Source organism: Episyrphus balteatus, chromosome 1 (genome assembly GCF_945859705.1).
Source record: "Episyrphus balteatus chromosome 1, idEpiBalt1.1, whole genome shotgun sequence".
In the NCBI taxonomy this organism is placed as follows: domain Eukaryota; kingdom Metazoa; phylum Arthropoda; class Insecta; order Diptera; family Syrphidae; genus Episyrphus; species Episyrphus balteatus.
In genome coordinates this window covers 104150152-104294330 of record NC_079134.1, presented here as the reverse complement: position 1 = coordinate 104294330, position 144179 = coordinate 104150152, and the positions used below count along the sequence as shown (strand labels likewise).

General features: G+C 33.2%; 1 protein-coding gene across 1 annotated transcript; it reads right to left on the bottom strand.

The window, feature by feature from the left end:
- Positions 1-52076: 52076 nt before the first annotated feature.
- On the bottom strand, positions 52077-127798 carry LOC129907420 (hemicentin-2). The gene is made up of 6 exons (XM_055983625.1): positions 127301-127798; positions 59822-60298; positions 59279-59722; positions 59069-59143; positions 52400-52534; positions 52077-52334 (listed from the first exon to the last, which is right to left on the bottom strand). Exons 1-6 carry the CDS (start codon positions 127476-127478, stop codon positions 52102-52104), a joined length of 1542 nt encoding a protein of 513 aa, XP_055839600.1. The 5' UTR covers positions 127479-127798; the 3' UTR covers positions 52077-52101.
- Positions 127799-144179: the final 16381 nt, after the last annotated feature.

Here is a 144179-nt window from a genome sequence, read left to right as displayed (position 1 = left end):
TAAACTACCAGTTTAAAAAAATTAAATTCTTTTTTTTAATTTTTTTTTTTAATTTTATTTTGTCATTTCAAACTTCAGTTTTGACGTTTCTTAACAACTTCTAAACAATTTATGGTTGGGTAGCACAGATTTAAAACTCTTCAAAAAGTTAAGCCCAAAGAATTCTCCGGGCTTAACAACTAAGCCCAAGGGGCTAAAGTGTTGTTGTATTTAACATGTAAATTGCTTAGCCCAGACTGCGTTTTTTTGTCCAGTTAAGACCGGTGGTAATAAAAAACACACCTATTGTTTTAATCAATTTATATTAATTTTTTATATAAGATCTTAAACATCCGCATTCGCATCTACAGATGTTAACTTTCAAAAATCCGCATCCGCATCTGCATCCGCGATGTGAAAAAATCCACATCCGAAACATCCCTAGTATGTATTCGTTGTTTTGGAAATAAGGATAAACATATTATATATTTTGGTTTTGTAATGTGGTGCGCGAAGCACTATTTGTCAGGTTTTTTGTCAAAACCAACCAACGTTTACGATGATGGAGAAGTCCAAAAAAGTGGGTTTCGCAATTGCGTCCATCTGTGCGTCTGTGCGTCCATCTGTACCCATTTCCTCAACGTAAACGGGTGGACGGATTTTATTCAAAATTAGGTACACTATCAGTTCATAGCCGAAGAGCGCTTATAGCAAGCACCGTCTTGCGACCATTTGCCAACACAAAACTGTGTTATTCGACTCATCACATAGTGCAGTGTTAGTAGTTAGTAAGAAGCAAATAATAACTACAAAAAACGTACACTAAGAAAAAAACATTGAATTCAATATTAAAACAAACATTAAAGAAATACAAACAAAATAATTACTTGAGCAACAAAATAGACATAAAAATAAACAAACATTTATGAGCGTGGTACACTGGTTATTAAGACAGTTTTTAATCTATTTTTATTAAAGTTTAAATCAAAAAGGTTTGAATTTAAATTTAGAAGATAACACATGCGTGTTAAAGGTTCATGCAAGCCATAATTTGTTCGGTGTGGTGGAATATTCATTAAATCCAAGCATCGGGGGCTGTAAGTACCCCCTCGATAGTTAAAACCAACAGAATTAAGTAAATTTGGTGCATCAATTACGCCTGTGATTAACTGGTGAATGAAGATTATGTCATTGTTCACCCTCCTTTGAGCCAAAGTTTGAATCTGAAGGAGATTAATCCGATGTTCATAAGGAGGAACATTATAAGGATCAGACCATGGCAGTCCTTTTAAGGCGAAACGAATGAAATTACGTTGTACTGATTCCAGTCTTACATTATGGGTCTCGTAAAAAGGAGTCCAAACTTGCGATGCGTACTCAAGGTGGGGGCGTACTAAACAATTGTAGAGGGAAAGAGTCACATAAGGATCTTGAAATTCTTTTGACCAACGCTTCACAAAACCTAGCATAGTGAAGGCCTTATTCACGATGACGTTGATATGGTCGGAAAAATCAAGATTATAACTAAAATTAACCCCCAGGTCTTTAAAGCTCTGGACACGCTGTAATGTGTGTTGGGATATTTTATATTCATACAAACTAGGAGCACGTTTTTTTGAAAAAGTCATTGTCTGACATTTTATTGGATTCAAAACTACACCATAAAGAAAAATGATTAATGTCCTCTTGCAGAAGCCTCCGATCATTAACCGATTTGATACTTTTATAAATTTTCATGTCATCTGCAAAAATGAGAATTTCGCTATGGTGAATACATAATGGGGCATCATTTATAGCTAGAATAAAAAGAAGAGGTCTTAAATGACTTTCTTGCGGAACACCTGATTTTGCGATGAACAATTTTGAGAGAGCGTCTCTGAACTTCACTTGAAAAGAACTATTTTCAAGATAAGAAGAAATCCAATTAACGAAGCCTAAAGGGAAACCTAGGTATTTGTCTTCTTATGTTAGCTTGGCTAAAACTGAAAAGTAAACGATCCAAAGTTGATGGCGATGTTATAGAACCGTTTATTATTTTAATGTTGTAACAAAGCTGTAAGTATTTTCTATGCTTTGAGAGTAGAGGGAGATTTAGTAGCATAACTCTTTGATTGTAGGGAGGTAGTGAGATTTCGGGGGACCATGGTAGAAACCGGAGAGAAAATCGCATAAATCTTCTCTGAATACCTTCTATTCTGTCAATATGTATTGAATAGTATGGTGACCATACAACACATCCATATTCGAGTATAGGCCGAACAAATGACACATATAATAATTTCAAAACGTATGGGTCATGAAAATCACGAGAGAACCGTTTGACGAATCCTAGAATTCGATTAGCCTTATTAATAATATAATCATAGTGATAAGTGAATGTTAGTTTTTGGTCAAGTATAATCCCCAGGTCAGAAAAAACGGACGGTCTAGTTCGTGGGCAAGAGTCAAACATGTAATTATACAACACTAAATTCTTTTTGCGTGTAAAACTTTTACACTTGTCAACATTTAAAAATAAGCGGTTTGTAATGCACCATTCCCTGAAGTTTTGTAGATCTTCTTGAAGTTGTAGACAGTCACTAACTGAAGATATTTCTTTAAATATTTTTATATCGTCTGCATATATAAGAAGAGAAGAGTTTTTAATAATTGTGGTCACATCGTTTATATATAAAGTGAACAATAAGGGACCTAAGTGGCTTTTTTATGGAACACCAGAATTAACATAAACATAACTTCTATTTTCTAAATAAGATGCAACCCACATTAAAAAATTTTCGTTGAAACCTAAGGCTCTTAGTTTTATTAATAAAGTTTTATGACATAGTTTGTCAAAAGCCTTACTGAAATCAGTAAAGGTACAGTCTACCTGCTTCCGTTTTTCAAATGAATCAATGCAAAAAGAAGTGAAATAAAACAAGTTTGTAACGGTAGACTTATTTTGGACGAAACCATTTTGACTTTCACTAATAAGACATTACATATAAGAGACTCAAACAATTTTGGGATAACAGAAAGTTTAGCGATGGGGCGGTAGTTGCTAACATATTTTTTTAGTCCTTTTTTATAAATTGGTCTAATGTAAGCACTTTTGCACAATATGGGAAAAACTGAAAATTTTAGAGATGTATTAAATAACAAACATAAGGGATACGATAGTTGGGACGCACATTTTTTTAAAACACATGACGGTACACCGTCTGGACCCGGACTGTAACTATTTTCAAGATCAAATATATTTCGAGCAATTGAATCTTCTTGAATAGTAAAATCTATGGAAGTAAGATGTGAGTAATTTAGCTGCGGAACGAAATTATTGACAGGTTCATTAGAATTACAATCCAAATAAGCATCTTGCAAAAAGTTAGCTAACATATTTGAAATTTCGATTGAGTCATGGCTAGTTATGTCTTTGAATGACATAGAGTTAGGGTAATCGTCTGTGTTTCTTTTGGAACTCACAAAATTCCAAAAGTTTTTTGGATTATGCTTTAATTCACTTTCAACCCTCAATACATAGTTTGAATACAAGGTATTCGAATATTCAGTAAACATATTTTTAAGTTCAGAATAGATTCTATAATCTTCATCATCCTTGGAGTTGCTTAAAGTTAGCCAAGCCTTATTTCTTCTATTTTTCAAGTTTTTAATGCGATGATCAAACCATGGTGGGTTGTTAGATTTAATAGGTATAGTTATTCCGTAAAGGCGTCGTTTTATAAAAGCATTCAAAAAGTAAGTTATTTAATTTTAAACACATCTCATTCATATTACAGTTAAGAAACAGTTGGACTAATGATTTGAAGTCTCCAGTTCGATTCCCAGCCTGGTCATGGTTTTTTTTAATTTTTTTTGCAGATTTTAAAACAATAAGGAAAACCCGATTGTTTTAATAAGGTTTCCTTTTTGGATGAAAACCATAGAGAAATCTTATTGTTTTTGTTCTATTTTATGTGGTCTATTTTTCTCTGTGTATTTCAGCGCCTGTAGAAGTAAAATCGTCAACGAGTGTGTAGATATAATTGTTTTTAACAGCTAGCAAAATTACGCCGCCAACTTTTTCTAGATCATTTGAGTTATGTCTATCACGTCTAAAGATTTGATATGACCCGTCAAAAAGCTCAGTACTCAGAAAAGAGCTGTTTAACCACGTTTCAGTAAGAGCAATAATTCCATGAAATAGGTTATTTATATTTTTATAGACCGTATTGATCTTTGTCCTTAACCCGTTTACATTCTGATAGTAGATTAGTATCTGATGAAGCTGCTTTTTTGGTATTTTGGCATTGTCCGTTCCTTCTGAAAAGGGTTTTGTTTGGCGCTCTGGTGTTTATTTATAAATTCGTGGACTATTATTCCCCCTGGCCAAAATAATGGAGAGTTTAGTTTTTGGTACAATGAATCTGGTACATTTATTTCAAATGATATTTTAGAGAAATTCCGGTGTATCATTTTTTCAACGTTTATCACCATGGAAGTTTTAAACTTTGTCGCAATATAGTTCTTTATATCGAGGGCATTCGTTGAAGGATGGAGCTTAGATATAAATATAGTTCGATAACCTTGTACTACTTTTAGACTAGATGTAATCGGAGAAGAGTTTTGGTTTGATTGAAACAATTGGGGATAGGAAGCAGAATGTGCTGTTAATGTTAAGAGATTCGGAGCAGCAGAAGTCACATGCTTTGAAGCAGGCTTTGTATTCTCTATGATGGTATCGTTTGACAATGTTTAGGTTAGGGAATCCGTTAGCAGTTCTTGTTGTGGTATGTTTAAAGTTGGTAGTTGCGATGTATTAATCGATGCAGACGTAGCTGGTTTTTTTTGTTAAAGGATGTACGTCAGATGCTTCTGTATCGGTTTCGTCAATTTTTCGTTTATGGGGTGCAGTGTCAGAATCGCATGATGAAGGATTATTTATATTTGAAGTATTTTGGCTATGTTCTTCTTCCTGAAGCGGATGACTTAAAGCGATATTATTTGCAACTTGCTTGTTTAGTTGGAGCAATTGGTTATGTAGATTTTCGATATTCAGCTTATTTTGTAGTACATCACGAACAATATTGTTGTAAGCAAATGGATCACAATCGTCACAAAAGAAATAAAATGATTTTCTTTCTTTAAAAAGTTTGATGCTGCTGAACGGGGCATTAATACATTTAATATGTAATAATTTGCGACAATTTCCATGACAGATAATTGCGTCAATAAGGTAATCCGCAATATTATCACATACAGCACACGCAGACATAGTATTTTTGATTTTTGTTTAATTTTTTAAGATAGCGACTTATAAATTTTGGATTTCTAAAAAAAAAATCAATAATTTAAATTTTACTTGCCAAAAAATGTTTTGAGACACACTGTACCATTCAATTTATCTGTCTGCTTAGTTCATGCACGAACCAAAAACTCGAAATATAATGTTGTTTATGGTAGGAGATGATAGGTGTCGGTTGAAACAGCAGGTAGATGTTATGATTGATGACTGATGACAGACAACAGATGATCAGCATATACAGTATATTGTGGTTTTTGTTGTTGATAAGCTAGGCGATGCAGCAAGTGGAGGTTTGTATGCAATGAGGGTATGACCAGCAGCAGGTTATGTTAAAAGCTCAGTTGGAAGCAACATGAAAAATGTAGGTAAGAAGTTCGGATACAATGGGCACGTTCAAACACCTATCGGATAGGCTCTCTGGGATACCCGTATCTGGAATATCTTTTTGAACAAAGAGGTATCCAGATAGCTTGCCCAAGCAGCTACTTAAAAAAATATGTGAATATTGAGAAGAGGAACCTTTTTCTTTTGAGCAAATTACATTTTTTTTTATTGTTGAATAGTACTTTAGTACTTGCACAATCGCTTTGACTTTATTCATTGCAATTTTTTTTTATTTTGAAGCCCGAAAATTAATCAAAATAAAAAAAAGCCAAATGAATATCAGCTGATCACTCGGATGAGGTACCTATACCAGAAATTCTGGGATACCTTCAGATTATTTTTTGACAGAAGATGGTTCGTTTCCTTGCTAATATTTAACATTGCTTACAACAACAAAAAGCTATCCGATAGCTTTATGTTAGCTCTTTGAACGTGCCCAATGTAGTCTCAATTATCCTTTAATAGGCAGAACCAGCGTTACTACTTCCAAAAAAAAAAGTCGAAGTAGATTTGAAGAGAAAATGGAAGTAGATTGAGTTAAACCGAAGTAGATTTCAAAATTACCTTTATTTATAAAAATCTATGTACCTATTAAAAAAATAATTCTATTAAATTCATATAAGTTTAATAATTTAATTAGTATAAACAACAACAAACAACCAAAAATTTGACTTCATTCAAACTCCATATTTTCGGTATAAATATATTTCTATATACATTGTTTTATAACAATTTTTAGCCAAATATTTGGTTTTCTGGAAAAAGAAGTAGATTTGGCGTATTTTTTTGTTAATTTGAAGTAAATTGGAACAGATATTTTAAAATGAAGTAGATTTCGATATTTTTGTGATGGTGCGAAGTAGGAAGTAGATTTTAAATTATTTGGAAAAAAAGAAGTAGATCTACTTCAATTGAAGTAAAGTGGTACCACTGGGCAGAACATATGCTAAAAGTTTCACTCACTGGGAAAAGAAACAAAAAATCGGCAACGGGAGCAAAAAGTGTTGAGAGCGGTAAAGTAGGTTTATTCTCTTTTCACACAAAAAAAATAAATAAAATCAGTTATATGTATAGATATAACTATGGGCTAATTTTAGCATGAATTTTTTGTTTAATTTTGATTAATTTTTAGTATTTAACACTATTAACAAAATATTTGTTTGCCAGGTTATAGTGGAAAATTTTACAAAATTGTATGAAAAATAAAAGACCACAATTTGAATAAAAAGTCTGAGGTTAAAAATTGATTTTTTTTTTTTTTTTTTTATAATGAGCGCGCACTAAAGGGGTTTTGGGTACCCTTAATATGTATATATATACACAGTACGAGCTTTAGGAAAAGAGGAAGGGATGTAAAAGGAGATACCGATACACATTGGTTTCAAAGTTCTGAACATTAAAATGGGAGGGAAAAACTGGGGCGGGTAATGCATTCCACATTCTAGTAGTACGACTAAAGAAAGAATCTCTGTATTTCACGGTACGTCCGAAGTTGGGCTCAAGTGTAAACTGATGGGCATTCCTTGAAGTACGAGTATTACGGTTGAATTGTTTAAGGGGAGGAATGCAACTAGCTATTTCATTAGAACATTTTTTTAAAAAGTACCTATAAAATAAGGACAGGCATGATACATTCCGGCGGTGCTCAAGAGATGGGATTGTATCAGTAATGGATCTATCACCTATCATTTTAAAAGCTCTATTTTGAATTCTATCCAAATAACTCAAGTGGGTCTTAGGAGCACCTGCCCAGATATGGGAATTATACTCGAGCTTTGGGCGAATATATGCTTTATAGATTATAGAATAGATTATAGAAATAGATTTAATAAATTAATAAAGCGGAGCGAACTAAAAAACACTTGTGGATAGGTTGACTAAATAACGGAAGTAATCTACGTCCACATTGGCGGGTATGTCAATAAAAGATTGACAGAGGTTAGTCGCAAAAGCATCGCAGGTATCTGAAGTACTCTTTAAGATGTTGTTATTATAACTGAAATTAACTGGAAAGCCATCTGATTTCTTTTTCATATTAACAAATTTCCAAAAATATTTAGGATCTTGCTTGAGACTACTTTCCATAGAACTAAGATAATCTGCATACACCCACCGAAATAATTAAAACAAAACAAAATTAAGGCTAACCATGAAAATTGATTGTCCAACCGCGAAAAATCTGGAGGAGTAGAAAGGTCCCATTGTGTAATTGATAATTTAATTTACAAAGATAACAAGTATGGTTACCTAAAACGATCAGGACGGAAGACTTTGGTCGAGAGAGAGCCAAAAGTGACAAAAAATGAAGTAATTTTTTTGACAGCAAAGGAAGTTTTCGAGAAAATAAACTTGGTAGTGGAAGTACGACAAGTGCAGCAAATAATTAAGTCGGACTTAAGCCATTCCTACGAAAGAAAATGTGGAAAACCAGCGCTCTTGTCAAGGCATAAACTTTCCCGCCTTCGCCTTGGTGAAAAGTATAGATTCTGGGATGACAAATGGAAAAACCGATGTGTACACCATCTAGGCTATCCAAATTAAACTTTCTCTCATTGGTGAACTTAAAAATTTTTCCATTTTTCATCCCAGAATCTATGCTTGTCACCGAGATGAAGGTGGGCAAGTTTATGTCTTAAGTCTGTAGAGATAATATTGTCCAACAAATGAAGCTCCTGTTCAGATGAAGTCGAAGAAGCTTCAAAGAAGGATTCGTCTTCTGATGGGACCCAGTCTATATTAGGGGGCTAAAATCACCAAATAAAAGAATTGAACTGTCTAGATCAGCAATTCCAAAAACAAAATCTAGTGCTATTGAAAGTTCTGCAAACGTAGAAGGGGAAGTTTTGGGTGGAATATAAACATTTAAAACAAATAGATGTCTTGATTTTACTAGTATTTTAATGCAAATTAGTTCTATGTTAAGTTTAAAAGGAAATGTTACAAAAGATGAACTGAAATTATTTCGAACAGCTATTAGAACTCCACCTCCAACCGGGCTCTTAACGTCAACATGACGATCTTTCCTGTAAACTAAGAACTCTTTGTCGAAAAGTTCTGTATCTAAAATAGTAGCGTTCAACCATGTTTCCATAGAGAAAGGAAAACCTAGAGACGCGACTTCGGTTGGTTTTTCTCTTCCACCCTACAAGCTGCAATGAGAGGAAAAACTCCACAGTGCTTATATGTGGTAGTTTTCCCGTGCATTTTAAATGGCACCAACACATTCAACTGTGGAGTTGTGCTCAAAACAATTAAAAACAATTTAAGTGCTCAGTAAATTCATAAAAAAATAATATAATAAATTCAAAACACGAACCTTTTTTTTTATTTCTGTACATATTTATTGAAAGGTGGGTGTCTGGAGTGAGCTATTTGAGCTATTCAAGTTCATGTACAAACTAAAATCATGTTTAAATTCAAAGTTTGTGAGGACATCTACTGGTGAAAGGAAGGTATTAAGCGCATTATAGCTTTCACACGTATTCACAGATAGGAAAACAAGAGAAAAATAAGAGAGATGTATACCAATTATCTGAAATTAAATTTGCGGGTGTTTTAGGCAAGGAGGGTACGAGTCGGCTCTCTAGGTATTCCTTCCTCTATGCATGTTTCAGTGAAGGCGAGAAGGTCATATGGAAAAGCTTGAGAGTTATTATAAATTTGAGTTGTTTTGCTGCGAAGCCCTCTTACGTTTTGGTAGTACAGATTGGTAAAAAAATCAGCAATAATAGTTAGAAATAAAGTGAAGTACCATACGACTGACTGACAAAAAGCGAATTTTAATGACGCACAGTGCGGTATTTTGGTCTTAACCTGGCCAAAAATATTTGGGCACATTTTCCACATAAAATAGGTACCAAATGACAAAAAAGTTATTCGGAAGGAAGAATTTACATTCTGTTGGTACAGTAAAAGTCACTTAAGGGGGGAAATCCCTCTGGACGACGCGACGGGGTTTTCAAGAATTTTTTTTGGAAAACTGAAAGCATTAATTTAAATTTGGGAAAATACATAATATTATTGACATCATGAAGTGTTAACACAATTTTGAAGTAATAAAAAAACAAAATGGGGGCTCTACAGCCGTTTAAAGTTGATGCCTCGCGTTTGCGCCATGCAATGCCCAGGTCCAGTTAATTATATATAATCAAAACAGAAATTTTTTTCCATTAAAACATATTTATACGCATTGCATGAACCTAAATTTGAAGATCTCAATAAAAAACCAATAAAAAACGAGAAAGAAAATAAAAGTCTTTATACTTAATTTAACTTTATTGCATAAATGCTGAACTTAGACTAATCTCATTCTTTTAATTACTTCATTTACATCGCATGCTTCCTTTAATTCATATTTATTATAATTCTTTTTTTACTTATATTCTCTTAAACAGCGCTTATGCAGCGCTTTGGTAAAGTGAACAATCTACTACAAAATTTAGCAAAAAAAAAGTCTAAAATAAAAATTAGAGACTAAAAAAACGAAAAAACACAATGTTTTTTTATTAACAAATTGTTAAAAAAAATATTTATTGTGAAAATTATATTGAACTTTTAGGTTCATGCAATGGCCAATGAATTAGTGAGTAATTTTCAATCTATTTCGAGTCGATAGCTTCATTAGTTTTTGAGTTACGTTGCACGGCGCGGAAAAAAACTTGTTTCGAGAAAAATTCGTTTAAAGTTTTCATTTTTGTACTGTGGTAGGCTCGGAACGCATGGGTTTCAGAACTATCTGGGGACTTTTGAGGCTTCATTTAATGCTTAGACCACTAAAATAGTTTCTTCGGTTGATAATTGACTTTTTTAGGGATTTCCCCCCTTAAGTGCTTACCCACTTACCTCCCGATAAGACGATAGAGAAAACAAAATTTATAACTTTTCTTAAAGCTATACTCTGTCCGATAAAAATTGGCAGTACAGGGAAGATAGGACATTTGCATCTCACTCTGCTTCACGCTTTCTGGATATGTCTATCTCATCAAAAAGCTCACACAGCGATGCCATACTATCCAGAAAAATGTTTCGAAAAGGTACCAGCGTTACCATCTTGGCGGTAAAATTTCACAAAAACGAATAAAACAAATTAATTTTTTCTTTTTACACCACAATAACAAACAAAAATTCTCTCATATAAGACACAGCCCAACCCCACGAATGCGTAACAAATTTTTCCTGTTAAAATGTTGAAATGCGTGTTAAACTGTTTTCCTACATACACAAAATAAAAAAAAAACAGCCCCAGCACCACGTCAACACATATGCTTTTTTCCGTTTTAAAAGCTTGAAAAAAGCATTAATCCTGAAAGCTCTTTCAAAAAAATAATAGAAAAGGGAGTAGTTTATGAAGGAAGTTTACCAATGGTAACTCTTATGTATTGTGAATAGTTTTAAAAAGCAACTTTGATGATTGAGTTTCATTCTGCGCCACAGATCGTGTGGCAGATCGGTCATAGGGGGATGTACTTCGCTTGGTAAAGAAATTACAACAACAATGCCATGGCGCGCCTGTGGTTTTTTTGTGTGTTTCAGGGGCATATTTTCGTTTGGCAACTGTTAGGTCCCACTGATTTTAAAAAAGCTCTCCCATAAGGCCTGTACTGCCAATTTTTATCGGACAGAGTATAGTAATTTATTCTTTATTTTATTTTTTGACTCAAGTTGTTTTATTAAATAGTTTTTGTGAAATTTAGAAAATAAAATGTTTCGTTTTTTAATTGATTTTGTATACAATTTTGCAATATTATGGACATATTTATACCAATATTTAATGACCTGGTAGTTTTTAGTCAAATACTACATTCTAATAAATATAAAAGTTCCAAGGAATTAAAAAAAAACTGAAACATACACTTTTTCCCGGGAAACCCAGTTGTTTTTATTTGCATTAAATTTTTTTATATCTCAGAAATATTGTGCTCAAATTGTAGGTCTATTGGAGCCAAATTGACCAAGTTATGAGTATTTTAATAATTTCAAAACTACTGCACGGATTCTTTTGAGACTTGGAACACAATTTCTTTCCATATTTTTATCCGTGGAGAAATTTTCTTAAAAACATAATATTTATAAAAATCTATAAGTAGAGGTCGCTTTTGAGGAGTTTTTTTTTCAAGGGGTCTTTATTTTCGGGGGTGCAAACTTGGGCAAACTCTTGAAATGAAAGATTGTTCTACATATCCAGCAATTCAATAATATATAGGTTATGCAATGTTGTGATGTGTTGCGCTATTTTAAAAACACTAATGTTAAAAAAAAACAACGAAAAAAGTGCAAATTTTTTAAGTGTGTACTTCAACCCCTCGCACAGTGGGTCACCTCCCATACAAAGTGCGGTCAAAAATATAATGACCATTTTTTTTTTAATGAAACACCTTTATTATCATTTTATATGATTTATTATTGCAAAAAAATGCATCAAGTCAGTTTTTTAAAATTTTGGTTATTTTCAAGAAAAATAAAAAAAGGTAAAAATTTTTTTTTTTTTGAAAATATAAAAAAAATGGTTAATGCCGGAAATGGACCTGCCTGTCAGTCGAGCACTTTACCCTTACCCTCTAGTTCAGTCTTTTATAAAAATAATAGTGCCAAAAAGGAATTTTTTTAGTTTTACGTTGTAATTTTTTTTTCTCCGTGTATCGTCATTTAAACTCGTATTACTCGAAAAGGGGAAAAAAGGGGAAAAAACGGCGCTATTATTTCGAAAGGTAGGACGGTATTCTTCATTTGAGAACTTAAATTGAAGAGGGCTCTTGAAGGCAAACCAACTAAATCTCTAATTTAATGAAAATTGAGCTAAATAAAAATGGTTAAAATTGCTTCGCTAACGAGCCCCATTACAATTAGCCTTAATGTTATTTAACAATATAATTTATGTTTTTAGAAAGTATTAACCTTCTCGTTTAATATCAATAACAATTTAATACTGTTCACAATTTTTAACACCCGCTATCACTATCGCAAGTTCACACCTTATAACTGCAGCGATTAAAAAATTGTACCTTTTTTTATATACCGACTTTGAATGGCTATTAAGAAATGAAAAAAAGGGTAACCGTCAAATTTTTTTTGGTTTTGGTTCGAAGGGAGATTGTAGAACGTTGTTTAATCATTGGATTTTAAAAAATTGACATTTACTTTTTTTATTTTTGACCTATGGCGGGACCCACTGTGCCTCGGTATGAAAAATAGAGTTGCATGCAATTGAATTTTTTTTTAGAATACCATTTATACCTTGAATGTCGATGTCCAAATCAAAATTTTTCACCAAAATCACTTCAAAGTTAAACAAAAATTGGAAAATTCTTTTTTATTAAATCGAAAAAAGTTCGTGTTTACCCAACAAATAGTCGTTTATTTATTTGTGGGGTGGAGCTTTTCATGAAATTGAAATTGTTTTTGTAAACAAATTTGTCTTGGAAATTGTTGTTGCTTTTGACTTTGCCAAATGCCAAACGTCAAAACCTTATTACCCCATTTTGTAAGATGGCGGCTCTAATGATCATACCTTGTCTTTTTATACCATGACTGCTGTATGACAGGGACATCCTCGCATTAGGCGGAGAAGGGCGTCTTCGGTTCAGTAGGACTGTGTCCGATCGGGACCGAAGAGATAGGGTAAAACAGGAGAACCAGTTTTGGTGGCTTAGTAATTTGTAGTTTGAATTGATATGATAAAGTGGTCTTTGTTTTTATGCCTTGGCCGGCTTACATAGTTTTAGGTGTTTAGTTTAAAGTAGGACAGTCGGGGTGTCACAAAAAAAAAAAAAAATACAAAAAAAAAAAAACAAAAAATACAAAAAAAACACAAGATTGCTTGCTGTGGCTGTTCTAGTTTTTAAGTAGTTTTAATTAATTTGTAAGTAGTTTTAATTAGTTTGTAAGTTTTTAAAATAAGAAAAAAAAATGATAAGATTCCAAGTTTTTTTTTTTTAATTATTTCTTGGTGAAAAATAAAACCATTGAAATATTAGTATAAAAATAGTTATAAGGCCGAAAGGCATTAGTATTGTAACGATGAATTACTGAACTACTTTTAAGATAAAAGTCTGAACACACTACCTACTACTGCAAAGGTAGAAATGTGAACGGACCTTTAGTAATTAAGAAACTACCCTCTGAACACATCCCAAAATATCCCACTAGACTGGAAGTATGAAGCGCCCCTCCTGGAAAGGAAGTTTCGAGAAGCAAAGACGAGAACCTTCGAAGATATTCTCGAGTCTCGAAATTCCGGTATAAAAAGGCAGCGTAGACACCGACCGGACACAGTTTAATCTTGAAAGTGAAAGAGTACAGTACAAAGTGAAATAAAGTGTTGCGAATTGTTAGTAGTAAATAAAGTGATTTAAAAAAAAGTGTGTTTGTTTGAGCGAATAATAAAAGTAAATTGAGTTGTTATAAAGTGTGTTCTTATTTGAACGGAAATATAAGTGGAAATTAAATAAGTTTTATTGTGAACCCGGAATAAAACATTACATTGGTGTCAGAAAAGTGGAATAAAACTTTTTTAATTGTGCGATTTAGATAATTTCGCGAATAAAAAAGAAAGTGCGTGTGTTATAAAAATAGACAAAGTGTTAAAATTCGAAAAAGTTCTCGCGTTAAAAAAAATAAATTGCACGACTGGGGTCGCACGTACTTGCTCTTATGGTAAAAGATACTCTAATGTTAAAGTTTTTCATTGAACGAAATAAGGGAAAATTTAAAATTTGATATTTTCACGGAATTTCGTTAGTGGTACAAAAAAAATCCGTTTTATAAATAAAATCCGTTTTTATAAATAATTAAATACCGTTTTAAATGATCTTTTACAAAAAACAAAGTATGCCATTTTATTTCTAGTATAAAAAGGAATTTTTAGAAAAAAATTTTCGAAAATCGTTAGAGCCGTTTTTTAAAAAAATAATTTTTTATATATAAAAATTTTCTAGCATTTTTCAAAAAAAAAAATTGATATGCAATTTTGAATAAATAATTAATTTACACATAAAAACAAAATTTCAAATTTTTTCACCAACTCGTTTCCAAAAAATTGATTTTTCAAAAAAAAAATTTTGAAATATTTTTTAAAAATCCAAAAATGTGTTTTTTGAAAAATTTTAATTTTTTTTTAAATAATGATTGCTTAAACGTTTCTGTATTAAAAATTTGGTCGAAATCTGTTTTGTCGTTTATGAGAAATTCATAAATCAAAAAAACCGTTCTGTGGCAGGTATCGTTAATAACGGTACAAAAAATATTTTTTTTATTGTCAAAGGAGGCTCTTATCTGTAACAGTAAGCAGAAAAATTTTACTCAAAATCGTTAGAGCCGTTTTTGAAATAAATCAACTTTTCTGTTTCCGTTGTATGACAGGTACCGTTAGTTTTGGTCCTAAAAAAAAAACTTCAATTTCTCCTCTAGGGAATCACTCAAAACTGTTAACTACCGAGTTTGAAGAAAATCGCTTCAGTAGCTTAGGCTGTAGCTCGAGGTTCTTACAGACAGACAGACAGACAGAATTGCCGGACCCACATTTTTGGCATTCTCCATCATCGTAATGTCATGTAAAATTGTTATCTCGAGTTCGAATTTTTTTACGAATCCTAAACTTGCCCTATAGTACCTATATCGCAAGTAAAAAAAATGGGTAAAACATTAAATCAGTTAAGTTTGACTGAATTTAAGGCGGAATTAACTAAGCGAGGTCTTCCTACTGCTGCACACAGGTAAATTTTCCCAAATTCATGGCCAAAACTACAAAAAAAAATTTGCGATTTGTTGTTTTTTTTTAATGCCAAGTTGTTTACAAATAACATAAGCTTAGAACCTGATTGATCATGCGATGCAAACTGTAACTGTTTAATCAGTAGATGCTGAAAATAGTGTTGAAAAATAGTTAAATGTTTCCTTTATGAGGAAACAATCCTAAAACATTGCGGTTTTTTGCGACTTTTTATAATATTGGCTTCAAAAGGTGTTGGGGACGGTGATTTTTTTTTTTTTTTTTTAATTAGATTTTTCTTTTTTGACACAGGATCGTAATTAACTTTCATTTTTCTTTCAAGAAATAAGCTTTCTGAATTTTTAAAAAGCTGTTCGTCACGTGACATTACAGAAAAAATTAATTTTTTTGGTACCAAAGGTTGAAATATTGAAATTTCGGAGCAAATAGAGAAAAATTTAACGGATTTTGATTTTGCATATATGAACATAGAAGAAGATGGCTGAGTGCCTCCAGAAATAACAACACCTTCTTAAAACAAAATATAAATTGGTTGCAATATGAAATATCGTTTCCATGCTGAGCCCATGGCTTTGTTGGACGGCCTCAAATGGATATTTCAGACCTAAGCGAACGGTCAAAGAGACGTAAAACAGAAGATTTACGTTCTAACTATAATTCCGAAGAATTAAGCTATGCTGCGCCATGCAACTGCGAGAAAAAGGGAAACTTGTTCATCAAATGTAATGAAAAATATAATATTTTCAACTCCTTCACGTGTTGAAAAATATCAAAAGCTTTGAAAAAAATTGACCAGAAAATTATTCCATATACAGCAGAAGAAGCACTTTCAATAGTTGTTGAAGGAAAATTAACTTAGTTTCATAATAACCATAAAATTTATTCATTCATTGGACAGCTCGGCGAAGAAGCCCAAGAATCACGAAACAAAGATATAAAGCGTTTCGAGAAAGTTTTCCAAGGAAATTTTCGAGGCAGCAAAATATGGAAGATGTGTTTTATAATCTCTTGGTGTCTTCTGACCCATTAATAAGTGGTTTGAGAAAACTAAATCCTAAAACAAAAAATGCGTTTCCCTCTGAAATACTTCAGTTTCTAATAGAACCAGAGATCGAGCAAGCAGACTTATAGTTACAGTTTCACAACTCACAAGTCATTGAATGATGTACACACATACAAACTCACACTCATGTTTATTTATGTATATAGTTGTTATCTATGCCTGCATTATTTATTTATTTATAATAACGACTGTTCAACTGTTTTTTTCAATCTATTGAATGTATAAATATTGTATTATTAAATGTCAAATGAAAGAAACCCTATGGCGTAAAGTAAAAAAAACGACTTTTTTCATTTTTTGCTTCTTTTTTGTGAATTTTCGTGTAAATTTACTTAAAAATGGTGAATTTTATGGAAATTATCTTATTTTGATATAATCATGCAATAATAAATTGAATAAAAACAAAAAATAATTTTGGCCATGTTTTTGGGAAAATTTACCTGTGTGTGCTGGATCGAAAAATGACCTCATTATCACGTCTGCAGGATTATTTAACCCGAAAGAACGAAAATTTGGATACATTTCAATTCGAAGTCGAAATGACAGAAGAACAAGTAAGTACTGGTTCCGCTTTCGTCCATGATATCTGTTCTCCTTGCTAAGTTCGAGAAAAATCTTCTCGAACAAATTGAGGCACAACGTAATGAACAGAAGGACGAACAGAAAAATCTTCTTGAACAAATTGAGACACAACGCAAGGAACAGAGAGAACAATTAGAAAAACAACAGAGTAGTGTTCCCGAAAAAATTGAGGCACAACGTACCGAGCAAAAGAGTGAACAACAGAATCTTCTCGAAAAATTGGAAACCCAAAAGAACCTTCTAGATGAACAGAAAAACCTCATCGAAGGTAAGCTTGATGCTATCGAGAACAAGTTCGTTGCTCTTGATACTTCCATCAAAGGTGTTGAAAAAAAATTTCAAGAAAAGTTCGAGAAAGTTGAAGAAAAACTCGAGAAAGTAGAAATAAAATTCGATGACAAATTGAAAGGAATGGAAGTTAAAATGCAAAGTTTTACCGAAGAACTTGACAAGGTTCGAAAAATTAAGGTGCGAGAAAGTTCTGGTGAGTATATAAAGAAGAAATAAATGAATCCACCAACCTTTGATGGACAAAGTTCTTGGTCGATCTACAAGAAACAGTTTGAGGCAGCTGCCACAACAAATGGCTGGGATGACGAAGACAAATGTATAGCGCTGGCTCTTGCTCTTAGAGGTCCTGCTGCTGAGTTGTTACAAACTTTACCACCAGAAAAGAATGGTAACTTTAACGCTCTTGTCCAGGTCATTGAAAAATGCTTTGGAGATGGCCATATGCAGGAAGTCTTCCGCGTCCAACTCAATACAAGAGTCCAGAAAAGAGGAGAAACTCTGTAACAACTCCAAGCTGATATTGAAAGGTTAGCTCATCTGGCATATCCGACAGCAGGAGACGACATTATCAATCAGTTTGCGACAGAAGCCTTTGTTCGTGCTGTATCTGACATAAATCTTCAGCGAGCTATACGAACAGCTGGAAAACGTTCCCTTCCTGAAACATTAGCGTTCGCACTAACTATGGAAGCAGCAGAACAGGCTTCTCAATCTCAAGGCGTTCATTGGGTAAGAGAAGTTGCAGTGGAGGAATGCTCTTGTCAAAAACTCGCATTCCAAAGAAACCAACGAGACGGAGCTGCTCGATGCTGGAACTGTAACAAGACAGGACATCTCCAGCGGCAGTGCAGATTGCCACCAAGAAGAACTGCTTGCAGACACTGTGGAAACAGGAATATTGCCCAACAACAGGTAAGCGATACAACCAACACTCGTCCTCAACTTGATTCCCATTCGGGAAACGAGTAAGAACCAACTTCGAGGGGCAGAAGCTGGTTTCTGGTATCGATGAGACTTGGTGAAGATGACATGGCTACATAACACCAACAGCTACCGTCTGAAGACTGCCACAGGAGAAGCAGCAAGGGTGTACGGTGAAGTTCGTCTTACGATCCGTATGGCAGAACTAGAGTTTTCGCATATGTTTTTGGTGGCATCATTGGAATCGACTTCATGAAGGACCATGGAATCATTTTGGATATAGGTAATCAAGTCCTGAAATACAGAAATGTGGAGATCCCGATGGTATATGGCAACGAAAATTCAACAACATTTAGAACTGTCATCAAAGAAGACATGTGCCTGCCTCCTTCTTCATAAGTTTTTGTGTGGACGAAACTAAAGGGGAATATTGAATACCTCATGGTTGAGCCAGAAGTTGAGCAAAGTTTCCAAAACGTCATCATCGGGAAGACTCTTGTGGCACCAAAGAACAACATGGTACCTGTACGGATACTTAACATCAAACCGTACCCAATAAAGCTTAAGAAAGGAGAAGTTGTTGGGCAATGCGAATCTGTGTCCGCAATAACTAAGATCAACGAGGCGGACACACAGATGACTATGAACTCGGAGAAACTAAAGACTCAAATTCTTAAATCAGACAACTTGAGTCAACATCAGCTTAATGTTGCGGGAAGGCTTCTTCACGAATATGCTGATATCTTCTCTTCACCCAGCGGGCAGTACGGCCGAACACAACTGGTGCACCATCGAATCGATACAGGAGATGCTAGGCCGATTCGTCAACCAGCAAGCCGTCTCCCCTTGGCCAAACAAGGTGAAGTTGAAGAAATGATATCGACAATGAAGAAAGATGGGCTGATCGAAAATTCCAAAAGCCCTTGGGCATCACCGGTAGTTCTCGTCAAAAAGAAAGATGGAAGCACTCGATTTTGTGTCGACTACCGCAGGCTGAATGATGTGACGAAGAAAGACAGCTACCCACTGCCAAGAATCAGCGATACTCTAGATGCAATGGAAGGGGCACAATGGTTTTCGACTTTGGACTTGAAGTGTGGCTACTGCCAGGTAGAAATCCATCCAGAAGATCGGGAAAAGACGGCTTTCTCCACAGGAAATGGTCTGTGGCAGTTTAATCTCATGCCGTTTGGGCTATGTAATGCCCTAGCTACTTTTGAGCGCTTGATGGAATGCGTTTTGAATGGATTAACCTGGAAATCTTGCCTAGTCTATTTGGATGATGTCATCGTTTACGGAAAAACATTTGATGACCATTGTGAAAACCTAAAGGCTGTATTCCAGAGGCTACGAGAAGCACATCTTAAGTTGAATCCAAAGAAATGTGCACTTTTCAAGACCGAGGTTAAATATTTGGGGCATATCATCTCATCCCAAGGAGTGAAGACTGATCCTGAAAAAGTTGACACTGTGAAGAACTGGCCAACCCCTCAGGACAAGCATCAACTTCGGAGTTTCCTCGGTCTGGCAAAGTACTATCGACGATTTGTGAAGGATTTTGCGAGAATCGCCAAAAGCTTGCACCAACTTACGGAGAAGGGTAAACCCTTTAAATGGTCAGGTGAGTGTGAGAAAAGCTTTCAGGAACTGAAGCTGCGGTTATGTGAAGCTCCTGTGCTGGCCTATCCGACTCCAGGCAAACAATTCATCATTGACGCAGATGCAAGTAATGTTGGAGTTGGTGCTGTTTTATCGCAAGTTCATGACGGAGAAGAAAAGGTCGTTGCCTATTTCAGCAAGGTACTCTCGAAACTTGCGTGACCAGAAGGGAACTTCTAGCTCTAGTATTGGCAACAAAGCACTTCCATAAGTACATCTATGGACAGAAGTTCCTTCTTCGCGCAGATCATGGTGCACTAAATTGGCTTTTGAACTTCAAAAATCCAGAGGGTCAAGTAGCAAGATGGATCGAGATACTTCAGACGTATCAATGTCAGATTCAACATCGAAGAGGAAAGCTACATTCAAATGCAGACGCATTATCTCGGCGCCCGTGCAAGCAAGACTGCAAGCATTACACACGACTAGAAGAAAAGGAAGTTGTCGCTGTTAGAAGAACGAGAGCTGATCCCATTTGCGGCTGGAGTAATGAAGAACTCAGAATGGCCCAACAGGAAGATTCGGACATCGAACCCATCCTTGCATGGAAGGAACATCAGGAGAAACCAGAATGGGCCGACATCTCCGACCGAAGCCCCACTCTAAAAGCATATTGGGCACAATGGGACTCACTTCATGTGCAAGAAGGGCTACTCAGGCGTAAGTGGGAATCCGCAGATGGTAAATCCTACGTAATGCAGCTAGTCGTACCGCAGTCAAAGGTTCATGATGTTCTCCGAGAGATGCACGATGGAATTTCTGGAGTCCATTTAGGCATCAACAAGACGCTGGAAAAGCTACGACAGCAATTCTACTGGTTACGTATGAGAGAAGACGTTGAAAAGTGGTGCCGAAAATGTGATACTTGTGCCGCCAGCAAAGGACCAGCTAGAAAAATCCAAAGCAAGATGCAGCAGTACAATGTGGGCGCACCTTTTGAGAGAATTGCAATAGACGTAGCAGCTCCTTTTCCGGAAACCAACAACGGAAACCGGTACATTCTTGTAGTGATGTACTACTTCAGCAAATGGCCTGAGGCATTTGCCATTCCAAACCAGTGCCTACGTTCTGTAACTCTCGCATCGAGAAATTTCTCGCATGAAACACGCAAATCGGAACAAAAATAATGTGAATCGACACAAAAATCATTTTATCACATTCGTTTGTTTCTATAAACAAAATTTTCTCGCCTTGAAACATTTCTGGATTAAAATGCTTGACAAAATTTCTCACAAGCGAAAAGGATGCGAGAAAGTAAGATATTTGATATTGAAAAAAAATTGATAATCTTGCATTAAATGTGAGATGTTACTATTGAAAATGTGTTCACGTTAATTTATTTTTGTGTCCCTTAAATTTTCAAAATAAAAAAAAAGAATATTAAAGAAAAAAAAATGAAAAAATTTTCTTGTCCTAACCGTGACTAGAACTCGGTACCCTCCACTCGCCGACCGAATGCTCTTCCTTCGGACTACCGAACCTTGGGATATTATTTGTAAAACTATGTCCATATGACCTTTTATGGCCAAAGGTAAAAATATTTTCCCTTTTTTTGACAGTTTCCAATATATTCCAATGGAATAAAAAACTAACAGGGTTGCTTCTCACATGGAGATACAGACACAGGTTATATTTCCAAATAGAGAAACGTTTGGAATTTTCGTTTCAAAATTTTTCGATGCGAGAAGTTCTCGACTGAGTTATAGAACGTAGGCACAGGAAACCAAAACAGTTGTGGATAAGATTGCCTTTCATTGGGTGAGCAGGTTTGGAGTACCCATGGAACTTCATTCCGACCAAGGAAGGAACTTCGAATCTAGGATCTTTCAAGAGGTTTGCTCACTGCTTGGCATCAAGAAGACGCGAACAACAACACTTCATCCACAATCTGATGGGATGGTTGAGCGATTTAACAGGACACTTAAGGAACACCTGTCAAAAGTAGTCAATGATAATCAACGAGACTATCAATGTGAAGTTAAAATATACAGGGTGATACATATGTAAGCTGATTTTGCAGAAAAATAAACCACAGTTTAGTTGAAAGTTTATATTTTCTAGGATAATTTAAGAAAAGTAGAGTCATATCTGATAAAAAAGCACTGTAAAATAAGCAACGAGTGGACGAAGAATCCAAACCCCGCAGTCTGTGTAGATTGAGTAGGGTGTTGGTGACTACTACTGTGAAAGCACAGATCTGAACCCACTATAAGTTTTATAGTGAATTAGAGTACCAGTCTACTGCCTAGAGTTAACAACTAAACTGAGGTATCAACACAAAAAACTCAAACTGGATCAAACAGGTAAACGATCAAGAAAACAACTTTCACCGGATTTGCCTGTAATACCGAGTAAAAAACCACACTCTGCAAAAATGCCTGAAAGTTCGGATGAAGAAACTTCCAAATTAGATCAGACCGTAGTAGAAGTGAACACCTGGGGTGCAATGATGATGCAATTTCGAAAAATGCTACAAGAAGAACTGAAAGGTACAAAAGATACACTTGAAGTACATACGAAGGAAATCGAAGAATTAAAAAAAGAAAACTCCGAACTCAAACACAAAATCCAGCAGTTAGAAGAGAGTAAAGAAGTGAGTTTAAGGAAAAACGAAACGTTTGATAAATTTACTCGAAAGAATAACCTTATATTTAAAGGATTTGAAAAGGAGACACTGGAAAAAACTGATATCTGGATGTTTTGTAAAAGTATCTTAAAAATAAACGAGAGCCTAGAAATTATAAAAATTCTAAAAATAGGAAGAGGCGATAAGAAGAATTTTTTAGTTGAGTTTGAAACACAGTCTGCAGTACAAACTATCCTACAAAATACATCCAAATTAGCTGGAACAAAGTATAGTATACAAAGGGATATGACGCAGAAAGAAAGAGAACACCACAATTATTTGCTAAGAATAAGAAATGAAATAAGGAAAGTGGATAAATCAAAGCCAATTAAATTCAAGGGCAGACGCTTGGAAATTGAAGGACGAATTTTTGCGGTGGTAGGGAATGAACTGCAAAATGACGGGAAACCAGCTTCTGTGGTTCTAGGAGAACTCTATAATAAGGATTTCTCAAAGATAGACTTTCATCTGGAATCAAACAAAGCTGAGACTTCCTCGGAATAGCAGTTAGATTGCTGTTGCGATGAAAAACAAAATATTTTAGATTATAAGAAAACAGAAATAAAAATCGTATCCTACAATGTATCAGGACTATCTAATAAATTAATAGTTCCAAACTTTTTTAATTATTTATGTAAATTTAATATTTTTTTATTGTATGAAACTTTTCTTGTTGATCAATTCGAGAGATATGAAAAATTTTTCCCAGGGTTTGAGTTGATATGGACACCAGCAGTGCGCCATGCGCAGTTCGGAAGAGCGAGTGGTGGACTACTAGTTGGTATCAGTCGAGATATGAACAAGGAATTAAGAATAGATTGTACAAAATCGCTGGAGAGAGATGTTATTCGGATCGTGTCAATTAACTGTGAGCTATATGTGCTGCCTACATATCTCAATTGCAATAAATGGGAAGAAGACTTTCAAATCTACAATAGAATTCTTCAAGAACTTAACACACATAACGTGATTGTAATAGGTGACTTCAATGTTCGAATAGGAGAAAGCCAAATTCTTATGGAAGAACAAACGGCAAGCCTCAATGTATTGCTTAAACCAAAACGAAACTCTAAGGACAAGGTACTCAACAATAAAGGAAAGCGATTCATTGAGACGTGTGACGATGCAGGCATCGTAATATTAAACGGAAGAACACCGGGTGATTTTGAAGGGAATCACACTTTCATAAGCACAATAGGGTGCTCAGTTAACGATGTGTGTGGAGCCTCGTATAATATTCTTAGCCAAGTTAAAGAATTCCAAGTAGAAGAGATGGTCTATTCAGACCATATGCCAATTGTGTTGACTTTGCAATTATCTGGATTTCAGTCGTCAGAAGAAATGAGTCTACTTCCTAAACTGATATGGTTGAAACATACTGAAAACAATTACAAAACACGAATGCAACAAAACATATTAACAAAAGAAGAAGGTGATTTTGGAGTAGAGAGTTGGACGGCAGAAGAGATGATAACAACTATCAAAGACGTTGTGGGCGAGCAGAGAAATCTAACTGTTCAAAAAAAGTTTAAGGAAAGCTGGTTTGATGCAACGTGTATGATCGCCAGGAAAAATGCTTTCAAATGGCTCAATAGGTGGAGAAGGGATCCGTCTGAAATCCTAAGAAAAACATACCTTGAAGCTAGTCGAAAATACAAACATACATGTAAGATGAAAAGAAAGCTATATTATCAATCTCTATGTACCAGTCTTAAAAACGTAAAAAATACAAAAGATTGGTGGGAAATTGCAAACAAATTACGAAATAGGAGCCACAGAAAAGGACCTAACATAAAAAGCAGTGATTTTAAAGACCACTTTGAACGGCTCTTGAATCCACCACTTCAAAACAATGTAACATTGGAAGACATGCAACAGTACTTGTGGGATGAACAACTTGATGGTGAGATTACGAATACCGAAATCCTACAAGTTCTTAATAAAGCTAAGATAAACAAAGCTGCCGGATACGACCGGGTGCCGTACGAATTCTTTATTCATGCTCCACAAATACTCTTAGACCGACTTGTAGGAATATATAATAGGATTCATCTAACAGAAAGAGTTGAACCATCTTTTAACAAGTCCTTGATTTTCCCCATCTACAAAAAGGGTGATATAAACCTAGCACAAAACTACAGAGGGATCTCCTTTATGGATGCTATGGCCAAAATTTACACAGGCATACTGCTCAAACGGCTACAGGATTGGGAAAAAAGAAACAGGGTTCTTAACGAATATCAAGCTGGGTTTAGAGAGGGATATAGTACAGCAGATAATATATTCAATCTACTGAACATAGTTAGAATCAGAATGGATGAAGGTAAAAAAACATACTGCTTCTTTGTAGACTTCAAGGCAGCGTTTGACAGTATCAGTCGGAATGCTCTGTTTGTCAAACTAAAAAGAATGGGTTTGTCAACAAAATTTCTTAATATTATAAAAGATCTGTATGCAGGGACAGCCAGTGCAGTATGGGATGGAAGCAAACTTTCAGAGTGGTTCGATACAAAAATGGGTGTGAAGCAGGGCTGTCTCTTAAGTCCTTTATTATTCGCTCTTTTTATCAACGATATGCACGATTGTATAGGTGGTGGAATACAAATAAATGAACATGTCATCCGAATGTTGTTGTATGCGGACGACATTGTAGTTTTTGCGAACACACCAAAGGACCTGCAAATAATGATAAACAAGCTTGAAGAGTATTGCCAAGATTGGAATCTTATTATCAATCTCGAGAAGTCTAAAATCATAATATTTAGAAAAAATGGTGGCAGAAGAAGCAACTTAGAAAGATGGACCCTCGGAACTGATGAAATAGAGGTGGTCAACAAGTATAAGTACTTGGGCCTATGGCTGACACCAGGGTTGAGCATGACCGAGCATTTCAAGGATAGAACGCATCAGGCAAAAACGAGCTTAAACTTGACTTGGCAATCTTTTGTTTCGAAAAAGGATATTAGTAATTCGTCAAAACTCGAACTCTTCAACGCAGTAGCAAGGTCAATTCTGGGATATGGTGCACAGGCCTGGGGACATCAGGAGTATGACGAAATGGAAAAGGTCCAACGATATTTCCTAAAAAAAATAATGAAAGTACCAACGTCAACCCCAAACTACATGCTCGTACTGGAACTAAAGTTAAAACCTCTTTTCATTTACACAATGAAATGTCACATGTGCTACATTAAGAAAATTCTCTGTCTATACGACGAGAACCGTCTCCCGCATATATTAGCTAATATAGTAGTGTCTAAAAACATATACTGGGCCACACAATGGACTAATTTATTAGAAGGAAGGCATATCCAGGAGGTTGTCGGAAATAGTAGACTATTCCAAAATGTAATAGATTTGGCTGACAACCAAATAATGGAAAGAGAATGGAGTGTGGCACTTCAAAGAGCGCAGGCGTCAACGTCACATGGAGTGTATAATATCCTTAACTACACTGAAGGAAGTAGATATATTCAGGACGAAAATATCTCATCCAAAATAGGATGGATTTTTAAGGCAAGAGGGGGACTATTTTACTTGAACGGTACATTTCCATCAAATAACAGAAATACTCAGTGTACTTTATGTAATATGCGAGAAGACGAAACATTTATCCACTTTTTTGGAGTGTGTCCTGTATTGAAAGAACTACGCATATTATACTTTGGTGCAAGAGAACTCAGTACGGAAAACATGGTGAATATTCTGAATGGCGAAGGAAACTGGAACTCACTCATAAAGTACCTCTCTCTAGCTATTAAATATCGCGCCGAATTAGTAAGAGAATACAATGGCTAGAACAACAAAAGAAAAACAACAACTCCAACAATAGCAATAACATAAACACCAACAGCGACATCAACATCAACACAAAAATTCAACATCAACATCATCGACAACACCAATACCAACACCAACACCAACACCGACATCAACACCAACACCGACATCAACCCAACAACAACCCCAACACCAGAACCGACACCGATACCGACATCAACACCAACATCATCGTCAACACCAATATCAACACCAACATCCACACCAACCCCAACACCAACTTCAACACCAACACCAGCACCGACATCAACACAAGCATCAACACCAACATCATCGACAACACCAATACCAACATCAACACCGACACCGACATCAACATCAACACCAACACCAACACCCACACCAACATCAACACCTACACCAACATCAATATCAACATCAACACCAACACCAACACCGACATCAACACCAACACCAACACCAACACCAACACCAACACCAACACCAACATCAACACCAACACCAACACCAACATCAACACCAACACCAACATCCACACCAACATCAACACCAACATCAACACCAACACCAACCCCAACACCAACTTCAACACCAACACCAGCACCGACATCAACACCAACACCAACACCAACACCAACATCACCACCAACACCAACACCCACACCAACATCAACACCAACACCAACATCCACACCAACATCAACACCAACATCAACACCAACATCCACACCAACACCAACAACGACATCAACACCAACACCAACACCAACACCAAAACCAACACCAACACCAACACCAACACCAACACCAACACCAACACCAACACCAACACCAACACCCACACCAACATCAACACCTACACCTACACCAACATCAACACCAACACCAACACCGACATCAACACCAACACCAACACCAACACCAACACCAACACCAACACCAACACCAACACCAACACCAACACCAACACCCACACCAACATCAACACCAACACCAACACCAACATCCACACCAACACCAACACCGACATCAACGCCAACACCAACACCAACATCCACACCAACACCGACATCAACACCAACACCAACACCCACACCAACATCAACACCAACATCAACACCAACACCAACATCCACACCAATATCGACATCAACACCAACACCAACACCAACACCAACACCAACACCAACATCACCACCAACACCAACACCCACACCGACATCAACACCAACACCAACACCAACACCAACATCCACACCAACTCCAACACCAACACCCATACCAACATCAACACCTACAACATCAACACCAACACCAACATCCACACCAACCCCAACACAACACCAACACCCACACCAACATCAACACCTACACCTACACCAACATCAACAACAACACCAACACCGACATCAACACCAACACCGACATCAACACCAACACCGACATCAACACCAACACCAACATCAACACCAACATCAACACCAACACCAACATCCACACCAACCCCAGCACCCACATCAACACCTACACCTACACCAACATCAACATCAACATCAACATCAACATCAACATCAACATCAACATCAACATCAACATCAACATCAACATCAACATCAACATCAACATCAACATCAACATCAACATCAACATCAACATCAACATCAACATCAACATCAACATCAACATCAACATCAACATCAACATCAACATCAACATCAACATCAACATCAACATCAACATCAACATCAACATCAACATCAACATCAACATCAACATCAACATCAACATCAACATCAACATCAACATCAACATCAACATCAACATCAACATCAACATCAACATCAACATCAACATCAACATCAACATCAACATCAACATCAACATCAACATCAACATCAACATCAACATCAACATCAACATCAACATCAACATCAACATCAACAACAACACCAACACCAACACCAACACCAACAACAACATCAACATCAACACCAACACCAACACCGACATCAACACCAACACCAACACCCACACCAACATCAACACCTACACCTACACCTACACCAACATCAACAACACCAACATCAACAACAACATCAACACCAACAACAACACCAACATCACCACTAAAACTAACACCAACACCAACTTCAACAATAACAACACCAACACCAACTTCAACAATAACAACACCAATAGTAATACAAAAAAACAACAACAACACCTGCAAAAACAACATCAGCAGCAGCAATCATACCCCCTAACATAAAGAACTATCTAATGGATATTTAATCGCAACAGACGACTCAACCGAGTCATTGATGCAAAATAAATGTTTTATGTTAAACTACTTTAATTAATATATATATATATATTTTCAAATAAGATAAGATAACCTTATATTCAAATATTTTTGATCAAAAATTGTTACTCATGAATTTCAATAAAACAATTACTTACTTACTTACTTACTTAATCAACGAGACTGGGACCGACATATTCCATTATTCTTGATGGCTTATAGAAGTGCAACACATAGTTCTACTGGACATACACCATCGGAAGTCCTATTTGGCTCAACAATACGCCTGCCAAGTGAGATAAAATGTCGATGTGTTCCAAACGAACCACATGAAATGGATGAGTACGTAGATAACCTGAAAGGAACACTGGCTGACATTCACCAACGGACAAGGACAAATATAAAAGCGTCTAGTGACAGGATGAAAACAAGATATGACGCACGAGCGACAGCAACAGGGTTTCAAGAAGGAGAACTTGTGTGGTTTTACAATCCCCACCGACAAAAGGGGCTATCACCGAAGCTACAACAAAACTGGGAAGGCCCTTACTCAGTAATAACCAGAATTAATGACGTGGTTTACCGTATACAAAGAGGGGTAAGAGGCAAACTAAAGGGCCCAACCCATAGAATCCGTTGCGTCCGTTGCGTCGAAGTTTTTGACTGACAGCTCGATAAAATACGTGTGTATTTTATTTTAAAACTTCGACGCAACGGACGCAACGGATTCTATGGGTTGGGCCCTTAAAGATAGTTCATTGTGACCGTTTACATCGTTATAATGGTGAAAGAAGCAATGGAGTTGTTCGGGACGAACAATCCTAAGAGGGGGGCAATGTAACGATGAATTACTGAACTACTTTTAAGATAAAAGTCTGAACACACTACCAGAGATCCAAATGAGTATGTTCGAACCTGTTCGAACAATTTCAATTTTTTAAAATGATCGTTCGTGCTCGATCGTTTTCTCTCTATACTCGTAAATTATCTTACTCATAAACAAAAATACTCACAAACAAAACCACACAAATTGTTTGAACTCATGAGTATACTCGATCCTCAATACCCACGAACAAAATTACTCGTAAACAGATTGACTGTTCATAAACACTAGGCTTTACTCGAAATGATCGAAAGTGATTGAAGTGTTCGAACGTGATCGAAAAATCATGAACAGTTTGAACAATGAAAACAACCACTTCCAATTTCTACGTCCTATAGGTACCTGTTGCATATTTTTTTTTATTTAGGTTTTGAGGGTTGGTTGTTTGCGGTACAACTGCAATTAAAGCAGGTTATTTTAATTTTACAATTGTGGTTTTAGAAAAGGTTTTCAATGACTGAGTACCTAAATAAAAAAGTAATTAGTCGTTAGGTAACAATACAAATGGGGTAGTGGGAAATGCCCAGTTAATTTATGCAGGTAGGTGCGTAGTAGAAACATATCCCTAAAAAATATGCAATAATGCGATTTGGGATGATTGTTTTTAAAACAAATTACTATTTTTTCGGGTAGTAATATTGGGGAAGTAACAAATCAGCATGAAAGGGTTAAAGAGAAAGTTATGAATGAAATATTTTAGTTCAAAAGCTGATTTCGAGAACAATATTTAAATAGTAATCTTCTGAGTTCATTAAAAAAAGTAATAGTTTTATAAAAAAAACAATGGAAGAACAAAGTATTAGCTTAAATCTTAATGATAATATATTTTCTATTTGCGACAAAAGAAACTGTCGAAGTAAGGTATGGGGGACTTTTGGCGAAATAAAAAATCAAAATGGTGATACTATACCAAACTTTGTGGCATGCAGATCGTGCAAAAAAGTGATGAAAAATTTTAAAAAATCGACGAACCTTTTGAGGCACAGAGATGTTTTAAAGACACCTTGTCAAATATAAACAAAGAAGTGATTGTGTCGATGGCCGATAAGAAAGCAGTTTTTGATGTGTCCGTGAAGCTGTGTATTGAAGATATTAGACCGTTTTCTACTGTAGAAGGGTCTGGAATGCAGGCACTTGTTAAAGAGTGTATAAAAATCGGTGCTAAATACGGAGAAAAGGTGAATGTCTGTTAAGTTTACCTGCCTAGGTTCGAATCTAAAGGGAAATTGAGATTGTTTTTTTTTTTACATTACTAGAATAAAAATTAATTAAATTTGTCAAAAAAATCTCCGCAAAAAAAAAAAAAAACAATTTCAATTTTTACCGGTATTCGAACCTAGGCCAGTAGGAGTAAAAGGCATCGACCTTGTTCGCTAGAATAATATGATACAACTCTTAAAATCTACAAGTTCAAGTGTTTTGAACTGTAAAAGCAAGTAAGTACGTGTGACTCAGTCGTGCATTTTATTTCATTTTGAATTGCGAATTGCTCTCGTATCGTATCAAAAGATTGACACATAAAATCCATTAAATAATTAATAAAAAATTGATTTTCAAAAAAAAAAAAAATAACTTTTTTAAAAATCCAAAAATAATTTTTATTAAAAGTTTTCTTAATTTTAATATCAGTATAAAATCTTTTTATATCAAAATTGTGATTGAAATCAGTTGTGTCGTTCACATTAAGAAATCGGTTCTATGGCAAATAGGTACCATTAAAACGGCCCAAAAAATATTTTTCTTATTTTAAAAGTGCGGCCGTTTTTGCAGCATTACATGCAATATCGTTAGCCGTTTATGAGAAAATTGCAATACCTTGAAAACTTTTATATTTTATTGGAGATATCCGTTAAAAAGGAGACATTGAAATAAAATAAAAACGGCTCCTGGAAATCACGTACAAATAGTCTATACCGAGTTTTTAACAAATCTACCAATCCAATCGCAGAAGCACTGCGGCGGGAATGAGAGTCACTTTCGTCAGATTTCCTTTTACTGAACTCGCCGTTGCAGAAGTGATAGAATGACATTTGACATATGTCGGTAAGCAGTTTAGGGTGGTTTCATGGATCGGTCATACAGTTTATCCCGGGGAGTTCACGGATTGAAATTTAATGCGGTTGCGGATCGAGTAGGTTCCCAGGGAGTGAATCACTGCGTCTTTACGTCTTCTTAAAATACCGTAGAACCTTTTTTTTCAAATCTGATTTTCTACCAAACTATCAATTCAATTTCAACGAATTTTTTATACAAAAGCATTTATATATGTATGTAATTTAAATATAAAACAGGTCAAAAAAAAAAAATTTCGTGTCTGCCAGTGATATTGCTGTTAGGCAAAAAAATATGACTACATTGTATTTGGAAATGAAGAATGAAAATAATTAAATATTTTATAGACCGCAAACACAGACAAAACTTATGAATTTTCTTAAAGTTAAAGCTAAGAATTATTTACCAAACACCCAAGCCAAGGCCTAATTCAAAATACATTGGAACAATTTGGGAGACACTCTCAACTCAATGCAAGTGGACCTCCGGAAAAAAAAACATCGAGGGTTGGAAGAGCGTATGTTCTTTTAAACATAAAAAAATATTAAAACCCTCAAATATTAAAACGATTTGTATTTATTTTATTAAAGCACCACAACTGAACATATAATAAAACAAACAATTGATTTCAATCTTCATGACCAATTGGCAATGGCAGAGATAAAGTTCTCGGAGAGATGATTTTCTTCTTTAAACTTGTAAAATAAATAGTTGAAATCAAGAAATATGTCCATAACTCCAATTTTATAATGTTTCTGAATAGAAAATTTTATTAAATTGCACAAGAAAAGTAAAAAAAAAAATATTTTCCCACTCAAGATGTTGTTTCTCTATCAATTTTTTGACAGATACTAAACGTCGTGAAGTTGAATGCGCTTAAAAAAAAATTGTTTTTTCATTTTTATCTGGCAATATTTTCAACCATGCATTATCGTTTTATGTAGTCGCTCTTTGTCGTGACTATCGTTTGTCGTGGCTTTCGTTGTTTTGCCGTTCGTTTCGTATTATGTAATAGGCCCCCAGAAAGAATATTTGGAAAAATAATAGTTTTTTGATTAAAAAAATTTAACACTTCTTTTGGAAAATCAAATTTTCGAAAACGGGACATTAAATTTTTTTGACATTTTAGTTTTTAATGTTGATTAGTAATTTTTACGAAATTTCATACCAATATTATTTTTGAATTTTTTTTTTATTATTTATAAGGCTCCAACGATTTTAAAATTTTTTTTTCTAAAAATCTATCTTAGTAGAAGAAATCAATTTTATTACTTGTTTGGGAGCTAAATTTGTTTCCAGATGTTGTTTTTTATCTTTGAAAAACAAATTTTATGTTTTATTTTTTCGAATAAATTTTCAAAACATTTAGGGCGACTTCTTCACTAGAAGACTTGAAGATTTTTATCTTCAACTTTCGAATTTGCTTTTGTTCACTAAAAGTTGACGACTATCAACTCGAGAGTTTATCAACTTCCAGTTTTCTCAACTTCCGGAAAAAGTAGAAGTTGGGCAAGCAAACTTGAGATTTTGCATAGCGAAATTTCATGTTTTATTACAAATTTTTATTTTAAACAATTTATCGTGGCAAACAAAATTTTTTATGGACAAGATGGACGTTAAATACCTAAACGGAAATGGATCTTAGATGTTGAAAGATTCATTAAATAATCAAATATCCAGGTGAACATCACTCATGGTTGCACCTAATATGTAATATCAAAACCATAGTTAGGTAGGGTAGGGCGAGGAGGTTTTGACACGTTAACGGATATTGTTAAAAATTAAGAACTTCCTTTCATAAATAGCCATCTTTTTACATAAAATGCTATTTATTAAGGTTTAAGCTCATTCAAAAACAAATTTTAGTAAGTAAATTACTAACCATATCAAAGTTATATGTAAATTAGTAAATAAAGAAAAAGTGACGAAACATCCTACCTTGTAGGAGGTTCCGACTTTTGAGTAGGAGGTTTCATCATGCCATAGGAGGTTCCGTCAGTTCGAAAAATTACTTATCGACGAATCACCAGGAACATAAGAAATTCAAATTAGGGGCCTTTTTGGCTAACCACACAATAGGTGGGGGCCCGTAACCTTTATTGGGTTCTAAAAAAAAATAAATGAGGAGTCAGAAAAATTCAATCTCAAGAACTCTAGCTAGTTTGCTGTGCCAAAATTATTTATTTTCCACCTACGAGTAAATTTTTGTTGCAATAAAATAGTGCGCTTCAAGTTTGCTTAAGCCATTTGAGAAATTTAAAAAAAAATATCTTTTTTTAATTTGCTTTGTCATTTGAACGTTTTTTAAAATATTCAAGCTTTTGTAAAAAAAGGGGCTCCGGTGAAAAAAAAAACGCTCCACATAGTTTTAAATCTTTCTTCACTGGTAAAACGAACCAGAAGTGCACTTATTAAACTTTAAATTGATATAAAAACTGGCCGAAACAAGGTACAAAATGTTGAATCTCTAAGGTAAACAAAAATAAAAGTAAACTTACATTTTCTTACAAAGAAAAATAAAGAGCAAAGGGGCCCAAATTTAGTTTTGCTCCGGGACCCCAGCAGCTAAACGTAGCCTCTGCTTCTAGCATGGCTAACTTATCAAATGTCTTCTCAAGATAAGGATACCTACTTTTTTATTTTTTTGTTATTTTCACTGAAAGGTTATACAGGTTTTAATATGAAAAAAGCTAAAACGTACTATAAGAATAAAATAAGGATGTTCCTACATTTTGACTAAACCTCCTACGCAAAACATGCCGAAACCTCCTTCAACACAAGACAATTTATAAATTTATTAAGAAAATTTACACATTGATATTCACGTTAAATGATTACAATTATTAGAACACTATTATTTACCTAATTTATTTATCAACAAATCGCATTCAAAAACTTAAAACAAAAAAAAGTATCGCTTAAGAACTCACCAAGAAAAATTACATCTGCACTTCACAAAAAACAAAATACGAAATAATTTGTTGCGCAATTACAGTAATTGAACAGAATAAAGGAAAATAAAATGGTATACTTCGAGGCGTTAAATATAGGACGTAATCGTTTCAATCAAATTTAAAGGAAGGGAGAAATTTGAGTTTGATGAAACCTCCTACATGTCGAGACCTCCTCGCCTTACCCTACCCACCGTTGAAAATTATAATTCATCAAATGAATCATTCACATTTCCCGCCGTTTTGTACTAACGGAACTTTTTTAAATGTTTACAAATACCCCACCATGTTTGTGTTTTTTTTTACAGATTCGGTGGTAAACGGTGGTTTAAAATTTAGAATTTCCTCTTTATCATTTGGATAACGACTTGAAAAACGTTCAAGAAGGTATTTGACAAAAACTTTTTCAAATTCCAATAAAATTTTTTGTTTTCTTTCTTTATATAGGCACCCAATATTCATCCTGAGCAGCTCTGAACGTCATATTTTTTTTTTTCGTCAAAGACCGATTTTGCAACATCATCCACTGAAAATGTTTGTGTTGGCTGCTTTAAAATGTGTCTCCGCGGCACTTTAGCAATAGTAATTGACTAAAAATACTTTATTTTTATTAAAACCAATAATTTCAGCAAAAATATATGTTTATATTTATCCATTATGAAAAATATTCTGGGGTAAATGTAAACACATGCAAATCGACATAAATGTCCTGTATTTTAAAATTTGTTTGTTTCAAATAGAATCTACATCAAAATTAAAAACTAAAAAGTATTTGCAAATTATACTGGCTTAATTGAATCTGCAAAAATATTTAATTTTTCGGAAAGAATAACGACTTGTTTGGCACTTTAAAAAATTATCTTTCACGAAAAATTCGCTCGTCGAATGAATTCTCTCTTGACAGTAATGAGCTTGACGTATTAGTTAAAAGATACACGCGTCCACGATTTGTAATTGTGTATGCATCAAAGAGATTTAACTGAAGCTTGTTATGAGCCATGTTTTCATTTACCCCTGTTTACATTTACCCACATTGACCCCATATGTATGTCGTTTAGAAACGACAATTTATAGCAAATTACTCGAAAACGGCTCTAACGATTTTGATTAAACTTTGCAGGCGTAATATTCAAAGCAATGGCAATAAAACTGCAGTTTTCGTTTTTCTCAAAAAAGCCAAACAACAAAAAGAAAAAAAATTTCATTCAACAAAATTTTTCTCTAAATGTCGACTCTTCCCTAACATCAACAAAATTTCTTTGAAATCTATTTAGATGCAACCACTGAATAATTACAAATAGAAGTGGACTCCCAGGGAAACTTCCGCTGTTTTATCACTGTCGCTAATATCGTAAAAAATTAAGGAAAGCAAATCCAACAATTCAAATGCAAATCCAGCAACCCAAAATCAAATCCTAAACAGCTTATATAGATAAAAGTTTTCCCATTTGAAAAGTGGAGATAGCCTTAGAGATGCAACATCGTTAAAAAAAACATCGATGTTTGAATACATCGATGTTAAAAAACATCGGTTCTATCTTCGATACATCGATGTTTTCCCGATGTATTTTTGTTGGACATAAATACGTTCTACTGTATCTAAAGAACAAAATATTTATGTCTTATCTGTTTAAAACCCAAAAACCTAAGTTGAATTCAATTTTTAGGTACCACAAAACAGACAAATTTATCAACAAAATGAAACATATTTTCTTAATACGATTTTCGTTTTTATTCATATATAAATACCATCAATTCTAATCAAATGGAATCAATTTTTTTAACGTTCAGAGCTCTGAACGTAACTCACAAGCATGTCAATAATGGTCGCCATAGGCGTACACACCATTGGGCCAAGCGGGGCGTTGCCCCGAGGCCCCAACTGGAGACAATGCAGAGAAGGAAACTGTTATTATAAATAAAGTAGAAAAAATATTACCTCAGGGACCTCCAAAAATGCTACTAAAATAATCTAAGCGACCAACAAATAATACTTCTGGGGCCCCCAAAAAAAGAGAAAGGTGTATACATATCCTTTTTAAAAAAATGTCGAAATGGCCCCTTAAATTAATATTGTCCCGGAGAACCGGCAACTCAACGTACGCCTCTGATGGTCGCGTTCTGATTTCTGAACACACAGAAACAGTCTTTTGAATGAAAACATTAAAAAAAAACTTTGAAGCTTTGAACACTAGACAAAAAAGATTGAATTTGAGAGTTCAAGTTCTGTTATTATGCAAAAAAAGAAAAACGAGTAACAAAATGAACGATGTCGATGTTTTGCAGATTTAACGTCGATTTAACGTCGATGTATCGGCGATGTATCGGCTTAAGAAATATCGATGTATACATCAATGTTTTTAACAAAAACATCTAACAAGTCATCGATAGCTCAGTGGTAGTGACGTCGGACCCGAGATCTGAAGGAACGGCGTTCGATTCCCAGCTGGGCCGCGAGTATATTTGAAAGCTTTTTTTTTAAATCGAAAAAATTGCATAACATTCGCTTGACATAGAGCGTATGCAATCGGATGATATAGCGGGGACATCGAAAGGTGCCCCAGCTCCGGAGAAGAAGCCAACGGCAATCAAGCCAACGGCAACGACAGCCGATATGGGAAGAGGGAAGAGGAGACGGAAAGCGCTAAAACCAAAGCCGAACCTGGTGAAGCGTCGTTCCACAAAAGCTTCAGCGGAGCTGCCAGCTGAAGGGGAGGAAGCGGCGCGCACGTCGAATATTGAAGCGGCAGCTAAAAAACATCATAAGCCAAAAGATGATGATGTTAACTATATGTCCGAGGAGGGAGAAGGGCATTTCGTTTCGGGTGACAGCAACAAGTTCGTTGGTCTATCATCGCCAGAGCCATCATCAGACGAAGAGGAGGAGCAGACCCTCCAAATCCAAATAAATGAGTTTGAGAGGAAAATGAATGCTTTCAGACAAGAAGTTGCGCCCCTGCTCAAGTGCATCAAAGCCAAACAAGAAGCCCGCAGAGCCAAAGAAAAGCAAGAGCTCGCAAATAAACAAGCCGCTAAAGCAGCCAAAGCAGCGGAACAACAACAACACGAGCAGCTTCTACAACAGCAAAAGCAAGTCCCACAACCCCAGCGACAACAACAACAGCGGCAACAACAATTGCTTGCTCAAGTTGCACAACAACAACAGCTGCCGGCACAAGTGCCATCAAAGGCAAATAAGCCAAGTGGAACCAAGCAGCAGGTGCAGACCCAACAGCCGCAGGCCCAGGAGCAGCAGCGAGGGAAAGTACACCAGCAGCAGCCACAGATAGCCAAAGTAAGGAAGGAAAATGTGCCACCCATTAATGTGTTCAGGATGGACCTAGAGGACACTATAAAGCTATGTAAGTCGGCCATAGGCGAACATTTTTTTATTAAAAGACTTAGTAATAATAGACATGCTATCCACTGCAACACAGTGGAAGAGCATAAGAAAATTAGATTTTTATTAAAAGAAGCCACCACTGAGTACTTCAGTTTCACCCCTAAGTTGGAGAAAATCCAAACGGTCCTCCTAAAGGGCATAGATTCCTGCACGGAACCCCAGGCGCTCTATGATGAGCTCCGCCGCAAAGCGAGTATTGATCTCGAGATCATCAGCGTCAAGCCATTCCAAACGGCTTTGTCCAGGCGGGAGAAAAAAAAGCTGCCGATATTTTTAGTACAGCTCTCACCCAGCTCTCACCGTCCTCAACTACCAGGTTGTCACTTGGGATAAATTAAAAAGGCGCGGTGACATGCTTCAATGCGTGCGCTGCCAAAGGTTCGGCCATGCCGCAGCCAACTGCGAAATGCAGTCGCGCTGTGTAAAGTGTGGAGAGAACCACAATAAGGGGGAGTGTAAACTCTTGGAGGAACGGGTCGAAGATAAGACCCAGCTAAAATGCGCAGTCTGCGGAAGCATCGGGCACCCTGCTAATTATCGGGGCTGTCCGAGGTTTCAGCAAATGAAGCAGCAGAAAACGGCGAAGCAGGCTGTCGTTGAAAAACGTCCAGTAGGGCGTGCTCCGATTGTCAACCCAAGTATCTCTTTCGCCCAAATGGCGCAAAGAGCAATACCAAAGGCGACACAAAAGCCACCAAAGGTTGTCCAACAGGCCTCCGTGCCTAAAGCACCGGCGGCAGAATCAGAGGTTTTGACCTTGTTACTGAGCATTCAAGCACAGTTAACAGGGCTTCAAAGCCAGATAAGGGAGCAGACAGTGAGGGTAGATCATATCTACACTCAACTGCCTAGCTTAACGCAACTTAGGTCGTAATGGGCGCGGTGTCAGACAACTTAGCTCGTAAAGGATCCTAGCTGTGAATGTAAATACACTGATTAGGGTCGAACGTAGAGCTAACCTTTTCCAATTGTTGAAAGACCTATGTCCTGATGTGTTTATGGCTAGTGAAACTAAGCTAAACCAGAAACATAAACTGACAAATATTAATTACAATATCGTGAGAAGATACCGGCCCGACTCCACTCAAGGGGGCGGTGTTGCAATCTTCATACGTAAAGGCATTAGTTATAAAGTAATATACAATAGTGAAGTGCGAAAATTTCGATCGCTTGAGGTGTGCATTGTATGCATCCCTCTTCAGCATGGAAAGCGGGTGTATGCAGTCGCAGCTTATGCGCCAGAAGCACCTCAACCAGCTGACTTTACGGCAGAACTCGAAAAACTTATTCAAATCCTTCGACTGAATTTGGAGGAAAACTTTATCCTCATGGCCGGTGATCTGAACGCCAAACATCAAGATTGGGGAAATCAAATACAGAATCAGTGAGGTAATCATCTGTATAATTGGATGAGTCAACACAATATTGAATATAGGGTTGATCTGCTGGCTACTGAAAGGCCATTGTTTCCAAGAAGCGGTTCTTTTCTGAATTTATTGCTTCTAGACTCGAGACTGACAATAACAGACTCTGTGGGCCAACACCCAAGAAACTGCCTTCGTACAATTGAGTACGACAGCGACCACTGCGGACTCACCGCCGCAATACAGCTTCCGAACGAACTTGTGGAATTGGAGGAGTATGTACCGGAGCATTCTTACAACTACGGTAAGATGCGCTGGCCACGCTTCACCAACGCCTTAGCAAGAGAACTGCGTTCGAACAACATAGCCCCTCCAAACGACAGAAATCTGTCGAACAGTGAGATCGATGGTTATATCGAACAAATGGAGATGCCATCCTACAAACGATGAACAGAACGATACCTAAATACAAAGAACGTGACCAAAATAACGTTTACCGAAACGCGACTATTGACGCACTCCACAGACAAAAAAGCGGACTATTGACAAGACTTACACATTTATACCGGCGATTTACCGACCCACAATATCTGGAGATTAGAACACTGAAGTCATCGATCAAAAACATCAACCAGTTGATCAAGGAAAATTATAGGTTGTCTATTAATCTGTATTGGGACAAAAAAATTTGGGCCGTTAATTCTAGCGACCCGAGTATGTTCCCGCAGATTAATAAGATTTTTAGACGGAATGATCAAAACGAGCTTCCGTGTCTTAAGATCTAGAGAACTGTGGAAAACAGAGACGTACTTCTGACAGCAGGCATAAATACAGGGGCAGCCATCTTTGACGACGACCTCTTTATAATAGAAGATCCGCAAGAGAAAGTGGAGGCTGTGGGTGCTGCCTTCCAGCAAGTGTACAAGGTAAATGCTAGCATTAACCCGAACCATGACCTGGAAAACAGGGCCCTCCTTCATCACTTCTATTTACGTAATGATATTACGCAATGGCGATCTGAGAATCGCGGTTTTACCGGGTTTAATGAAGAGCACTTGGCAAACGCCATCATCGCCGAGCATGCTGGGGCTAACACCCTGTTAGTTACGAAGGTAGAGCTCAAGCTCATCTTCGATTCATTAAAGAAAAAGAAGTCAGCAGGAGTCGATGGTACTATATTCAATATTGTACTACGACATTTACCGCAAGAATCTATTGACATTTTCGCTACTTTGTCCAACAACGCTCTGAATAATGCATATTATCCAAAGCGTTGGAAAACAGCAGTGGTACATCCTCTACCGAAAAAGGGAAAGGACAACTCCAATACGGCAAATCTCCGGTCGATAAGTCTCCTTCCAAGTATCAGCAAGGTATTTGAAAAAGTTATCAATAGGGCTCTGTCTCAGTGGGCTGAGGACAATAATATCATACCTGATAATGAATTCCGGTTTAAGGCAGGACATGACACTATTCATGACGCGTCTAAACTTGTATCTGATATTCAATGGAACAAATCTAAAAATCAGTGCACGGGTGCCTGTCTTGTTGATTTGGAAACAGCATTCGACACCGTTTGGTTAGAAGGTCTCTATCTAAAATTAACAAGACTTGGTATAAGTAAACCACTTTTATATATGCTTTATGACATGCTCAATGGTAGAACGTTTGTTGTCAAAAGTGGCAATGTAACTTCTACTGGAGTTTTTAATATCAAAAATGGTCTTCAACAGGGAGCGGTGAACTCACCGATTCTCTTTAGTATTTACACCAGCGATCTGATAGGAAGTCTCACTCAGGCAATTGCGTATGCCGACGATCTAATTGCGTACAGAACTGCTCCAAAAGTTGAGGTCATAAGAATTCTCTTGCAACGTGACTTTGACAAAATTCAGCGATATTGTGATGACTGGAAGTTGAAAATCAACTTTCAGAAATCAGAAACGATTCTATTTAGGACTCCCTTGGCTAGGGCCTCAGGGGATACGCGAAGGAACTGGCGGAAGCTGGCGATCGCTGGACCACACGGACATCCACTGCCGAGTTAAAGTGTAGTAAAGTACCTTGGCATCTGGCTAGATCAATATCTATATTTCAATAGACATATGGATGCTGCTCTGGCCAGGGCTAGGGGAGCTTTTGCCCTGACGAAACGACTGTTTTATAGCAGTCGGCTTGACACCAGGGTTAAGGTGATTTGCTACATGGCCCTCATCCGGCCGATGATTGTCTATGGATGCCCTGTGTGGTTCAACGTTGCTCCATCTCAAATGGAAAAGTTTCGGGTGTTTGAGAGGCAGTGTCTTAGACGTTGCCTTGGTCTGCACAGAACACCCGAATCTGATTACACGCATTACTATTCCAATGAGGTTTTATACAATAGAGCCAACATAAATAGAATTGATAACTTTATGCTGAAGCTTGTTCGTGGCCACGTTTCAAGAGCGATGGCCTCAAATAGCTAAATTTTTGGGGCTTACTACCCTAACGACGAATACTTCAAGAGTGTGTGTTTAAGGGGTTATATTCCGCCTGAGGCATTCCTCTATTTAGATAGTCGGGGGCTTGTACAGGATAGATTGGCAGTTCCGCTAATCTACCACGTCGGGCGAAGAACCGTGGACAGGCGACTGCTGTATGACGGGGACATCCTCGCACTAGGCGGAGAAGGGCGTCTTCGGTTCAGTAGGACTGTGTCCGATCGGGACCGAAGAGATAGGGTAAGGCAGGAGAACCAGTTTTGGTGGCTTCATAAAGTGTAAATAGTTAAAGTGGTCTTTGTTTTTATGCCTTGGACGGCTTACATAGTTTTAGGTGTTTAGTTTTAAGTAGGGACAGGTGGCACAGAAAAAAAATACAAAAAATAAAAAAAAAAAAAAAATAAAAAAAAAAAAAAAATACAAAATTGTTTACTGTGGCTGTTCTAGTTTTTAAGTAGTTTTAAGTAGTCTAAGTAGTTTTAATTAGTTTTTAAGTAGTTTAAGTAGTTTTAATTAGTTTTTAAGAAGTTTAAGTAGTTTTAATTAGTTTTTAAGTTTTAAAATAAACAAAAAAATGATCAGAATCCAAGTTTTTTTTAGAAATTATTTCTTGGAAAAAATAAAACCATGAAATAAATATTTGAATTAAATTAGTTTTAAGGCCGAAAGGCATTAATATTAAGAAAAATGAAGAATAACTTAGAGTGCCCGTATAGGGCCAGTAAGTTAGTTGTAAGTAATTGATAAGTAGGCTAGTTTTTATGAATTTTTGTCTAGCTTTAAGATAGTTTTAAGATGATGAACATAAAAATGAATTTAAAATTGAAAAAAAAGGTGAATGTCTGTTAAGTTTACCTGCCTAGGTTCGAATCTAAAGGGAAATTGTGATTGTTTTTTTTTTTACATTACTAGAATAAAAATTAATTAAATTTGTCAAAAAAATCTCCGCAAAAAAAAAAAAAACAATTTCAATTTTTACCGGTATTCGAACCTAGGCCAGTAGGAGTAAAAGGCATCGACCTTGTTCGCTAGAACAATATGATACAACTCTTAAAATCTACAAGTTCAAGTGTTTTGAACTGTAAAAGCAAGTAAGTATGTGTTACTCAGTCGTGCATTTTATATCATTTTGAACTGCGAATTGCTCTCGTATCGTATCAAAAGATTGACACATAAAATCCATTAAATAATTAATAAAAAATTGATTTTCAAAGAAAAAAATAACTATTTTAAAAATCCAAAACTAATTTTTATTAAAAGTTTTCTTAATTTTAATATCAGTATAAAATCTTTTTATATCAAAATTGTGATTGAAATCAGTTGTGTCGTTCACATTAAGAAATCGGTTCTATGGCAAGTAGGTACCATTAAAACGGCCCAAAAAATATTTTTCTTATTTTAAAAGTGCGGCCGTTTTTGCAGCATTACATGCAATATCGTTAGCCGTTTATGAGAAAATTGCAATACCTTGAAAACTTTTATATTTTATTGGAGATATCCGTTAAAAAGGAGACATTGAAATAAAATAAAAACGGCTCCTGGAAATCACGTACAAATAGTCTATACCGAGTTTTTAACAAATCTAAAAATCCGTTTGAGCTTTTTTTTTTGGCCTTTTAGCGAAGACGCAGAAGCACTGCGGCGGGAATGAGAGTCACTTTCGTCAGATTTCCTATTTCTGAACTCGCCGTTGCAGAAGTGATAGAATGACATTTGACATATGTCGGTAAGCAGTTTAGGGTGGTTTTGTGGATCGGTCATAGATACAGTTTATCCCGGGGAGTTCACGGATTGAAATTTAATGCGGTTGCGGATCGAGTAGGTTCCCAGGGAGTGAATCACTGCGTCTTTGCGTCTTCTTAAAATACCGTAGAACCTTTTTTTCAAATCTGATTTTCTGCCAAACTACCAATTCAATTTCAACGAATTTTTTATACAAAAGCATTTATATAATTTAAATATAAAACAGAAAGAATATTTGGAAAAATAATAGTTTTTTGATTAAAAAAATTTAACACTTCTTTTGGAAAATCAAATTTTCGAAAACGGGACATTAAATTTTGTTGACATTTTAGTTTTTAATGTTGATTAGTAATTTTTACGAAATTTCATACCAATATTATTTTTTAATTTTTTTTTTATTATTTATAAGGCTCCAACGATTTTAAAATTTTTTTTCTAAAAATCTATCTTAGTAGAAGAAATCAATTTTATTACTTGTTTGGGAGCTAAATTTGTTTTCAGATGTTGTTTTTTATCTTTGAAAAACAAATTTTATGTTTTATTTTTTCGAATAAATTTTCAAAACATCTAGGGCGATTTTCTTCACTAGAAGACTTGAAGATTTTTATCTTCAACTTTCGAATTTGCTTTTGTTCACTAAAAGTTGACGTTTTCAACTTTCAATTATCAACTCGAGAGTTTATCAACTTCCAGTTTTCTCAACTTCCGGAAAAAGCAGAAGTTGGGCAAGCAAACTTGAGATTTTGCATAGCAAAATTTCATGTTTTATTACAGATTTTTATTTTAAACAATTTATCGTGGCAAACAAAATTATTTATGGACAAGATGGACGTTAAATACCTAAACGGAAATGGATCTTAGATGTTGAAAGATTCATTAAATAATCAAATATCCAGGTGAACATCACTCATGGTTGCACCTAATATGTAATATCAAAACACTAGTTAGGTACCCACCGTTGAAAACTAACACAAAACACACTTTTTGGGCAAAAACAAATCAGGTTAAAAGTTAACGCTCGGTAAAATTTTATGGTCATAAAACTCAACTATTAAATTAAGCCGAGCGTTAGCCTTGTACCTGAATATAAAATTGTTTATTGTTAGGGTGAAATATGTATAACCCAGTAAAATATTTAAGTGAGAATTAGATTTGATTATTGATAAGGCCCTTAGAAAATAAAATTTAATAATTATAAGTTTTGGTGAATAAAACTCCTTATTCAGAATTCTTTGATGCGAACGATAACTTTCATCTTCGTCAAATGTATTTATCACGAAGTAAAGTTATCAGGTGTAGGTTCGCACAATAGTATAAATAAATGTATAAGCGTGGTCGAATTTTCGGTATTCGGCCGAATCATTATTCGCAGCATCTCTAGTTGGTACCGTTAAAAAATTTCAATTTCCCCTCCTTGGAATCAGGAATAAACAAAAAGTTTGAGCCAATCGACTTATATTGGTTTGAGCTCTTACCTGATTTACAATATTACGTTGAGTTTTTCCAAACGCTTTTCTTTTTTTATGATTAATACAGTCAAATAAGGAGAAAAAAGGGGTAAATCTCGGAATGAATGTTAGTGGAAATTTTTTTTGCTCAATATCTTCCTTTTGCCATTCTATAACATATCTCAAAAGTCTAGAAAAATCTCATGTCCGCTTGTCGCGATTTCAAGGTCTAATCGCGAAATGGAGATTTTCAAAATTAGCAAAAATAGGCTATGGTATTATATGCACATATGATACATGATTTCAAGGTATTTTTTAATGCTGATGCCAAAAAATATATAAAAAAATAAGCTGCAGGTTTTAAAAAATTAATAAGAAAAGTTTAAATTTTTATATGTATACCAACATAAGCGACATGATTTAAAGGTATTTTTTAACACTTATTCCAACAAAACTCACAAACAAGTCAACCTGACCATCCTGAAAAGTAATGCACCTTATTCATGTTGATCTGACACAAATATCTGAAGTGTAGTTTTTCAATTTTTTAAAATCTGCACCTTATCTTCAAACCAAAAAAATTAGGACTTGCGGACATGAGATTTTTTTAGATTTTTGAGGGTAGTTAAAGAATATCCAAACAAAGATTAAAATGAAAAAATTAGCCTATTAGCACTTATTCCTAAGATGAACAAGAATCTTCTTTAGTGCATATCCTAAAATTTGCCCCTCCATCAAAAAATACCATTATTTCGTAGGTATATATATTTTTTGTAATGGATTGTTTTGATTTTTAATAATGATGGATTCTAAAATCTTCATGCAAAATTTGGTTCATCTACCATAACTTTTAAGGGTTTTTCGGCAGTAAGTTTGCAACTGTTATAATAATATGAGTTGACAGATGAAAAACAGGTATAACTTTTTCCAGAGACGTCAGATTGTCTTGATTTTAGATTTTTTGGCATCAGCATTAAAAAATACCTTGAAATCATGTATCATATGTGTATATAATACCATAGCCTATTTTTGCTAATTTTGAAAATCTCCATTTCGCGATTAGACCTTGAAATCGCGACAAGCGGACATGAGATTTTTCTAGACTTTTGAGATATGTTATAGAATGGCAAAAGGAAGATATTGAGCAAAAAAAAAATTCTACTAACATTCATTCCGAGGTTAAACCCTTATTTGACTGGATTAGATCTATTTTTTCTTCGGCGTAAACTGTCACATAAAGATTTATGTTGTAATTAAATATTTAAGTTTCGATTTAGTAAACGGCTCTAATTGTTTTCAAATTGTTACGCATTTCATAATATTGCAAAAAAATAGCAATCTCTGTGGAGATACGAACCCAGAGAGCAAACTTAAAGATCAACACCTTGTCATGTCATCCACGGTAATAGACCCTATAACGTGACTAGATATTTAATTTTATTCAAATTCTCGTGGTTAATAAAAAATTGCTGGTTTTTAGTTTCGAGTTAGGTACTATGAATATTTGTCAACTAACGTTTCAATATTTTTGTTAGATATTTTTGTTTCATTTTGTATGTATGAATATAATTTTCTTCTTTTCTTTTTTCATTTGTCGATGTAAAATTTCCTTATTTTCTATTATAGGATGTCGACGTATCGATACGATTAATTTTTATTTGATATTATTTGTTTCCTTATGTTTGTATTAGTGAAATTTCCTTTTTTATAAACAAATCTTTGGAAACATAATTTTCTCTCTGGAGATTTTTTATTAAATCTGATGGCCGAAAAAAATAAATCGTGTGGCGCTAGAAACTATCAGTGTCACTTCTATACAGGGTGTCCCAAAAGTAATGGATCAAACGAAATATGCTGATAGGCCAGCTTTAGGGCTCTCAGAATTTGGTAACTTGTTCATCCCAAATCCTTACGGTTTTCGATTTAATGCAGTTTTTGTGAAATTTCGAAAAATCCCGACTTTGCAACAGTATTTTGCTTCCTCCGAACATCCCGAACTCGGCTCGCCCTTAATTTATTTTTCCTTTAATTTTTATCATATTCACCTCCTTTTCCAATGGGTTTCATCCTACTATGATTTTTTTTATTTCAAAAATTATCAACCCTTGGTTATAAGTGAATCGCCTGAAAACAACACAAAAAATACCATAAAAAATATAGAAATTATTAAATTATTCTTTTATTTGATTTGCTTTTTCACAAATAATAGTATAGTAGAGTAACTAAAGCAAATTATTAGGGAACCCGGCCGAACAGCTCTGATTTTGACGATTTTTTTTTTCAAACGTCGGTAATTAAAAATACTTTAAAGTCTATAGATTAAAAATTGCCGGTGTTGCCGTATTGTTTTTTTTAAATTAAAATTAAATTTATTTTTAACAAAACCATTTTTTTGCTTAAATTTCATAAAACAAATGATAGCAAAAGATTCTCTAGGTAATTTAAGGAAAATATATAAAAGGTAGTAAGGGACAATCTTCCATCGTTTAAGCGATAAATGCAATTTTCTAACATTCTGCCCTCAAACACAAAAAAAATACTTTGAAAACAACGGCAACACCTACAATATTTTAAAATACATTTATAAAAAGCCAGAAGCTCATTCTTATCTCTTAAATTTAAATCCACTAAATTTAATCAATACTTTTTGAAAAAATGGTCCTCAAACTCAGAATTAAAAAAAAAATGTTATTAGAAAAATTTAAAATGACTTTTTTCCAAACTTTTTCTAATAAAATATGAACTTATTTAAAAAAAATGTTTGGCCATAAATATTATCAGTTGAATTTCGAAGAAAAAAAGGTAAAATATATCACACTTTTGAAAAAAAAAAAATGAAAAATTACTTCAATTTCAATGGTTTTTTTTTATTAAAACTGAATTTTTGCATTGAAATAATTAATTTTCTCAAAGACTATGGTAAATAGGAACTTTAAATTTTTGCTTTTTAACTTTCAACAGTAAGGGTTATTAAATGAATAAAAAATAATTTTATGTTTAGATGTTGAACTTAAAAAAAAAAATAAGTTACATTTTTTTTCAAAACTTTTATTAAAAAAAGTTCTTCGAAAATGAAATACTTTTTAATTTTTTTCATAAACCGTAATACATATTGACATTTCCTTTTATAATTTGAAATCATAATAAATGCGGCCAAAAAAAATTGAAAATAAATGCATTTTATATTACGACCAAGTTTAAAAAACGACATGTTAAAATTTCAATAATTTTTTTTTTCAAAAATCTGAGTTCAATTACCATTCTTTCAAAAGCCGTTCATTTAATTAACTTAATTTTAATTTAACATATATGACTAAGCTTCTAGCTTTTAAAAAATGTATATTTGAATATTGTAGGTGTTGCCGTTGTGTTCAAATATTTTATTTTTGTGTTTGAAGTCAATTAATAAGAAAATTGCATCTATCGCTTGAACTATGGAAGATTGTCCCTCACTCCCATATATTTTTTTTCCTTGAATTTCCTAGACAATCTTTTGGCATCAATTAATTTATGAAATTTAAGAAAAATTTTTGAAAAAAATTTGTTTTTGCTCACAAAAATCTTCAATTAAATTTAAAAAATCAAAACGGCAACACCGGCAATTTTTAATCTATAGACTTTAAAGTATTTTTAATTACCGACGTTTGAAAAAAAAGATCATCAAAATCTAAGCTGTTCGGCCGGGTTCCCTAATATTGCCAATTTTTGAGCTTTAGTTACTCCACTAGTAGGTAAGAACTTTTTTTTTAATTTTCAACAATTGAAAAAAATTAGACCAAAATAGTTTTTTTATTTTTTGTAGTATTTGTTGTTGTTTCCCTGCGATTTGCTACACTTTTTGAAGACAAATTACACATGTAGTATTATACTTTTTGATATATTTTAAACCTGATTTAGATATAAACACATATTATTATCATTTTACAATCATAAAATTGATACTCGTTCATATCAAATTAATTCGTAAAATAAATGTCTTTCGAGGTCTTTTTTGTTTTTTTCTTATGGAAGCTACATTGAACGGCAAATCGAAAAAAAAAATCTATATCATTTTGAGGTTGTCGCTCCAAGTGGTAGATGGAGTGGAAAGCTATTTCCCAAGTCACAATAATTATTCAATGATTATACCTTCAGTAAATACCTTCACCACCAGTAGCAAATCTCACAACCATGCTATTGTCATTCCATCCGAACCGGTTTCTAGCTAATACGGCAACCTCATACAAGCTAGCTGGTTGAAGTAAGTTGTAAGCGGTTGTGTGGATTGGATCTTAAAAAAAGGAAATTTGTTTTAGGTATTTCCCAATTTTTTGTACAGTGGTCTTTGAAAGAAAAGAACAAATTATAATCATTTAATATATCTGTTGTAGTGAAACCTCTTAAAATATAAAGTAAAAAGAAAAACATTTTATTGCGAACCTTAATAAATCATTACAATATGCATGGAGAACATAAAGGCCCCAACCCATAGAATCCATTGCATCCGTTCCGTCAATCCATCCGTTGAAGTTGAAGGATGGGACAGAAAGGGGTGACCCATAGAATACGTCGTACGACGAATTGCTTTTTGATAGCTCGCTTCAAATTCCGAGGTGTGTTCGATATTTTATCGCTGAATGTGCACTAAGGAAGTTCTGATGCAAGAAATTTTTAACTATTATTGTTGTTCTTTTTTTTAATAAAATAAAATGCGCGACTAGATTTCATGTAGGTACTTGCTCTTCAATTTTTAATAACAAATTATGAGTTGTAGATATGACTCTGGCATAGTAAAATTGAATTTTAGTATTTAATTGATATAATTTATTAGATATATCATTAAATGTTACTTTTATTACATTTTCTTCGCAAATAAACAATTAAAGTTCACAATTCATAAAATCGGAGAAGAAAAGAACACAGTTCTTAGTTCTGAAATTCCCCGGCGCACACTGGGGATTTTGCGGAAAAAAGTCCAAAATTTAAAGTTCCTCGGAGAATATTTCAATAGTATTTCTAAATTCTAGAATAAAATCTGAATCAAAATCAGAAAGAATTACTAAAATCGGACTTGTAGTTTACTTTTTAGAGCTTTGTAAAGGGACAAGTTGTTGAAAGTATAAAAAACGAAGTGAAAATACCCTGAAATTAAAGCTGTGTAATTTTTTTTAGCTTGAGCCGACTCATACATTTTTATTTTTCCGTAAAGGAGCCATCGTTTGTCTATTGTAAATCGAAGAAATTATTAATTTTAAAGATGTTAATTATTTTATATAATTATTTAAAGAAAAGAGAAAAAAATGGCTTGATTTTTTCATATTTTTGTATATATAATTTTAGCTACACTTGCCTACAGTTAGAGACTATTAAAAACTTTTTCCTTATGAAATTACCTTTCGATGGAGACCAAATTTGGGTGCCACCAGGTGCCACTGCGTTTTTTATTGGCAATTGAAAACTTCATTTGGTCGCAAAAATCATTTTCTTAAAAATTATTTTAAATAACAAAAAAAAGTATTAAAAATCAATGGCAACACTTACAGTTATAAATGATACTTTTTTTAAAAGCCAAAATATTAGGCTTAATTTTAGCTTCTAAATAAAGTTCTTTAAAAGAATTGTTTTTGAAATAATCGATTTCAAAGTCAAAATTTTGAAAAAAAAAATTAAAAAAAAACACATCCAATAGTATTTTTGACAAGGCTGGGGATTTGAATTCAAATTGAATGATGAAGAAAACTGCCTTAATAAATTCCTTACCAAACACTGAAAACCTTATGTTTCTATGCCTTCTAGTTTTCGAGAAAATTCAAAAGTAAAAAATCTCCTTTTTGTCAGATTTTTGTTTTTAAGGCTGCAAGCTTGAAATTCTTATCCGAAAAGACAAATAGAGAAAATAAAATTAATTCGTAACACATTTTTTTACAAATCTACTACAATAAAATTACATTTGATTTTTTGACCTTAGCTCAGAAAAATTAATTTTCGTTATATGTAACTGAAATGTATGTACATAATATATTGAAAACTATTCAAATTAAAAACGAGTGAAAAGGGATTATTCGTTTTATTATTATAAATTTTATTAATAATGGGAATTTTAAGCATTTCATGCGAAGATCTAAGCAGAAAGCTAATGGAATGTCTCAAGATTTAAATTGAAATTATTTTTATTATTGAAAAATACAGATCATCTGACCCCTTCCTTCATTAAGAAGAATCAGAGTCATTTAATTAAGGAAAAAATGGCTCTCTTAAAAGAATAAACTTTTGAAAAATTTGTATAAAATATGAAAAAAGTGTTTTTTTGTTTTTTATAATTTTTAACTGTAATTTGGGTTTTTTATTTTGCGTGGACGTGGACCTCGACAACAGTACCTGATATGAGTTATTCTTTTCCATTTAATGTATTTATAATCGGTAAGGTGGTTCCAATAATACAAAAAAATAAAAAAAAATGCTATATAAGTACAAGTAAATTGAGAATCGGAATTCTTTATTACTCTCACAATTTTTTTAAAAAGGGCGTGGCAGTAGGCGGAAATGAATAATAATAATTTGTTACGACGTAAACTGTCATCCCTGAAAATTTCATGCAAATCTATTCAGTGGTTCAGTTTTTATTGAATTTTTTCCGCACTCCCATACAAATTTCCCCAGTGTGCGGCGTGCACTCAGAAACAGAAAATCGAACTTGTCTATTGTTGACAACCAATGTCAAAGGATACGACGGATGAAAAAGTAGAAAATTGGGCTACTTCTTCCGTCGAATCCGTCCGTCTCCTTCCGATCCGTCGCTTATGGGTCGCTTCCCATAAGAACGTGTGTATTTTATCGAGCTGTCAGTTGAAAACTTCGACGGAATGGAGGCAACGGATTCTATGGGTTGGGCCCTTAAGACATAACTATAATTATATGCATGAGATCATAATTTCAAGCTGAACGTGTGTTTAGTTCGGAGGTCTTACATTTTTATAAAGTTAAAAATTAGCTCTCTATTTGGCATCATCTAAATTTTACTATCAATAGTTACACACCGTGCGTAATTATTTCATTTCTTTTATGGAAACGTGCGTCGTCAACGTTTGTCGTTCCATTTAAAAGAACTACCACAGTCAAAATTTTTAAAATGTAATTTGTAAACAAAATACAGAAGATTTATTCTTATATTATTTTCTTTATTTAATTTCGACGTAAATGCAATACACTTCTTACAAAAAATATTATTCCAACTACCCATACACTCGCCTTGTCTATACAAGTTCCAATCGCGTTGGAGTACGTAACAACTTGATGAATTTTGGTGACACTCACACTTGAGGTGTGTGAGCTTTGTGTAATTTCGTTGAGAAAATTTTCTTCGACTTCTTCATCGTATTGCACGTCTGATTCCGTTGAATAATTCGGAAGTTCAACTGTGTAAATAAAACAAAGGCAAATTATAATTTAAATTAAATTTGATTATACCTTTAGTACATACCTTCACCGCCAGTAGCAAATCTCACAATCTTGCTATTGTCACTCCATCCGAACCGGTTCCTAGCTAAAACGGCAACCTCATACAAACTAGCTGGTTGAAGTCCACGTAAGTTGTAAGCGGTTGTGTGGATTGGACCTTAAAAAAAGATAATTTTGTACAATGGTCTTTGAAAGAAAAGTTAAATCTTTTAATATAGGGTAGAGTTGCCTAATTCTGGCCATTTCCAGTAGCCGGCCACCTTTCTGAAAAATCGAAGAGTTACGGTAAATTTTTTATCAAATTGTTATCGTTTATGTGAAAGGTCAGTGATGTTTTTAACAATTAAAAAATTTAAACTTTAAACTTTTCCTTTTTTTTTAATAGAAAGTGAATATTCAAAAGTATTTTCTGCGAAAGATAAATTAAAAAAAAATAATCCATATTCTAGAACAGATATAATATGACCGGGACAGGACCGCCCATGGGCGAAATCGGAAGCTCCGGCACGGTTGCCACAATGGTCATTTATGACCAAAATTGGCCATTTTATATTCGCTTGGTCACTTGGTCATTTTTTATTCCATTTGGTCATTTTTTCTGAAGAAACGAACAGCCCACCATATCCTTAGTTTCCAGTGAAAATTTTTCCACCGAAATATTTTTGTTCGACTAGTGTGCTGCAAAATTTAATTGAGAAACGAGCTGTTGACTATTTTGCCCATACTGGAAAAAAAGGTCAAAATTCGTGGAATTTTCCAAACGTGAATAACCTTTCGCCCAGAACTCAGAACAAGGCAAAAATGAAATTTAATTTTTCCGGGTGGAATCTTGTGAAAGTCACTACATGGCTTTATAACTATCCACTTTCAATATGCATGTCCCCAAAAAATTAAAGGTATGTATACCATGTGCCATATAAAAATAAATGTATCAAAAACTTTACTTCTTCGTCCACAAGAACAGAGAATTTTGTTTGAATATATTGAAGATGTTTTTATAGGAAACAAAGCTGAGAAACTTCTTATTTAAAACAATCAAAACCAATTTAAGTAAAATGAATGATCTCCATGTCGGAAGTTTAAGTTTTAAAATAGATAGTTTTCCCAGTAGGTTTGTTTAATGAATCTGATTCACACAGAAAAGAACAGAAAAGATCCGTACAGGTTTTTGTGTTTCATGAAGAAAATCCTTGCCGTACGTGTTCTTCAAGCTGTCATTTTGTGTTTCATGAAGTTTTCTAGCACAGTTTAGTTCAAGTTTTCCTGCTCCTACTTTTTAAATAGAGCAAATGAGTGAAAAGTGTCAAGCAGCTGAATTGTTTTATTTAGACAAAAATATGAAAGAAATAAAAAAAATGGGAATACCCTTATAATCTTCTTAATATGAAGGAAAAATTAAAAATTTGAACAAAAATGCTAATCAAATGTGAATGAGAAATTATAACAAGTATTGTCAACCCTGTAAAACATAAAACTGTACTTTTCTTATCTTTTTTGTTCTGACAGTTTTCATGACCTAGTTTCATTTTTGGCAACAACTGAAAAGGGACTGAAAAATTCTGGTGTTTTTCTACAGTTTATGCTATTTAGACAATGTTCCGGCGACATTTGAGTCCGAAAACTGAGGATCATTAGGGCGTAATCACAAACAAATCTATAAGATCTTAAGCACGGTCTCATATTTATGGTTACTGTCCTAGTGTGCCTTGCGTATATTATTTACATATGTAATTTTGTCAAAGGTTTTCAGAAACAAATTATTTTGGTCATTTTTAGTTGTGTTTGGTCATTTTTATTCACAATCTTGGTCACAATTATTATTTTGAAGTGGCAACCGTGAGCTCCGGTAGCTTAAAATAAGTGAAAAAAGAAGGTCACCGTTAAATCTTCCAAAAAGCTAAGCGACAGGCGCCAAATAATGCTGTAAGTGATGATTTTGAGGAAGCGGACTTTGCAGACTGTATTTGTACATTCTACCTGCAACTGCTTTCTAGATCAAATCCAAGATGTTGTTGAAATAGGTGCAAAATGTGTACCAAATGGTACTACCAAAACCCCCATGTGGAGACAAGACCGTTTTTGTTAAATGTTTTTTGAAATTTTACTATGTTTTGTTCAATATTTTTATTTTTTTTAATAATGAGAGTTCCTACTATAAACTATTAACTTAATGAATATAGGGTCAATGTGGGTAAATGTAAACAGGGGTAAATGAGAACATGGCTCATAACAAGCTTCAGTTAAGTCTCTGTGACGTATACATAAGTACAAATCGCGGACGCATGCATCTTTTAACTTATACGTCAAACTCAATGCTGTCAAGTGAGTATTCATTCGACGAGCGTATTTTCCGTGAAAGATAATTTTTTAAAGTGCCAAACAAGTTGTTAGTCTTTCAGAAATATTAAATATTTTTGAGATTCAATTAAGTCAGTATAATTTGCAAATACTTTTTAGTTTTGAATTTTGATGTAGATTCTATGTGATACAAGCAAATTTTAAAATACAGGACATTTATGTCGATTTGCATGTGTTTACATTTACCCCAGAATATTTTTCATAATGGGTAAATGTAAACAACGTATTCTGGAGGTAAATATAGACATATATTTTTGCTGAAATTATTGGTTTTGATAAAAATAACGTATTTTTAGTCAATTACTATTTCTAAAGTGCCGCGGAGTCACATTTTAAAGTAGCCAACACCATCATTTTCATTGAATGATGTTGCAAATCGGTCTTTGACGTAAAAAAACAAAAAATATGACGTTCAGAGCTGCTCAGGATGCATATTGGGCGCCTATATAAAGAATCAAATGAAGAAAACAAAAACTTTTATCGTAATTTGAAAAAGTTTTTGTCAAATACCTTCTTGAACGTTTTTCAAGTTGTTATCCATATGATAAAGAGGAAATTCTAAATTTTAAACCACCGTTTACATTTACCCCGAATTTGTAAAAAAACACAAACATGGTGGGGTATTTGTAAAAATGCCATATTTGACAGTAATGTTAACAATTTGGGAAATATTTGTTTATATTTATAAAGAAGAATTGCCATCATTTCATATTTGCATTTGTAGATACCATTCAAGTTGTTCCGTCAAAACATATAAAAATCTAAAGTCGAAAGAAAAAAAAGACATGAAATTGTTTACATTTACCCACATTGACCCTAGACTATTTTAATTTAAAGTTGTTTTTTATTGGTTTTTAAGGCAATCAAACGCTAAAGGAGCGTTCTAGCCCCGACTTCCCCTATAGTATTAAAGAATTTTGATTGACGTAATTTAAACCAGGTAGTTTTGGCCTCAGTTATAGCTATCAGTAAAATCCATCAGTAAAAATTGAAACACCAGGAATCTGAAATCTTTTACTGGTGAGCGTTTATAGCAATCAGTAAATTTACGTCATTAAATTAAATGTTTATTTGACATTCGCGCTTCAAGCTATTTTTTTACTGTTGATTTCATCAGTAAATTTTTTAATGATGGCACCGGAACAGTAAAAAAATGGAACGTCATCAGTAAAACGAAATGGAATTTTTTTTGGCATTTGGCAGTCAGCTGTTCAGTAAAATGAAATTTCATCAGTAAAATTTATAAATTGAATTTGTGTATAAAATTTAACACAAAATGCATTGATTCTTTTTGAAAAAATTAGTGGAAATATGTTTTCAATTTATTTCATCAAAATTTTCTACGAAATATATGATGAAAGTATTCAAAATAGCAAAACAAAATTTTTACTGATCGATTTTACTGATAGCTATAACTGAGCCCTTTCTCGTATAGCATTTTCCTGGTTCGTCTTCTTGTGACCAAAAAACATCTGCTTTATCGTCGTCTTTTTTTATGTCTTAATCAACTGCATTGTATATAAATTTATATACAAAGTTAGGAGTATGATGAGATGATGACTCGTAAGTTATCCTACATTTCAAACGAGTTCAAACGATCATTTTTCTGTTCGAGTAAAATCGAGTAAAATGATCGTGAACAAAATGTTTATGATCAATGTGATCGAAATTACTCGAACTGGAAAGGAAATGTTCATAGTGTTCGAGGGTGGTTTTTCTTGTAGCATAAATAAAAGGGAATCAGTTTGGTACACAAAAGCAAGTTACATTTGTTTTATTTAAATTAATTAATTTGACAAGATAATGAAATGAAGAAAAACATTTTAGAATAAAATTAAATTAAATACAGAAAAAAAAGAAAAATTAAATAAATTTTAATGCTAGATACAAAAAATTTAATAAATTAAATTAAGTTAAAAATTATGACACTTGTATTTATGAAAAAAAAAAAATATTTAAATTAGATTTATCTTTAAGTTTGAATTCGCAATCGATCAAATTATTAACAGTTTCTGGGGTCAACCTCGATCGTTTTTCTGTAATTATATTTCCAGCCTGTAAAAATGCTCGTTCTGATGCTGCTGATGTTGCGGGAATACATTTCAAGATTTTATGTGCTTTATAAAGGTTTTTGAATTGGCCTTTATTTTCACACCACCGTTGAAGAATATCCACAGGGCCTTTCGAATTAAACTGAATGTATCTTTCTATTTCACTATCAATAGAGTTCCCACTCGTTGTTGTATTTTCATTCATAAAATCCAAGGAAATATAACTGGCTCTGGAACTAGTTGTTGGTTGTTCGTCCAAAATATCTTCAGATGCCGCAGCAGTAGCAGGAACTATTGACTTTATGTAATCATATATTTCAGTCTTTTCAGTTGGGGACAATAATTACATTTTATTGCACGGGGGATATAAAAATGTCGCACTTTTGAATGACATTTTAATTTCGGGATAAAACAAATTAACTAAATAATGTTTTACTTTATGTTTTAAATCACTTAAGTTTTCTGAATTTTCCAAAATATTCACTGAACAAATTTTTAATAAATTATTATAATGAGGAAACACTAGATGAGCCGTACAAGTTTTTGAAGATTGTAACTCTAAGAAAGCGTCTTTAAAGGGTCGTAAGAACACAAGTATCTCGTTCAACAAATTTGTGTTAATATCCCGAATCCTATGGATCTGTTGTTTTTCTTGGAGTGCGTGAACAATGTCCTGCATGTTTTCTTGAATTGATTTGCACATTTCAAATTTTGATATACACCTTGTTTTACACTCACTTTTTAATGTTTTATTAAGTAAATTGCACGCACCAGACTTTTTCATATATTTTACTAATTTCTTGCATTCTTCAAAAAAATGTTGCATCTGAGGTGTTTCAGCACTCGCTTTCTCCAAAACATTGTGTAACAGATGACCGAAGCAATTGAAACGAAGATTATTTTCCAAAGCTTTGATGACATCCTCTGTCAGTAACAAAACGAACATAGTTTATGTTGTCTGTGATTCCATATTCCAAGAAAATAGTTTTTATTTTGTCAAAAATATTTTCTCCTGACAATGGTGCTTCAATTTCATCGACAGCCAATACTCGTTGAAATAAACTTTCATTAATTATGTAATGAATAGTAAGCGCCATCATTCATCACTTTTTTGCACGATCTGCATGCCACAAAGTTTGGTACAGTATCACCATTTTGATTTTTTATTTCGCCAAAAGTCCCCCATGCCTTACTTCGACAGTTTCTTTTGTCGCAAATAGAAAATATATTATTATTAAGATTTAAGCTAATACTTCGTTCTTCCATTGTTTTTTATAAAACTATTAATTTTTTAAATGAACTCAGAAGATTACTATTTAAATATTGTTCTCGCAAGAAATCAGCTTTTGAACTAAAATATTTCATTCATAACTTTCCCTTTATCCATTTCATGCTGATTTTTAATTTCCCCAATATACCTACCCGAAAAAATAGTAATTTGTTTTAAAAACAATCATCCCAAATCACATTATTGCATATTTTTTAGGGATATGTTTCTACTGCGCACCTACCTGTACAAATTAACTAGGCATTCCCCACTACCCCATTTGTATTCTTACCTAACGACTAATTACTTTTTTATTTAATCAGTCATTGAAAATCCCTTTCTAAAACCACAATTGTAAAATTAAAATAACCTGCTTTAATTGCAGTTGTACCGCAAACAACCAACTCTCAAAACCTAAATAAAAAAAAATATGCAACAGGTACCTATAGGACGTAGAAATTGGTTGTTTTATTGTTCAAACTGTTCATGATTTTTCGATCACGTTCGAACACTTCGATCACTTCCGATCATTTTGAGTAAAGCCTAGTGTTTATGAACAGTCAATCTGTTTACGAGTAATTTTGTTCGTGGGTATTGAGGATCGAGTATACTCATGAGTTCAAACAATTTGTTTTGTTTTGTTTGTGTGTATTTTTGTTTATGAGTAAGATGATTTACGAGTATAGAGAGAAAACGATCGAGCACGAACGATCATTTTAAAAAATTGAAATTGTTCGAACAGGTTCGAACATACTCATTTGGATCTCTGATAAAGAGTTACTGTAGAACAATTTATTTCTTAGAATATACCCAAGAATTATCCCCTAAAATGTTCTTATCTCATTACGGGACACCCTGTACATTCACATTAGAAATCCTCCTTTTCTTTGCTGCCAAATTTCTTGGTAACAAATTTGGTGATAACCAACAAGTACAAGAGACAAGCAAGCATAAAGGTGTCGTTTTGTATTTTCTTTCTTTATTAATTAATAACAATAAGTAAAATGTTACTCACCCTCAGAAAACTCCGAAGGAATAGTGAGCTCTGTCCATTCATTGCTTATAGCTCTATTCTGTGGTGTCACATTTCCTATGAGACAAAGAAAACATAATTCTTATTAATTTATTATATGAAGATAAACAATTAAATACCCGTTCTTCATTCTCCTAATACCACAAAACAATGAAAAATGCAAACATGCATTCACAATGTTCTTATACTTACCCGATGTAATCTGTCGAAACTTCAACTTGAATTCGTTGATGGGCGACTGGCTTTCCGTTTGCCAGATCATGTTATGAGAAGTTGGGCTCTGCACTGCGGGATTAATCTTGAAAACACATGGCATCGGTCGTCCTGTCAAATCGATCGCCACCCCCTTGAAACCGATCTTGTTTTCTGCGCGGCACTCGTATACCCCCAGATCAGAGTCTTTGACCTTCTTGATGATTAAGATGTGCTTGGATTCGGTGTAGTAGTGTGTAAGCGAGCGATTAGACTCCAGTTCGCTATCATGACGTGCTATTCTTGAATCTGTTGATACTGGCACCCCATGATGAAACCAATGGACCGTGGCAGATGGTGCCGCATCCACCATGCACTCAAGATGAGCACGCATGTTGATTTTCGTGTGAACCACTGGATGAATAGCTTGGACTTCCGGACTAACTGTATTACAATTGAAGATAAAGAAGTAAAAAAAGAGAGAAGGTAGAAATGTTATCTTTTATTCTACTGATGTAATGAAGAAAAAAAAAAAAAACTCACAAAGAACATTTAAATGAACACCGGCAACGGCAGGCTCACCTACACCATTTGTAGCAAGACATTCTATTGAGCCGGACATTTCACGAGACAAAATTTCAACTACGTGATTCTGACGATTGCCAACGTGATAATTTTCGATAGAGATGCCATTGTGTCGCCATGTAAGAGCAGGCAAGGGTACCCCCCTTGCCTCGCACGTTATTTCAAATATAGAACCAACAGGTAGTTCAAGAAATCCACTAGGTTCAGAGACAATAGAAGGGGAATACTGAACTTCGATTGCGTGTATTTGTACGGCATGACCGGTGTTAGCCATTATTTCGCAATAGTATTCACCCGTGTCTTCCGCTTGCACGTTGGACACTTGTAGGCTTCCATTTGACCAAAGGTGAATTCGTTCCGGTGTTGGATTTTCTGGATGTCGAGAATCAACTAATGGTACATCATCTCGATGCCATCGCACGTATCTAAATGGGACTGTACAAAAGTAAAACTAATTATTAGCATGGAAAGGAAATGTTTGCATAGAGTAATGAGCGTGTAAAAACAAGAGGAAGTAGTGCAGAATATAAGTAGGTATATTTTATGTATACATTACACATAGGTACACTGCCGATCAATAGAATAAGTTCACCCTATAAACGACAAAGATTCGATTGTTTTGTATACATATTCAAGGATGCCCTTTGACTGGCTTATTTATAAGTAATAAACAGTTTCAAAACTTAAACAATGCATTGATACAAATTATTGCAATTCTCTCAAAAAGACGTTTTTTTCGATAGGTCAATAAAATAGGTTCATTTGGCAAAATGATAAGAAAATTACTCAATTATAAAAGTAAATAGTTTTTTTTCGACAATATTGTTTCTATTTTACTGAATACATAATGTACCTATGTATTTTTAAAAAATCTATTTTTTTCTTACGGCTTTCTCAAATTCTCTTTAAGGTTTCGAGTAGTAGGGGAGACCGGGGACAAAAGTAATATTTTTTACCTTTGGGGTTCCTGCTCCTGTAATTGTTGGAATAACAAATTTCAAAATATGCCTTCTAAAAGATTGGTTTTTTATCTAGAAAAGGATGCAGTTAAGTTTTGATAAATTTAATAATTCACGTATCTGTGATAATTTTTCTAAGATTATGCCCTTGTTACTTTCGTCCTATATGTCCAGGACGAAAGTAACAATTGATTAAAAAGTATAGTTAATCAAAATAAAGAAATTATACCTTTATTATATTTTTGTTAGCTCTATTTTACACTTTTTTTTAACTTAGGATCATAACGAATAGTTAAAGTTCATATTTTTGTTAAACTTCAAAGAAAAAAAAGTGGTTGTCTAAAAAGTCGGTTAACGGACCATAATTTTACGTGATAACGTCATAAGAAAACAGGTTGTGTGCTTTTGTTAAAAAAAATATCTTTTCTTATTACAAACATATATACATTTTTTATATGCAAAGCTTAAAATATAATTACACCATTAAAAAGGATAATATTTCATCAAATGAATTAAGCCATACTTAAATTTTTACAATGCGTAAAAAGTATAAAAATAATTTATTAAAAACAATCATTTTTCATGAAAAAAGCAAAAAAAATCATATAGTTTTTCTTCTACACCATTAAAACAATTTTTTTATCAGCAACCTATAATAAATTTCATATCATCATAAAGCTTATTTTTTCAGCTCAAAATAATTATATCGACCATGTCTGTGCGACATCTACAAAAAGAACTAGAATTTTTTAAACCCAATCAGTTTTCATCAAAAAAAAAAGCAAAAATATCAATCAATTTTTTTCTTTGACAACCTATATTAAATTTTATATCATTAAAAAGCTTATTATTTCACCTTTAATATGACGGTTCAATAATATTTTGTCGATGCGTACAAAAAAAATCGAATTTTTTAAAGCCGAACAGAGAATACGGTACTTCCCACACTGGTGGCTGGTTATGGGCAACAGATCTCCACAGGTGTTTTGAGGTATTTCTGATGTTTTTTAATTTAACATTGTGTAGCTTGTAGTAAATGTACCGTTATGTGTGATATATCAAATGAAAGGTTATATTATCAGCATGATCAATAAAGTTAAATTATTTTTATCTGTTCTAGATCACGAAAGAACCTGTTAAAAAGTAAGACTTTATTTTACCGTTATCTCAAAATTGTGACTAAAAAGTTGATTGAAATTTTACACAAAAAAATCTGTATTAGACCTCTAACTTTTTTTCATTATAATTCGAAGGACGTTTTTCAAATTGTCAAATAAAATTTTCCCTACCCATAATCACTACTTCGTCAAAGGTCTACCCCATGTTTAAGTTTTAGAAACCATTTATAACTTGCTTTTTAATTTTTTTAGAATTTTTTAAATACATCAAAAAACAGATTTCAAATTTTTTTTTACGAAAATGTGCAATATCTATGCAGTTTTTAAAGCCTTTATGTACTCATACAATTATTATAGAAAATTATAAAAAAATGAAATAAATAAAATTCATTCATTCGTGGTTGTAGTGGAAGAAAACATAAGATGATAAATTTTTAAATACACTGAACGAAAAAAAGCCAATATTTTATGAACTGGTTGCGATAGAACTTTTTTCTATCTGTTTTTAAAACAATCATAAGTGTGGCTATCAGCCGTTTTAGGGTTGTCCATTCTCTATTGCACACCCTGTATATATTCAGACATATTCTAAACAAAAATTCCCAGGGAAATGGTTTCGGGAGAAGGGCCCCAATCGGAAAAATGGCGAAAATTTCCATTTTTTTTTGCTTTCCCATATTCTTAACCATTGAAGAACGAAATTCAAGCTAAAAAAATAATAAAATTTCAGGAACTTTTCAGTTAGGAGTTTTTTTTTCAAAATAGGCCTGATTATGACGATTACAACTCAACTTCAACTTTTTGAATCGTTATACCTAAGAAACGGTGGGTCTTAGGAAAAAAAGTGTCATGACACTTTTTATATATAATGATCTGGTCTACAGTTCATGCATTGAAAATTTTTTGATAAGACTTACCGTTTTGCTGAAAATCGTGAAAAACCAGTTTTTGTGACCTTTAACCCCCATTAAATTTTTTTCCAGGCCTCGGATCGATGAGGACTTTTTAGATTTAATTTATGATGGTGTTTCCAACAATCCTAAAAATTTTCAGCTTGCTGGGAATTAATGTAACCTCACCCCCTTATTTTAGTCTAATTTGACTGGACTAATTAAAGATTTTTGTATCTTTAATAGTTTATTTTTAATTGAAATTTTTGCCGCGCTGCGAAAAATTTCAAGTGGAACGGGAGGAAATGGCGTTACTTTTTCGTGGATGCCACCCTGGTTCATCGATTAATAAGATGCTATCACGTCAACAAAAAAAAAAACACGATAAGAATAATCGAGTAAAAAAATTCTTTAAACGATGATACCATTGAATAATTATATATAGAAGTGACACCCGGCAAAACATCCGCTATGTTTGACTAATGGCGCCACAGTCGCTTTAGGATTGTGTATTCGATGGCTGAAAAATCCCTGAAAAAGACTTTTGGTTACTAAGTAACCACAACTATGATGCTATTTGTGTTTTGTTTATTTGTATAAGTTTTGTTTAGTGTTAGTGGTGTGTTTGTTTATAGGCCAGTAATTTTAGGCATTTTTTACCCCAATCTGCGGAAAAATTCCTACTGGGCTAGATTTTGGTATAGACCTTCGTTACGGCGCACACTGGGGAAATTTGTATGGGAGTGCGGAAAAAATTCAATAAAAACTGAACCACTGAATAGATTTGCATGAAATTTTCAGGGATGACAGTTTACGTCGTAACAAATTATTATTATTCATTTCCGCCTACTGCCACGCCCTTTTTAAAAAAATTGTGAGAGTAATAAAGAATTCCGATTCTCAATTTACTTGTACTTATATAGCATTTTTTTTTATTTTTTTGTATTATTGGAACCACCTTACCGATTATAAATACATTAAATGGAAAAGAATAACTCATATCAGGTACTGTTGTCGAGGTCCACGTCCACGCAAAATAAAAAACCCAAATTACAGTTAAAAATTATAAAAAACAAAAAAACACTTTTTTCATATTTTATACAAATTTTTCAAAAGTTTATTCTTTTAAGAGAACCATTTTTTCCTTAATTAAATGACTCTGATTCTTCTTAATGAAGGAAGGGGTCAGATGATCTGTATTTTTCAATAATAAAAATAATTTCAATTTAAATCTTGAGACATTCCATTAGCTTTCTGCTTAGATCTTCGCATGAAATGCTTAAAATTCCCATTATTAATAAAATTTATAATAATAAAACGAATAATCCCTTTTCACTCGTTTTTAATTTGAATAGTTTTCAATATATTATGTACATACATTTCAGTTACATATAACGAAAATTAATTTTTCTGAGCTAAGGTCAAAAAATCAAATGTAATTTTATTGTAGTAGATTTGTAAAAAAATGTGTTACGAATTAATTTTATTTTCTCTATTTGTCTTTTCGGATAAGAATTTCAAGCTTGCAGCCTTAAAAACAAAAATCTGACAAAAAGGAGATTTTTTACTTTTGAATTTTCTCGAAAACTAGAAGGCATAGAAACATAAGGTTTTCAGTGTTTGGTAAGGAATTTATTAAGGCAGTTTTCTTCATCATTCAATTTGAATTCAAATCCCCAGCCTTGTCAAAAATACTATTGGATGTGTTTTTTTTAATTTTTTTTTTCAAAATTTTGACTTTGAAATCGATTATTTCAAAAACAATTCTTTTAAAGAACTTTATTTAGAAGCTAAAATTAAGCCTAATATTTTGGCTTTTAAAAAAAGTATCATTTATAACTGTAAGTGTTGCCATTGATTTTTAATACTTTTTTTTGTTATTTAAAATAATTTTTAAGAAAATGATTTTTGCGACCAAATGAAGTTTTCAATTGCCAATAAAAAACGCAGTGGCACCTGGTGGCACCCAAATTTGGTCTCCATCGAAAGGTAATTTCATAAGGAAAAAGTTTTTAATAGTCTCTAACTGTAGGCAAGTGTAGCTAAAATTATATATACAAAAATATGAAAAAATCAAGCCATTTTTTTCTCTTTTCTTTAAATAATTATATAAAATAATTAACATCTTTAAAATTAATAATTTCTTCGATTTACAATAGACAAACGATGGCTCCTTTACGGAAAAATAAAAATGTATGAGTCGGCTCAAGCTAAAAAAAGTTACACAGCTTTAATTTCAGGGTATTTTCACTTCGTTTTTTATACTTTCAACAACTTGTCCCTTTACAAAGCTCTAAAAAGTAAACTACAAGTCCGATTTTAGTAATTCTTTCTGATTTTGATTCAGATTTTATTCTAGAATTTAGAAATACTATTGAAATATTCTCCGAGGAACTTTAAATTTTGGACTTTTTTCCGCAAAATCCCCAGTGTGCGGCGTTGTAATTAAGATGTGAAAAATCGACATTGATATCGCCCCGGCATTAGAAGTTATAGAGGTCAAAAGATCACAAAAATCAGCGACCTGTTGCTCGGAGGTCAATAGGGGTCTTTTTAGAAAATCTCTTCGTCATAAAATTATCTACAAATATTGTAACATCACCCGTTTTCGGAATTGAGCGATTATAAGCGTAGTCAAAATCTATGATGTTAATATAATCAATTTCAATTTTTTTTTAGTTTTGAGTGTGGGATAAAAGCGTATTATAGTAATAAATTAGAAGTAGGTGAAAATTATTTGGAGTATACTATGAGCCCCAATGCCCCTCCCCTGGGCCATATTCATATTCAAAGAACATAAATTTGTTCAAAGTTTCGATCGAACTCTTGCAAGTAGTCTAAGATTGATTTGGGGTGTTTTGACCCTCAAATGCCCCTACCCTGAGACCAAACCAACAAAATTATATGTTGCATATAAATATATAAAGTTTCAGTTCGGTGTGATGCACAGTGTGGTAATTCGCCAATCTGACTGGACAAAAGAGAAAAAAAAAAAGTTTAGCAACATGATTTTAAATCATGAGTTGAGCTTCTCAATACAATGGGTAACTGTAATTCATGTTTTGTTTTTTTGTTTTCATCTCGGATTAGCGTAAGCCAAGCTTGAAAGTTGATTCTTGTCAACAGTTGGATGGAAATAATACAAAGTATTTTATTTTTCGCTTGAGTTTGGTTGACGATTAAAAACGCTGTGGTACTTTTATTGTTGTTAATGTTTTTTTTTATTGTTAATCTACATTTGGACGTCAAGTATTATAATTTTTATTTATTAATTACCATTGCAACTATTAAAAAAAAAAAAATAAATTCTGTAAGAAGGCTAGGAAGTGCAAAAAATAATATCTTTGTTTTTCAAATAGAGGTAAAGTTAATTTTTCCGGTCTGAAATTAATTAACTAATGTTTTGTGAAGTGTTGTCATTAAGATTAGCTAGTTACATGTCTCGCGTTTTCTCGACCGCCATACAACTTTTTTCACTTCTCAAAATGAAGCAAAGATTTTCAAAAAAAAAAACAAATTTTCGAAAAATGTTTCAAAACTGCCAAATAAGATCGAAAAGACAGTTTTTTTGATCTTTTAATGAGGAGGTATCATCTTTGGAACATTTTTGACCGTAAAGAAAAATTAAAAACATATATAAAAGTTTTGTGCTTCAAGTTAAGCGAAAAAAAGACAAAAAAGGTGGAAGACACATTGGGCCGCTCTTTAAAAATGAATTTCATTTTGCTTGACCAATATTATGTGGTAACTAAATAAACAAAAACAGTAGATAGTGAAACAAAAGTAGAAAAGAATTTTTAAAAATTAAAAAAACGGGAAAATAACAAACGGAAGGTTAAAAGTGCACCTATCCGAGTTATTAATTATTAATTATGTCCAGCTAGATTCGTGATTGGAAGAAGGTCAAAACATACTGCTAAGATTTAATTACATAGTTAGTAAGTTAGTTAGCAAGTTTAGTAAGTTAGTTTGAATGTCAATTACAAGTGAAACTTATAAAAACGCATATATATAAAATAAAAGAGATTACATTTATGTATTTTTCAGTATTCAAATAACAAATTATTCACTCTTAAATAAAACAAACCTATTATTACGTATCATGTATTATGCCTACGCTCTATTCCGAAAACGGTTGGTCTTACAGAAAAAGGCATAGTAAAATGTTCAAATTCTAAACCCAAAAGAATTTGATTTTGCTCATAAAAAAGTGATTTGCAAAAATGTGGTGTTCTATTTCATCTCGAAAGTTCAATCGCTCAGAACAGAAAAGCTATTTGATGAAACAATCTGTAACTTTGCAGATTAATTATTTAAGATACCTACATATATTAAGCTTCAATATAAGGGGCAAAGTAACACTTTGTAGGCACGTAATCGTGTGTCATTTTCATCAGCGTATAAAACAAAAGAGAAAAATTCATGCCTATTACCGAAGTGCTTCACTCTCCGGGAATCTATTCGATCCGCAACCAAATCAAATTTCAATTCACGAACTCCCCGAGATGCACTGTAATCTGTAATATCGATCCACGAAAACACACTACACTGCTTACCGACATATACAGTGCGGTTCACATGGTTAGACGCACCAATTTTCGTTTACATAAATTTCATTATTTTTTGTGTGGGAACCCGTCAAAAGTGTGAAAACAAAAAGTATTCACGACTTTTAGTATTAGGTAGGAAAGTCTGAACAGATAAAAGTATTCAAGGAAAAAAGTATGCGCGACAAAAGTTCGAAAAATGGAAAACTATTATTTTGACTGGGTTTTGATCTGGCAATAGTTACAAAGAGAAATGAGAATTTGAGAAAACAAAAAGAGCGATGGACAATTCTGATTGGTCAAGAAGGAATAAATAGACAAATTTATTGTTAAATAGGGCTGGGGTCTCAGAAAAAAGAGAGTATATAGATTCATAAGGTAAGGATAGGACTAGGACATAGGAGGTCTAAATTTAATTTTCAGTCTCGCAGCTGCGATGAGCGAGGCAAGGTTGAGTGCGCTCGATTATTTTTTTTTAAATTAGGGGGAGTGGAGTATTTGTATGGAAGGTGGACGTCCCGCGGCCAATATATTGTTATTTATTTAGTTAGTTAAGTTAAAATGCAATTTTATATTTATGTATTTTGTATATGTAGGTATGTAGGTACGTTGAATCACAAGGTATGAATGTTCTAAAAAGATAGTGAATGTAGGTCGGATTGGGACAAGAAAAAATTCGTAGAGGAGAGGGAGAGTTCTATTCCCCTTCGTTTAGACGGGAGAGGTAGGAACTTTTCAAAAACAAGGCTTAGCTTGGAAAAAAACATTATTAAAAATCAACGGTTATACTCACAACGACGTGCTATCACTTCTTGTAAAGCCAATAAATTTTTAATTCATTTTTTTATTAAATAAAACTGTTTTCAGGAATGATTTTTGAAAAAAAAACAGTTTTCCAAGTTATAACATAAAAAAAGAACAAAGTTCTATGTAAGTTCTAATTTTGTTTTCAAAATAGAAAACCGAATCCAAAAATGTTTTGTCTTATTCGAAAAGGTTAAAAACAAAACTAGTTTTTTTGTGAGAAAATCTTTTATTTTTGGTTTATCTATCTGCATGGTTGATACCAATTAGCGATTTAAGAAAATACTTAATTTGGTATAGGGTGTTTTCATAAAGGTCTGCCTAACTTAGGCCTGCGTTAGTCTAGTTCATAAAGTAAGATCTGCGATCGGACTAACTTAGTCCAACTGCAGTACTGCTGTTCATGAACGTCATTTATGTCGTCAACGTCCGTCGGGCATATTGCGCAGCCAAATTGTATGGCTGCAGATCTCCCGAAGAAGTTTATTTTGCTCTTGATTCGATGTTTTTATTGTTAAAAAATGTAAATATGTATTGTAAAAAAAAATGGAAAGCAAACATATTACCTAATTAGGGTGGTGCAAAAAATGTTACTTTTTTCATTTTTCGAAGAATTTAGATTTTAATGAAACAGAAAATTTCTAAATCCTGTTTTTTGATACAATGAGTTTAAATTAATTTTTTTCGTATTAGGGTGGCTCTAAAAAAATTTATCTTCTACAGTTGCTCGTGGAATTCAAAAAAATTCAACGTCGATATTATTTTGACCAAATTATCGATGAAAAAAAATTGAACCACCCTAATGGAAAAAAAAATTTTTCATCGATAATTTGGTCAAAATAATATCGACGTTGAATTTTTTTGAATTCCACGAGCAACTGTAGAAGATAAATTTTTTTTAGAGCCACCCTAATACGAAAAAAATTAATTTAAACTCATTGTATCAAAAAACAGGATTTAGAAATTTTCTGTTTCATTAAAATCTAAATTCTTCGAAAAATGAAAAAAGTAACATTTTTTGCACCACCCTAATTAGGTAATATGTTTGCTTTCCATTTTTTTTACAATACATATTTACATTTTTTAACAATAAAAACATCGAATCAAGAGCAAAATAAACTTCTTCGTGAGATCTGCAGCCATACAATTTGGCTGCGCAATATGCCCGACGGACGTTGACGACATAAATGACGTTCATGAACAGCAGTACTGCAGTTGGACTAAGTTAGTCCGATCGCAGATCTTACTTTATGAACTAGACTAACGCAGGCCTAAGTTAGGCAGACCTTTATGAAAACACCCTATACCAAATTAAGTATTTTCTTAAATCGCTAATTGGTATCAACCATGCAGATAGATAAACCAAAAATAAAAGATTTTCTTACAAAAAAACTAGTTTTGTTTTTAACCTTTTCGAATAAGACAAAACATTTTTGGATTCGGTTTTCTATTTTGAAAACAAAATTAGAACTTACATAGAACTTTGTTCTTTTTTTATGTTATAACTTGGAAAACTATTTTTTTTCAAAAATCATTCCTGAAAACAGTTTTATTTAATAAAAAAATGAATTAAAAATTTATTGGCTTTACAGGAAGTGATAGCACGTCGTTGTGAGTATAACCGTTGATTTTTAATAATGTTTTTTTCCAAGCTAAGCCTTGTTTTTGAAAAGTTCCTACCTCTCCCGTCTAAACGAAGGGGAATAGAACTCTCCCTCTCCTCTACGAATTTTTTCTTGTCCCAATCCGACCTACATTCACTATCTTTTTAGAACATTCATACCTTGTGATTCAACGTACCTACATACCTACATATACAAAATACATAAATATAAAATTGCATTTTAACTTAACTAACTAAATAAATAACAATATATTGGCCGCGGGACGTCCACCTTCCATACAAATACTCCACTCTCCCTAATTAAAAAAAAAATAATCGAGCGCACTCAACCTTCCCTTCAAGCAAACAGGTCCGACCTCGGTCCGAATCCGCTCCGCCTGAGGCGGAGCTGAGTCCGACTTCGGATCAGAAACTGGTCCGAAGGCGGCTCAAATTAGTATGGAAATTATAATCACCGCGAAGTCGATTGCATATGTATTGGTGTGGTGAAAATCTCCATTCCGAGAAAACGGAGCCGAAGGCGGACCTGAGCCGGAGCAGCGAAAACCTACCAGAAAGAGGAATAAGAAAGGGATGACATTTCGCATTTGCGACCAAAAAAAGAACAAGATTTATTTTTTTTTTTCACTGAAACTGTTTTATTTTTTATTTTATTTTGGCAAACGAAATTTTCACAATAAATACAATATAAAATACAACATTTTTTTTCATTTTATTTCATTTGATGCTGCTGCTGTTGTTGGTGTTTTTTTAGATACCCAATCGCATGTTTCACCTTCTAGATTTTTCTTCATCATTAGAGATTACATCTACAACACAAGAAGAAACAACATTTTAACCCAAACACTTTGAGCGATATATACAACATACCTTTTTTTGTTTCCATATTGTTTATAATTTGATATTGTTTATAATTATACTAATATTATAATAACAACGACACGAGACACGACGCGACGCGACTATACACTTCAACGAAACATAACAAAATGACGCTTTTGCTCTTGTTGGCTATGTCTGTTTCACTTTTTTTTCCATTTCTCACTTTCCACCACGATTCTCGTTCGACTTTGTGTTCATACACAAAAAGTTGCAAGTGTGTGAGTGCAACCCCGCTTTTCTTGGTCGGAGGTCGGACTGTCTTTTCTGGACTCCGTTTTCTTGCTTGAAGGGTTGCCTCGCTCATCGCAGCTGCGAGACTGAAAATTAAATTTAGACCTCCTATATGTCCTATCCTTACCTTATGAATATCTATATACTCTCTTTTTTCTGAGACCCCAGCCCTATTTAACAATAAATTTGTCTATTTATTCCTTCTTGACCAATCAGAATTGTCCATCGCTCTTTTTGTTTTCTCAAATTCTCATTTCTCTTTGTAACTATTGCCAGATCAAAACCCAGTCAAAATAATAGTTTTCCATTTTTCGAACTTTTGTCGCGCATACTTTTTTCCTTGAATACTTTTATCTGTTCAGACTTTCCTATCTAATACTAAAAGTCGTGAATACTTTTTGTTTTCACACTTTTGTTACGGATTCTTTTTGTGTGTGTGCAAGAATAACCAAAAAAATTGTGTTTATTAGAATGGTTATTTAGTTCTTAATAGAAAATCAAAAAGAAATAGTGGGTGTAGAAATAGGTAGGAAGTAGATTTTAATTTTTTTTTGAAAAAAAGAAGTAGATCTACTTCAACTGAAGTAAAGTGGTACCACTGATGAGGATACTGCGTTTACATACATTAGTTAATATTATTACTCTCGGCTTAGATGGGCACATTTGTTTGGCACAAATATTTTGGGTAGATTTGACATAATTACAATTTTTGTTTGTCAATTATTAAAAATAAATGTTGACGGTACTTTTTAGTCCTTCTTGTCTGAGATGTAAGAAAAAGGGCAGCTTTTTTCGGTTCACATGATTAGACGCACACCTTAAATTAGTTAGTTTGGCGAGATCTATTGCGCTGATTTGATTAAATTTGGAAGATTAAGCATCAAGAAGTTATTTTTAAGTGATTTTCATTCAAAATCTGTTAAAAAAAAGTTCGGAGCGCGAGAGAATAAGGGAAAAATGACGCGTTGGATTCCAAAGGCCTTTCCATAAGCCCCATTGCCAAAAAAATAGGATGAAGTGACTATTTCGAAAGAAATTATTTAAAAAACAGTGCCTCCTAAGAAAAAAAACTTCAAAGGAAGAACAATAGAAGCTTTAACACCCCAGGAAAAATGAAAATTTATGAAAAAAGCGTCAAAAACAGCTCTATCCCCGAGCAAAATTAAAGAAAAAGCTCGGCTAACGGGAAGAACATCAAATTTTCGGTGATTTTTTTTGAATGCTGAACATCCAAGATTAAAATAAAACTTAAAAATAGTCTTTAAAAAACGCCATTTGAAAAAAAGAGCGGTTTGAAACGAAAACTAAATCGAATGTAATATTAAATGGCTCCCGAAACCATTACTCATCCTTTTCTTGAATGTTGAATGTGTCAAAAACTTTTCCTCCTTGTGAAAATCGTGAAATTTGTGGCAATACCCAGGAGAACAATTCAAATTAAATTCTTTTTCATTAGAAAAAACACATTTCGCCAATTTAAAAAAAAACTTCAAAAACTTGTTTCCCACATTATGTAAAGACGTGCGATCTCCATCCGCTGTTTCTTTCAAATTGTGCTTTTTAAAAACTATTTTTAAGTTTTATTTTAATCTTGGATGTTCAGCAATTAAAAAATTCACCGAAAATTTGATGTTCTTCCCGTTAGCCGAGCTTTTTCTTTAATTTTGCTCGGGGATAGAGCTGTTTTTGACGCTTTTTTTCATAAATTTTCATTTTTCCTGGGGTGTTAAGGCTTCTATTGTTCCTCCTTTGAAGTTTTTTTTCGTAGGAGGCACTGTTTTTTAAATAATTTCTTTCGAAATAGTCACTTCATCCTATTTTTTTCCCTTATTCTCTCGCGCTCAGAACTTTTTTTTAACAGATTTTGAATGAAAATCACTAAAAAATAACTTCTTGATGCTTAATCTTCCAAATTTAATCAAATCAGCGCAATAGATCTCGCCAAACTAACTAATTTGGATGCAGTATTGAAGAGGGGTTCATCCTGATTATAAATCTCAGTTTGCGTATTGTGATTTTTTTGGAATCAGCATTAAAAATACCTTGAAATCATGTATCATATGTGTATATAATACCATAGCCTATTTTTGCTAATTTTGAAAATCTCCATTTCGCGATTTGACCTTGAAATCACGACAAGCGGACATGAGATTTTTCTAGACTTTTGAGATATGTTATAGAATGGCAAAAGGAAGATATTGAGCAAAAAAAATTCTATTAACAATCATTCCGAGATTTAACCCTTTTTTTCTCCTTATTTGACTGTATTATACGAACATTATTGAATCAATACTTTAATCCATTGGTTCAGCCTAATTTAGTAAATAATGTTTCACAATTTTCATATAAAAGTGTTCTACCTATATATTCCAAATCTTTCAGATAGAATTTTAAATACTCCTATACGGAAAAAAGAAAATGTAAGAATAGCTTTTAAACCAGTAAATATTTTAAGAACTTTAATTTTTTCAAACCTAAAAGGAAAAATGGCCAAAAATGAAAAATCAAATAAGATAAAATGTTTAGGAGATGGTATCAACAATTGTTGTTCAGTTTATGTAGGAACTTCAATACAAAAGCTCAAAAATCGTATAGCTGGTCATAGGTCAGATATTAATAACGGAAATTCGCAAAAAACAGCTTTAGCTTTGCATTGTGTAAATGAAGGACATAGGCCAGACTTTAATAACGTAGATATTTTACAGAATGAAACTCACTATAATAAGAGAATGTTACTAGAAATGCTACATATCTTAGATACAGAAAATACAGTCAATAGAAGATCAGATTGCGAAGGGCTTAGCAATATTTATAGTCAATTTGTTAAAAGAGGCATTTTGGGTTAAACTTTTTATTCAACTTGTAGATTAGATTTGATAACAAATTTTGAAATTCTTATCAAATAATTAAATTAAATTTTTATATTTTGAAATTTCGAAGTTTTAAAACGTCTTTTTCAAGGCTTTAAATTTAGAATTTTGAAATATTTGAAATTTAAAAAAGAAACCAATAACCAAAACCAACAATTTTAAGAAACCTCTTAAAATTAAATAGATAGCATACTGTAAGTATTGGTATTTATAAGATTTTTTTAAATATTTCCCAATTTATAGAGTCCTGACGAAGAACGTAAACACGTTTGAAACGTTGACAGTAATTTTAGAATATTCAATAACGACCTAAAGCCCACTTAGGATTTAATATATTGATTAAAAGGTCACGAAGACAGAAATATTTGTTAATATAATTTATTAAAACGTATTGTAATTATTTTTTACCCCCTCGTCGGATCTCCACCTTGACGTTGGTGAGGGGGCTTACGCTCGAACCTCAAGCGGGCTAGTATCTAGCTCTCGAGCAGTTTCCCAGCTACCTGCTAGGGTTTGGGCAAACTAAGAGAGGCCCAGCCCTATGAATGTATGGAAGAATTTACAAAATGAATACAACCATAGCGGGGATATACGCTAAACGGTCGGTAGAAGTCACGGCTGCTGGCTTAGGCTTTGCCTCATGGTCTCAATACCGAAAGCAGGAGTCGCCAGTCACAACATTTTTTCATATTAACTTTTACTTTATAATTTACCTGCTTATATTTCTAAAACTTTTTGCTTTTCTCTTTTTCTTTTTTCCTTTTTTGTTTTCTTTTGTTTTCTTTCTCTTTATTTTCTTCAAGAACTAAAAACTATAAGCAGCGAAACGAATTTTTAACAGAACACACAATGGAGAATACCAAGAACCTTCAGCTTACTGAGGAGGAGGAGAATTTACTTTTCCATCCGTTCTCAAACCTTGCCATGGAGGACGGAGCCAGTGCGATAGACGTCGATGATTGCGAGATATCATCGGTCGCGAGCTCCAGCCTTTCGAACTCGTCAAGGCAGAGCAGAGTCTCCACCTTTAGGAGGACCATCCATTGATTGGAAAAACTGGACCAGATGTCCGATGCGGACAGGATGAGGCTGCACAATGCTCGTGCCTTTATGGACAGGGAGGGCTTGGGAAACGCTAAGCTTGTACAAAATCCCCCCTCTTCAAAAGGTCCGAGTAAAAAGACCGTGATGGGACCACCTGCTCCCCACTAAAACGTTGGTATTTTTTTCAAGTAAGAACAAATTTGATATTATTTTAGGTTGCGATTCTAATTCACACCATGTGCAATGGGGAAGCACTGACATAAATACTAGGGGCGAGTCCCTCTTCGAATATATTATCGAGAACAACTTGGTGGTAGCTAACAGAGGCAACACCCCCACCTTTGTTACAAAAACACGTGAAGAGGTTCTTGATATCACCTTGACGAATAATTCAGATACTTGCCTATTAGAAAAATGGAAGGTCTTAGATGAAATCTCTTTTTCCGACCATAGGCTAATAGAATTTTATATCCCTGATGCTGCTAGGCACAATAAGCCCTTTAGGAATAATAGGCGTACCGATTGGCATGTATTCAATAGGGAAATAGTTAAGAACATCAGTCACCTGAGGACTGATAATAATCTAGACCCAAATGCCCTAGAGGAATTCACAGGAATTCTACGCGATGCACTGGACAAAAGCTGTCCTCTTATTGCCACGACAAAGAAAAACAACAAACCACCCTGGTGGATTGTTGAGCTCAGTAACATACGAAAAGAAACTAGAAAACTTTTCAATCCTGCTAAACGCACTAGAGCTGAAAGTGACTGGGAATCCTATAAAACCAGTCAAAGAAAATTTAAGACAGAAACTCAACGAGACAAACGATGCTCTTGGAGAAACTTTTGCAGCACTATCGAATGTACAAATCATTCGGCAAGACTAAGGAAAATCCTCTCCAAAACGAGCTTCTCCAGAGGGAGCCTATAGGAGCCCTAAAAGGGCCTGATAATCAATGGACAGAATCTTGTCAAGACAGCTTAAAACTCCTGGTGCAAGCTCACTTCCCAGGTTGTAACTCTGAATTGGAAAATGATTCTACAAACTCTTTGCACTCATTTTGTGAAATTCCTAGAGAAATCATTACGAAAGAAAAGTTGATCTGGGCCATCAACTCCTTCTCTCCTTATAAATCTCCGGGCCTAGACGGCGTCTTTCCCTTAATGCTGCAAAAAAGTAGTGAATTCATTATTCCATACCTGATCACAATATTCCAAAATAGCCTTCATTTGGGATATGTCCCTAAAACATGGCGTGAAGTCAAAGTTGTCTTTATACCAAAAGCTGATAAATCCATTTACACAGAACCCAAAGATTTCAGACCTATCAGTCTAACTTCTTTTACACTCAAAACACTTGAAAGGTTAATCGATATACATATCCGCAGTTACTTAAGACCGGAGGCTATATCACCCTTTTAGCATGCATACACAAAAGGTAGAAGTGTAGAGACAGCTTTACACTGTGCAGTCAGAACAATAGAAAAGTCACTTGTGGTTAAAGAATATACCCTCACAGCATTTCTAGACATAAAAGGAGCATTCAATAATGTTCATAATAAATAAATAAAATAGAAAACACGGTCATAAAATGGATCGTGTGCGTGCATGTTGAAAAACAGGCAAATCAATAGTGAATTAGGTGGGTCACATATAACAATGTACGCATATAGAGGAACCCTTCAAGGTGGTATTCTATCACCTCTTCTTTGGATCTTGGTGATGAATGAGAATCTCATCAAACTGAATAACAGCGGTGTCAAGGTTATAGCCTGATCTAGCTCTTCTAGCGACAGGTAAATACCTTACCACTGTAAGCGAACAATTAGAAAATGCATTATCCAAGGTCAGTAACTGGACCAGGAGATGCGGTCTTAAAGTAAACCCCCTTAAACCAAAACTGGTACTTTTCACAAACAGAAGGTAAATTCCTCCTTTTGTAGTGCCAAAAATTGATGGCACCCCACTTAAGATTTCGGATAAAGCGAAATATCTCGGAGTGATCTTGGATAAGAAACTTAACTGGGGTCCAAACATTCAAGAAAGATATAAGAAAGCCACGTTTGCACTTTACTCATGTAATAGAATTCTTGGCAGAAACTGGGGACCAAATCCTAAAATAATCCTGTGGATGTATACCGCCATTGTCAGGACCCATTCTGACATATGGCAGCTTTTTCTGGTGGCAAGCTCTGGAGAAATCCACGAACTTGAAGCCCCTTACCAAAGTACAAAGAACAGCATGCATTAGCACTACGGGGGTGATGAGGTCCACTTCAACCGCAGGTTTGGAGCCAATCCTTAATCTCACTCCCTTAGATCTATTTCTACAAGAATTAGCAGCAAATAGTGCCCTACGACTCAGTCAAACCAGCATTTGGAGTACTAGTCAAAACGGTCATACCACGATCCTTTCTAACTACGTTGACAATAACGTAAGTACAGACTACATGACCCCTTACTTAGACTTAAACAAGTCTCTTAATGTCAGTTTCCCCAACAGACAAGATTGGGAAAAAAGTGTTCCTTTCTCAAATGAGTCGACTATAGCCATCTTCACTGATGGCTCGAAAATGAACACTGGGGTTGGTGCAGGTTTCTACTCAGAAAACCTCAACCTTGCCAGTTCTTTCAGACTCCCCGATTACAGCAGTGTCTTCCAAGCCGAGATATTGGCAGTGAAAAATGCTGCTACACAAATATTCATGATGGCGATATCACCTGCTGACATCACCTTTTTCATTGATAGCCAAGCGGCAATAAAAGCTATTTCTGCCACCTTAATCAAGTCAAAGCTTGCTTCTTGCTGTCGCGAAGAGCTTAGGGTTCTTGGTATGCAGCATAATGTAAGACTATGCTGGGTTCCCTGCCAAAGTGATGTGTTCGGCAACGAAAAAGCGGACGAGCTTTGAAGGGAAGGCTCAGTACTTGATCCTTCTCTCATAGACCATAACATCAAAATCCCACAATGTGAAATGAAACGAAATATCGTCAAACATGTTTTTCAAAAAACTAATGAAAGATGGAACCTCCTAGATACCTGCGGTCACACCAGAAAACTTTGGCCGAATTACGACGAGAAAAAATTTAATAAGATCTTACTACTCAGTAAACCTTCCTTAAGATCCCTTATAGGTGTTTTAACGGGACACAACCTACTGGGCTACCATAAAAAGAAAATAGGGCTTAGCGCAGATGACCTATGTAGAGGCTGCGGCAATGAGGACGAACAGGAAGATACTACTCACTTCCTGTGTCACTGTCCAGCACTCTGTCGCTCTAGAAAAACATTTTTAGGGAACTAGTTCTTTAATGAATTAGAAGAACTATCAGAACTGTCAGGCAACAGCCTACTGAACTTTGTCAAGTCTACCAATTGGCTCGACAAACCATAGGATTCATAGGATTACACTTTTTTAATGAGGTTATAAATACTTCAGGGTATCACAAGGAATCTACATTGATCTAAATGTGACGGTAACAACATTAACTGTCGGCCCATTTAACCTAATATATTTAACATAACATAATTATTTTTTAGACCCTGAAGATGAGGTAAGTAAGACCTCGAAATATAGGTATAGGACAAAAATAAATAAATTTTCTAAAATAAAAAGATGCGGTTTTAATTTAATCTGAACTTAAAGAAGCAAAACAAAGAAGGTAATAAATGAAACTTAAATAATTTAAGTTAAACATTAACTTTTATGCTCTATAGTAAAAAATTGCTTGTTTTTATTTTGACACTAGATGGCGCCCCAAGAAAGTTAATGTTTTTTTATCATTTGAAATAGGTATGTGTTGACTTATGAGTCCATTTATTTGATGATTTTCTTGTCTACATTAAACAACGTTTTCAAAAAGGTATAAACCATTTCAAGGACTTGGGGTTTAGTCAGGACATGCACGTGTTTTTTGGGTTGTAGTTTATTTTTCATGCTATTTCATATGCTTGTTTTAATAAAACATGCTTGCAATAAACCTAAAAAACCATGCATGCCCTGACTAAACCCCTGGTCCTAGAAGAATGGTTTAAACCTTTTTAAAACGTTGTTTAATGTAGACAAGAAAATCATCAGAAAATTTTTATTGAGGCCTCACAAGTCAACACATACCTATTTCAAATGATAAAAAACTTAAACCCTCTTGGGGCGCCATCTAGTGTCAAAATAAAAATCTGAAAAATTAGAGGATTTTTTTTATTATTTAGAAACAGTTTTTCTACTTAGGAACTTCATTCAAAAATAACGAACGCCCTAATATAGGTATATATACATATATATTTATATGTCAACTAACGTTTCAATATTTTCTAATTTTCTTTTTTCAATTAAAGGATGTCGAGTGGCGATACGATTTATTTTTGTTTGATATTTATTTCCTTATGTTTTAGTGAAATTTCCTTTTTTATAAAAAAAAATTTTGGAAACATAATTTTCTAGGACAAGCTCCAATCTCTCTGGTGATAAATAAAAATAAAATATTCTGGCGCTAGAAACTATCGGTGTCACTTCTATATAATTATTCAATGATGATACTTCGTTTAGCGAGTATTTATGTTATTTATGTATCATCCTTTAAATTAAATATTTGTTTATTTTATAGGTAACCTAAAGGTACATGAGATCATTTTAAAATACGAAATTATCGTCCATATGACCTTTTGTTACTTTTGTCCACATGCCCTCATTTTTAGAAAAAAAAAACTAAATAATTCACACAAATTTTAAAATTTATTTGAAAATTGATATATTGAGCAAGAACGATAAATAATATTTTAAACAATCCTTGGCAAAAGATTTACCTTAAAATAATAAGATTCTGACATTTTTATTAAAAAAACCGGCATTCAAAATAAATTCCAATTATGCCTTTTTAAAAAAAATTAAATTAAAAATTAAAATGTGGTACGCGCCTATCGCTCGACCGCTCGACAAAAATTAATTCGTAAAAAGAAGAGTTGAAGTGTTAACAAAACTGGTTACATGGAATTTCTCAATCACGTTCATTGATGCTGTAAATGGGCTTGTTACTTTCATGCATGGTATAAAAAGAGAAGGTATGATCATTAGAAAAAACTCAGTATTGAGAACTGTCAAAACTTATGGCTACTTAAGGTTTTGACAGCCCAGTCCATTGAAATTGTTGTTGTAAACAAATTTGTCTTGGAAATTGTTGTTGCTTTTGACTTTGCCAAATGCCAAACGTCAAAACCTTACTACCCCATTTTGTAAGATGGCGGCTCTAATGATCATACCTTGTCTTCTTATACCATGACTTTCATGTAGTGCAAGTTATTTAAGTTTGAAATTGGAAAAAAATAATGAAAATTATTTTTATTTTAAGCGGAGTGATTTTTTTTATATTTTAACTATGTATATGCCTGTAAGACCTTTAGTCTTTTAAAACCATTCTTCACGGTACTAGTTAGAATGAATAGAAAGATAGGAAAGAATTTTTTGTTGATTCAGTGAATAAGATGATTATTATCTCATATAAACCCACGGATGGCTTCCAAGCTGGGGGATAAAGAAAAGAATGTCAACAATGTCAAGCACTACATCCACTGCAACTCTGCCACCTGTATAGAATTATATGATTGAATATAGGTAATCCAATTAAAAGGCTCAGTTGACCTAAACTCCACTTCAGAAATATTAAATTTTTACGCAACCCAACATTTTTTTCAACTTTCAACTTAATTTACCTACTTGGAAAAAGTACAGTAATTAAACAATTACATATTTTATTATATTTTGAATTATATGATAGTACAGAATGAAAAATAACCAAAAGGATTAGGGTTCATCCCACAATTTTATAGATTGCACGCAAAAGCATGATAGGTAAAAATTAATAAATTTAGTAATACGGTGGTAGTGACGAACAACTTTGTCATTTCATTTGTTTTCATATTTATATATTTGATAATTTTGTATGTATGGCACAATGATCGGAGAACTAAGCTGATAAAAATTTTAAAATATGATTTTAAACTAAGAAACAAGATAATCATTTCTCGATCTTTCATTGATTGGTCTTAATTTACCAGTGTTTGTATTTGGCAGTCCAAAATTACTTCGTTCGGTACTAAGTGTATTTTTGAAATTTCCGCAGAAAAAAATCTTTACTTAAATAATTGGATCAGAATTTCTGAGCACGATTTCTGAGCTTCCTCTATGGACTAGGAACTGCACTGCTACTCAGGCTGTGATTTTTATAAGTGTCTGTATTCATGGACCAAAATTTTGCATCTTAGTATGTGTATGACAGTATCTTACTAATAAGCCCATACCTGGGCGAAATGCATTAGAATTGAGATCAACTCAAATTTTTAATTGAATTGTAATTTAAGTTTGTATTTTTTTTCAAGTTTCATTCATTTGTTTTATTTCAAAAGTCTCATCCTCACTCATAGAATTCATAAACAGGCCATTTCCATTAGATATTAATAAATTTGAAGCATCCAGAATATACATATTAAATTTTATACTTCCGAAAGAACCTCCAGACAGCTATATAGGGTTTTGTGATATTTATAAAAATTTCAACCTAATTTCTTTTCCTTGAGGTTTTAACGGAGCTTTCTTTTAGATTTTCATGTGATTTTCAACATTGTATATAATTTCCATAGTAGGGGGAAGTGGTCACCCTTCGTATACGGTCACCCTTCGTACAGTGAGAATAAAACAAAAACTAAACACGTGCTTACTAGTGTGCATACACATAGTAGGCGCCGAGCTGCTAGATAAATTTTGAATCCTAAGTGCAACGGATTTGGTCGCCACAAGACTTTTAGTGTTTTTTAGTGCTCTGAGTAATTTTTGTATGTACATTTGATGTCATGTTGTGTTTAAGTCAAGTATGTTTTTGGCTAAACATTAATGAAGAATTGTTGATAAAAGTGTTAAATTTGTGTTTTAATTATAAATATTGCTAAATCTCAGTACATTTTTTCAAAAATCGATTTTTCTGCATTATGTGCAGCTTGGGGAGCATTCGTACAGTCAAACATGGGGCACATTCGTACGCATACGTATGCCCGCCAGTAAATTTTCTTGAGCAGATAACAATCAAAACACGGAGTTACAGTTTTATTGAAATGAAATTTAAACCTCTATAATAAGTTTTTCGCATTCTATAGTAAATTAAGGTTGGTATTTTTATATATGTAAATAATAATTTGTTTCAGAATCATCGAATCGCGAAAAATTAAGTTTTTTATTTGTTTTTGTTTTTTTCTGAGTCAAGTTCAAATAATTAATAAATTAATAAGTAATTAAATGTTTTAAAACTCATATTTGGCATTTGACAAATCAAAAGTTAGTCAAATTAACGTTTTAAATATCCTGTACGAATGTACCCCATGTGCTGTACGAAGGTACCCCACGGGTGGGGGGATTCGTACAAAAATCTAATCCCAGTAAAATGGCTATAACTATTTAAGCCTTGACTTAGAAGTGTCAAATTTTTTTGTAAAGTGTAATAATATACATATTACAAATAAAGTCCATTTTCTCGAAGCTGGAGTGAGTAAATAAATAATTAAAAAAAAATAAGTAAAAACTGTACGAAGGGTGACCACTTCCCCCTACTATCATTGTATGTATTATGGACGTTTTTTATTGGTACTCATTATTTTACTGAGTAAACATTTTATGCTCTAAACAACAACGAGCGATTACTTTTATTTATTATAAACAAACCTTAATTGTTGAAGTACATTGACCCTAGGTACCATAATATCAAGTTATGCATTCCTACAAAAAAAAAAAAGTTGAGATAGCATTTTCCATGACATAACGATGATAGACAAAGCCAAAAAAGTGGGTCCCGGAAGTCCATCTGTCTGTCTGTCAGTAAGTCAGTCTGTCAGTCTGTCAGTCTGTCAGTCTGTCAGTCTGTCAGTCTGTCAGTCTGTCAGTCTGTCAGTCTGTCAGTCTGTCAGTCTGTCAGTCTGTCAGTCTGTCAGTCTGTCAGTCTGTCAGTCTGTCAGTCTGTCAGTCTGTCAGTCTGTCAGTCTGTCAGTCTGTCAGTCTGTCAGTCTGTCAGTCTGTCAGTCTGTCAGTCTGTCAGTCTGTCAGTCTGTCAGTCTGTCAGTCTGTCAGTCTGTCAGTCTGTCAGTCTGTCAGTCTGTCAGTCTGTCAGTCTGTCAGTCTGTCAGTCTGTCAGTCTGTCAGTCTGTCAGTCTGTCAGTCTGTCAGTCTGTCAGTCTGTCAGTCTGTCAGTCTGTCAGTCTGTCAGTCTGTCAGTCTGTCAGTCTGTCAGTCTGTCAGTCTGTCAGTCTGTCAGTCTGTCAGTCTGTCAGTCTGTCAGTCTGTCAGTCTGTCAGTCTGTCAGTCTGTCAGTCTGTCAGTCTGTCAGTCTGTCAGTCTGTCAGTCTGTCAGTCTGTCAGTCTGTCAGTCTGTCAGTCTGTCAGTCTGTCAGTCTGTCAGTCTGTCAGTCTGTCAGTCTGTCAGTCTGTCAGTCTGTCAGTCTGTCAGTCTGTCAGTCTGTCAGTCTGTCAGTCTGTCAGTCTGTCAGTCTGTCAGTCTGTCAGTCTGTCAGTCTGTCAGTCTGTCAGTCTGTCAGTCTGTCAGTCTGTCAGTCTGTCAGTCTGTCAGTCTGTCAGTCTGTCAGTCTGTCAGTCTGTCAGTCTGTCAGTCTGTCAGTCTGTCAGTCTGTCAGTCTGTCAGTCTGTCAGTCTGTCAGTCTGTCAGTCTGTCAGTCTGTCAGTCTGTCTGTCTGTCTGTCTGTCTGTCTATCTGTCTGTCTGTCTGTCTGTCTGTCTGTCTGTCTGTCTGTCTGTCTGTCTGTCTGTCTGTCTGTCTGTCTGTCTGTCTGTCTGTCTGTCTGTCTGTCTGTCTGTCTGTCTGTCTGTCTGTCTGTCTGTCTGTCTGTCTGTCTGTCTAAGGAACTAGAGCCTAAACGGATGGACCGATTGACTTCAAACTTGCTATGTAGACCAAAAATAACGGTACCTGTCGTATACAAATTTCGGAAAATTTTTGTTTTTAGATGTTGATTAATTTTTCCAAAAAATTATTTATAAAAAATTAGTTTAAAAAAAACGGCTCTAATGATTTTGAAAATTTTTTTTCTCAAAATGCACCTTAATATATCAAATAAAACTGTATACTTGTTTTGTGGGGCGATTTGATTTCAGATGTTGTTTTATTTTTTTGAAAAATGAATTTTGTTTTTTTTTTTTTTTAATTTGTTTTGAAGTCTAAGAGCAAGTTCGTGCGACCCAGTCGTGCATTTTATTTTTTTTGCCACAATAACTAAAATATACTTTTCTAAAGGTTTTTGGGGTGCTGAGGTCGAATCTGAAACCTGAAAAATTCTATTAGCCTCCGTTCTTGAAATATTACCGTTATAAAATGTTTTTTTTTTTTTATAACGGTAGTAGATATTTCAAAAACGGATGCTAATAGAATTATCCTGATTTCGAATTCAACCTCAGCACCCCAAAAACCTTCAGAAAAGTATATTTTGGTTATTGTTGCAAAAATCTTGTTGACCAGTGACTTTAGCTTTAAATAAAGTTAAGATTTTTTTTTTTGGCTAATTAACTTAAACTTAAGATATCTCGGGCAATAAAAAAGATATCGGAAAGATTTAAACAGTTTTTTGAAGAAAAATAAGTTCTCATAGGAACCCTTAGATATTTGTTTGTAATAAATTACCTCACATAAACCTCGCATTAAAAACGGCCAAAATTACGTTTTTGTTAATTTTATAACGGTAATATTTCAAAAACGGAGGCAAATCAATTTTTTTGACTTCAGATTGAGATAATGATCATCTTATTCTCAATTCACTGTACCAACAAAAATTCTTTCCTATCTTTCTATTCCTTCTAACTAGTGCCGTGCAGTTGCATTTAAAAGACCTTAGGTCTTACAGGCATATAGTTAAATTATTATTATAAATTATTATTATTATTATTCGAGTTCACACAAAAAACCTTCAGAAAAATTACTTTGGTTCTTGTGGTTCTTCGTTTAGTGTTGCACCAGTTTCAGATTTGTATTCATTAATAAATATTTTTATAGCCTCCGCCTTAGCTTTTTTAATAGAGGGTTGCTGTGACTTACTCATAAGTACATTACGCACTTTTAAAATTCGCACAAAAGCTAAGTGCATTTGACTTATTGACAAACCTTTCGTATTGCTACTCATCTCTGCTGCTGATTTACTTTTGACTCACAAAATAGCACGAACAGATGTTCACAAATTCAAATTTAGAAACAGTAAATTTATAATGGATTAAACCGTAAAACTTCCAAAACAATTTTTTTGTAAACACCAAACGAATACAAATAATCTAAAAAAAAGTATTTACTATCATTTTTGGGTGAATTCTAGTATCTACTTGGATGAATTCAGTATATACTAAAAGTATTTGCCTGCTAGCAGGTACTTTTTTTTATGCATACGAAATTAATTATATACTATGAATTTTACCTTTTACTAAAATTTATAGTATTTACTTTCATCTTTTACTTTAAGTAAGTACTACGTTTTTATGCATATCACCCATGGTATAACGAATATTCTACTATACCATAAAACCGCTTTTATTTTTAATTTGGAAACAGTTCAAATTGGTTCTTTTAACATTTACGTCACGCGTAAAGATAAATTTAACAGATAATTTAATTAATAACACCGCGCACGCGTTGGGGTCCATTTCACCGAGTACGAAGTCATTTGCGAATGATTATCAGGACTTTTAAGTGTTTTTTAAGGTAAAAATTAATCTCCTTCAGATTCAAACTTTGGCTCAGAGGAGGGTTAACAATGGCATATAGGGCTGTAAAAGTAACGACAAAATGAGTACCCGCATGTATACATTACTTTTGATCCTACTACCCGCATCAATAATATCGTTACTCGTTACTTTCGTATGCTTCGTATTTTTCGTATATTTCGTATGTTTCGTGTGTTTCGTATGTTTCGTATGTTCCGTTACTTTCGCATGCTTCGTATGTTTCGTACATTTCGTATTTTTCATGTATTTGATACGTTTCGTATGTTTGGTATTTTAAGTATGTTTCGCATGTTGGTATAAGGATGTAAATTTTTTTTTTTTTTTAAACCAAAAACAATTTGTATATTCTAAGCTACATTTTAAAGCCATAAACATTAATTTAAGTTCTCTTGTTATAAGGGAACGATTTTTTTTTCGATTTTTTTTTAAACAAACGTGGAAACTATTTTAATTTTTTCCTAATATTTCGACAAAACTTTGGTAATTTTTTGTTTATATTCGTTCAGCAATCTTATTACAATTCTTTAGAGAGCTTTATTTCAAAAGTACATCGCGCAAATCTCGGAATATTAACACTTCAATACAACCATGTCAAACAATTTTTCATTTTTTTTTTCTATTGAGAGTGATTTTCAAACCTCGTTTTTTCTGCTTTTTTTAGTTGAAAATTTTGCAATGAAAATAAACAAATTTTATGAAAAACGAAAAAACTTTTGTACATTCGTAAGCTACATTTCAAGACAATTAACAAAAAGGTCATAAGCACATTGGTTGCGGCATGGGTATATTTCGGCCACATAGAGAAAATACTAAAAAGTCTCTCTTGATATTTCTGTATAAACGATACCTTGGCACTACTGTTTTTATCTAGAAAAAAGTAAGCTCCAAATAATTATCTGGAGTTATCATTCAGACTACGGTAATGATATCGATACGAGATGCTAAATGCTACAAATTGAGTGTATCACCTCGTTTCGTATCTCATATATCGGATGATTTAGTATTGAAATTGGAATGGGGTCGTTACTCATATGTTTCGTATCTCGTACGCTTCGTTACTTCAGTACCCAGTAACGAAACATACGAGTAACGATACTGTTTAGAAAGTAACGTTTCGTTACTCGTTACTGAAGTAAATACCCGCATTTTAGTAACGAATACATACGATTTGCTACAGCTCATAAACTTCATTCACCAGTTAATCACAGGCGTAATTGATGCACCAAATTTACTTATTTCTGTTGGTTTTAACTATCGAGGGGGTGCTTACAGCCCCCGATGCTTGGATTTAATGAACATTCCACCACACCGAGCAAATTATGGCTTGCACGAACCATTAACACGCATGTGCAAACTTTTACATTTAAATTCAAACCTTTTTGATTTAAACTTAAATAAAAATAGATTAAAAACTGTCTTAAAACCAGTGTACCACGCTCATAAATGTTTGTGTTTATTTTTATGTCTTTTTTGTTGCTTAAGTAATTATTTTGTTTGTATTTCTTTAATGTATGTTTCATTTAATATTCAATTCAATGTTTGTTTTTTCTAAGTGTACGTTTTTTGTAGTTATTATTTGCTTCTTACTAACTACTAACACTGCACTATGTGATGAGTCGAATAACACAGTTTTGTGTTGGCTAATGGTCGCAAGACGGTGCTTGCTATAAGCGCTCTTCGGCTATGAACTGTGTAAAAAAAACAAATTTAAAAGAATTAAATAAGCAAAGTCAATGGTGATACGAATATCAAAGGAAGGTCAAAGATTGGGACTACTTAGTACAAGTACAGTACACGCATTTATTATATCTATGCAAAATAAAAAAAATCTAAAACTAACAAAATAAACTAAATTTAATATTTCATGCTTAATTTTCAGAAAGTGTCAAAAGATTATTATTAAAAAATGTCCTTGTGGACCTAAAAACTTAAAAAAAGGCAAAATAAAACTCCAGGAAAAGGCATAAAAAGGTATTTATTGAGAGAAAGAATGAAATATAAAAATAAATTGTAGTAATTTCTAACAACCATGAGTTTTTTTTTAATTTTAGGTAACAAACATATATGCGATTTTCTCTTAAGAGTGCTTTAAAAGAGCTAAAAGATGTCTCTACATCTGTAGAGACGACAGACGAGTGGAGCCAAATAAAAGCACTCGACTTCACCCACTGCAACATTCGCCGGGAGCTCTAGATTTGTGTCCCCATTCATTTCTCAATTTATTTTTTCAACTCTCTCGAGTCCCTTATTTGCCAAAAAAAAACTAATTTGTACTTCTCAACAACATCTTTTGCGACTGCCCTTTCCCGGCTTCCAAATCTCTCTTGATTTTGTCCAAAATCTGGAGAACTTCTCCAATCGTATTTTCTTGATTAAAAAAAAAATTATTTAATGTTGGAGCTTTCTCGGTTCATTTGCATTTCCAAATATAATGACTAGATCTTTTCACTCGAATTCGTTAGTGTGGGGTAATTAGTGAATCCTTAATATAGATATATTGAGTTTGTAATATATTGAGTAAGTTTCCTATTTGTTTGTATATTTGAGTGTTTTGTGTGTAGGCATTACTTTAAAGACGCTAAAAAGATAAAAAACATAGGAAAAGGCAAAAAAAGGCAATAACAAGAGAAAAGGCAAAAAAAGGCAATAACGAAAGAAAAAGCAAAAAAAAGGCAAAATAAAATACATATATTTGGCACGAGGGGGACGTGAAACGTGTTTGTTTTTAATCTATTATGTCTTACGATTAAGCAAGAAAAAAAGGCAAATTCCACAAAATCCTATCCCTGCTAATGATTACACTGGTTTACAAGGGTTTTGTTGCCGAAACAAAAATATACTTTTCTGAAGGTTTTCGGTGTGCTGAACTCGAATCCGAAGTCAAAAACAACTAATCAGCTCCTGTTTTTGAGATATTACCGTTAGAAAATGCAAAAAAACGTTTTTTTGAGTTCTTCGGATATTTTTCTTTTGTATAAGGAAAATTGTTTGAGCATATTTAGTAACGGTTTCTATAAGAACTGTTTTCCATCTTTCGATACCTGTTTAAATCTTTTCAATATCTTTTGTATTGCCCGAAATATCTTTAACTGAAGTAATTGGGTTTGGCTTCATATATCATAAAGAAGATAATGACGTTAAAAAATTTATAAAAAACACCAAACAACTGAGGTAGGGTTTCCAGAACATCTCTTTTAAAGAGAACATATTCTCTTTTTCAACTTTGATCTTTTTTACACTCTCTTTTTTCATAAAATTCTTTTTTTGTTCTCTTTTTTCCAAATACCTTCTTTTAGTCTATTTTTTTATTTGCCTACGTAGTTTTTCCAAAATATTACGGTTCTCTTTTTTCCCTTAACTACATTTTTGTTTATTTTAATTAATTTATTTACTTTCCAACAAGTTTAATTTTTGTTGTTTGTACCTTTTGTCAAAAATTTTATTCTGCGATGTGAAGTCGACTTTTTTAAACCCATTGTAAAAAATCAGTTAGTAAATGTCGTCACAAATATATTGTTGGAAGGTAGTACCCACTTCTATCTAACTCATCATAACATTTTGTGGATCCGAGATTTGGGCTTGTGATAAGTTTTTAAAAAAAACCAAATATTCTGGTCGACTTTTGTGAAATTAAGATTTCAAAATTTATTTCTATGGTGATGGTAACCAAGATCAAATTAACTGAGAGAATAGTTAATTTTTTATCGTTTTACAAGGAAGTCCTGTTTAATCAGCTGATCATGTTTCCAACATTCCATACTTATAAGTAGGTACCTCTACCTTGTGAGAAAAATAAATGTATTTAGTTTATGTAAGTTGTTTGTTTTTTTTTTAATCAAGTGCTCTTTTTTGTTATCTTTTTTTTTCTTCCAAGTGCTCTTTTTTAAGGTTTCAGAATAAAATGTTCGCTATTTAGAAAGGTCCAAGATGGACACACTAAACTGAGGATATCTCGGGCAGTAAAAAAGATATCGGAAAGATTTAAAAAGGTGGTAAATAGTTCTTATAAAAACTGTTACTAAATATGATCAAACAATTTTCGTTATATAAAAGAATAAGGTCCGAGGTGCTGCATTTTCTAACCGTAATATTTCAAAAACGGGAGCTGATTAATTTTTTTTGGACTTCGGATTCGAGTTCAGCACACCGAAAACCTTCAGAAAAGTATATTTTTGTTTCGGCAACAAAAAAAAGTTTAATTTTGTTAACCAGTGTTATTATTTAAAAATTGCTTAATCGTGAAAATTATAGTTTAAATTCTTTTTTCTCTTAAATAATGATTCCCAATATTATTAAACACAATTTTCGGATGTAGTCGGCAAATTCATAAAATCAATCGGCATTTCAATGAATCTCACACCCTCCCCCCCCCTGGCTTGGAGACTCGCTTCGCCCCTGAGAACATGTTTGGAACGAAAGAAGATACTCAAATTTAAAGTTCAGAGGCCAAAAAGAAACACACTCTTTTGTTTGACAGTAAAGGCTCTGTTCTGAACTAAAAATTCCAAATTGGTCCCATCTTAATACTTTAATTTTTTTCACGGCCTTATTACGGTTGTCAATTGTCAATACGATATTTGACAATTATTAACAAAATTGATAAATCGGTTTATCATTTTCAACTATTAATTTTTTTGATGAATGTTCAGACTTAAGAACATGGATGGGCCCATTCACAAATCCGGTATTATGGTTGTCAAAAAAATTTGTATTTGTCAATTTTTCAGTCGATCACAAATTCCTTGTTGATAAAATACAGAAGCATGTCTGGCATAGAATACAGAAGCATGTCTGGCATAGAATTATTTTTCTTTGAAAATGAAATTGATGGAAAAATACTTTGGAGCAAGCAAGGATTCGAAGAAAAATATGCGATTCTTCAAACCCGCTGGATTTGCCAGAACATAATATGTATACTATATATGTATATAAATTGATAATTTTTTTTTTATTACTTTACATACATTTTGGTTCACTTTTTAGATTTATGCACAACTTCAGACTTTTGAAGGAAGCCTTCCTTAATGTATTTTTAGATATCATGAGGAGAGCAATCCATTTCAAACGTTTAAAATTTGCAGCTGTCTTAAGATTCCTTGCGCAAGGAAGCTACCAATTAAGTGTTGGGAACGATTTCAAGATTAGTATGGCGCAACCAACGGTGTCGGTTGTTTTGAAAGATGTTTTAAATGTCTTGGAAAGGCATATTTGCCCTAAATAGATAAAATTTAACTATTCACAAGAAGAAGAACGTCAGGCAAAAATATACTTTTTTCAAAAGAGCAATATTCCAAATGTAATTGATGCTATAGACGGGACTCATATCAAAATTATAAGTCCAAATAAAGATCTTAGAAATGTATAGGTACTACAATAGAAAGGGATTCTATAGCATCAATGCTATGCTTGTAAGTTTGTCTTGTAACTAATTTAATAGTGTTTTTTTTTTAGATGTGTGACCACTTAATGTGCAATGCGACAAATCCAGGATCGTCCTGTTTAAAAGCAAAATTAGAGGAAGACTACCGCAGCGGTCGTACTGATTTTCGGATTCTTGGTAAAAGTAATGATTCATCTTAATTTGTATTTATATGTATATATTCTAACACGTAACAGGAGACAGAGGATATCCTCTATCCCCCTATTTAACGACACCATACCGTAATGCCGAAGAAGGTTCTGTACAAGCAAATTTCAATGGGAAGCATGCACAAGGTCGCAATATCATTGAGCGAATAATTGTCTTGTTAAAAAGCAGATTTAGATGTACACTTCAAGTACGGGAACTTCACTTCACTTCCAAAATACCGAATACCAAATGGAGAAGAAAAAAGACATAAATTATTATACCAATATGTATGTTTCATTAAAAAATTGTAATTTTAGTACTTATAATCTATTAAGGCAAGTTGTGGTAAATGAAAACTAATTGTTCCGCATTTGTTGGTAGTAAACGATTACGTTTATCTTCGTAGACTATTCCTGCTTCGGAAAATAGTCTTTCGCTGTAATCACTTGTCCCAGGAGACGAAAGGTAGGCTTTAGCAAATTTTGTCAAAATTGTAAATTTTGCAGTATGGATTCACCACCACTTGTATGGGTCCGAAGTTTGATCTTGGCCAACAGTCCTCAATTCCATTTCAGATGTCTACCTTTGCAGTAGTAGGTAGTGTGTTCAGACATTTATCTTAAAAATAGTTCAGCTATTCGTCGTTACAATACGATGTTGTTGGGATTTTTTTAAGCCACATCTATTCTTGAGACAGAGTATTAAATTTTTGAAATTAGCAATGTTTTTTTGTGAGTGTCCTTGGCCGAATATTCGGCGGCTGAATATTCGGTATTCGGCCGAGGAGCGTTTCCGAATATTCGGTATTCGGCCAAATCAATGTTCCCGGCATCTCTAGTAGAAACCCCTGAATTGGAAGCAGAACGGGATAGTATTGTTGAAACCATTCACGTTGCTACAGATTCTGGAGGGATTCAATTTTGAGGTTTATTTTTAACATAAACCTACATAAAGTAAATACTTAAATACATAAAGTAATACATTTTTTTTATAATGAATTTTATTCTTTGTTTTAAACTAAAATTATCAAATATTTGTAAGATCCAGACTTCAACATTGTATTTCCCGTTACATAAAAAAAATAAAAACTTAAAACCAATTCATAAAACTCAAAAATAAAAACTTACAACATAAACAAAACAATTCATCAATCTATAGGTACTTATTCATATGAAAGGTACCTTTCAAGTATCTATGTACCTACGCAATTCTCATAAGAACAGATGAAAAAAACAAATAAAATTGAAAATGCAATGAAAATTCAGAAATGTTTTTATTTATTTAGAAATCGAATTAAAGAGAGGGGGTGGGTTAGGGGGGGACGAATCAGAAAGAGAAAAGGAATTCAATTCCATCGATTCATATTCAACTGCTGCTAGAGAACAGAAAAAAAATAAAAACCATTTACGAAACAAAAGGGCAATTCAGCTGGAGAAAAAGGAAAGAGTACAAAAAAAATACAATGCTTAGGACTATCAGTGTCCATGTCCCTGCCAAACAAAAAGAATAAATTATAAAAACTTAACTTCTAAAGCAATATTTTGAAAGACGATCGCTTCCGTCATTCTTTAATGAAAAGCTTCTTGCAGCTTATATTGAAGAGTTCTGGACTATTTTAATGGGACACCCTTTCATTTTGTTCTTCATGCCATAAATAAAATTGGGTAAAGTTTGGTCCAGTTTAAACACGTTTTAGGGGTCGCTGCCACAATTCAAAGTTTTGAAAAACACAGCAAACTTTATAAGATTTTAAATTATGATTTTCGCGGGTATCAATCATTTTAATTTTAATTAAATATTTTACGAAACTCACCGCGTATTTATAAGAAATATTAAATTATTTCTTCGTCCCGACGTTTCGAAGAACTTGCAAACTTCGTGGTCACGGGATTACACGCCATTCCAATTAGAAAAGCGAGCTTTTCTTCCCTACATTAAAGAGATTTCGGGTGGAATTGCAAGAATTTCAGGAAAATTCGGAATAAAATCTATTTTTAAACCACCCGCCAAAGTTCGACAGTTCTTAAGAACACCAAAAGACACAATTCCTCTCCAAAATCCTGGAGTTTATTTGGTTCCTTGCAGTTGTGGTTCATCGTATATCGGAGAAACAAAAAGAGCGATCAAAACAAGATTAAATGAACACGTTAAAGCTATTCAAAACAATGCAGTCACAAAATCTGCAATATGTAAACACATTGCTTATAACGATGAACATTTTATTAGGTTTGATAAAGCTAAATCGATTGCCGCAGAAAAGTTTTATGTTCCTAGGATAGTAAGAGAAGCTATAGAAATAAAAAAACAAAAACTTCAACCGCGATTCTAGCTTCAAAGCATCAACAACATGGGACCCACTGATAAGCAAGCTTAAACCAACAAGAACGAACATACAAGTAGTTGACGTCGTGAGCGTTGTGTGTACACAAAACTACACAAGTTCAATTCAAGAAGAACCAAACCCGTCATCACCCACTGCAATAGAAAATGCACCAACAACTACGCACAGGTACAACTTGCTTGCGCGATCGAGAACAAACAACAACAATTAACAACATCCATCAAACCCACTGTAATCCCGTGACCACGAAGTTTGCAAGTTCTTCGAAACGTCGCACAGTGCGGCGCACAGTGCGTTGATTGTATGGAGATGTTGGAAAAAAATCAAATTTTTAAAAAAAATGTTGAGTTTGGAAAAAAAATTGTTTTTAAATGTAATAACAACACGTTTTCCAAACTTTAGCGAAATTTCCACGCCCCCTGCCACGCCCACTTCTGAGTGTGCATATTTATATCTAGAAAACGGCTTGCACAATTTGAATAAAATTGAAGAAATTTGATTATCTAGGCGAGTTCAAAAATACAAAATAGTGTCGACCCTATTCGCCCCCTGCCACGCCTACTTTTGTATACATGATTCGATCCAGGAACTTGTATGTATGAGAATTCGGGAATTTCAGGCTCTAAATTTGATTGCATATTTAGTTTTGACTTCATTAACTGCAAAACACCACGCAATCGGGCTGTTGGGTTGGAAAAACAAACATCAAAAAGCTCCCTAGCTGAACACATTATGTAAAAAATACTCGTAAACAAACACATGTTGCAAGAGAAAGCGCAAGTTTCTGCAGACAAAACTTACTTTTTTTAAAAGATATAATTGTTTTCTTTCTTTAACTAAAAACACTTTTTTCCCATCTGACCCCTCTCGAAATATATGGCTTATCAAAGTTAGTACTTACCACGAACAAAGAAGCTTTGATTTGGACTCTCAAAAAAAATTTAAATTTACATGTAGAAAAAAAAATGCAGTTAGAATAATTATATTTTCTCTCCTGAATGTGAACCTAGCAAAAAAAATATCATATGTTCCTTTTTTCTTCAGTAAATGGTCTTTTAACCGGTAACTACAAATCTTACTCTAATTGTTTGTTTTTTTTTTTATTGATCTTCTGAGGATCTCTGACAACAGAAAATTGAACTTTATCATAAATTAACTGTCGATTTATTCATTCACTTGCTTCACATTTTTGGCAAATTCTTTTTTTTGATTTTTTTCCACTAGTCGCCACACAGTGCGTCGGGACGAATAAATAATTTAATATTTCTTATAAATACGCGGTGAGTTTCGTAAAATATTTAATTAAAATTAAAACAGCAAACTTTGTTTTTTTCTCAGAAAATTTTGAAATTTTGAATCAGAATTAAATAAGTTATATTTAATCTTTAGCTGTTTTAAGAGAAACTTTGATAAAAATACAGCGGAATAAAAATTACGTTAAATTTTGAATATTAGGTATAGAGTTTCTAATTTTTTTTTGTGATTCGGTAAAATAACTTACTGAGTGATCTTTGTTGGTTGAAAAATTCAATGTTTTTATCTGATTGTTTATGAGCTTAATATCTTCATTCGTCAGACAGTAAACTGACTGTTTATTAGAAGATTGAAAATCGAGTCTTAAGCATACTTTGTATTGTTTTCCCTACGATAGATTATTGAAATCAAATTTTGTGAAGATGGACCATAAATGTCCAGTTTATATGATAGCAATTCATAGCTTAAAATTCTGTTCACATCTTTTCCTTTGTATAATTGGGCAGTTAATATCTTATTTATATTTTTTAATGATTTTGGAGTCGTCACCATAGAAATCATTAATAAACAAATTCAGATTTTTCGTTTGTTTATTTTTTTCTCTATCATTTCTTTCATTCAAACAAGCATGATTTGTTGTTATTTTTGAGTTGTTTTGTCGCAATGAGCCAATAAAATTGAGTTTTTTGTTTATTTGTTCTCAATTTTATTGGAAGGGAGAAAATAAACTCTGAGTCAGGACTTTTGATTTGAAACGACCTATAGTAGTTTATACCTAGGAAAAAATTTAAAATTTGAGAATTAAAGTCAGGGGGCGTGGCCACCACCCATTTCCGCTGAGTTTTCATCAAATATTAGAGAGAACTTCTGATTATCGTAGAATCTTGAAATTTGGTAGAATGGTAGTTTATACCTACGCCTTATTGATACGAATTTGAACCCAAACTTAAGAACTTGGTACACTTTTACATCTCAGTACTTTTTGTGCCAGCATAATTTCAACATAGGAGAACTTGGCTCTTTTTTTAACAGTAATGTTTTTGTTGTGATTACTTTCTCAAAAAGGTCACGAAATAAGGAATAGTTATTGATATTTTGTTACTTTAAATTATTTTTCAATTTTGTTGTTTATTTATTCAATAAGTTGGATCACAGATCCCAAAGCCGACATAATATTGTTGATTTAGGTAATGTTTAAATTTGTTTTATTTATTTTATTAAATTTTAGTTCCTTACTACATCAACTATTTCTTAATTCAAATTATTGGACTAAATCTTATATAATCGTCAAGCCAAACAGTTGAAACTTACATACTTATACCTTTAAATGGATGTTTAAAAGTAGTTAATTCTCTTAAAAGATAATAATCTGAATTCATATTTATATGCACAACAGTATTACATAACCAAAGTAAGAGAAAGATGAGAGTTTATTATAGTTGAAATCAGAAACGCTGGAACATAAGAATTAAAAGTGAAAGTGGCCACACTGGTTTTGTGTTGTATAGACGTGCTTTTATTAGCTCTATATTATTTTTCTTTTTATTTTGTATTTAATGTTGTGTTTACATGTGAATTAATTTATTTTAATAATTTAATACTTGACTTGCATGTACATCTTAAATATAGTTCTTATTGTTTGCATATTTAAATTATATTAATGTTTTAAATTCTTTAAAATTATGTGTTTAATTTGGTTTGAGTAAGTACATTGTTCTCGTAGTTTATGTATTATTAAAGCTCTCCCCCTTTATTATTTGTTCATTTCTCTTTACTTTTTTTTTTATTTTTTCTTTGTCCTACCGATCTATTAAGACTAATAATATAATTTCCCCACTTAACTATTTAAGCGCTTTTTCATAAAAGCTTTCAATTTGTTCTATATACCTTTTTAATATATTTTTTATTTTATCATTTTATATTTTCACTTACATTAAATTTAAATCTCATGTATTAAAAACCTGTATTACTTTAAATTTTGCTCGTAAATAAATCATTCGGTGGTTCAATGCGTCTGCGCATCGATTGGTGATCTGAAGGTACCAAGTTCGAATCCAGGTTCAGGCAATCTTATAAATACTTTTTTTTTAATTATTTTTTTTATTTCTTATTGTTTTATAAAAATTCAGTTTTTTTTTTTTTTTTTTTTTTTTTTTTTTTTTTTAAATTGTTTTTGTTATTTTATTTTTTATTTATATTTTTTATATTTTTTTAGTTTCTCCTATTTCTATATTACTACATTTTAAATTTTTTTTTTTAACTACAAACAATGGCTTGTGGTAATACTAATTGCTCTGGTCATCCCAGTAATACTCCCCTATTTCAATGTAATGGGCCTTGTGAAAAATTATTTCACGCCAAATGTGTTGGTGCTACCACTGCACTCATTGATAAAATCGTCGCCTCTGAGATAGGATTTTGGTATTGTGCCAACTGCAGAAAAATTTCCTTGTCAAACTTCTCTTTTAAAATGTCTGCCCTTAAATCTGAAATAATCAAAATCTCTAAGGTTTTTGATGAATTAAATAATAGCTTCTTAAAAATTGTTTCCACTGTTAATAACTTTTCTATTCCTATAAATTTAGTAGATAATTCAACATCAACAAGTTCCAATGAAATACCCGATGATCCTCTTTGTTCAGACCCCATAAAGTCTAAACTTCCAAACTCTCTTCCCACTGGTTCTAAGAAAAGCAAGAAACGAGGGCGTGACCCTACTTCCTCTAATAATAACGTAAGCCCCGAACCCAAAAGATCAAATTTAAGAAGCAATCAAGCTAAAATTAACTCAGAACCTCAATCTCATTCAATTAACAACGTGTCTTTATCAACTGATTCTGCTAATCGTAATGATATTATACCGATATCTCTTGATTCCACAGCTCCAAAACCCCTTGAACCAGCTCCCGATTCTCAAACTTCAATCCCAACACCCACAAGCAATAATAATAATAATCCTTCTCATAGTAGTTTAGAATCTGTCCCTAAACCGAAAACGATTTTTATCTCCCGTCTTTTACCGGCTACATTGTCTAAGGATATAGTCGAACACTTAATTGCCGCCAAAGCCATTCCAAATGCTTCATGTATCAAATGTTCTAAAATAAGTAAGCCCGATAGTTTTGTTTCTTCGTTTAAAATCACTGCACCTAGTGCATTTTTTGATTCAATAATTAGTAGCCCTTGGCCATCTAACACTTTAGTAAAAGAATTTATTGTCCCATCCAAACAGAAATCAATTAAGAAACCTAAAAATAATAAAACTTCAAAAAACTTGGCAGGTTCTCACTCTACTACCAAAACGTAAGAGGGCTTCGCAGTAAAACAACTCAAATTTATAATAACTCTCAAGCTTTTCCATATGACCTTCTCGCCTTCACTGAAACATGGTTGAACGCTACTATTTTAGATACAGAACTTTTCGACAAAGAGTTCTTAGTTTACAGGAAAGATCGTCATGTCGACGTTAAGAGCCCGGTTGGAGGTGGAGTTCTCATAGCTGTTCGAAATAATTTCTGTTCATCCCTTGTAACATTTCCCTTTAAACTTAATATTGAACTAATTTGCATTAAAATTCTTCTAAAATCAAGACATCTATTTGTTTTAAATGTTTATATCCCACCTAAAACTTCCCCTTCTACTTTTGCAGAACTTTCAATAGCACTAGATTTTGTTTTTGGAATTGCTGATCTAGACAGTTCAATTCTTTTATTAGGTGATTTTAACCTCCCCAATATAGAGTGGGTCCCATCAGAAGACGACTCCTACTTTGAAGCTTCTTCGACTTCATCTCAACAGGAGCTTCATTTGTTGGACAATATTATCTCTACAGACTTACAGCAAGTTAGCTGTATCAAAAATTTTAGAAATCGAATACTCGATTTAGTTTTTTCATCTGACGCTGTTAATACGGTAGTGACAGCAGCTTCCACTTCCATATCTAACATAGACATTTACCACCCTCCCCTTCAAATTTTTTTGGATTTGGGCGATCATTTACTTGAAAATAGTAATCCTCAAGACACTTCGTTTGCCTTTGACTTTCATAAGGCTAATTATCAGCAGCTTTCCGACATTCTCAATACATCTGGTATTGAAAACTTACCCATTTCGGATGACATTGAGATAACTGTTTCTCACTTTTACCGTGTTTTAAACAATTGTATAAGCGAAATAGTCCCACAAAAAAGATCGAAATATTCTAACGTTTCTCATCCTTGGTATACAAAAGAGCTAAAAATTCTTCGAAATAAGAGAAACAAAGCTTGGAAAAATTACGTAAGAACTATGTGCCCAAGAAATAAAGAAATTTATATGTCACTTTTTGAAGAGTTTAAAACCCTCTCAAATAACTTATATGCAGATTATCTTAGTTATATGGAAAGTAGTCTCAAGCAAGATCCTAAATATTTTTGGAAATTTGTTAATATGAAAAGGAAATCAGATGGCTATCCAGTTAATTTCAGTTATAAAAACAACATCTTAAAAAGTACTTCAGATATTTGCGATGCTTTTGCGTCTAACTTCTGTCAATCTTTTATTGACATACCCGCCAATGTAGATGTAGATTACTTCCGTTATTTAGAAAATTGCCCACAAGTTACATTTAATAATATTCAAATTGATACTTGTAAAGTATCCCATTTTCTTTCATTACTACATGAAGATTATTCTGTCGGTATTCCTGCAGCAGTTTTGAAAAATTGTAAGTCAATTTTATCTCTTCCACTTAAACTTATTTTTGAATTATCTCTCAAGTTAGGTAAATTTCCTTGCATTTGGAAACAAGCGTTTATTACTCCTGTTTTTAAAAAAGGAGATAAATCCAATAAAGTTAATTACAGACCCATATCTAAGCTGTCTTGTATTCCAAAGCTTTTTGAGCAAGTTGTTTGCGATAGCTTGGCGTTCCACTGTAAAAGAATTATATGCATTCAACAGCATGGCTTTATGCAAAAACGATAGACGGTTACAAACTTGCTTACTTTTTTACATAAGTGCTCAGATACATTAGAAAATGGACAGGAACTTGACTGTATCTATACGGACTATTCTAAGGCTTTTGACCAACTCTCCCATGACATTATCAAATTTAAATTAAAAACTCTAGGTTTCCCTTTAGTTTTCGTTAATTGGATTTCTTCTTATCTTGAAAATAGATCTTATCAAGTGAAGTTCAGAGACGCTCTCTCCAAATCGTTCATCGCAAAATCAGGTGTTCCGCAAGGAAGTCATTTAGGACCTCTTCTTTTTATTCTAGCTATAAATGATGCCCCATTATGTATTCGCCATAGCGAAATTCTCATTTTTGCAGATGACATGAAAATTTATAAAAGTATCAAATCGGTTAATGATCGGAGGCTTCTGCAAGAGGACATTAATTATTTTTCTATATGGTGTAGTAAGAATAGCTTAGTTTTAAATCCAATTAAATGTCAGACAATGACTTTTTCTAAAAAACGTGCTCCTAGTTTGTATGAATATATAATATCCCAACATAAATTACAGCGTGTTCAGAGCTTTAAAGACCTAGGGGTTAATTTTAGTTATAACCTTGATTTTTCCGACCATATCAACGTCATCGTAAATAAGGCCTTCTCTATGCTAGGTTTTGTGAAGCGTTGGTCAAAAGAATTTCAAGATCCTTATGTGACTCTTTCCCTCTACAATTGTTTAGTACGCCCCCACCTTGAGTACGCATCGCAAGTCTGGACTCCTTTTTACGAGACCCATAATGTAAGACTGGAATCAGTACAACGTAATTTCATTCGTTTCGCCTTAAAAGGACTGCCATGGTCTGATCCTTATAATCTTCCTCCTTATGAACATCGGATTAATCTCCTTCAGATTCAAACTTTGGCTCAAAGAAGGGTTAACAATGACATAATCTTCATTCACCAGTTAATCACAGGCGTAATTGATGCACCAAATTTACTTAATTCTGTTGGTTTTAACTATCGAGGGGGTGCTTATAGCCTCCGATACTTGGATTTAATGAATATTCCACCACACCGAACAAATTATGGCTTGCATGAACCTTTAACACGCATGTGTAAGCTTCTAAATTTAAATTCAAACCTTTTTGATTTAAACTTTAATAAAAATAGATTAAAAACTGTCTTAAAAACCAGTGTACCACGCTCATAAATGTTAATTTTTATGTCTTTTTGTTGCTCAAGTAATTATTTTGTTTGTATTTCTTTAATGTTTGTTTTATCTAATATTGAATTCAATGTTTTTTTCTTAGTGTACGTTTTTTGTAGTTATTATTTGCTTACTAACTACTAACACTGCACTAAGTGATGAGCCGGATAACACACTTTTGTGTTGGCAAATGGTCGCAAGACGGTGCTTGCTATAAGCGCTCTTCGGCTATGAACTGATAGTGTAAAAAAAAAAAAAAAAAAAAAATCATGAAGCATTTCCTGCTCTTACACATTTAAGATTTATTCAACGTTACCATCCATAATCAGTTAATTATGCAGTCCCTTTTTGATGAAGCATGAATTCGACACAAATAAAACACAAAGATTTTTGAAATTCAATGTGATAAAATCGTCTATTCATAGCATTATAGTGAAGTACTTTATTTTATTTTATTTTATGAACTACACTTAGGAGCAAAAAACGGAATCAAATAAATTCTTATATTAAAAACAAAAATTGCAATGGATAAAATATTTTTTCTTCAAAGTCTCATGGTCTCATTTTAAAGCTTGATTTTTTTACTTTGAATTGTTGGGAAAAATATAAAAATGCATACGATAGTATTAGCGCTATCTTCCAATAAATTGCACTTAATTTTTGTTTAAATGTTAATTTTCAAGATACTGTCTGTTTCAAATTGCAGTCTTTTTTTCCTTACGATAGTACTAGCGTTATTTGTCAGTAAATTGAACTTCATTTTTTTAATGTTAAACTTTCCAGAGGAGGTACACTCTGTTTTAATTTCAGTCTTTTTTCCTCACATAATTCATTTATGTTGATGGGATCTTTATAAAGTGTACAGATTTTTAAGATCATTTACTTAAAGCTTTAATTTCAAGCTTTTCAGTGGTATCATTAACATTCATGTGTGTCAACTACATCCTGTTCAATTATCGTTTTTACAAAACCCAGTTTGATTCCATTTTTTTGCTCCTAAGTGTATATGAAAAATCCTTCAGTAAACAATGTTTTTCTTTTCTCAAATAAAATGTATCTCGTACAAAACTTAAAAAAAACGGGTTTACGGACGATGATTTTACGTGATAACGTCGTAAGAAAACAGCTTGTGTGCTTTTATTTGAAATGAGTCAATTGAAGCGTTTATTTATTTCAAACAATCATAATTTACAAGAAAAAGCTTTTTTCTTTTCTCATTATATTAATTTTTTTATTTTAAACGCTTACAACAAAAGCCAAAAATTTCTTCTAAAGAATAAATCCATTTTTAAATTTTTACAATGTGAAAAAAGTATTTAGATAATTTATTAAAAACAATCACAACAAAAACATTCCTGTTAAAAAAAGAGCCAAGTTCTCCTATGTTGAAATTATGCTGGCACAAAAAGTACTGAGATTTAAGAGTGTACTAAGTTCCAAAGTTCGGGTTCAAATTCGTATCAATAAAATTTTGATTGTTCTCTTGACAATTTTTCTTTTAATTACCGATTTTTAAAGTTATTTCAAAAATTGCCAAGTAAACAATCAAAATTTTATTGATACGAATTTGAACCCGAACTTTAGAACTTGGTACACTTTTACATCTCAGTACTTTTTGTGCCAGCATAATTTCAACATAGGAGAACTTGGCTCTTTTTTTAACAGTAATGTTTTTGTTGTGATTTCAATACTTTTTGCAAGGTATGGCTGTGGAATTGAAAATCTCTATATTTGATAAAAATTCAGTGAAAATGGGCGGTTTCTACGCCCCCTTTCTAAAATTCTCAAATTTTAAATTTTTTCCTTTATACAAACTACCATCTCTACCATTCTAAGAAATTTCAAGATTCTAGGATAATCAGAAGTGCTCTATAATATTTAATGAAAATTCAGCGGAAATGGGCGATTGCCAAGGGCGATTACAAACCCGTGCTGCTGCTCACATATAAGATTTTTACTGAAAAAAGCGATACTCTCACAAACAACTTGTTCAAAGACCTTCGGAATGCAAGATAGTTTGGAAATAGGTCTATAGTTGGTAATTAATGTCTTATCACCTTTTTTAAAAATTGGAGTAAGAAATGATTTCTTCCATAGACACGGAAATTTCCCTGATTTGATGGACAGCTCGAACAAAAAGAGAAGGGGCTGAACTAACGTGTTCCTACACTTTTTTAAAAGAATTGGGGGAATGGCATCTGGACCAGGTGAATAATCATCTTTTAGCGATGAAAGAAGATCTAAAACAGTGTCATGCTGCACAGGAATATTGACATAGGTATGTAGACATTCAAAATAATCTTCATCAACATCAAAAGGTGCATCAACAAAAGAGTTGCGAAAGTTATTAGCGAAGGCATTGCAAATGTCAGATGGTGTTTGCAACAACAAGTTTTCATGGATAAAGTTAGCAGGATAGCCATCAGAGTTTTTCTTCGTGTTCACAAATTTCCAAAACGATTTAGGATCTCCTTTCAAAGAAGAAGCCATTTCGTTTATATAATTGGTATATAGAGTATTAGAGAGAATCTTAAAATCTTCGAAAATTGCAATATAATTGTTGTGATCAGTTAAAGAAAGAGATTTTAAATAGGTTTTCCATGCTATGTTTCTTCTATTCCTAAGTGTTCGCAGTTCTTTAGTGTACCATGCATGGTTGAAATTACTTTGTTTAGAAATTTTGAGAGGGATAGTGTTATTTTACCTTTCATATGACGTTTCAATCTTATTTCTGCGATGCCTACAAAAAAAGTTAGAATTTTTTAAAGCCAACCTACATTTCAAACTGAGAATACGGTACTTCCCACACTGGTGGCTGTTCATGATCAACAGATCTCCACAGGTGTTTTGAGGTGTTTCGCAAGTTTTTTACTTGCGATATAGGTACTATAGGGCAAGTTTAGGATTCGTAAAAAAAATCGAACTCGAGATAACAATTTTACATGACATTACGATGATGGAGAATGCCAAAAAAGTGGGTCCGGCAATTCTGTCTGTCTGTGTGTCTGTCTCTATCTGGAGCTGCAGCCTAAACAAGTGAATTGATTTTCTTCAAACTTGGTAGTTAGCTGTTTTTGGTGATTCCCTAGAGGGGAAATTGAAATTTTTTTTTATGACCAAAACTAACGGTACCTGCCATATAACGGAAATACAAAAGTTAATTTTTTTCAAAAACGGCTCTAACGATTTTGATTAAAATTTTTGTTTGTAGTATTACACATAAGAGCCAACTTTTAAAATAAAAAAAATATTTTTTGCATCGTTATTAACGGCACCTGTCATAGAACGTTTTTTTTCGTTTCTGAATATCTCGTACAATATTAACCCGATTTTTGAAAATTTTCATACAAAAGTGTTTAAGTAAAGGTAATATTAAAATTATAGAAAATTTTCAAAAAACGCATTTTTTGATTTTTAAAAAATATTTCGAAATTTTTTTTTTGAAAATCAATTTTTCGAAAACGGATAAATGAAAAATTTTGAAATTTAGTTTTTATATGGAAATTAATTATTTCTTCAAAATGGCATACCAACTATTTTTTTGAAAAATGTGAGAAATTTTTTATACATAAAAAATTATTTTAAAAAAAAACGGCTCCTACGATTTTCAAAAAATTTTTTCTAAAAATACCTTTTTATACAAGTAATAAAGCGGCATACTTGTTTTTTATTTTAAAACATCATTTAAAACGGTGTTTAATTAATTATAAAAACAGATTTTATTTTTTACACTACCTATGAAATTTCTTTAAAATATCAAATTTTTCCTAATTTTCTTGAATAAAAAGCTTTAACATTAGAGTTACTTTAAGCATAAGAGCAAGTACGTGCGACCCCAGTCGTGCATTTTATTTAATTTAACATTGTGTAGCTTGTAGTAAATGCACAGTTATGTGTGATATATCAAATGAAAGCCTAAACCTTCCGATTTGGTACAGTGAACTTTTCAATTTAATTCCTTTATTTCAATATCGGCATTGATTAATATAAATTTAAATCTTATATATAAAAATGAGTTCGTTTACTGTGTGTGGCCGATAAACTCGCGTTTGGCTGGTTCCATTTTGGTAATTTTTTTTTTGTTTGAAAGGTATTAATATGTAGATGGTTTGTGCCAAAAAAAATAAAACTTTTTCTCCCATCTTCACAAAGCTGTCAATTTGTACGAGTGAAGAAACACTCTAGCTTTTGAAAAAGTTTAACTAAGCTTGATTTGTAAAAAAATATACATATTTAGACTTCAAAATAATTATAATCGTTTTTATTCTGATTTGGAGTAAAACATTATGTGCAAAACACCGTGATGCCAGTCAACGTTTAAATTTGCTTGAAGCAGATACTCATTGGGACTCAACGTCTTCTGGTGCATCTGTTTCGTCTTCGCCACATCAAATACGGATTGACTTAAAAAAAGAATTCATACTTTTTGATACAAAATAAGGTACAAAGGGGATAAGCTTCAAAAGACGTTTCCTATGGAATTCTCGCCCGGATAATTACCAGACCGGTCCAATACTTAATTTTTCTGTACCGAGGAATAACGTGACATGCTTAACTTTATGGCAAGGATCGCAACTTGCTTAAACATAGAAGCTTTGATCGTCTGGACAGTACGTAATGTTCTAAGATTTGGAGTAGTTTTTTTTTCGTATTAGACCAGACAAGCAGTATACGTTATTCAAATAAAAAAACATCATCTGATCATTATTGGCTGTTCTGCTATTTCAGGGAAAGGATGAGGTTCTTTTTATATTGTGGAAAACGTCATAGCTCCAGACTAACACAAAAAGGAGCTTTGGAACGTTTTGATTCTACGATTTCAGAATAGGCTCGAGACTCGAAGCTTCTATATCTATGCAAGACTGGGTCCTTGGCATAAAGGTTAGAATGTCACGTTATTCCTAGATAAACAAATTTAAGTATTGGACCGGTCTGATAATTCTCCCGGCATGAATTCCATAGGACACGTCTTTTGGAGCTTATCCCCTTTTGTACGTTATTTGGTATCAAAAAGTATGTATTCTTTGACTTTTTCTTAAGGCAATCCGGATCTACATGATAAGCGCAGGTAAATGGGACAAACAAAATTTAAGACATTTCGACAAAAACTTAAAAAATTCAGCAGCATGAACCCAAAAATTGTATTTTTCGCTTGGGTCTAATAATATGGCAAGGTTTTTTGATACACAACACGTTCTGTTTTTCCATCTTTTATGTACCTTTGTAAATAAAGCAAATGGTTTTCTTACCCGCGAACAGCCAACATATAGTTGACCATGAGAAAAAACAGGATTCTCTAAATTAATACCACATATTTTTAAAGATAGACCTTGTGCCTTATTTATGGTTATAGCAAATGCAAAGTTACAGAAAATTGAAGACGCTTAAATTCAAATGGGAAATCTGACAGAATCATTGGACCTTGAGGAATCAACACATCTTCGCCTTTGAATTTTCCTCAAAAAATGGTAGCTTCAATTAGATTTGCCATTTACTTCTTCAAGACAAGTTTGCTGTATTTTCCGAAGCATTATAATGAGCGCTACTACTTTCCGCGCTAAATGATTTTGCGGCAGTCCTGGTATATCCAATGAATTCAAAAACTCCGTTTGGTAATTTAATACATTGCTTTCATTTGTTATAGGGTCAAACGATTTGTAAGCAAAAAATTCAGCATTTATATCGTTTAAAATTATTGCATTGATTTCAGAAACATTTTTATTTGTACCAGCCATTATTGCACGTTCACTCAGCCAAGCATGATTGATGTAATTTGTCTTTATACTTGGAAATACACTTTGAATCAAATCATTTTTTGAATTTAATGTAAAAATAGTTTTGAAGTGTAATCCGGCTTTCAGAATCAAGTGCCATTATTCCATTAACAACGCCCAAAGCCCAATAACTGCTAAATTACAATAAATTGGTTAATGTTCATTACAATAAACCATTTTTTTCGGTTTTAATTTATTTTCACACAGGTCCTATTTTTTTAAAAAGTGCCCTCAGCGAAGCGGGTGGGGGTTAGCTAGTTTCCTATAAAATACTTATTTTTTGACAACAAAATTTGAACCAATTTAAAAAAAAAAATGTTATTTAGCTATTTCTAAATATCATCAGTAGGAACTTTCACCGGAAAGTTACCTACAACATGTAACTTTACTTCCAGAATGACAAATTGCTAGATAAGTTCCATCTGAACTTAGTTGCAATCGGGAGGAGGAGGTGGTTTTAGTGGTTAAGAGTCCCACACATGTATGAGCACGCGTTTTCCGGTCCTCATAGAATCTTTTGAAGATTTCAACACCTATCCACGGACAAAAAAAAAATTCATTTATCTGTTGAAGAAAAAAAGATAAAAATAAAAAACGACTAAAAAACTTGGGACAAAAAACTTGTTTTTCCCATTATTCGGTCAAAAATCATTTTAGAATACCAATTTTTTGCACATATACATATGCGCACAGTCATAGAATACATGTTCTTAACGCTACGAAAAATTAAAAAAAATTAAAAATCACCCAAAAATAAGCAGGTGTTTTTCAAAAATTCATATTTCGAAACGCAGAGACTTAAAAAAAAATCCGTATTAGACCCCTTATTTTTTTTATTATCTTTTGAATGACGTTTTTCAAATTGTCAAAAAAAATTTCCCCTACCTATAATCACTACTTCGTCAAAGGTCTACTTCTGTTTTTGTTTAAGAAAACCATTTATAACTTGGTTTTTTTAGAATTTTTTTCAAATCCATTGTCAGTCTTGTAATAAATTTATCTATCGATAAAAAAAATTCAAATCTATACATTGTCGCGTTTAGAAAATAGCCAATTTTTTGCAATTTTGTTTTACCCCTATTTACCCTATTAAAAGATGGAATATTTTAAAATCCTTCAAATGTATTCAACTCTAGGTTATTATCTTTCAAATAAGCTATAGAAGATTTTTGTATCTCTAACGGCCATATTATTCACTAGTTTAAAAAATACATCTGGATGTAAACAATGTCAAATGTCAAAAATAAATCCAATTCCATAATATTCACTACTTAAATCCAATCTTAAATTTAATTTTTTAAATCCAATCTCGTTAAATCCAAACAAATTTAGAATGCTCTCTGGAGGTCTGTTTAACTTTATAAATCCAGATGTAAAACTAATTTTCACAGTGTTCAGTTGTTTTTTCACGTATTTTGTGAAAGAAAAATAAAGATAAATGCAAATTATATAAAATGTATTGAATAAACACATACAGCCTAATTTATAAACGTAGTATAGATACAGTGCCGGTTTAAGCACTACCGGCGCCCCTGGGCAAGATTGCAAGTGGCGCCTCTAAAAAAAAAATCATCTAAAAACAATTTTTTTAAATCACGAAAAAAAGCAATAGCAGATTAGCAGATTATGTCTTAACTCTCATATACTTGTTAATGCATTTATTAAAAATGTGCAGTGTATTAACTTAAAAAGGTTAACTTTAAAAAAAAATTAATTATTCATGTCATTTAGGCTCAATTGACAAGACTACCTTTATCTTTGACTTTTTTGTTTAAACACATTTAAAGATTAGGTACAGTTGGTTTTATTTGAACAATATTTTTTCAAAAACTTTTTCAACTAGGTACATTAATGTCGTTTTCGATTGGAATCACTCAATGATTCACTCATTCTGAAATCCAATAAAAAACTTTGAATCGCTTCCACCCAATTCTAAAATTTAATATCTGTATTGGTGAAAAATCAAATATTTTGTTTTTGTTTTTTTACTAGGAGAATAAAAAACTTGCAGCACGCTTCTTAATGATTCCAGGCGCTTCCGGACTGCCAATCGAAAACAACATACCTTTATAAGTATAAGGTTTGTTCGTTGTGAGCTCTAGGGCACTCTGGGTCGCTCCGAATTCGTTGTCAAGCGTTTTTTGTAGCCCCTTTTTCAACCAGAGTTATTTCCTCTGTGTTCGATGTTCGCTGATGAAACTAAAGCTCTGAGGTGTTCGATGTAAAATGAAAACCCGAGAAACTTTTCACAGTTAATTGAAATGACTTAGAGTGCCCTGGAGGGGGGAGAGGGTTTTCTGGATTTTGGGCTTTCTGGATTTTTAATTTTGGGATTCTGTCCGTCTCCCTTCTCTTTCCTTATTCATTATTATAGGGGCACCTTTGCAAAAATTAAATTGGTAGGAGGAATATTAGGATTGCTTTAGTCTTTCAAAAGAAATTATGGCGCCTTGTTCTTCAAAGATGAACGAAGATTTTGGACACCATTGTCCTTCCGGAAGCCAAATAAATTAACCCAAAATTGGGGGGCGCCTTCATTCTTCAAAAAGTTTAGGACAAACAATACGAGCGCCGTTGAAAATGTAAAATAGAAACAAATTGGGGCGCCTTTGTGAATGTAAAAAAAAATAAAACATCGATTGGAAAGACTTCGTTATTTATATAATTTGAATTCGAATTCACTTTCGGTCGAATTGCGGAACATGGGCGTGTATATCGAAAATAGTGATGTTCTATAGTTCAAAAACTATAGACGTAATAGGAATAAATCTGTAAACAGTTTTGGATTCAGCACATGACAAAGTTCGAACAAAATAAAGTGTTGTTTTAAGAATGACTCAACTCCTTGCTGTTTGTGTCAAATGTCTGCAACACAAGAACTTTGAAAAAACACTAGGTACTCTGAATTTGAAAGGAGGAGACAGTAGTACGAAGCAGTTAAAAGCTACTATACCACTTTCAGTACCGCAGCACAGCGCTTCCCTCTCGGTTAAAGATGAATAAAAAATAATAGACACATTTTTCGTACATTTAGGTACCCCCTAAAAATTTTTTGAAAAACTATCCAGCCCCCTCCAAATTATTTTCTGGATACGCCACTGAATACCGCCACCTTCTCTTCATCAAGTCGGTTACACAGAGGTTGGTTAATTAAGCCCGCGCTACTAAATAATTGTTCCCTAGAAAAACTACCTTGTGGAGTGGGTAATAGAAATTATTTATCGTTAAAAACTTCATCTTTATTAAAAGCCTGTTTGATAAAAATTATAATTCCGCATTAGGTCAGTTCGAATACCAAATTCTAAAAATTTCGTATATCTACCTACCCTACAATTTGAATTCGAAGTGAGATAATTTGCGAAATTATTTAATTAGCATTTTTTCTGTGTTTTGCCTAAAAAAAATCAGTCACAGACCATTACTCGGTCTGACTCCCATTGGTACGCGCCATTCGCCGGCTCCGCCCAACTTCTTTCTTGTCGCAAGTTCTTTGCATCCGCATCCACATCAAAACCCGCATTGATTATTGCGGGTGCGGATGTCCCGAATTTGCGGATGCGGATGCGAATATTCGCAACATCCCTAATTAGAACAGCATGACTTCGCGCTAAAAATTAAGCTGAAAACCGGTATAAAATGCAGTTTAACGACGGCAAAACGGGTTGTCAGAAGTGGTAAACATTTGAGAAGAACAAAACTTCGCAAAAATTACCAATTTACAAACCACGAAAAGAAACTCGCCTCCAATGTTAAAAAAAAACCGGGTTAAAAATTGCAGATAGAAAGTTTTGTAGAAGGAAATAGCTTTGCACTTAATGACACTGCCTTCAAAGTTATGTAGACACCTTAAAGCTTAAAATAATGCTTCTCTCTACGAAGGTCATGCAAATAGGGCCTACTTTAATTCATATTTTCCTTTTGAAAAATCTCCGGTAGCAAATTCGACTTTCACGACTTGTTTTTTTTTTTCAGGAAAACAAATAAATACAATTTTAACAAAAAATGAAAAAAAATACTTTGAGTCATTAGTAATCGATTGGTATACCATTTGTGTTTCAAATCGAATCAAAATATCACAAATAATATATTTGAAATTTTTTCCTGATTCATTTTCCTCAGTGGCGTAGCTAGCCCTTTGGGGCCCTGTATCCAAATTATTTTGGGGGCCCTATTGTCCTAGACTGGTTCATTGCCTTTTTTCAACTAAAACACTTGCACTTAAAGGGTTCGGTATGGAGTATTCGCATTTTTGAATTGATTTAAAATAAAATGGCCGACTGGGTCACACGGACCTGCTCTTAGAGTTTAGGATACATAAATTTTCAAAACTTTTTTATACAAATTTAGAAAATGGAAATCACAGGATCTTGAATGAATTTCAGTTCCAAGAAATATATGCAACTTGATTTCTTTCATTGAAATGTATTTAAAAAAAAATATCAAGATCGTTAGAGCCCTTTTTAATGAAGAACTATTTTTCAATATAGTGAGGCGGCTTAGCATTAAAAAAAGCTCCATTGTGCACTTTGAGATAAAAGAATGAAATTTATATCATTGGTAGTACTCAATATAAGAGTTATTTTGAGATATTGGGCCACCTCGTATTCCATCCAGGAGGGTAGACACAAGAGCTTTTCTATGTTGCATTGTTGCATATCATAGTATAGCTAATGAAATCTATTTATTAATATAATACATGATTTCGAGGTAATTTTAAACGCCCGGTCGAATAAAACTAATAGCAATATGCCTGGACCGTCATGTAAAAAGTTATTGCACTCACTATAGGGTAAAAGCGGGTGAGATGGCGCGGCGGGAGAGATGGCGCACTTTAAATATCTTGTACATTTATTGCTCTAAAAATGTATGAAAAATATTTTTAGCTTTCTTTTTTTCAACCTTAGGCTTCGGCTTCGGCCGAACATTTTCTTTCAGCCTAATAATTCGGCTTAGGCTTCGGCTTCGGCTGAAAATCGACCTTCGGTCGGACACTAATATCTGTCTTTGGATTCGAGTTCGGCACACCGAAACCCTTTGAAAAAGTATAGTTTAGTCTGGGCACCAAAAACCTTGCATAAATACTTGTGGTATTTAAAGGGTTCTTTAAAGAGCATTTTAAGTTGTTAGCATGGTGCTTAAGGAAATGGTCAAAGAGACAAAAACTCGTTTTTTGAAAAATTCCTTACCAAAATTTGTAATGGTCCATAAAAATTTTGTTTTCCATTATAAAACTTCATCGACTTCTTTAACGATACAAAATTGGTAGAGACTTAAAGGGAGATTTTCAGATAGGTAATCAAATCACTAAAATACAAAAAAAAAACCATTTAGTGCATATATTTGTTTATAATAAAAAAAAATTTCGGGGGGGGGGGGGGTTATGGTGTTTAACCTATGTTATCAAGTACTCCTTGAAAATAAGTGGTAGGCTGATGAAATTTTTCATGCACGTTTACTATACCATAGAAAAAATGTAAAAAGTTATTGCACTCACTATAAATAGTCATTTACTTAAAGAACAAGAGCAAAAAAAATTACCAAGTACTCCTTGAAAATAAGTGGTAGGCTGATGAAATTTTGCATGCACGTTTACTATACCATAGAAAAAATAATAAAATATACTCATCAAAATATTTCGGGTTAAAGGGTGTTTTTTTTAGTGAGAAAGTACACTTTTGAAATGGTACCATTGCACCACATGGAAAATTTTTGCATTTTTTTGAACCTCATATATATTTTATACATCGTATTATTATTATATTTATATTAATAAATAGGTTTCATTAGCTATACTATGATATGCAACAATGCGGGTGCAACATAGAAAAGCTCTTGTATCTACCCTCCTGGATGGAATACAAGGTGGCCCAATATCTCAAAATAACTCTTATATTGAGTACTACCAATGATATAAATTTCATTCTTTTATCACAAAGTGCACGATTTTGTTCTTAAGCCGCCTCACTAATATATAATTTTTTGAAAACAAAATTTTAAATAATGCCGGTTTGTAGAAATTTTTCATTAAAATTAACAATCTAAATTTCAAAAAATTTAATCTACATTTTCGAAAATTTGACTGTTCAATTTTGTTCACATCCACAAAATTTATTTTTGATTTATATAAAATCTATATTAATGCTTTTTTCTTAAAAATTGATTAGAATTGAATTAGTGACCTTGGGGATTCAGAAATAAAAAAAAGTTCTATGGCAGGTACCATTAGGTACTAATGTTTTTCGAAAAAAAAAATGTTTCATCAAAAGATAGTCCATACTTAAAAACATTTGAATTTTGTCATAAAATCCTTTAAGCCGTTTTTGAGAAAAACAATCTTTTCCAAAATTGGTACGAGTATATGGGCGGTGCTGTTCTTTTCGTCCTTAAAAAAATAATTCCAAAAACTATTCTGGTGAGAGGCACCAAATTGGAGACTCTCCAGAAGAATAATGAAAATTCGAATGAATGATGACAGGACGTGTATAGATACAGAAGAAAAAAATCGCATGGGCGCATGTAAGTACAAAAAAAAAATGGTTAGAATAACATTTTTAATATTCAAATTTTGTTTAGGTTTATAGTTTTTAGTGATTTTTTTTATCTTGAAGGAAATTTCCAAGGCTATGAAAATTGTGAGTTTCAAAAAAAAACTTTACAGGGTGTTTCACAATTTGGTGTTAAAGTAAGAAGTTTTAGATAAGGTGATAAACACTATGGTATATTGATATACAATCGTCAAAATCAATTTCTGAAGTAATCTAAGTGAAGTGAAAAGAACCAATTCGAGTGAAAAAGGTGGGGAAAAAAGAATTTTTTTTTTAATTTATATGCAATTTTTTATTTTTCTTTATACAAGAGTACAATTATAGTGTATTTCAGTGATATATTACAAGTCAAATAGTAGAAAAGCGTAAAAGTAACAAATTAACATATAAACAACACTATATTTCTTGAAAACTATCATCTAAGTCCGGGGAAATTTGTAATAAACTCATCATTTCTGGAGAGAATTGTTCTTTCAGATCTTTTTGGGTTCTTACATGCCTTAAGGAAGAAATAAGTGGATCCGATGAGGTTGCAAGCATGTTAATTAGGTCTTCATTCTGCCGAATCCTTGAAACTTTGCACGTGTTTTGATATCTGTACTTCTTGTAGTCTTTATTTTTGCACTCTTGGGCTTCTTCTGACGGTTCTCCAAGTGGTAGTGATTGATATTCAATGATATTTTGACTATGCACCAATATTTTGTGAAGAGTAGGTGTGAGTAGTATTTCAGGATAATTTTGTTTTAGAAGCTCTGCTGTTCTCTTAGTATACTCTCCAAATTTAACTGCATTCACTACTTCCCTGCAATTCAAAACATTCAGTATTATTTTCAGCCTCATATTAACTTCTCCATTGACTCCAGTTATTCGAGCAGTTGCATCTGATTGTTCAAAAAATCTCCTTGAAGTGTTTCCATCATCATCCACATCAAGTCCAAGCTCATCTCGAAAACGCGTTTGGTTCGCTTGTTTTCTTCTCTTTTCCATCTCCTTGGTGCCAATAGATTCATCATAGTCTTCTCCTTCTTGTCGAAGGGTATACGCAAGTTTCAAAATAAATTCCATGCATCTGATTCTAGCATGCAGTGGAGAGATTCCATATTCGTAGTTATGCTCGTCTTCATTTGATTCATCTAGATTCATCTGTCTTTATATTTAAATATTAGAAAATTCGTTAATCCGTTAAAAAGCACTTATCAAATTAAAGTACCTGGAGGGAACTGGTACGGGCAAGAGTATTGGTCTCAAAGAAAGGGACTCAATATCGAACACCACAGTTAAAAACCTCCTTGACATCCCAAGATATTGCATGATCAAGAAATACAATTTTGAGAAAAACTTTCAAACACAGTTTAGTAGCAAAGTGGGTAAGTGAATCCACGAACTACACTTTCAATGCAAACGCCATCAAGTGGTACATTGATGGATCGAGAACAGCTGATGGAACTGGAGCAGGAATATTTGGGCCTAGAACCAAAATTTCCATTCCAATGGGACAGTTTCCTAGCATTTTTCAAGCGGAAATCAACGCTATAGATAAATGCGCAGAACGAAATCTCGAAAGAAAATACAAAAACCAAAACATTGCCATCATGTCAGATAGCCAGGCCGCACTTAAAGCTATAAACTCATACGCCATAAACTCCAAACTAGTATGGGAATGTGTGTAGAAGCTGAACGAGCTTGGCAAGCAAATAAAATAACACTGTACTGGGTTCCCGGACATGTTGGAGTACAAGGGAACGAAGTAGCAGACTCCTTAGCAAAAGCAGGTGCAACCGCACCTCTTATGGGCCCAGAACCATATTGCGGAATTGGAGACAGCACGATCAAACAAATGATAAAAACCGATGAGGAGGCCAAACGAACAAAAATTTGGAAAGAGACTCCTAAACTCAGACAGGCGAAATCACTACTTGGGAATTACAACCAAAAAAGATTTAAAACCTGCATTAACCTGAGTAGAAACAACCTGAGAATAATAACAGGGATCCTTACAGGCCACTGCAAATTGAGAAAACACCTCAACAACATTTGCCTGGCAGACAGTGCTACCTGCAGAGTCTGCAACAATAATGAAGAGACACCAGAACACATACTGGGCCAGGGGCGTACACACCATTGGGGCAAGCGGGGCGGTGCCCCGGGGCCCCAACTGTAGCTAGGGCCCCAATTGGAGACAATGCAGAGAAGGAAACTGTTATTATAAATAAAGTAGAAAAAATATTACCTCAGGGGCCTCAAAAAATGATATTAAAATAATCTAAGCGACCAACAAATAATACTTCTGGGGCCCCCAAAAAAAGAGAATGGCGTATCCTTACATATCCTTTTTAAAAAACTTTCTATATCGAAATGGCACCTTAATATTAAAGGGGCCCCTAAAAATTAATATTTTCCCGGGGCCCCGGCAACTGAACGTACGCCTCTGTACTGGGCAACTGTGAAGCACTAATGCACCAACGACACAGACACCTGGGCCAGCACCAGGTAACAAGTAAAGATCTACCGTCGATGAATGGAATTTAATGATATTAATTAAAAGTTTTATTAGAGGTTTAAAAGAAATAAGCTATAAAACCCTTTCAAACAAATTAGGTAGTAAATATACATAAAATATGTTTTTCCTTTTAAATAAAAGTCATGTTATTGGAATCCATCACATACAAAACAAAGAACTCTAATTTTCCAAGATTTTATTTTTACACGTGAGAAAAAAAAGTCGAAAAAATGACTGACTTTATCAAATCAAATCGCTCTAGCTCAGTTGGATACAAAATGATGCAGCTGAGCTTTTGGATTTTTGTTAAGAAATATATAAGGATTTTGAATCAGCTGAGCTTGGTTTGATTACGTCTGAATCTTTTTTTTCTATGCAATTTGAAGTCGAAAAAGTGTGCAAAAAACGGTGTTTCAAAAAACATTAAATTAAACAATTAAAATATAATTTTTTTACTTTTTTTTTCAATTGTTGGTTTAAATAATTACACAGCATATGAAAAAAAATAAAAATTAAAACGTTTTAGAAGTCCTCTTCCTAGTTTTAACACTCAAAGTAAAGAAAAAAAATAAAAAAAACAGATTTTTTTTTCATAATAAAAAATTATTAACTTTGGCGTGCTCTATAAGGCACACCAATAACCCAAATTGAAAACTTTTTTTCGAATACTCGAGCTCCAAACATTTGTGAATGCACTGATCTAAAAAGTTTTTCATTATAGACCCACCCGAAAAATGAATATTGCAAGCACTTTTGCCTAAATGGGCCACTGTGCGGCCCCTTACTTGAGCAAAACTAAAAATGCGAACAATAGATAGATTCAAATGGCCATACCTCGGTTGATTTTCAATGAAAAAATTTAGTGAGCGCAGCATTTTGGAGGAAACTTAATCTTCTTTTTTTTAGTACAATGTGTATGCCTATGTCAACCCAAACAAAAATAGACAACTTAAGAAGCAAAAAAACTCAAAAAATTGAATTTTTTGTATGGTTGTTTACTGTTTTGGTATGGATTTTTTATTTTCAATTTTTAAACAACATTTTTCTAATAGGTAATAAAATTCTCTACAAAAATTTATAAATGCAATATATCAAAATTTTGCTGGGTTTTCGAGATATATTGAAAAAAACAACGAATAGCAATCCCCGGTTTTATCTTCTCTTATAACCCATTGAACGATTCCTGCAATAAAAACCCGTTCCTTATTAACATCTTTTCGACATAATCAATAGCCTATAAGTAAAATATAGTAGAGTAACTAAAGCAAATGCAAATTATAAGGGAACCCGGCCGAACAGCTCCGATTTTGATGATCTTTTTTTTCATACGTCGTCGGTCGGTAATTAAAAATACTTTAACCTTCTATAGGTTAAAAATTGAGGATGTAGCAGCATTGTTTTTTTTTAATTAAAATTAGTTTTTTTTAACAAAACCATTTTTTTTTTGCCTTAATTTCGTAAATTAAATGATACCAAAAGATTGTTTAGGTAATTTAAGGAAAAAAATACATGAGAGTAAGAGACATCTTCCTTCGTTTAAGCGATAAATGCAGTTTTCTCGCAAACTAACTTCAAAAACAAGAAAAAATAATTTGAACAGAGCGCCAACACTTACAATATTTAAAAAAAATATTTTCAAAAAGCTGGAAGCTCATTCCTAACTATTAAATTTAAATCTTCTTAATTTAATGAAAAAATAGCCCTCAAACTCAGAATTTTGAAATTTTGTGCACAAAAATCTTCAATAAATTAAAAAAGAACAATACGGCAACAGCGACAATTTTTAACCTATAGACAGTGCCGGATTAAGCACTACCGGAGCTCCTGGGGAAGATTGCACGTGGCGCCTCTCAAAAAAAATTAATTTTAAAACAATTTTTTAAAATCACGAAAAAAAAAACAATAGCAGATTATGTCTTACCTTTCATACTTGTTTTTGCAGTTTATTAAAGTATAGTTCAACTTTAAAAAAATTAAATAGTCATGTTACTTAGGCTCAATTGACAAGTTTACCTTTATCCCTGACTTTTTTGTTTAAACACATTTAGGCCCATTTGCTGAAACGAGTCTTAAATATTTATTTGAAACATTAACCCTTAAGATCTACATAGCGGTTTGCAAGAACTTCAACTTGTGTCATAAATTCCTCTAAGTTAACATAACTTAGGGGGAAGAAATAGTAGAACTTAAGGATTTTATGTTACACTTAAGCACTATTAATTGAGAAAAAAAGAAGTAATACCTACCCCTTGAAAAATGATCTTGGTTGCAAAATTAAGAGCAATTTATTAGTCTAATTATGATTAACTTATTTTCATACCCCTTTATCATCAGAAAATGGTTTAATTTCCAGCACACATTTTTTAAGCACTGTTCATAATTTTTTTTTTTCATATTCCCAAAACATATTTTGACACACAAACACATTTACAGATCAAATACATTCACATGAACACATTTTTTAGAATCAGATTTATCACATATTTTTGGTCACTTTCTCTATTTTAAACTTTTTTCTTGCAATAAAATGCCACAAATGTTAGAATATAAAAAAATAGTTGTGCTAAATAACACATGCACAAAAATATATACTACGATACAAAACTAACAATTAACATATATTACATTATAAAATTAATACAGACATTGAAAAACAATTATGATAGTGGTGCACTGGTCCGAAAACTTGTTTTCAATCCCACCTTACTTTTATTAAAGTCGATATAAGTATGTTTAAGTTAAAAAGTTTACACATACGATTAGGAGGTTCTAGTATGCCATAGTTTGTTCTATGAAAGTCAACGTGTAAAAGTTCAAATCTTCGAAGGTGGTGAGACCCTCCGCGATAATTAATCCCGATACAGGCTAACAAGGTTGGAGCATCAATGTGTCCATTAAGAAGTTGATGGAGAAATATTGGGTCATTATTAACTCGTCTTTGATATAGAGTTTGAATCTGAAGAAGTTGGATCCTTTGTTCATATGGAGGCAGGTTATAAGGATCAGACCAAGGAAGTCCCTTTAGAGCGAATCTTATGAAATTATGTTGAATTGATTCAATACGGCTTTTGTGAATTTCATAAAATGGAGTCCAAACTTGCGAAGTCGAACGTAACAATTATATAAGGAAAGTATAACATAGGGGTCATTAAATTCCTTTGCCCAACGTTTAATAAAACCGAGCATAGAGTTAGCTTTATTTATAATGTAATTGATGTGTTCAGTGAATTCTAAATTTGAGCTAAAGTGAACACCCAAGTCTCTGAAACGGTCAACTCGACAAAGTTGCTGTTGCAAAATGCAATAATCAAAAACACTCAGAAATCGTTTCCTAGAAAAAGTAATTGTCTGGCATTTAACTGGGTTAAGTGTTAGACCATTTTTTTTGTCACACCAAACACTTAAACTATTAATATCGTTCTGTAAAAGAACGTGATCATCGTTATGTTTAATTATTTTGAATATCTTCATGTCGTCAGCAAATATTAAAATTTCACTCGAACGCATGCATGATGTTACATCATTTATAGCGAGAATGAATAAAAAAAGGGCCCAGGTGGCTTCCTTGAGGAACACTTGAGTGAGCAATGAAAGAATCTGAAAGACAGTTTCTAAATTATACCTGATAGGAACTATTAACAAGGTATGATTCTACCCACGCTATGAAAAATGGCGGAAACCCAAAAGCTTTAAGTTTGAAAATGATGACTTTATGACTAAGCTCATCAAATGCCTTTGAAAAGTCTGTGTATACGCAGTCTACTTCCCTTCCCTGCTCTAATGCATTTGAACATTTATGAAGAAAGGTGAGCAGGTTTGTTACAGTTGATCTTTTTCTTACAAACCCGTGCTGCTTTATATATTAAATGAAACATACATTAGAAATACAAACAAAATAATTACTTAAGCAACAAAAAAGACATACAAATACACACAAACATTTATGACCGTGGTACACTGGTTTTTAAGACAGTTTTTAATCTATTTTTATTAAAGTTCAAATCAAAAAGGTTTGAATTTAAATTTAAAAGTTTGCACATGCGTGTTAATGGTTCATGCAAGCCATAATTTGTTCGGTGTGGTGGAATATTCATTAAATCCAAGCATCGGAGGCTATAAGCACCCTCTCGATAGTTAAAACCAACAGAATTAAGTAAATTTGGTGCATCAATTACGCCTGTGATTAACTGGTGAATGAAGATTATGTCATTGTTAACCCTCCTTTGAGCCAAAGTTTGAATCTGAAGGAGATTAATCCGCATAAGGCGGAAGATTATAGGGATGAGACCATGGCAGTCCTTTTAACCCTTTCGAACCCAGCGTTACTCTCATGTAACATAAATTTAAAAATTCGTAAAAAATATACTATTTAATAGTTTTAAGGTGTGGATGGCTTAAATGAAAGATAATAATGTCTAGTTAATGGATTAGTTCAAAAAGTACATCAATTATCATATTTTCTTTTTTTTTTTAATCGAAAAAGAGACTGAAAATCACAAATTTTCATTTTCTAAAAGCTTTAAATTTTTATATGCCCATAATTTTGAGAAAAAATATTAAAAATGGAATTCCAGAAAATGCATTATTGTTTAAGCTTAGAACAAGTAGTAAAATTTATAAAAAATGATTTTCTCAATTGTCGGCTGTTTTTGGTGATCATAGAAAGTGTATGTTACTCACATGTAACATTGGGACTGAAGGGGTAAGAAATCATAAAAGTATTTTTAATTACGTTTTGATTGAATGTGTTATATTCAATTACGTTCCATTTACTTAACGACTACTAGAGGCACTGTTAGTTTTATGATACACTGCAAGTGTTAAGGAAAAAAAAAATTGTTCCAAGAAAGAAAGATAGAGAAAGATAGATGAGTAAAATCCACAACAGAGTTTTGAGGCGCCGAATGCAACAAAGAGTGAAAAAAAACCCGCTAGCTCGCTTCTTTTGCAGAATAACTGCTCATTTATGGCGCAAGCTCCTACAACTCATTCCTCGGAACGGAAATTTAGCAAGGTCAATCCAGTTAGGGAGATTTTTTTCCAGTTAGCTTTCCAATGAAATTGTCCAAAATGGAAGGATTTTTTTGTCAATTGACCAATCAGAGACTGAAAATTGACTAAATATTAAGTCCTTAACGTTTCTGAAATTGCCCAAGCTCATTCATAGTTTAAACTTTGACAGTGTTACTTCGTGTAAGAACTTCGTCGCGTAAAAATCGTTAGTGCTTATAACACGTTGTACCTACGTATATTTCGAGCTTTCATACGTTGAAAATTCCAAAAATGAAACTTAAACAGAAAAGGAATATCGTATCCATTCCTGTATCTAGCTTTGATAGTTCAGAGGCAGAGAGTGGGTCTGATAGCGAACAAACACAATTCAAAATACATCAAAGAAAAGAATTAGAACAAAGTGATTCAAGTTCTGAAGGGGAAAGTGATAGCGAAAATGTAAGTACCTACAAAATGTATAAATTAAAAAAAAAAATTATTTCATGCCCATTTTTTTTTTTGTGGCTAATAAATAAAAAATTATATACACACCATTATTTATTTATAAAATTTTATGATTTTGAAAAAAAATAGTAACTGGAGTTAAATAATTTACATTGAAAAAATTACAGGCAGATTTACTTGAAAAAGATAAGACCAATAAAAATAAAAAACCAGCATTGAAATTTGTTAAGAAGAATTTTGTTCCTCCAAACACTCAATATAACAAGTCTTTTAATGAAACTTGCTATGAGTCGCCCTTAAAATATTTTCATTTATTTTTGGATGAGTCTATATTTGACATTATCAGTCAAAATACTAATTTATATGCGATGCAGAAAGATTCGTATTCTCTTATTACAACACCATCAGAAATAAAACAATTTGTTGGAATGTTATTGCACATGGGAATCGTAAAGATGCCAAGTATTAAAGATTATTGGTCTCATAATACACGATACGGACCTATTGCAGATGTTATGAGCAGAAATAGATTCCAAAAATTAATGACATACTTTCATATAACTGACAATTCACAAGCACGTATGCGTGGTCATCCCGAGTATAATCCACTTTACAAAGTTGAACCACTGCTTGGGTGCTTGAAAGAAAACATTAGAGGTTTGCCATATGAAGAACATAATAGCATTGATGAGCAGATGATCCCTTTCAAAGGTAGATCTTGTATAAAACAGTACATAAAAAATAAGCCGCATAAATGGGGCTTTAAAGTTTTCACTAGGGCGGGCTCCTCTGGAATGATATACGATTTTGAAGTTTATAGGGGTAAAAATACAATTCCACAAGGTGATCTTGGAATATCTGGAGAGATAGTTCTAGCTTTATGCGAAAATTTACCACCTAATGAAAATATTAAAATCTTCACTGACAACTGGTTTTCTTCTTTTGGCTTAGCAGTCGCTTTGAAAGAAAAAGGCTTATTGTATGTCGGTACAATACGCTCCAACAGGATGGAAAAATGCTCTCTATCTACCGAAGCTGATTTGAAGAAAATGGGTCAAGGTTCTTATGATTGGCGAGTAGAACAAAATGCAAATGTTGCTTTAGTTCGTTGGTATGATAAGAAAGCGATAAATTTCATTTCTTCCTATGCTTGCGTCGAACCAGTTGATAATTGTAGAAGATGGTCAAAATCCGAAAAAAAATACATATCCATTTCAAGACCTAATGTTGTAAAAGAGTATAATGCATTCATGGGAGGTGTTGATTTAGCGGATATGCTATTGGAACTCTATAGAATTGATATCAGATCCAGCAAATGGTATATGCGAATAGTTTTTTGGGTCTTTGGCGTTGCTGTGGTGGATGCTTGGCTGCTTTATCGAAAACATGCGGGAAAAAATAATAACTTTACTGGAAAAAATGAATTTCACGTTTAAAAAAAATTTCAAGCTTATGTGGCAACAGCACTTACATCAGCAAACGTTCCTGTAAGCAAAAAACGAGGTAAGCCTTCTAATACAGAGATTCAAGAAAAATACTCCAAGAAAAGAAAATACAATGCACCCAAATCTCAAACAAATAATGACCTACGGTACGATAAATTAGATCATTTTGCTATCACTGAAACTCGAGGGAGATGTAAGTTATGCGTCAAAAATAACACTTTTTTTTGTGTAAAAAATGTAATGTAAGATTGTGTTTGCTAAAAGAAAGGAATTGTTTTTACCGTTATCACGTAAAAGAATAAAATTTAGAATTCAAAATGTGCACCATGAAAAAGTATAATTTTTGTTTACCTAATAAAAATTCAAGTTTTGTATAAATTTTGTTTTAAGTTTATGAAATAAATAGTTTATGTAACATATGTATTAGGGTGGGTCAAAAAAATCGAAATTCTTTTTTTTGAATTGGTACTCCGAAAAATCGGTTGCTAGACCCCTCTAGAATATACACACCAAATATGAGCTCTTTATATTAATGGGAAGGTCCTCCGCTTTGCAATTTTCCATTTTTACATCAAGCTTCTACTAAAAAAAAATAATTTTTTTATTAATTGACTTTTTAGCAAATTTCTTTTCATATTCTTGTAGGAAATTGAACGCTCTACAAAAAAGGCCTTATACACTTTTTTCGTTTATCTAACCGTTGAATAGATATTTGAGGTCCAAAAATCGAGAAAATCTTTAAAAAATCGTTTTTTGTTCTTAATTTTGTAACAAATTGAAATATTATAATGATCAAACGCGCAAGACATATTCTTGTTGAAAATTGATTGCTCCACAAAAAAGGTCTTATTAACTTTTTTCATTAATCTAACCATTCTAAAGATATTCGAGGTCAAAGTTAAAAAAAAATATAAAAACATTTTATATTTTTAAAAAATTTCTAATTCACTGAAACTTCATTATTTTCAAATTAGCAAGATACATTCTTGTAGGGGCTTAAACGTTCTACAAAAAATTCCTTGGCATCAAATTGATTGCTTTAACCGTTTAGAAGATATTCGTATCCAAACCAATGCTCACTGATTTCAATAGTTTTCTTATGACCCGTATGCATTGCGATTTGGATACGAATATCTTCTAAACGGTTAAAAGAATCAATTTGATGCCAAGGAATTTTTTGTAGAACGTTTAAGCCCCTACAAGAATGTATCTTGCTAATTTGAAAATAATGAAGTTTCAGTGAATTAGAAATTTTTTAAAAATATAAAATGTTTTTATATTTTTTTTTAACTTTGACCTCGAATATCTTTAGAATGGTTAGATTAATGAAAAAAGTTAATAAGACCTTTTTTGTGGAGCAATCAATTTTCAACAAGAATATGTCTTGCGCGTTTGATCATTATAATATTTCAATTTGTTACAAAATTAAGAACAAAAAACGATTTTTTAAAGATTTTCTCGATTTTTGGACCTCAAATATCTATTCAACGGTTAGATAAACGAAAAAAGTGTATAAGGCCTTTTTTGTAGAGCGTTCAATTTCCTACAAGAATATGAAAAGAAATTTGCTAAAAAGTCAATTAATAAAAAAATTATTTTTTTTTAGTAGAAGCTTGATGTAAAAATGGAAAATTGCAAAGCGGAGGACCTTCCCATTAATATAAAGAGCTCATATTTGGTGTGTATATTCTAGAGGGGTCTAGCAACCGATTTTTCGGAGTACCAAATCAAAAAAAAAATTTCGATTTTTTTGACCCACCCTAATATGTATATATATTTTTTATGCTTAATATTGTTGAAATGGTTTTTTTGTTAATTGAAATCTATAAAATAAATATTTTTTTCATAATTTTTTGAATTTTATTTATCCCTAAATAAAAGGTGAAATTTATTCCATTCAGTCCCAATGTTACATGAGAGTAACATAATAGTTTTACTATTTCCTATTAGGGAAAAAAGCTTTTTATTATTCATTATTCTTAGTTTTAATGTTTATGACACGACAATACCGAAAAAAAAATTTTTAATATTGATTTTCATGGTTTGGGTTCGAAAGGGTTAAGGCGAAACGAATGAAATGACGTTGTACTGATTCAAGTCTTACACTATGGGTCTCGTAAAAAGGAGTCCAGACTTGCGATGCGTACTCAATGTGGGGGCGTACTAAACAATTGTAGAGGGAAAGAGTCACATAAGGATCTTGAAATTCTTTTGACCAACGCTTTACAAAATCTAGCATAGAAAAGGCCTTATTCACGATGACGCTGATATGGTCGGAAAAATCAAGATTATAACTAAAATTCACCCCTAGGTCTTTAAAGCTCTGAACACGCTGTAATGTGTGTCGGGATATTTTATATTCATACAAACTAGGAGCACGTTTTTTTGAAAAAATCATTGTCTGACATTTAATTAGATTCAAAACTAAGCTATTCTTACTACACCATATAGAAAAATGATTAATGTCCTCTTTCAGAAGCCTCCGATCATTAACCGATTTGATACTTTTATAAATTTTCATGTCATCTACAAAAATGAGAATTTCGCTATGGTGAATACATAATGGAACATCATTCTTAGCTAGAATAAGCTATGAGCGTCTCCGAACTTCACTTGATATGATTTATTTTCAAGATATGAAGAAATCCAACTAACGAAGCCTAAAGGGAAACCTAGAGTTTTTAATTTAAATTTGATAATGTCATGGGAGAGTTGGTCAAAAGACTTAGAGTAGTCTGTATAGATACAGTCAAGTTCCCGTTCACTTTCTAACGTATTTGAACACTTATTTAAAAAAGTAAGCAAGTTTGTATTCTTCATAAACTATTTTGTCTTGGCGGTGAATTCTTTTCCATATCCGGAAAAATAAAGAAACACACTCCATCTCCACATTACCAGCTATGATTTATTGATTTAAATATAGAGGCGCCTTTGCAAAAATGAAATTGGTTGGAGGAATATTAGGATTGCTTTAGTCTTTCAAAAGAAATTGGGGCGCCTTGTTCTTTAAAGATGAACGAAGATTTTAGACACCATTGTCCTTCCGGAAGCCAAACAAATTAACCCAAAATTCTTCAAAAGTTTAGTACAAAAAATACGAGCGCCGTTGAAAAAGTAAAACAGAAAAAAATTGAGGTGCCTTTCGGAAAGCAAAAATAAATATAACATCGATTGGAAAAACTTCGTATTTATATAGACTTTTGTAAAAGTTCAATTCTTGCGCCCCTGCAATAGGGTTTAAAATATTTTTAATTACCTACCTACGTATGAAAAAAAAGATCATCAAAATCGGAGCCGGGTTCCTTAATATTGCCATTTTTTGAGCTTCAATTACTCCACTAATAGTTCAATGAGGTAATCGAATTTTGTTTTAGATAGTTTTATATTTGTCCGTTTAAAAAAAAGTCGTGGAAATTTGGAGATTTTTGGAGATTTTGCTAATAGTTCTCAATTTTCAGCCGTATAAACAAAATCTTTCACTGCCTTAAGCCTTGGGTTAATTTATTTTATGCAAAATATTTCTAATATTTATCTCGAGAAAAGTGCAATCAGAATCAAACGAAATATTTGCAACTGTGCCTGCCAAAAAAAAATATAAGTAAAGATACTCTTAGAAGTTTTAGTTGCGAAACGTAGCATTCAATTTTGGATTCAAAAACAAACACAATTCGCACAAGGCCTTAATTAATATTTAAATATTGAACTATTTTCGCATTAGTTTAGAATATAATGTAGTTCGCCGTTGAAGATTTCAATTAAAATAGAAAAACATTCAAGAATCTGAAATAGATATATATTTTAATATATAAATATATATAAAATATATATACATATGTGGTGATTATATCTTTTTAGTTAAGATCTATAAGAGTCTCAGATACATACATTAGGTTAGGAAGTTGCAGAACATTTGCTTTATTCCTTAACCCTTTTTATTAAGTTTTTTTTTGAAATTTATTTACAATACCTACACATAATATAAACTTATTATTTATTGACTTTGATGAATTTTTCATCTTAATAGCGGTCACCCACAAACCATAACAAAAAGGTGATCGTCACTTTGAAATCACCTTACGTGGAGCAAAAGTATTTATTCTGATGATCAACAATCACCTTACTAAGGTGATTACTTAAGGTGACCTTAGCCGATTCAACCCCAAATTTATAAAACAAGAAGATATGTAGGTATATGATTTTGAACGATTTTTTTTTTATTTGATGGGATAAAATAGAATTTATTGTAATTCAAAAATTGTATCACCAGTGATGAAAGTTATAAAACAGATAATCAAAATCATAGCGATTTTTGGGAGTATACCAATGCACGTTTCTTTCGGAAATAGAATATAAATTTATTTTGTATGAATTTATTGGAAATTTTTATTTATGATAAATATTTAAGTGAATTTGTTAAAATGTTCACTATAAAAATACATAGCACTTGCACCTAGACTTTGAAGACACTTAGGTATTTTGCCGTTTATTTTTGAAAAGTTATCTTGCTGTTTTTAAAACACTTAGGGCCATTTTTTTCACTCGGAGTTGAACAAAACTTGAGAATTTTTATATTAAAAATTCTCAAGTTATGTTCAACTCCGAGTGAAAAAAATGGCCCTTAATATTTTTTGTAGGTATGTATGGAGTATATGGGTTTTTAGTTTATATAAAAAAAAACTTACTATCGTGATAGCAAGGCAGTAGGACAGTGTCATTCTCAAATGTTTTCACTGTAGTTGGAACGCTCTTGAAATGTTTGTTGTTATCCAGATCGTTGTTGAAGTTGAGTGCGGATTGAACGCTACTTAAAACATAAACCATTACAAACATAAAGACAATGCCAGTGTTATTGTTATTCATGATAAACAACTTTTTTACTATCGTATAATTTTTTAAATTTAAATTTTTAAATAAAATTGTTAATCAATTAGTCGATATTATTTTATTAAAACTTTCTTCCAACTTTTTTTTATTATTTTTTTTTTTGAGGTATCAACTTAGGTATGTATATTATAATCACTTTGAATCAAATTATAAGCATCTAATTCACTTCGTTTAAATAATATTGATGAAATACAAGGTTTCAACGAAAAAGAACTGAATTTACAACAAAATGAAGATGAAATCCTATCCGTCTAGTTCGAGGGTTACAAGCAAACTGATCGTCTCCCATGCCAGACAGTGTTTACGTTGTGAATGTTGAGAATTGGTATACAATACAACGTTTCATTTGGTTCACTCACAATTTCTTCTGTGATCAGTGTTCTTAAATTGTGAATTGTGGCGTATTTTGTTTGTATTATATTGTGCTTAATCACAGTTTTTGAATGAAGTTGTGTTGTTGGTAAAAAATTCTGTTCCTTAAATTTGCTACTTGAATTTGATTAACATACGTCCTAACTAATTGTTACTTTTGATTTTAAGTGAGTTTTCATTTTTTTTGGGATGAAAAATGTAATCCAAGGTTAATTCTTACAGTTATGCTATGTTTCCACCTACCGTAAATCCGAGATTTAGCTGACTAGATTTAGAATAAATCTCGAGATTTATTTTAAATCTACTTTGCTAAACCTCAGATTTGGGCTCAGCTAACCTAAATCTAAGATTTTCACATAATTTCAATCCGAGATTTAGAACAAAACTCGATATATATTCTAAATCTACTTAATTAAATCTCGCAGATGACAAAAAGGATCCATATTAAAACCAAACTCGAATATATAATTATGCCTATTACCGATGGTGCAGATGCACTGCCGCGGCGTAGCTGCGGGAATGAGAGTCACTTTCGATTTCCTATTATTGAACTTGAACCTGCCGCGGCCGGTGCGGAGGGGATAGAATGACAGTTGGCTCTAAATGTCAATAATGTTTCTGGGTACCTATCTCTGCAATATATGCAGGTATATCATTTTTGAGATAAATTTATTAAATAAGACTGTTTTTGCTATTTTTTTCTTAAAATGACTAACTTTGGTGCTATTTAATGAAAATTATATCGACCTCTTTTTAAAAATAACAACTGTTCCCGACTAATTCTAATATATTGATGCTTTGAGTATGAACTAAGAGACAAAAAATAGTTTTGAGAGTAGGTATAGTGGTCGGCATAATTAATGAACAATTCATGATCTGGGGGTCAATTCCCGAACTGAGAAACTGTGAAGTGATAAGTTTTATCACGTTTTCATAATAAATTCGATTCTGGATTTATAAAAAAAATTAATTAAAACTTCAAAAATTAAATTAAAAAAAATTTAAAATTAAAACAAACTTCAAAAAATTTTCAAATGAAAACTGAAATGATAAATTTTTTATCACTTTACAGTTTCACAGATCGGAAATTGACCCCCTGATGAGAGTAATTTGAATAATTTGTAATGGTTAAACAATGGATAACTTCAATGAAGAACTGAATTCAAAATCTACCACGGAAAATGTATGAGGACAACCAAAAAACACTGGCACCTTTTGAGGCACATCTCTAATAATGCCGGATGGCCATCTAAAAGTCTGGAAATGAAATTCCTCCGGAATAAGGGGCCAGTTATAGCTATCATTAAAACCAATCCGGGAGTATTTTTTTTTTTTTGGATAATATTTTACTGGGTTTCCTTTGTATTATAGATGCAAATGATGTTTAATCGAAACATTTTTATTTTGTTTTAATGTATTTTTTTTTTTCCAGAAATCCATTTCCCTGAATAGCTGATTCATAATATCATAAAATGAAACTAATCGTTCCACGGTATTTGTGTTTCAATTTCACACAATTCCAATGATACATTTCTGTCAGATAAAATGTATCGGCTGGTCATTTATACATACATATATGCTCCAGCTAAAAGCGTTTCCAATTTCCTTTCGCCATCAGATTATGTAACATGATCAAAATAATAATTATATACACACTTCATTACATAAGAGTTCCTTGAACCTCATGTTCATATGTATTCAATTTCCTATGTCCCACATCTATGTTGTAAAAAAATGCACACACAATTAAGGTTGTGGCATTCATGATATAGGTATTACATACCTACATACTTATGCAATTTGGAAATTTCTTTCCCAGTACCATCCACCAATTCTTCTTATCATTTTTCTTCGATTTAGAAATACCTACATCAGGCTGAGAAAATGCCAAGTACATCTATAAGCTAAGCTACTGTATTCAGAAGATCAATTAATTAATTACTCACTGGACATCAGAAGGGGGATATTGTCGATATATTTGAGCAATTACCGCCAATTGATATATTAGCTAATTAACTATGAACGTCTAGATTGATAGACATACTCACAACTCACATTTACCTACATACATAAATGCTTAACGCTTAACTACATTGGCTCAAAAAGTGAAAAAGTACAAAAGTGAAAATTTTCATTACATACGAATTTTATATTTTTTTCGAATGGAAAAATTAAAAAAATGATGCAGAAAGCTTATTATCCTGTCTAAAAAAAATTTGTATACTTTTTTCACAAAAAATTGCGCTAGTGAGAAATTAAATATTTTTACATTTGTACTTTTGTAAAAATTTGTGAATGTAGTTAAGGATATTAGGCATATTAGGGGGTTGGGGGGGGGGGGGGGAGGCGGTAGGGTGGAGACCGTTGAATATGGGCGTTGCTTTCTAGCTTGATACCTTTGGTAGGTAGCCCATTTGGATTGACATCCGATTCAAATTTTTGCATGACCAAAAATTAAGTCAAAAATACTACAGCATCGCACAGATAGTTGGTAACTTTTAAGAAAATTTGAAACTTTAAAACATCTTCAGTTCGTACGCTCGTTTGCCAATTCAACGCTATCAGAAACTGTTCCGAAGATAAAAGGCTATTGATATATGCAACATTTATTTGAAAAGATCCTTGAGTTCCTGAGAAAGAACTCAAAAGTTCAACCATACGAAATTTGTGTAACCTATCACAATGACGCTTTTTCAACGTACGCTTTTTTGATAAACGTAAGGAAACGTAAGAAAGCGAACAAAAGTTCAGCTAGGCTCAACTTTTGATCGCATTCTGACATTATTTCAAATTTATTACACATAGTAATAGTCACCCACATAATAATTGGGCCAAATGTGAATAAAAAAAAATTATTACATATTACAATACTATACTCTGTCCGATAAAAATTGGCAGCACAGAGAAGTTAGGGCATTTTCATCTCATTCTGCTTCACGCCTTCTGGATGATATGTCTTTTACATAAAAAAAGCTCACACAGCGATGCCGTATTATCCGAAAAAACGTTTCGAAAAAGTACCAGTGTTACCATTTTGTCGGTAAAACTTCACAAAAACGAAAAAAAATTATTTTTTCGTTTAACACCAAAAATAACAAAACAAAAATTCACTCATTTAAGACACAGCCCGCATGGATAATAAATATTTCCAGTTGAAATGTTAAAATGCATGTTAAAATGCTGGCGTTAACTGTTTTCCTACATACATAAAATAAAAAACAAACAGCCACCAAAAACACAACAACACATAACATAATGCTTTTTTTCATTTTAAAAGCTTGGAAAAGAGCATTAATCCTGAAAGCTTTTTCAGAAAAATAATAGAAAATGGAGTAGTTTATGAAGGAAATTTACCAATATTAACTCTTATGTATTGTGAATACTTTAATAAAAACACTTTTATGATTGAGTGTGGCAGATCGGTCATAGGAACATATACTTCGCTTAATAAAGAAATTACAACAACAATGCCATGGTGTGGTTTTCTTGTGTGTTTCATTGGCATATTTTTCGTGAATTGCTTTTGGACAGTCGTTAGGTCCCACTGATTTTGAAAAAGCTCTCCCATAAGGGTTGTACTGCCAATTTTTATCGGACAGAGTATAGGTTTATTTAGATTTTGCACAAAAAAACGACAACGAGATATTTTAAATCAAAACCATTTACGTATTAAATAATACAACAATAATTTAATGATCTGGTATCTGGTAGACCTGGTCGTTTTCGATTGGTTTCACTCGAGGATTCACTCTTTCTGAAATCCAATAAAACGGTTTGAATCGCTTCCACTCAATTCTGTTTTTTTGCGTTTGTGTACAATTTTGAATGTCAAAAATTTGAATTAATTTTTTTTCTGGCAAACGAATGACATGGTATTAAAGTTGAAAAATTATAATTATGAGGACGACGACGAAGAAGATGATGATAATAAATAATTCCACCGCTTTAATGCATCCATTTCTATTTTTTAATGAGTTTCAATTTCAGAAAAGAATTAATTTTTGAATTAAAAAAAAAAAAACACACTGATTGAGTTTTTTTTTGGCATTTGAGTATTCATGTAGTAGTACTTTTTGAGTGGATCCTGATTTGAAATCGAGAAGAGAATTTCTCTGCTCAGAATCGTTCTAGCTGTCATGTTCATGCCAATAAAATGGTTTCAGAACGCTTCTGAATGATTCCGGACTCTTCCGGAGAGGCAATCGAAAACGACATGAGTTATATTTTTTATTAGTTCTCTTAATTTTGATTGGTTTTGCTTTTATAATAGGATTAAAGAATAAACAAATTTCTATGTATTTTTCCACACATTAATAGTCTTCTTCATTTTTCCACAAATCAAGAAAAAGATTTGGCCCAATAATTTTCTGAGTGACTGGGTGCGGTTACGTACTGATCTTAGGGTATCCGGATACCTTTTTGTTTTTGTAACCCCATATAAAATCTCAGCTGATCGTAAACATGTGTTGACAAGCAAAAAATCTGGACACTCGTGTTTCTTATGAGAGATTTGAAGAACAACTGATTCGTGTTCACAAACGTATAGTATACTAATTAGGTATCTTGGATAGCCTATCCTATGCGTACGTGAACGCAGCCACTGTGCTTTTTTTTTATTTGACAGCAGATTTTATGTTTTAATTAGCTGTTCAAAGTCAAAGTGAGAGAAGCGCGTTTTAAGGATTTCTCAACGTAACGCGACGAAGCGTTTGGTAAAGCGTGATTGAGTTTCTGCGTTTATAATGCAAAAATTTCAAATTATGTATTATTATTATTATTCTGAACGCTTCTGCTCTAAAGTGAATAATTTACGTATCGCTCTCGTTCAATGTCAAATATTTAATCTCAATAATTTAAGCTAAAAGTGAAAAGTGGTACAATTCTGTGTTTAATATTTATTTACCTTATGTCACCGAAAAAGTTAAGAACTTAAAGCAGGTAATTCGCTTTTAAGCCGTAAAACAATTCAAAAGTCATTCTTTGTCACATGATTGGCAACAAAAGAAAAGTTGATCAAACTTTACCCGAAGCTTTGTAGATATATCAATTTCAAATACAATACAAAATTTAATATTTAAAATAAAATGCGTTTCAAATAATTTCTTTTCAATCCTTATTAGCGTCCTCTTGGTTCAGTTACAACTCACAAGATAAATGCTACAACTGGATGATGCACAAAAACATAATATATTTTAATAGCGTACATTCGGGATTAAAACCTTGCTCCGATCGGAGCAAATTTGCTCTACTTTTGAGGGGAAAAAAAAAATCTACTCCAACGCTCCGATTTTTCAAGATTTACTCCACTTTTTTCACACAGAAAAATTGTTTACCTTAACCTTAACTAACCTTACTAACCAGATTGGAATGTTTTAAATTGAAATTGTATTTATTTTAGAATTTCAAACACATTTTTGAACCACCACTTGCATTAATGAGGCTAATAAAACAATATAAATTGGTCCAAGGTAAATTTATCACAAAATAGTTCTTTTTTAAGCCTAGTACATACTTGCGAAGCTAGTCGTGTATCCATACAAATTCGTATTTTGTGTTCACTAGTGAACGTTCTCGTGAACCTTGGTGGAGAAAAAAGTGGAGAGTTTTGCTTCACGACCGGTGAAGTAGTTCACGTGCAAAATGTACGGGAATCTCTTTCACACAGGTGAAGTTAATAAAATTTTGATTTTAGCATGAGTATCTACGCCTCCTATATATTTTTTCGAACATTGAAGAAAAAATAGAATGTGTACATTTGACATTCATCGCTGGTACAAACTTTAAGTTTATTCATCTTGTGAATACGCACACAGTCAACAAAATACACACATTCCTTTTTTCTGTAATTTTTCATTTGCCCGAAAAAAAAATATAAAAGAGGCATAGAAACTCATGCTAAAATTCAAAATTTTGTTTAATTCATCTGTGTGAAATAGATTCAGATTCCCGTACATTTTGCACGTGAACTGCTTTATCGCTCTCCACTTTCTTCTCCACCAGGGTATACAGAAACGTTCTTATAAATACTGTGTGTTGCTGTATTCTTATCAACCGAGTTCAAGTCAGGGTTAGGACATGAAAATTTTTCAATTTTTTTCTTATACATTTTTTTTTTTTATTTTGAAAATTTAAGGGACACAAAAATAAATTAACGTGAACACATTTTCAGTAGTAACATCTCACATTCAATGCAAGATTATCAATTTTTTTTCAAATATCTTACTTTCTCGCATCCTTTTTGCTTGTGAGAAATTTTGGCAGTTCAATCGAGAAATTTTCTCGATTTTTTTTCTTACAGACACAGTTTTATTCACATTTTTCCAGTCTGTCAAGCATTTTCATTCAGAAATGTTTCTAGGCGAGAAAATTTTGTTTATAGAAACAAACGAATGTGAGAAAATGATTTTTGTGTCGATTCACATGATTTTTGTTCCGATTTGCGTGTTTCATGCGAGAGTTACAGAACGTAGGCACTGATGTCGATCTCTCAAGATTGGTCCTGATAAAGAGCTGGGGCCAAATCGTCGAAAGATAATTTCGTGAAACGAGCACAGCGATTGGGATGACGGAATACGTTAGAAAACAGAACGAAATTTTTGGTAGAATGTACAACTGCATAGGCCAAAACATAATTACTGACAAATTTGACTTCGACGACCTCTATGCGAGGATGGCCGAGTGGTCTGAGGCGCCTGGCTCAAAAAACAATGGGAGCGTAAATGACATGGGTTCGAATCCCACTTTTGACAAGAATTTTTTTAAAATTTTTTTTATACATTTTAAGAGTTTTATTATTTTTTTGGCTAATCAAGTCGTTTTAGTTTTAAAATCAAATTTTTTTAAATATAATTCTAATTTGAGGAATTATTTTTTTCTTAAATCATTGGGGGTTGGTGTTGGTGCTTAGAACTCTTTTGGTGGAATTTTATTTTGTTAATATATGCCCTAATGTATGTTTTCGTGATTTCAAACAGTTTGATTATTTTTAAAATAAGATATTCTTATATTTTCATTACTTTTTGAACCCATTAACAATTTGTTCGAAAGCTTCAAACCAAACGAATGACATTCCGTTCAGTTGAATACGAAGTCGTTTGCTGTACGTATGACATCATGCGAAATGAACAGATTTCGTTAACGAGTTACTCGTTAACGTATGCGACGATTTGACCCCTGGTTTTAGTGGTTAAGAGTCCCACACTACTTGGTGTCGAATATTGCCAAGTGTCTTTTGAAGATTTCCTCCCGTCAAAAAAAAAAAGATAGACCTTGTCCTAAAAAAATCGTTGGAGCCTTTTTTGAGCAATTTCAATTTTACTAAAATCGGTATATGACAAGTACCGTTATTTTTGGTCCAAACAAATTAATTCCACAAACACCTCTGGAGAGTCGCCAAAAACTGCTAGATACCAAGTTTGGCATCTATCGGTCCATCCGTTAAGGCTGTAGCTTCGTTTACAGGTAGACAGACGGACTTCCGGGACCCACTTTTTTGGCATTCTCTATAATCGTAATATCATACAAAAATGTTCTCTCAACTTTTTTTTCTGTACGAATGCATAACTTGATATACAGGGTGTCCCAAAAGTAATGGATCAAACGAAATATGCTGATAGGCCAACTTAAGGGCTCTCAGAATTTGGTAACTTGTTCATCCCAAATCCTTACGGTTTTCGATTTAATGCAGTTTTTGTGAAATTTCGAAAAATCCCGACTTTGCATTAGTATTTTGCTTCCTCCGCTCATAATTGATTTTTGTTTTTTACAATTCTTCCACTAAAACATTGCCTAATAACAGGAAATAATTAATTATTCAAAATATTTTTTATTTCATACGCCATTTTGCTGCCAATTAATTAACAGTTCCATGTTTTATAAAAACTCAATTTCTTACTTTTATTTCAGAGCAGCATCCCGAAAAAAATTTGTATGGTGTGATACTGGTTTATTATTTTAAAAACTTGCCGTGTTATTGCAGTTTTCAAAAATGTATACAAATTTCCAAAGTTGAAATTAGAACGAAAGATATTACAATTTAAATGCAACAAAACAGGGCTTTTCAGAGAAAAATAACAAACAAAAATCGCGAGTTTTATTCAAAAAGAAATAAACAAACAACAGTCGAGAAAATGTGTTTATTAAATTTTATTTTCTAAGGGCCTTATCAATAATCAAATGTAATTCTCACTTAAATATTTTACTGGGTTATACATATTTCACCCTACCAATAAACAATTTTATATTCAGGTACAAGGCTAACGCTCGGATTAATTTAATAGTTGAGTTTTATGACCATAAAATTTTACCGAGCGTTAACTTTTGACCTGATTTGTTTTTGCCCAAAAAGTGTGTTTTGTGTTAGTTTTCAACGGTGGGTACCTAACTAGTGTTTTGATATTACATATTAGGTGCAACCATGAGTGATGTTCACCTGGATATTTGATTATTTAATGAATCTTTCAACATCTAAGATCCATTTCCGTTTAGGTATTTAACGTCCATCTTGTCCATAAATAATTTTGTTTGCCACGATAAATTGTTTAAAATAAAAATCTGTAATAAAACATGAAATTTTGCTATGCAAAATCTCAAGTTTGCTTGCCCAACTTCTGCTTTTTCCGGAAGTTGAGAAAACTGGAAGTTGATAAACTCTCGAGTTGATAATCGAAAGTTGAAAACGTCAACTTTTAGTGAACAAAAGCAAATTCGAAAGTTGAATATAAAAATCTTCAAGTCTTCTAGTGAAGAAAATCGCCCTAGATGTTTTGAAAATTTATTCGAAAAAATAAAACATAAAATTTGTTTTTCAAAGATAAAAAACAACATCTGAAAACAAATTTAGCTCCCAAACAAGTAATAAAATTGATTTCTTCTACTAAGATAGATTTTTAGAAAAAAAATTTTAAAATCGTTGGAGCCTTATAAATAATAAAAAAAAATTAAAAAATAATATTGGTATGAAATTTCGTAAAAATTACTAATCAACATTAAAAACTAAAATGTCAACAAAATTTAATGTCCCGTTTTCGAAAATTTGATTTTCCAAAAGAAGTGTTAAATTTTTTTAATCAAAAAACTATTATTTTTCCAAATATTCTTTCTGTTTTATATTTAAATTATATAAATGCTTTTGTATAAAAAATTCGTTGAAATTGAATTGGTAGTTTGGCAGAAAATCAGATTTGAAAAAAAAGGTTCTACGGTATTTTAAGAAGACGCAAAGACGCAGTGATTCACTCCCTGGGAACCTACTCGATCCGCAACCGCATTAAATTTCAATCCGTGAACTCCCCGGGATAAACTGTATCTATGACCGATCCACAAAACCACCCTAAACTGCTTACCGACATATGTCAAATGTCATTCTATCACTTCTGCAACGGCGAGTTCAGAAATAGGAAATCTGACGAAAGTGACTCTCATTCCCGCCGCAGTGCTTCTGCGTCTTCGCTAAAAGGCCAAAAAAAAAAGCTCAGACGGATTTTTAGATTTGTTAAAAACTCGGTATAGACTATTTGTACGTGATTTCCAGGAGCCGTTTTTATTTTATTTCAATGTCTCCTTTTTAACGGATATCTCCAATAAAATATAAAAGTTTTCAAGGTATTGCAATTTTCTCATAAACGGCTAACGATATTGCATGTAATGCTGCAAAAACGGCCGCACTTTTAAAATAAGAAAAATATTTTTTGGGCCGTTTTAATGTTACCTACTTGCCATAGAACCGATTTCTTAATGTGAACGACACAACTGATTTCAATCACAATTTTGATATAAAAAGATTTTATACTGATATTAAAATTAAGAAAACTTTTAATAAAAATTATTTTTGGATTTTTAAAATAATTATTTTTTTCTTTGAAAATCAATTTTTTATTAATTATTTAATGGATTTTATGTGTCAATCTTTTGATACGATACCAGAGCAATTCGCAGTTCAAAATGATATAAAATGCACGACTGAGTAACACATACTTACTTGCTTTTACAGTTCAAAACACTTGAACTTGTAGATTTTAAGAGTTGTATCATATTGTTCTAGCGAACAAGGTCGATGCCTTTTACTCCTACTGGCCTAGGTTCGAATACCGGTAAAAATTGAAATTGTTTTTTTTTTTTTTTTGCGGAGATTTTTTTGACAAATTTAATTAATTTTTATTCTAGTAATGTAAAAAAAACAATCACAATTTCCCTTTAGATTCGAACCTAGGCAGGTAAACTTAACAGACATTCACCTTTTTTTTTCAATTTTAAATTCATTTTTATGTTCATCATCTTAAAACTATCTTAAAGCTAGACAAAAATTCATAAAAACTAGCCTACTTATCAATTACTTACAACTAACTTACTGGCCCCATGCGGGCACTCTAAGTTATTCTTCATTTTTCTTAATACTAATGCCTCTCGGCCTTAAAACTAGTTTAATTCAAATATGTATTTCAAGGTTTTATTTTTTCCAAGAAATAATTTATAAAAAAACTTGGACTCTGTAATATTTTTTGTTTATTTTAAAACTTAAAAACTAATTAAAACTACGTAAACTACTTAAAAACTAATTAAAACTATTTAAACTACTTAAAACTACTTAAAAACTAGAACAGTCACAGCAAGCGATTTTGTTTTTTGTATTTTTTTTGTTTTTGTTTGTATTTTTTTGTATTTTTTGTTGTGCCACCCCGACTGTCCCTACTTAAAACTAAACACCTAAAACCATGTAAGCCGGCCAAGGCATAAAAACAAAGACCACTTTAACCATTTACACTATTATGAAGCCACCAAAACTAGTTCTCCTGCCTTACCCTATCTCATCGGTCCCGATCAGACACAGTCCTACTGAACCGAAGACGCCCTTCTCTGCCTAGTGCGAGGATGTTCCCGTCATATAGCAGTCGCCTGTCCACGGTTCTTCGCCCGACGTGGCAGATTAGCGGAACTGCCAATCTATCCTGTACAAGCCCCCGACTATCTAAATAGAGGAATGCCTCAGGCGGAATATAGCCGCTTAAACACACACTCTTGAAGTATTCGTCGTTAGGGTAGTAAGCCCCAAAAATGTAGCTATTTGAAGAGGCCATCGCTCTTGAAACGTGGCCACGAACAAGCTTCAGCATAAAGTTATCAATTCTATTTATGTTGGCCCTATTGTAAAAACCTCATTGGAATAATAACACGGTGTTACAAAAATTAAGTTTTAAAATATACGCGGGCGGAGACCTATCACGTTTTGTAGAGCTAGTCACACTGATTACGAAACGGTATTTAAAAAGTCCCTAACACCCCCAAAATCTGGAGTTAGGGGCAAAAAACCTTTTATGACCTTCGTCCTTTAAAAAAAATCTAGCTTCGTCAAATTTTTACCCATTTTTTTTACAGTTTCTGATAGGAGATAAATATACCTTTTGAACAATGTATAAAACATGTATAACTCGGTTAAACCACCTAGAATTTATAAGCTGTCAAAGTTCAAAAATTTAATTTTGTTCGTCATTTACCCAACTTCGACATCAAATTAAAGTATATATTTTCACAACAACATGCTGTTTTAAAAATATATTCTAAAATAACATTTATTTCCAAATCAAACGAGGTATTTTTTTCAAAATCAGTTAAAATTGGCTTAGACAACAAAAATTTACGATTTCAACCCAAATACAGAAATACGAACTTTTAGGTATAGAACAAAAATGTTGTTTTGGCACGTAGTAGGATAACCTGGGCGCCAGGATTTGATAACGGGTTTTTGTAGAGGAGTTCATTACAAACATTTTTTTCTTTGGGAGGGGGTCTTTCTCCCTCCGTTTAGGTGGGAGGGGCAGTTTTCTAAAAAAAAATTATCAAAATAAAAAAAATATATAAAAAAACAACGGCAACACTTACAATAATAAATGATAGCATTTGCGAAAGGCAAAATTGTACATTTAATTCTAACTTTGAAATTAATGTGTTATAACCAATAGTTTTTGAAATAATCGATTTCAAAATTAAAAATAGGCGAAAAAAATGTTTAAAAACTCATTTATGCTATTTTGTCCAGACTGTGAATTTTAATAAAAAAAATTACTCACCCAGAAAACTACCTCAATTGATTCCTTATCGAACAGTGAAAACTATATGTTTCTATGTCTTCTAGTTTTTGAGAAAATTGAAAAATAAAAACAAATAAAAATATAAAATATATTGAAAAAAGAAAAATCTGATGAAATAATTTTTCAATTTTCTCAAAAACTAGAAGACATAGAATCATATAGTTTTCACTGTTCGATAAGGAATCAATTGATGTAGTTTTCTGGGTGAGTAATAATTTTGAGTGTTACACCGTGTAATGCGTGTAATCAGATTCGGGTTTTCTGTGCAGACCAAGGCAACGTCTTAGACACTGCCTCTCAAACACCCGAAACTTTTCCATTTGAGATGGAACAACGTTGAACCACACAGGGCATCTATAGACAATCATCGGCCGGATGAGGGCCATGTAGTAAATCACCTTAACCCTGGTGTCAAGCCGACTGCTATAAAACAGCCGTTTCGTCAGGGCAAAAGCTCCCCTAGCCCTGGTCAGAGCAGCATCCATATGTCTATTGAAAGAAATGGTAACGGAGTTACGAATAATAGAGTTACGCGCGACAAAGTTACGGCCGTCAAAGTTACGCGAAACCGAAGTTACGAAAAACTAGAGTTACGAATTCTAAAGTTATGTTAAGCTATGACATGTGATCTTTGGGTTGGCAACAAATGCGAGGAACGATATGGAATTATGCAAATACAAACAAGAGATTAACATTTTTCTCATTGGTCAGAACTAAATGAGTTAAGCGAAAATGGGTGTTATTTAATCTTGTAAAATTTTGATTGGATAGGTATACAAAGTGGGTATTACAAAATACGCTATGAATAATTATATTAATTAATAGAAAAAAAAAATACGTTGGTGCAATATTAGTTGGACAAATAAGAAGTTAATTTCAATTATGTCCCCCAAACTTACATAAGCATACTTATGTTTTTTTTCTATTTCAACGTTTTTGCGATCTTCTCACAAAAACAAAACCATATATCTGTACCTATGGAATCAAAATTTTAGAAGATTAAATAACACCCATTTTCGCTTAACTCATTTAGTTCTGACCAATGAGAAAAATGTTAATCTCTTGTTTGTATTTCCATAATTCCATATCGTTCCTCGCAATTGTTGCCAACCCAAAAATCACATGTCATAGCTTAACATAACTTTAGAGTTCGTAACTCTAGTTTTTTGTAACTTCGGTTTCGCGTAACTTTGACGGCCGTAACTCTGGAATTCGTAACTTCGTCGGTTTCCCCTATTGAAATATAGATATTGATCTAGCCAGATGCCAAAGTAATTTACTACACTTTTACTCGGCAGGGGATGTCCGTGTGGTCCAGCGATCACCAGCTTCCGCCAGTTCCTTCGCGTATCCCCTGCAGGTGTTTCGGAGTTGTTTACACTAAGCTGAAAAACTCACCTATAAACATACAAAAACAGAAATATCGATGATTCTAGAAAAATAGTACCACCTGAAACTTAACAGATTGCCTTATTGGACTGTTTTATGAAGAAACGATTAAAAAGGTTTTTCCGTTGACAAGGTTATTTCAATATTTTAGTTTTATGGAGAAAATCTTCTTAAACTTTTAGAAAAAAATTCATATTTTTTTCAACTTTTCGGTAGAAAAAAATTGTGACCAGAATTTCTGTAGGGAGTTGGTTCAGGTGGTAAGGGGTGCAACTAGAGAGTTGAAGTCTTGAGTTCAATCCCTGGTATTAAAACAATAAGATTAAGATTAAGATTAGGGTGAGAGGTGGGAATAATTCGCCTTATCACTGCGGCCTCTGATGGGCCTATTGTGATGTCCTCTTTTTAGAGTTCACGTAGAAATCCTGAGTTTAGAAAACTTAGTATGTTTTTGGGTGAACTAGCGGCAATGTTTTCCGCTTCGAGATAATACCCTCCGAGGTGACGTCGACGTGTATTGATTAAGCAATTACAGTGACACAATATGTGTTCTGCTGTTTCTTCGTCTTCGTTACACATTCTGCAGATATCGTCTTGTGTAATGCCCATGGTCTTGAGATGTTTTTTTACTGAGCAGTGTCCAGTAAGGAAGCCTGTGGTTATGCGAATCTGACTCCTGGTGAGTGTGAGGAGTTGTTTCGTTCTGGCGTGGGAGATGTTTGGTATAAATTTTTTGGCTTGTCTGTTACCTTCCGTATGCGTCCAGTAATGATTAGCCATATCTCTTAGCCATTTATTAATGTAATGTTTTGCAGTGCTTGTTGGTATGCCACAGAATGGTCTTGGCATCATGAATGTAGATGCGGAACCTTTTCTGGCTAGTGTGTCTGCTATTTCATTCCCAACGTGACCGCTGTGACCAGGTATCCAAATGAGTTGAACTCTGTTTGTACTGGCAAGCTGGTGTAGAAGTTGTATACAGTCCCATACCAGCTTTGAGGTGACTTCATTGCTCCTAAGAGCTTGGAGTGCCGCCTTGCTGTCAGAGAGAATATAAATTTTTTTGTTTATTACAGCTCTGGTTAAGTTTTCTCTGAGGCAGAGTTCAATTGCGAATATCTCTGCTTGGAATACGGAATTGAAGCTGTCCATGCTCTGGTGCAGATAAGTTTTGGTGTTCATTCCGAATACTCCGGCCCCAACACCTTCATTTGTTTTGGAGCCATCTGTGTACCATACATGAGACTCGCTATTGAAGATGGGTCTATTCTGTTCCCATTCATGTCGTGAGGGGAATGTGACCTTATAGTTTTGGGTGAAGTTATATCTTGGGAGACAATTGTCTACTAGACATATTTTAAGTAATTCTTCCCTATTTAATTCAGTGAGAATATCAGAGCGGATTATCTTGGAATTAGAGTTATCTTCTGCGATGAGCCTGTAGCCGTTGACCATGGCTTCTTTCTTTAGTAGGAGATGGAGTGGTGGTAGATCTGTGATAACTTCTAACGCTGCTGTGGGGGCTGTTCTCATTGCTCCTGTAATATTTATACAAGCTAGTCTTTGTAGTTTATTGAGCTTGGCTTGTACTGTTTTTTGTTTTGTTTTATGCCACCAGACCGGTGCAGCGTATGTTATAATTGGTCTGGCAATGGCTGTATAGAGCCAGCGAGAGATTTTGGGGTTGGCACCCCAGTTTTTACCAGTTAGACATTTGCTGGTCCATAAGGCAGTCCTGGCTTTGTCAATGGTTTTCTGTATATGAGAGTTCCAGTTGAGTTTTTCGTCTAGGGTAACCCCTAGATATTTAACTTCCTTTGAGAATTCTATCGCTTCACCGAAAAGAGTAGGCTTTATAAGTTTGTGTTTATTTCTTTTTCTGGTGAAGGCGACTATGGTACTTTTTTTAGGGTTGACATTAAGTCCAACTTTTAGGCACCAGTTTGCGACTATATTGAGTGCTCTTTGTAGAAGATTCGAGATCGTGTCTTCGAATTTACCTTTAATGAGGATCACAATGTCGTCAGCATAGCCCTGAACATAAAATCCAGCATTGCTAAGTATGACAATCAGTTCATTAACTACAATGGACCACAGAAGTGGGGAGAGAACCCCGCCTTGAGGGCATCCTTTTGCAGCTGTGATTCTGATTTTGTCATTGCCCAATGTGGCATTAATTTTTCTGTGACTGAGCATATGTTGAATCCATCTGCATGTGGTAGGATCTACCCCTGTGCTGAGGATGCAGCGTTGTATTTGAGCATAATCAGTGTTATCGAAAGCACCCTCAATGTCTAGGAAGCAACCTATTGCAGTCTCTTTGTCGTTAAGGGATTTATCAATCCGCATTGTTAATTCCTGAAGAGCAAGCGTGGTTGATTTTCCTGGCTGGTAGGCATATTGGTTGTTGTGAAGAGGTGTTGTTTTCAATGGCCCGTCCCTGATATGCCTGTCTAGTATCTTTTCCATTGTTTTCAGGAAGAATGAGGTAAGACTAATTGGTCTTATTAAAACAATAAGAAAAACCCGATTGTTTTAATAGTCCAGTAATTTTAGGCATTCTTAACCCCAATCTGTGGAAAAATTCCTACTGGGCTGAATTTTGGTATACACCTTCGTTACGACGTTGTAATGAAGATGTGAAAAATCGAAATTGATATCGTGCCGGGCGTTAGAAGTTATACGAGTGAAAAGGTCACGAACATCTTATATCTCGCGATGTGTTGCTTGTAGGCCAATAAGGGTCTGTAGAAAAATTGTTCGTCATAAAATTATCTACAAATATTGCCTTATTCATTTTTCTGTAACATTAACCATTTTCGGAGTAGAG

Bases quoted from the DNA above. Each gene is read 5' to 3' on its own strand.
- LOC129907420 (XM_055983625.1), bottom strand. From the start codon at position 127,478: ATGAATAACAATAACACTGGCATTGTCTTTATGTTTGTAATGGTTTAT. The intron at 60,299-127,300 runs GTAAGTTTTTTT...ACTTTTGTACAG, and splicing joins ACTGCCTTGCTATCACGATA to TCCCATTTAGATACGTGCGA. The intron at 59,144-59,278 runs GTAAGTATAAGA...TTTGTCTCATAG, and splicing joins GTTTCGACAGATTACATCGG to GAAATGTGACACCACAGAAT.